The following is a 144,179-nucleotide window of genomic DNA, read 5'->3' on the forward strand; positions in this document are numbered from 1 at the left end:
AGTCCTACCCTAACTGTTAAGTTACAAAAGATTACAAATGCAAGATATTTATTTTAACCATAACCATACAAAACAATAATCTAATACACGGAATACAAAAACGACCACTATGCAAATCAATACACACACCACACGAACCAATATACCAATCCTAAGTAACCAACAGATTGGATAAATTATTCAACAAATAACTCCGACATAGCTTTTTTTTTTATGAAGTTGAAATTAATCCAATGTACACATCCAATTGATTCCAAAGTTCTTTTTTTTTTCTTTTTAGGTAAATGGAATTGTTGTCTTTGACAAAACTCAGACAGTATGAATATTTATTGTAATTTGTAATTTAACACTTATTAGTAACTAATAAATGTCAAATTACAATAAATATGTAAGAGTAATTATCTAAAAGCTGTTTGGAATTGAAGAAAAAACACAATTTCAATGTATTAAGAGTTACTGGTGATTGAAATGCTAAAGTCGGAGAAGGTAAGGATGGAAAGATTGTTGGACAATATGGACTAGGCCATCGTAATAAACGGGGTGATGGACTTGCTCAGTTCTGTAAGGAACATGATTTAGTGATAATCAACACCTTTTTACAAACAACATAAAAGAAGAACCTACACCTGGAAAAGCCCAGGAGATGTAAATAGAAATCAGATCGACTACATTTTAATAAAGAACAGGTTCAAGAATTGTATCAAGCAGGTAAAGACATGCCCGGGGCCTGACATATATTCTGATCACAACCCGTTGATTGCAGAAGTTGAAATAAAGCTAAAGAATACAGCCCCATAACAACAAAAAAACTGTCTTCCGGATGTCACAGCTCTAAATAAAACAGACATAGCAGAAAAATACCTGATTGGAGTTAGAAATAGGTATAATTGTCTAGTCACAGAAGAAATAGAACAAACAAATAATGAAGTAAATGACATTGAGAAATTAGAAGTGGAATGGAAATGCTTGAACAAAAAGCATTCAGTATGGAAATAAGACACTACCAACTAAAAAGAAACCAGCAAAACAACCATGGATGACAGAAAAGATTCTGAATTTGATGCAGGAGAGGCAAAAGCAAGTCAGAAACTCCAAATCATACAGAGACATCAATACAGAATTTGATTATGAATGTAAAAGAGCAAAAGAAGAATGACTAACTCAAAAATGTGTTAGAATTGAGCATTTCTCCAAGACAAATCAAACAAATGAAATGCACAGAGAAATCAAGCATTTTAAGAAGAAGAAAAACAAGGCAGCAAGCGAATGTATCAAGAACAAGGATGGAACATCTTCCCTCTTGGAAAAGGATGATATTAAACAAAGATGGGAAGAATATATCCAAGACGTATTTGGCGATGATAGAGGTCCAGAACTTCCAATCACTGACAACGATGGTCAAAGTATACTTGAATCAGAAGTTAAACAAGCTCTACATTCACTGGGAACTTCTAAATCTGAAGGCCCAGATGGGATAACACGGGAAGAACTTGTGGCCTTACAAGAATTCGGGATTGAACATTTGAACAAGATCTGAAAAAGTCGATATTTGTGCCAATTCCAAAGAAGCCTAAGGCTAGTGTATGTGAAGATTTTCGGACAATTAGCATTATGAGCCATGTAACCAAGTTGCTCTTAAAGATTATTCTCAACCGAATACAAATTCAAATTGACAATGAAGTAAGTAAGGAACAGTTTGGTTTTAGACCTCAAAGTGGTACAAGAGAAGCAATATTCTGTAAGAGAAAGAAGACAGAAAGGTATATTGCAGTAGATAAAGAAATATACGTGTGCTTTATTGACTACTCTAAAGCATTCGACAAAATTCACCACGACAAACTGATTGCAAGCTTACAAAAAAATAATTTAAAGGGTAAGAACGTACGTCTCATATCTAAACTTTACTGGGAGCAGATAGTTGCCATCAAAATTAACAATATACAGGTTACACAAGAATCAAAAGAGGAGTACGTCAGGGTTGCGTAATGTCCCCATCTCTATTCAACTTGTGCACAGAGTTGGTATTCATGGACATTTCAGATATGAAAGGTGTTAGTATTGGGGTGTAAATATTAATCATTTACGTTATGCTGATGACAATGTACTTTGCGCAGAGAATGGCGCAGATTAACAACCTGTATTGGATATTGTAAAAGTAAAACGTGACGAGTTTGGTCTAAGCATGAATGTCAAGAAAACTAAGTCAATGATTTTTAGTAGAACAGAGAATAAGCCTAGAATATGTTTAAAACTCGATGGATATATCATTGAGTAAGTCAGTTATTACATCTACTTAGGACCAAATATCACAGATGATGCCAGATGCGAAGCAGAAATAACAAGAAGAATACAAATTGCTCGGAATACATTTTTGGCAATGAAAGGATTATTCACAAATAGAAAGGTGATATTTGCGCTTAGGTTGTGACTAGTTAACTGTTATGTTTAGTCTGTCCTCTTGTATGGAGCAGAAACACGGACAATAAACAAGGCCATGGAAAATAGAATAACATTTTTTGAAATGTGGATCTACAGAAGAATGATGAAAACATCCTGGAAACGAATGAAAACCAACAAAGAGATATTGCACATGGCAGGGCGTAAACAAATTGCACTAGGAGGATTAGTTAAGGAGAGAAAAATCAAATACTTTGGTCATGATTAAAGGCACCAAAGCCTCTTAAAGGATGTATTGGAAGGAAGAGTGGAAGTAAGTGGACCTAGAGGGAGACTGAGAATCAACTGGGAAGTGAAAGTCAAGAACTGGAGTGGACTAAAACTGCAAGAGTGCACCAGAATGGCAGAATATAGAGTGAAATGGAGAGATGTTGCAATCAACCTCCGAACCGGGAAAAAATACATAGATAGATAGAAGAGTTACTAAGTCATATATTGTCAACGTATGCAGTGACTGTAATAGATGTGTACTTGATGAATACAAATTAGGTTGAGTTATATTTCTGAATGATTTAACTGAGGTGTAATATGTAATTGTTTAAGTAGAGATTAGTATTCAAATATACAATAACCCTCGAGGATCTAGCTACTATTCGCATCGAAGGAACATCAAATAGTGCAATAAAGGAGTGCATATAAAGGGGGTCATTGACCTTTCTATTGATTCCTTAGGTGAAATCATATGTATTTATATAGGGAGTTGTTCCTCATAAAATAAAGGTAACTAAGTGGTATCAGTGTATACCAAATGTGACCGTAAACAATTCACTAATTATAGGCCAATAGCGTTGTTACTAATCTTTTTACATATTATTCAGAATTTTTTTTTATAAACGCTTAAATGAGTTTCTATGTATATAGAATATCTTGATGCCTCAGCAAAAATGGGTGAGTTTAATTTATTAAGTAATATCATTAGAGATATTCAGTCAGTCCGCAGCGCCCGCGAATTCGCACGTATTTATACAAGTCGTATGCAAGCTATGTACGGTAAAAACGGACAATAAGCAGAAAACATTGGTACATGAAAATTATGATTGCATCAATGTTTCTCTATAGATTTTTTTCATTTATGTACCAATATAAAGAAGATAGACCAAATAATCCATCTTTACAAAACATCAAGATATTTTTTTAACGTTAACATGTTTTAAAAAGCGCATTTAAAACAGTCTAAAAAACACAGCAACTTAACGATATGCAGCATTGAAAAAATATATGAAAACGCTACTGTATCAAAAAGTAATTTGGTTCATTGTGATGATAAATATACACACTTTTGTTTTAGTTCTTTATATCGGTCAGGAACACGGTAAATACAACACCATGTTCATTCCAACATATTCAACAGCGGTGACACAGCCGATATGCGTGGGTCATCAGAGAACGACGTCACCTGCCGACCGGGGGATACTACGTTATATCTAGCTTTGCGTCGATTATCGATGTTCTGTGTCCGTGCGCTGTACATGAACACGCACGGAGGATAGACGGTGATCAGGGATATTCACGTATTACTCTCGGGTGCGTAACCCCCGGACGTAGAGGCTTCGTAAAAATACAGTGGGTTGCAGACATCATCTAATTTTTAGATGAAGTAGAGCCACATCAACGCTCTAGCCCGCCTGTGTACAGCTGCCCCAATAAACAAAATCACGTGAAAATCACGTCAATATCAAGGTATCGACTTGAGGAGAGTTACGTTCTACAAACACCGGACATTTACGTAAATGTGTTAATACGTTTATTGCACTAGGTAACTTGAAACACACGTACACTAAATCACGCAATTGTCACTGCAATATCACCATTATAATAACGTGATTATCCCTACCTTGGAGACCATGGTTTTTAAACCTAATACTCCCGTGTTTGTTTGGTTATGAAATTACATCTTCATAAACGAAATTATCGCGTCACAGAAACACGTGAAGCATTAGTGATAGTTTTAGTCAAAATATCTGCGTGAAATTCACGTGAATATTACGAGGCTGACTTGAGATGAATCATGTTCTTCATTCACGTGAAATTTACGTCGAAGAGGAAATATGTTACCGTAACCCGCGTTCAACCCAATAATAACGCAAATGTTACACAATAAATGAACCAAAATAATGACGTTCTCATCCCGTTTCTGAACATCGTGTATTGGATCTTCCATAATTACGTCCAGGCGCGCCGGAAGCAGTTTGGGATTAGAGGGGATGGGGGGGGGGGTGCAAACATGCCAGAAGAGAAAGCTAGTTGCAACTGGTCCAGTTGATGAACCAGTTAATGCCAACTGGTAACCCTGGAAATTGAAATGGGCTAAATGATCCAGTTGATCCAGGCCAGTTAGAATTCAACTGGTCTAGCTGAGCCATTAGAACCATTTGGTAAAACTTCCAACCAGTTTAACAGCAACAACACTTCAATACTGGTACGTCTGTATTTCCAATGTAAAGGCATTGGTAATAAGCAGACTTACATAATTTAATTAATCGAAATTTTTTCATATACTTGTATTTTATTGAAATTATTTAGTTCATAGTTAATGTTTCCCTTATTCATGTTTAACTAAATGTTATTCATACGAAGTAGCGAAATGTCCTAATAACTGGTAATTTATATATGTAGTATTTTCGAAATGAATTGCACATAACTAAATCATCAGTAATTAAGAAATATGCTGTTAATTCAGATAAATTGTTTAAAAAACATAGATCTGCACGCACCCCATATTCAATATGCAAATTAATTGGTGTCAGCTTGTTCAACGGGAAATATGCCAACAGTCAGTCATCAACTAGTGCAACTGGAAATATGCACACTCCAGTTATCAACTGGTGGAATTAAAAAATGCCAACAGTCATTTATCAGCTGGTGAACATAGAAATATGCCAACAGTCACGGGATTATCACCACGGAACTTAAATGGTAACTGTGAAACCATCAAGACACCCAATAATAACTCATTTTCACACCTGGAAAACACGTATGCCCAGCTTAGATTAGTAATCCGTTTGAGTCACGAGATCATCACCGCGGAATTGCTGGCAACTTTGACTACCATTTAAATAGGTGTTTTAAGACACCTAATAATTACTAATTTTTCACACCTAAATATCACGGATTCACAGCTTAGATTAGTAATCAGTTTTAACTACGTGATCATCACCAAGAAAGTTATGGTAACTTTGAAACCATTTAAAAAGGTGTTTTAAGACACCTAATAATTACTAATTTTTCACACCTAAAAGTCACGTATGCCCAGCTTAGATTAATAGTCCGTTTGAGTCACAAGATCATCACCGCAGAACTGCTGGCAACTTTGACTCCCATTTTAATAGGTGTTTTAAGACACCTAATAATTACTAATTTTCACACTTAAATATAACGGATTCACAGCTTAGATTAGTAATCAGTTTTAACTACGTGATCATCACCAAGAAAGTTATGGTAAATTTGAAACCATTTAAAAAGGTGTTTTCAGACACCTAATATTTACTAATCTTTCACACCTAAAAGTCACGTATGCCCAGCTTAGATTAATAATCCGTTTGAGTCACGAGATCATCACCGCGGAACTTATGGCAACTTTGACCTCCATTTAAAAAGGTGTTTTAAGACACCTAATAATTACCTATTTTCACACCTAAATATCACGTATTCACAGCTTAGATTAGTAATCAGCGTGAGCAACGTGATCATAACCAAGAAATGTATGGTAACTTTGAAACCATTAAAAGAGGTTTGTAAGACACCTCAGAATTACTAATTTAATATAACCACAGATTCACGGACAGAACAATAAGACGATTAGCCGGTGTAAGTAACGTGATTATTACCATCAACCTTGGATAACCTGTAAAACCAATCGATAAAGGTGCTTACAAGACCAAATAATTACTTATTTATCACCACCATCGGTTAACAGACAAAAAACTCGTTGCTTGGTCAAGTGGTTATTTGGTCATAAACACTTGATTTACGGAGGTAAGTGAAATCACGTTACTCCAGTCGCGTGATAAATTGGTGGTTTTTAGGTTAGATGAAAACGTGAACAGGAGTACCTTTTTTGTTTAAATGAAGGCACGTTTCGATAACGTTTAAATCTAGTTCAAAAGGCACCATACTTTAAAATCACTTAAAATACACTCCCAAAAGAGGTTACTTTTTAGTGTTTTGTTTATTGGGGCGCTGAGTGGTCAATTTGCATGTAGCTCCAAACTTTGGTATGGAAAGACTTGGCCGATGTTGACTCTTTGATGATGGTGGCTGGTAGTTGATTCCATTGCGTAATGGTACGAGGATTTAGAAGCTGTTCTTCTATGCTTCGGTCCTGGCAAATGACAAATGATAAGAAGGAATATAAAATGGCTTAGTTCAGGTATGGAGATTTAAAAGATCTGATCAAAGTAGCTAGCCATTTATGGTAGACAAAACCCGCTCGCATTCAAATTATTTTTTTGTAATGAAAACAAATTACAGGTATCAAAATTCATGAAGTTTTCCGTTCATTTTTCCACATGTGCACAAGTTAAAATGTAAGTGTTTAACTTTGGATTTTTGTTTTATTTCTGCTTTGTTCACATTACTCGCACAAGGGAAATGTTGCATATTTCTACGGCTGGTTGTAAAGTTTGAGTTGACCAGAACCAAAACAAAAGGCACAACCAAAGTTTGAGAATCCCTAAATTAATAATATAATTAATTTAGACCAATCTGAGTCTGACCAGACGCCAGAGTCACTGTTTAACTCTCACAGTTGACTGTTAAATTCGTGTCAAAATAAAATGGATTAAGCATAAATATTATCAAGAAATCTTGCTAATTTAATGGGATAGTACATGATGTAATTGTAATTCGAGGGCCCCAGATCAGATATGGCTTTGTTTTATGTCGGATCGGTACAGAAAAGGCTATGTATGGGACCGGTACGCGGTCACGGTGATGACTACGAAAGTGCGGCCATGTTGGCCAAACGTACACTTTTCGCGCCATATCGGCAAAAATGAGTGTTTTTAACGTAGCCGTCACACAACTTCCGGTTGAAAATCGAAAAATGTGTAACTTTCATGGCCATAAAATCTAATAAAATACATCGTGCATCAATCGAACTCTGCGCTTTTTCACTTGTGCCAACATTGTTTTTGTGAAAAATCGAAGAATTGGGGAAAAACATCTCTTATATCGGTCAGGAACACGCTAAATGCAAGATAATGTCAGAATACCTCCTACAAAAGAAGGAAAATATGGACACATTTCAATGAATATTTACAATCACTCAGATGCGGTAAAATTAGGAAAATTTCATATCAAAATACGTAGAAAAGTATGGAGAAACACTTACCCCTACATGCTACGCAGCACAGTGAAAGCCAAAGCAGCTGTGATAAAGTTTGTTGACCTGTGCAAAAGTCTCGCGAAATCTCGCAAATCGCGGGACACGAAATACGACGGTTTATCGCACTTCCGGGTGCTGTATAAATTTGGTCATTCTGCCTAATTATCGCGGGCGTTGAGGACTGACTGTATTGATGGAAACAAATAATTGTGTAGGATATTCTTAGATCTATCTAAGGCATTTGAAACCATTGACCATTACGTCCTCCTCAGGAAACATGACCTTTATGGAATACGTGGTGTAGAATTGTCTTGGTTCCATAGCTGCTTGAGATGACTTTGTTGTGGTGGATGTTTAAGTTTCCAACTCAGGGTTCTGTTCTTGTTCACCTGTTGTTTGCAATGACGAAATCGTCATTGCCTTGTTTTCGTTCACATTCTGCCCCATTAATATTCTTTTTTTTCTCATCGTCAGGAAAAATCGCAGTCGTGTTGCACATAGTGCTTGTTATTCCTAGTTAGGTGATTTCCTCATGTCCAATTCCTTTCAAATTTCATAGGCATAGTCTCTAACATCTCATCATGGTCACTACATTCTTCGATTTTCGAAATCATTCATGCATAACCATTCAGGCGCTATTTTGTCCGTTTCTGGTCCATTTTAAGGCCTTTCTTTCTTCCTTCCTATCTCCACTATTCTAGATCCTACACACTTCCAACAAATTCCTGTAGATAGTCTAAGGGATGTTCTTTCATTTGCGCCGTATAACCTGACCTTCGAAATGCCATGTTTGTACTCAAAATTCAAATCCGAAACCGACTCCGTCAAAAATCTCTCAAATTCTTGAAAAATTGACCCCTAAAAATCGAGAACTGCCATTTCTTTCTCATATAACTTTCGTTTTGTTTTTAAATCTCACAGTATCTTCATGTCATATTTGCACATAGCCATGCCGAATTTAACGCTCCAATGGCTATGCAAAACATAAATAGCGCCCTCTAATTTGTTGGTAATTGGCTTTTTTTCTGTGGCCGTTTCTTTATTGTGTCTTGGCAAACCCGTACCCTTTTTAGGATTTAGATACTTGAATATATGCCCTTTCCAGACAAAAGCAAAATTAAATACCCTAACACTGACCGACTTTGCGATACATGCCCTCCAAATATGCAGTTTTCAAGAAAGTTGCGAAATAACTTCAACTTGCTCTAAAATTACGATCCTTATGCCTACGTCTATTTTGTCAGCGCAAAGTTATCGCCCAAAATGATGAATTTACTATGCATTACGCGTAATAGCGCGTTTAAAGCGTGCATTACATTGCACGCACATGACAATGGTGTCCAACTGATTGCAATTAAGTGCCCTTTCGAATGATACGAAGTATGGTATATGTGCACACAATTTTTTGGGCACCTCGAAGCCGGATTTTAAAAATTGTTCAAGGGGGCCATTAAAGACGCAATTTTTGTCCTATAAATCTATTTTACATCACGTGTTTCGATAGGATTATCATAGGAAAAAGAGAGTGGTCTACAATAATAACCGTGAAATTATCTTTCTAATGGTACTAAATACGGCTCATAAAGAGACATAAAGAGAGAGAAAAAAAAACTTAACTCCGGTCATAATACAGATCCAGTACGTTTTCCGCCCATTGCGAGCCCTTTCTAGGTTCTTTCCTATCCCAATTTCTTTCAAGCTTCGTAGGCCTAGTCACTACCATCCCATCAAGGTCACTGTTGAGGCCTTTCTTTCGTCCTACCTATCTGAAATAAAACAGAAGCTACAGACTTCGTACAAATTGCTCTGGATAGTCCGAGAGAAGCTCTTTCGTTTGACACGTAGAAACATGACGTCATTGCACGCACATCGTTGTGACACGATTGCATTTCTAGTTTTTTTTTTTTATAAATGTTAAAATACACTCATTAACATTATTCCCAATACTCACTTTTTGCTGATTACCAGCATGCTGCTGGCCGATAAGAAGGCTGAAGATTTATTACTAATTGCAAATCAAGAGATTCAAAAACTTCGAGCATAGTTTTATTGTAATAGGTTATGGTTGAATGTTCAAAGACCAAATGGGTTATTTTTTGCTCAAATGGTGAAAAGCTTCTAGCTGGTATTACTTTCCTTAATGTGGGAGGCCAAGGTGTTGCACTTAGTGGAAATGTTCATTTTTTAGGGTTAATTATTGATGAGTATTTATCTTGGAAAAATAATTTAGATACCGTATGCGCAAAGTTGTCCCGTAGTGTTTTTGTCATTTTTAGATTAAATTATGTGTTATTTGAAAGTGAGCCGATATCATTATATAATATTATTATTTTTCCTTATTTGAAATATTGTAATTTCGCTTGAGGAAACACTTTTAATTCATATCTACATAAGTTTAGAGTATTGCAGAAGAAGCCAATAAGGGTTATTACTCAGGCGCGGATCCACGGGCCGATTCTACCGGCCCGCCCCCCCCCCCCCCCCCCCCAGCCCCCCAAAACGGTAAGAAATAGGATAATAACGTAAATTTTACCTATTTTTTAAACCAAAAAACAAATGCCCCCCCCCCCCGTCTATCAACCGGCTCAACGGCTGGACGATTCGCTGCTAAATATTTTGTCACGAAATTGTCCCCCCCCCCCCCGCTTATTCACCGTCCGGCTGAGTGGCCCAAAAATTGTCCTTAAATTTGGTTTTATTCTTACCCCCCCCCCCCCCCCTCTCGCTTATTCACCGGGCCGGCTGAGTCTGTGCAATTTTTTGTTCAAGATTTGGGCACCACCCCCCCCCCCCCTTCTTGCGCCGACTGGATCCGCCACTGTTATTACTAATTATAATTATAGACATCCAAGTTCTCTATTATTCCTTTGACTAAGAATGTTACCACTAAGTGGACTTGTGCCGTTCAATTGCATATTGTTTATGTTTAAACTTCAGTATATACCTGATGAAGGTACGTTTACAGATTTATTCCGCCAGAACTCGCAAATTCATAATTATACTACGCGTCAAAGGTGTCTTATTTATCAGCCTTTTGCAAGAACAAATGTCACTCTGACCTCTTTCCTTATCTCTTGCATTCAATAAAATAAATCAGTTTACCTAATAATATACACACAAAACATGGTACAACTCTTTGTAGGTTTAAAAGGTTATCTAAAACGTACCTACGTGAAGACTGACATCATTTTTTCTGTATCTTAGTACTAACTCATTCTAAAATTAGGGTAATCACACTGCCTGTGAACACAGTCTGCCCCGTGCGCGCACGCACGCACACACACACACACAACAGCAGTCAGTTGGTAGAAATAGCAATTTTCGTACATTTATTAAAAAAAATATATATATATATTTTAAATTTGTATTTCATACATCTTTTAAGCATACCTTCAACTATAATTCTGTGCAGTTTCAATGTTATAGGCATTTGGGAAATATGTTAAATTATCAATTAGAACATTGTCTTTTCAGCCATGTGTGACATGGCCCGCTGACCGCCCAATGACTGTTATTCTGCGTGGTGAAAATGCACCTTAATGTATAAAATTCCCCTACAAAAATGCATTATCCTCATACAGGGCTCAAATTAAAAAAGAGCCCCCGTGAGCCTTCTCACGGGGGCTCTTTTAGTGCTGACGTGGCTCTTATTTTAATACAAATTTCCATTGAATTGGTACATTGAACTCCGAAATTCCTTGGTATTTTATCAATATCATTTATTTAAGTTGGCATTTTCCCTCTTAGAAATTTACTTGTTACATAGCTGTTATTGACTTTTATCCCCGAGACGATATTCTCCCCATTTCTTACCGTTCTGTATATATAATTCCTCCTCATTATTCGGAGCATCCTTATTTACATTTTTAAAAAACTTTTAGTCTTTACGATATCCTTCCAAAACACATGGGCGGATCTAGTTTTTTGCTTAGGGTGGAGGGGCCCAGTTTTTTTTTTTTTTTTGGGGGGGGGGGGCCAAATACGATGTGAAGCATCGTCCACGAGCCGCGTAGCGGCGAGGCAAGGCGATTTTTTTTGTGCCATTTTGAACCCCCGTTAGTGATGTTTTCCTGGCATCTACTGACATCTACTAATACTGTGTAGGTCTGGACACATGATAGCATTTTTCTATGCACATCACATTTTCACTTGGCAACCCAAGGGGGAAGGGGGAATTAAACCCCCTAAACCGCATATATATGCCCCTGCAGCATCTTTGGTCTTCTTCTTCTTCTTCTTCTCAATATTGATTTACTGGTCGAGTTACATTTTTTGCTGGTCTTTTAGAATCACTAGATTTCAGAGGATTCACACTTTTCACAACGAAAGACTTTTCCCGTTTCAGTCCAGCTCCAGCAGATATTGGGCGTCAGCGGGCACACCGGTAATAGGGACTTTTAGATTTGCGTGAAGTGATACGTGTGACGTCCATCCAAGGCAGTGCGTTTAAAAGGACGTCGATCGTAGCAATCCACGTTGTTGTTCGGCAAATCTAAGAGTCCCTAATACCGGTGCAGTATAGCCGCTGACGACGGCCGCACTATAGCTGAACTGCGAGACTAATATATGGGAGAGAAAGCGCCATCTAAGTTCCATTTCATTGGTTTAAGGTTTGAAAATTGATACTCAATATTGTGTTAAAGTTATATCAGAAAACATAATTTTTATTTTATAATCCCACGGGGGCGATTATTAATTTTGCAATCGACCCCGTGAGCAACCTGACGGGGGCGATTATGGAGCTCACGAGGGCGAATCGCCCACCGCCCCCGTGTATTTTGAGCGCTGTCGTCATATGTTTCACTTATGAAATCAATTTGTTGTTTACACTCAATGTAGCCATAACTGTACTGGGGTCACCAAATTCTGTTTTTCTCTCAAATTCAGTCCCTGTGGAATGTTAAGCCTGTGGAATTGTTTCTCGGAAAGTCGTCATTAATCCTCAAATCTGACATTTTAAAAAAAGAAAAATATACTGTGATGTAGCTAAAATTCTTATCATTTGATCAGTTTTTCTGCATAATTTTTGAAACATTTAAGGAAATAGCTTTAACGGTGATCGAAGTAATTTCCATTGCCATATTTTATTGGCATTGCAAAAATATTTGGAATTAAATGTTTATATTTGGTGTAAATATGATCTATAATTATATGATTACAAAAATGCCAACAAAATGAACAGTTTGACTTTCCTATATATATATATAATTAGCTGAAATGACCTAATTTACATATTTAATGAATATTCATAATTTTTGTTTTCTTCCAAAAAAAAAAAAAATGTCCATACCTGTCTAATATACATAGGTGGCAAATGGCAACAATTACTTATTTTATTTGCTTCTGTTCAAAACGGTAATAGGATGTATTTTTACCACAAAGATGATATTTTAGTGTCTGATAATTTAATTTATTTTTTGTGTCCGAAAAAATTAAAGAATTAAGTTGTCAACTTTGTCGAATGTTGCCATTTTTGCCAATTTGACCATTCCTGGAAGGTTTTTGGGTAATTTTCCGATATCAAAAACATGGTATAAAATCACAACGCGTTGACCGATTTCAATTCTGTTTTTTGTTTTTTGAAGCTTTCATAAAACTTGATCATTTGCAATCATAAAGTAACATGTGTTTGTTGTACTTATTTTTGGTGTGCTATACCTACTAACATGCCTTTTAACCACTAAGGACATACTCATCAGTGTGTTTGCGTTTATGTGTACGCCGGTGCGCCTGTGTGTATGTGTCGGGGAACTCCTTAAACGCTACGTTTTATAGACGATTAATGTATGCAGGTATAAATGTATAATATGTCACAGAGAATGTATAATTTATGTTATATCCTGCATCAACAATTTGTTGGTTGAGAAATAATTCAACTATTTTAACGTTGCTCTAGAAGTACTGTTTAGGAGTAAAAGTACTATTTGAGAGTACTATTCGTTACTAAATTGTTATATTTAGAATTGTAATTTTCTAAAATGTCAAGAATTTTTCTCTTCAACAATTTGTTTTAAAAATATTTTTTTAAATGCAGGATATAAAACAAATATACGATGCCTTCTTTTCGAGGTACTGGTTAAAACCATGGGCCTCGGTGACTCCAATAGTACCATTTTCCTGGGACCTGTGCCCCTCAGCAAATAGTACTATTGGAGTCATTTATTCTGGATCGTTTTGACCAGAACCTCTCAAGAAAGTATTTATTTGTATACTACTACTACTATAACTACTACTACTAACATGTAAGATATATTTTTTCTTTACATTTATTCGTTTATTCATATTGTGTAACTTATACTGAAGTATGCTTGAATCCCCTTCATCTTCTTCTACTTCTTATTCTCTTTGTTTAGAGGTGTAGGGTAGGGGGGGGGGTTCACATGCAGGAAGTGATGGTGTGAAATTTCTGAACACCAACATCCTCTATCTTTATGTTTCATACAGCAAACGATGTCTTTCATCTATAACCGTGTCTTATTTAATGTATTGAATAGCCGATAACCGATAATCACACATCATATCCTACACACCATGCCCTTAACCATAATTTCATTTTACTTAAAGCCCATCTAAAGTGTTGGACCCGCATATTCACCAAAGATTTGAGGGCAAAATTTCACTTAAATTGTATCATAATAATAACAGGATGTCATTTAAGGCACACTTCTGCTAAAATTTCCCTTCCAAATTTGTGTTTCAAAACAAATATTAATCAAAGATACACAATTTGGGTTTTCTGTTGCACACAAAGCAAACCTAAGTTTTGTATCCTTCCATCAATATTCGACTTTAAACACATCTCGAAAGCGGACTAAGTTAAACCTGGCCTAACTTAGTCCGTGGATTAGTTAGGCCAGGCTTAACTTTATTCCATGGACTAAGTCAATTTCAATTCTCGAAAGGTGGACTAACTGATCCATGGATTAAACCCCTGGCTTAAGTTAGTACATGTACTAACTTTAGTCCATGGATAAGTTACCATGGTTGTAGTTTATGCACATGCTCAGTACCGAAGCTGCGACGTCAAAATGCAATAAGACAAAAGGGCTCTTCTTACACCTTAAAAGAGGCACTCACCAGGGACGAAAAAGGCACTCATGAGAATAGGAAATGGGCATTTGTTGACGAAAAGGGGGCACCCATCATATCTTAATAGGGGCATTTATAACAGGTGAAAATGGGATTGGTCCCTTATTAGAAAGGAAAAGGGGAACGTATCATCAGAGGTTAAAAGGGGCATTGACCACATATTAAAAGAGGCTATTATGAAAATGAAAGGGGCCCTTATAATAAAGGAAAATGTGCATTCGTTGAAATAAAAGGGGCATCGATCAAATTATAATAGGGACGTTTATCAGAGGAGAAAGTGGGATTTTAGTGCAGGGGAGGGGGGGTGGCTCTTATAAAATAAACAAGATCAACATGTTCAAATAAATGGGGTACTTATCAGAGATGAAAAGGGTAATTATGAGAAGGGGAAGGGGCACTTGTCAAATTAGAATGGCTCTTATAAAGTAAAAAAAAGATCAACATGTTCAAATAAATGGGGTACTTATCAGAGATGAAAAGGGCAAATATCGGAGGTGAAGAAGGCACTTATCTGAAGTGAAAATGGGCACTTACACTGTCTCTCATATAGTTGGAATATTTTTGTTTTACCCCAATTTATGGAATTATTTTAAAAAATAATTTAAAAATAATCGAGTTATATAATGGTATACATTCTCAGATTTTATTGAATAATAATTTGCCAATGTGTGTTTCGGGTGACTGCTAAAGCATGTGTATGCTACTATGCTTATCAATTAGGGGACCCACGCCCTTAAGTCATAAATGACAGTAATGAGGATTAATGTCCCACAAAAGGGCACTAATATAGCACGTCGATACGGTTTTGATCCTGGGGCCTCAAAGAGTCGAGGCCATTGATTTGCCACTGAACCATACCTGTACGCAGCGGGGGCTAGGTTAGGGGGCAATTTCCTTAAATTAAAAAAACCCAGAAAATGCAATATATTTTCAATAATTTATTGCATTTTACTCCGGTCCCCAACATAAAAAAATCCTCTGGACGGCCATGCATTATGGCTCAAGGCATGGGCCCACAGAGGATTTTGTTATGTTGGAAACCGAGGTAAAAAGCAATAAATTATTGAAAAAATATTGCATTTTTTTTTTTTTTTTTTTTGTATGTATGGAAACTGCCCCCTACCCTAGCCCCCGCTGCGTACAGTCATGGTTCAGTGACAAAGCAAGGGCCTCATAACTGTGAGGCCCCAGGATCAAAACCATGTCGATATGCTATATTAATTAGTGTCCTTTTGTAGGGCATTAATCCTCATTGCTGTCATTTATGACTTAATGGCGTAGGTCCCCTAGTCGATAAACATAGTAGCATGAACATGCTTTAGCAGTCACGCAAAGCACACATTTGGCAAATTATTATTCAATAAAATCTAAGAATGTATACTATTATCTAGATCTATTATTGTTACATCATTTTTTTAATAATTCCGTAAATTGGGATAAAAAAAAATATTCCACCGTTATGAGCAACAGTGTACTAGAAATTTAAAAGGGCATTTATGAAAGTGGAAAATTGACACTCATTTCAAAGGAAAATGGGAAATTGTCGAAGGAAAGTGGTGCGTGTCAAATTTAAAGGGGCAGTTATCAGAGGTGGAAATGGGAAGGGGAACTTTTCCTATGAAAAAGTAACCTTCTTACGAAGTTTAAGGGGCACTTTCCTATGTAAAAAGGGGCATGTTGGCAATATTTGAAAAAGTATTTATATTGGCATTTTCTCTCTCACATACATACTATCTCACATAATTGTATATTTCTCATTTCCATGCAATATCTCACTATTAAATAGTTCTTTCTTATTTCTTTCCCTTCTCTTTTACACACACACTCTCTCTCTCTCCCTCTCCCTCTGTTTTCTCACTGTTCTATTTCCAGACTTTTGTCATGTATGATTCAATAAATCTACTTGTACACACACTACAAATTAAAAGAAATGGAAGGAATAATGTACAGAAGATAACAACAATTATGTACAATTTATTGATTTTTTTTTAAACAGAAAAATTGTAAATTCACCATGAATACGTATTCTAATACTGAAAGTCAAATATTAAGCTCAAATAGCCTCATAATCTGCTACTTGATATTATAAGAATATTCATACGATAACATACTTTTGCTTACAATTTAGCAAATCGATGGAACAATAATAATACACACATTATTTGTTCAAATATAACTAAGCAAATTCGCAGAAAATTTTATATTTTGTACTTTCAAATGTTCCTTTAATATATTGTGTTAGTCATTACTCTCTTAAATAAATAAATCGAATTTAGATCTCTATTATCATACCCATTCTTATTACGAAAAATAATCATTTCATAAACAGACCAAAAAGCAATCGTCATTATTCACTCGATTTCGGTTTGCGAATTCATTTTGAGTAATAAAACAATATCTTTCTCTATGCTAAGATTCAAAGCACGTAAAACTAATTCCTTTACATATTCAAAGAAGATTTCATTTGCCTTACATGAAATGAAAGCATGAAGCACATCTGCAGTCGTTTTGCAATTTAAACAAAGGTCATCGTATGAGAGACCCCACTTGAACAATTTTTTAAGAACTGGTAGCATATTATATACAAGCTTGAAATTAATTTCACGTAGACGAAATTCTTCAATCCCAATTAAATTTACATTAAAAACAGAGGAAAATTTAACGTCCTTCTGCAAGACATCTTCCTAATACAAACAACATTTATTTATTTTAATTTGTTCAAAACTTATCATACTATACCAATGTTTACTACTCAGAAGACTAACAGGCTTAACTGATTTTCCAAATACAATGTGGGGCATAAAGAATTTATGGTCTTTGAAACCCAAAGGTACCCTATGCTTTTCATTTATCCAAATATTTGGAATTGATTTTTGTAGCTATGTATAGTCAACAATATAAAATTGTTAATTCTTCTAGTTGTAAGGCGGATAAATAATTCATTTATTAAAACAAAAGTACAATTTTTAAAGATATCATTTAAGTATATAATACCACTTTTATACCAGTCTTCATGAAATAACATTTTCTTTTCAAAAACAATATCTTGATTATACCATAAAATATTTTCGTCGACATGTTTCTGTGTCTGACATTTAGCTGATGTGTATTTTGTTATGAGATACCATGCATGTAATATTAATATGTAAAATTGTGGGACATTTCTAAGTTTTAAGAGATTGAAGTATAATCAGTATAATTGCAATTCAGCAGTAGATGAGCCCTCCTTAACAGTCAAACCAATGTGTACACATATCTTTCCAACTTCCTTTTGTATTATCTAAAAACATCCCAAGCCACTTCAGCTTAATACTAAACATTTGCCTTTTAACACCAATCATTCTTATTCCTCGTTCACAATAATCCTCAGTAACAATACATCGTTTTACATTTTTAATTTCAATTTTCCAAAGAAATTTAAATATCAGGATATTAAGTTTTATCAAACAAGTAGACGGTATTGTATCAACAATCATTAAATGTATAACTCAACTAATTGGAAGTGATTTAATAATAGTCAGTCTTACAAACAAAGTCAGGTTTTTTTTCTCCAGTTATCTAGCAGTTTTTGCATCGTTGCTAATTTATTTTGCCAATCTATCTTTAAAGCACACTGCAGATCAGGTGCGATATGATGTCCTAAGTATTTTACTGGTTAATCTGTCTAATGTAAGCCAAATCAAGATAACGACCATCGTTGACAGGCTGTTCCAATCCAAATCAAGACAGTTTTTTCTTTTTTTAACTTCGGTCCCGCAACATCGCCAAAAACCTCTAATTCGATCAAAATATTTTCAAAATAATTTATATCAGATACATAAAAATAAGGTGTCATCTGCATATGCAGCAATTTCAGATCAATACCTTTATCATCAATATCTAGACTTTTGATTCCTTATTTTCTCTCACTTTATTTGCCATTAGTTATGCGGCCATTACAAACAATGAGGCCGAGAGGTGACTCCCTTGGCGTATTTCTCTCAGAACACTAAAAGTTTTCGATAACTAACCATTTACAATTACAGAACTTGCAATATTTGTGAATAGAATAGTCACCCACTTCTGGAAAACAGGCCAAAAATTAAATTTACTCAGACATTTGTTGATAAAAGTTACATCAATTACATCAAAGGCTTTAGAAAAATTTACCATCAAAAGAGCATCGTTTTTACCATTCCTTGCCATGTATTCGATAATATCTTTAGTAAAGCTAGGTCGCCGCTGGAATTTAGGCATCGCCCAGCGATTTTTGGAGAAGTCGAGCAGGCTGTAGAGCCCCGACGATACCTGTGCGGTGCCGTGTCGATTTCCCATCGGTCGCCGGTCGATTTTAGGTCAAAACTGTGCCAAATCGCGGAGCTTATCCGCGCGGTGTCCCGGCAATGACCGACCGATGACCCACGAATTCCTGAGCAGTCTCCCACCGCCCGCCAGCTTATTATAAAGATATTGCACGGCGGCCGGCCAGTGATCGACGGGGCGCCAAGATACGTTCGATGCCCGGCCGTTCGCCGCCCGGGCACCGAACTAATCGAGCATTCGCCGCCGAGCGATTTAGGTCAAAAATCGAAGCCGCTAGGACAAAGGCTGCCTACCGATTTTGGACCTGCCGCTCAGTGACCGACTGATCTCCCGGCGGCGACCGAGCGGCGACCGGGCGGCGACTACCAAAAGCCTTTGACCTAGCGGCTTTGATTTTTGACCTAAATCGTTCGACGGTGAACGCTCGATTAGGTCGGCGCCCGGGCGGCGACTGCACGGTCACCGAGCGTAGTGTGAGCTTCGAGTAAAATTGAGCAGGCGCCGCCCGAATTTTAGCTCCGCGCTAAAACTTCAGCAGCGACCGAGCGATGCCTTAAAAACAAGCGCTGCCTGGGCGGCCGCCGCTCGGTGATCGAGCAAAATTGGCTAAAAACTCGCCAATCGGCCGCCAAGCAGGCTACTTTTGGGTAATGTGACCATAGCATTACATTGCAAGCCGCCAGACGTCCTATTATGTAACCCGGCTTGAAGTCATGAATAATTTAACCAATTACTTTTTGAAAACGTTTCGCAAGCACTGTTACAGTGATTTTATAATCACTATTCAGCAATGTGATCGGTCTCTAATTCTTCAGCTCTCGGTGATCCCCATTCTTGTTTATCAAAGTAAGTATTCCTTTTCTTTGAGTATCCCACATTTTTAAAGAAATAGCGTTGTGATCAGCTCTTATTGATGGTCTGATATCTGTGTTTACAACTCTCCCTAAAAAAAACTTTTATTGACCAGCCCATAATTTAATCTTGAAGCAAGTTTTAGATATTTATTTCTCAGATAAACTGAATAATATTAACATTCATTATCCTCCAGATATCACACAATTCGTATTTCTTTTACTAAAAGTTAGCGGATTCTTGTAATAGGAGCGGTTTGTTCCCTAAACATGTGTAGTGTCTTTTTTTTATTTAATTCAGTACACAATTCCAGTCTCCTGCCATTACTAATTTAGATTTTTCACAAGAATTTGATACGAAAGTATTCAGATTTCTAAAAAAAAAAAACGTTCTCTTTGCTTTTTCTTACACTGTTAAAAAAAGTATTACAAAACTGCGGGTTAAAAAATTGTTGATTAAAAAACGCTCAACCATGGTTAAAAATGTAGTGTTGATTAAAATTTACTTTTAGTCTTGCGTTGGTTAAAAACAGTGTTGATCAAAATTATTCCTTTTAACCTATGTTGGTTAAGTCTAAGTCGTTGGCAAAAATTGTAACCCAGCATGGATTAAAAACAAAATTCTGACAGTAATGATAGCCCCCTTCCGGTTAAAGTTTAATCAATGTTGATTTAAGTACTGGTCACGTGACCCAACGGAACGATATCGAAGCGCGTAGCTAGTGATCGCTCGACATACAAAGTACATGCAAAGTACATGCAGTTTACGCGTGCGACAAAATTAACAATGGAGGTTGTCGCGAGGACCTGAGAAATGGGGGTTTGGACGGTCTTATCTGTGTTTTCAGGTAAGAATTTTGTTTTAATATTATCATCATCAATTCTAAGATTGTAAGGAAGAAGTGAAATAAGGTTCTTGCTCAAATCAAAAACGATTTGTGTCCCGTAGGCTGTACGTAGCTCAACCAATAAGTAACATTTTACTTGCACCGTGCACCTGGCTCTCTCGTAAGCACACACACACACACACACACACTCATCAGTCTGCAAGAATCTTCAACCGTGAAGGAGGCAGACCCAATTACAGAAGGAGAAGTGTAGGCTTATTACGGATCACCTACCCAAATTGCATGCATGAATAATAATCTTATTTTTTTAAATCTAATTGTATCTAATTGTTTAAAACAATTAAATATAAAATAAGATGTCATCATAAAGTAAAACGTCTTTATGCATGCAATTTGGGTAGGTCATCCGTTACACTTACTGGCTGAGCTACAACCTACGGGCCGGGCCGGGACACAAAGCGTTTTTAATTTGAGCCCGGATTTGAGCAAGAACCTTATTTCACTTCTTCCTTACAATCTTAGCATTGATGATAATCATATTAAACAATTTATTACCTGCAAACACGAGGATAAGACCTCCAAACCCCCGTAAGTTTAACCAACGGTGGTTATAACTGTAACCAACAACCCACTAAAGTTTAACCAACGTCGTGTGAATCAAAAAAGAATTAACCTACAATGGTTACAATTTTAACCAACGACCCATGTAAGTTTAACCAACATCATGTGAATCAGCCCCAAACAAAGCATAAATAACCAACAAAAGATTAAATTTTTAATCAACAAATGGTTAAAGTTTAATCAACACCATTTTAACCAACATTGAGCAATTTTTTTAAACCAATAATTGATTAAAATCTTTAATCAACCACAGGTTAAATTTTAATCAACAGGCTGTTGGTTAAAGTTTAACCAACGATTGTGTGATTCACCTGGTAATCCGTGGTTGATTAAAATTTTAACCAACTTGATTAAAAATTGTAATACTTGTTCTAACAGTGTAGTTGGTGCATATACGTTTACCATTGTCAATAAAAAAGGTGCCCATTTTAACTTTTAGTAACAACTTTTGTCCATCATCACTTTGCTCTATACTAGTGACATATATGTCTAAGTGTTCATCAAATAGTATAGGAGAAAAAAGAGAAATCAGTGATATTTTTGGTACACGACAAACGGATGAGTTATCTGTGACTACTATTTGGGCTACATACAGTTATGCCCCAACATGGATGAAACATCTAGTAACTTAAAACAATGACATTCGTTTTCTGTTAGACTGCAGTAGTACACAAGGTTCAAGTTTAATTTAATATCGAAAAAGATAAATAGGATGAATATAATTCCTTGAATTGTTTTTTCAAATAGATAAATCATGTGAATGTATCATGTTGTACAATAATTTTTGTGTCCATTTCCAGACAAATTTTTTCCTCAAATCTTTGGCGGTGAGAAAAGACATGATCCCCGTCAATGAAGCACCTTTCAAGCAGCTGTAGTAGAGAGTATTGGTCTTTAGCACTAAGCTCGGGCCTTTCGTTGGTGATATTTGCTACGTCATATATTTCTCCTATACCCAGAGTATGAAGAACCAGTCTCACCTCTTCAGATGAACGTTCGTCACACCTAGTTACAACAGCGATTGGAAAGCGTCCTGTAAAATGAAAGCCATATTAATTAAAAAAATGTTATTGTTAAGTCACAACTAAATGGAATGATAATGCAATAATTATTCGGTGGGTAAGGACATACCACTGTCTGAGTGTTGGCTCAGTCCATAGAGCGTCCACCTCACAACCGGGAGGTCGTGGGTTCGAACCCCGGCCACGTCATACCAAAAGACGTTAAAAGAGTTGCTGCTACCTTGTTTGACGTTCAACAATAAGGGTTAGAGCAACGTCGATCTGGCGCTGTTCAGTGTTTGCCGGGCTCACGATCAATTGGGCGAACATAATTTCCGTTTCTGTTTAACTAAATAACATTTGGAGTGGACTTAAAAGATTATTATGATTTTTATTATTATTATTATTAGGTGAACAGGTGGTCTCTTGATGCAAAAAGACATACTAATGTTTTTTGTCCATCTAGCTGACTGATGAATGACTGGCATGATGATGTCACAAAAGTAATTTGCTTTTCGAGGCATTTTAGGGATGGAGCTTAGTAGGTAGAACAAAAATAATAGATACAGTAATGTAAAACACAAATGGAAATCAAACAGTCAAAAGATATGTGATGTTTTCATTATTCCACATCAACAAAAGTCGACATAAATTTGTATTTTAGTCACCCTTTAATTGAAAATACAAACTGTAAGTATAAAATTGTGACAGTGCGCATGAGGATGATGACGATGATGATGATGATTCGAATGAAAAAGAGATATAAACATAAATGTCAGAATATTAAAGGTAACATAAATGTTACCTTTAATATTCTGATAAAAAAACATCGTTTTAATTCTGGCTTTAAAGGGAGTCTAGCTTGGCAAATAATGTTTAACACCTATCTACGTTTTGTTTTAGACAACTGCATATAACATAATGGACTTGATTAACTATATTCAGCGACTTAATCTCTACATTATCAGCGTTAAGCAGGGCTCCCGCTTAGCCAAGTTGTATTAGCGAAAAACAAAAACAATTACATATGTAGTATTTAACTGATCCAAATTCATAATGCTCTTAAGTATTTATTATTATTCCATACTTCATTTTACTTCTACTTAATATGGAATACGCATTTGTCTTAATTTCATAATTATTACACATTCTACATTGGGTGTTTCCTTTTATGTATTGTTTTAAAGTTTGATTATTTAATATTAAACATAAATACATAATATGTTCTTGTTAAACTTCTTTATGTTTTTACTTTATATATATATATATATATATATATATATATATATATATATATTTGTGTGTATGCAAATCAGATTATGATAATCATAACTTATTTCAATCGTTTATCTGTTGGGCCTACCAATATAGTCTTAATTAAGTACAGTGTTTTTAGCTTATTACCTATATATTGTCGTGTTATGGTTGTGAATTTGTCAGTGTTATATTACTTTTGTTTATATGTCATGATTATGTTGTTGTTTTTTATCGACACGGCCCTGATTGAAACCAGTTTGCGAACTGTTTCGGGCTTTTACCGTGTATAAATAAAATAAACCCAAACTCAAACTCAACTCGCTTACACCCTTACTCGCATTACTCGTAACATGCTGGTACTGCACTCTTCAAAACTCGTATCAACTCGTCACCTTTAAGTATACGCAAGTGCTATTCGAGATTCCAAGAGTGGAATATCAGCACGACGATGGTGCTGCGAGTCATGCCGAGTCATGCCGAGTTGCCCACGAGATTTACATGAGTTTAGATCGAGTACGGGGACCTACGGCGAGTTTCGTATGAGCAAGATCAGAGTTTAGGGCGAACATGACTAGCATGACGAGCGTACCATGATACGTCAGCTGGTCTACAATTGTGCAGAAGATCAGTGCATGTTCTTCCTCTACCAGATGTAGTAAATATCCTTCTGGTATCCATCTTTTTTTGGAGATCGCAAAAATCATATGCGGCCCTGCCCGGGGAGCAGGGGTGGAGGGGGTGGGGGTAGTGCCCCTAATTTTCAAGTATCCGAAATGTGCCCCTTTTAACATAGGAAAATTACCCATTTAACTATGTAAAAAAGAGCCCATTTTAACATATAAAAAAATCCTCTTTACTTTGACGAGTGCCCTTTTTATTTTGACAAGTGCCCCTTTTCCTTTCTAATAAGTGTCCCTCGTCCTAATGATAAGTAATCTTATTAAATAAGAGTCCATTCTCCAGCTCAAAAAATGCCCCTTTTCATCTCTGGAAAAAAAATCTTTTTTAGGTAGGAGAAGTTACTCCTTTTCCAATCCGATAATTTGTGTTTGTTTTATTTCCGAAAAAACATCATAAAACGATAACACAATAAATAACAAAATCAAAGGCTTATATGACTATAATATAATGATCAAACGGTTTGATAGTCCATTAACCTGTTCCGTGGAGCACTGATAAGTTCCCCCTTCACTTCCGATAAATGCTCCTATTAAAATCTGGTCGGTATCCCTTTTTTCAACTAATGCACATTTTCTTTGATTGTAAGTGCCCCTTTTTCATACCCATAAGTGCCCCTTTTAAAATCTGGTCATTTTCTCTTTCGGGTGCGATACATGCCCCTTTTCACATCTGATAATTTCCTATTTAACAGCGATACGTGCCTCTTTTTCTTTCTAATAAGGGCCTTATCCCCTTTTTAAATGCCCCTTTTCACCTCTTATAAATTCCCCTTTCACAATCAGATCGGGGCCCCTTTTCCGTCGATATATGCTAATTTCCTATTTTCACAAGTGCCCATTTTCGTCTCTGGTGAGTGCCTCTTAGAAAAAGTGCCACATTATCACCTGTGATAGTTACTCTTTGTACTCTGACACCAGCTATTTTTTTCTTTTCTGATTAGTGTCCCCTTTTCCTTTCATCATTAAACGCGCCCCTAGTTTCAAGCGATTAACAGCACCCCCTACTATGTAAAGCTCGGCTGATACGCTCAGTCGCATTTATTGATGATTTACCTATGTTACTTATCAAAGGCCTTTTCAGTATTCCGTTATGATAATGTGCTTATAACTCCATCAGGATTGGGTTTTTTTATTTATTTTATTTATAGGATGTTATTTTTCGCACTGCAATTTCACAAATCCTAAATGATTTCCACGTTTGCAAATATATTTTCCATCACACCCAACTGCAAAGTATGATGCTTAGGGAATATCTTGTACTGTGTACAAAGTGAAACTAATATTGAAATAATCCCTGATAATGTAATCACAATATAGGGCTATATACCAATTTATAACAACAATTATATTTGATATTTTCCTTTGTAGGTGCCCTTTTTTTCTTCGAGAAAGTGCCCTTTTTGTTTCCCCCCCCCCCTCAAAAAAAAAAAAAAATGTGGAAGTGGCTCGGCCGCCCCTGGCCAAAATTACGCATTTCCCGCCCCTTGATCGCATATGCCTGGTAGAAAACTGTAATCACTCGTTAGGAGATCTTTATAACTCGTTGGTAACTCGAGTGACCCGTAATGGGCTCGGTTCACTAGTACATCCATCGTAGGAAAATCAGTGTTGCGTCGTAGATCACTCATGCAAATATCGTCAAAATTAGTGAACTTCAAGCGAGTTCAAGCTCGCGCTAGCTCGCCACAACTCGAGGCACTAACTCGGCTAAGTGACAAACAGACCAAAGTTCTCCTCACATATCGGTTTCGCGTTTTGTTGCACGCACATGGTTGCTGCGGTCACGTCGTCCGTAGTTCGATTGGCCCCGAGTCAGGCCACGGAAAAGACACGAAGTCTTGCCAGTGTACACTCCCTTTAAATGAGTGGAGGGAGCAACATGATGTAATCGATTTTCGGAGAGAGTTCCATATGTCTGGACAATAGTGGATTGTGGATCTATGGGCAATGAATAGATGAAAATTTGAGGAATTACGGGTAAGGTTAGCGTAGATGGCTTTATTCCTAGTGTAAACGTTTCGAAAGGAATAGGGAGCTTATTATATAAATACTTAAACATGAGCATTAAACCTTGTAACACATTTATTTCAAATACTATTAGGGTTTTAAATTTGTGTGAGATAATTAGGATAAACAGGTGCTTATACGAAGAGCTTTCTTTCGCAAATAGTAAATACAGTTGATTTTGGTTTTGGCGCTGGTGGCCCGTACTAAATTGCAATATATTACATGCGGTATTAAATATCAATGAATTATAAATCATAACAAGCATATTACATGGGACAGATGTATTCATTTTCAATATACAATGACTGCTATGGGTGGAGTATCGTTTTATATACTCTAGAGGACTTTGCATCGTGATATAAACCAGAGTCGTGCCCAGGGGTGATTGCAAGGTGCAACGTCCCCGAGAGCCCATAAAACAACTTTTCCTCGAATATTAACTCATAGCCTGCCATAAGGCTGTATGCACGCTATCGTTATGCTGATTTTGTCCATGCGAGAGAGCTACCGCTTGAGTGCCATGTGCGTACAATGCAGCATTCGTAATATCAGTTATTGTTCATGTCCATTGGACTGTGCTGTGTATTTTGCACTCGCTATTCATAGAACCTTCGCGTTAATCAGATGATCTCCAATACAACCTGGCACGGGGGATTTGGGGCTTGACACAATGGGGATTAGCTCTGTGGCATGTAATAAAAATATTCAACCTTTATGAACAACATTTTCTGACTAAATATGATGTATTTGTGCAAAGTTATGTTGCTTCAAAGAAGGGTTTTTGAAAGAAAAAAGGGATTTTCCATGCCCTAAATCTTTGCTGGATCCTGACCCATATTAAACAGGGATTAAACAAATGCTGTGTGCACTGGAAAGCCAATATTGTGGCGCCAAAATTTAACGTTGAAATTGAATTGTTTACAGGATTCGTATAATTAAAATTCTGAACTATTAAGTAACTCCATATATTTACTATGATAATGTAAAAAACAGAGCGCGAATATTGAAACTCTAAGAATCATCTTTACAGCTCCTCCCCCCCCCCCACCCACCTTTCTCTCTCTTTCGCCTCGCACGACTAAGACTGCACCATAGCGATTGAATTGCGAATGTTCAAAACATATATTACGGGGGGGGGGGAGGGTGCTAAAACAATGGTGATGGTGTTGAAGGTGATGATGATAATGATAATTGAAAATATGTTACTAATAAGTATACGAGAGTTTTAAAATATAGTGAATGATGTTTATAGAAATCTGTAAATAATATCAAATATTATGTCACCACTACGTATAGATAAAACAATACACTCTGACATAAATGCTTTCTTTGTATTACATTTAGATATTTTTAGGTTCTTACATGATTTCATTGAGTTAAGGTGTCCATTCCGTTAATTTTGACTATGATGTCATATTGATTTATGCAGGATCAATAATTCAAGATTTATCAAAAGAAATTAAATAAATTATGAGTAAGATACAAATTGATAGTGTTTTGTAATAATATTTGATTTAAACAAATCTTACATGAATCAGGAAGCAGGTTGTTCATGAATTTAAACATAAAAATCTAACTCTGTTGTGCGTTTGTATATAAAATTGTAAGTGTTTTAAATTGATTAAATAATGGCTATATATAGCGTAAATAATGAGAGCCAGCACATATGCGAAGCACTTTTTTGTAATAATAGGGGCAACACCCAGTTACGATATGAAATGTATGGCAAAATGAGCGAGTAATGCAGCATATTATTTTGTATTGTTTTCGTATCAAAATAAAATGTACCCCAACAAATGTTCATCCCCCCCCCGTCCTTTTCACTCCTCGCAAATTAGAAAAATCATGATGGTTCATAGCAACGAGATGACTGAATATACACTGTTGGTCAAAATGGTGGAATAATTATTTTTACCCAATTTATTGAATGATTTTGACAATGATTTATTCCTAATAGATCTAGATAATAGAATACATTCTCAAATATTATTGAATGACAATTCTTCTGTAGGGCCATGAATTATGGTTCAAAGCATGCCTACATAGAAGATTGTTTGATGTTGGGGGTCGGGGCAAAATGCAATGAATTATTAAAAATTTATTGCATTTTCTTTGTTTTTTGTTTTTTTTTGTGGGGGCGTCGACGTACCCTAGCGCCCGCTACGTACATTCATGATTCATTGGCTAAGCAATGGTCTCGTCATTGTGAGCCCCCAGGATTAAAAACGTGTCGATGTGTTATATTAGTGCCCTTTTATGAGGTATTTATCCCCATTCCTGTCAGTTATGACTTAATGATGTAGGTCCCCTAGTTGATTACCATAGTAGCACACACATGCTTTAGCAGTCACGCAAAACAAACACTCCCCAATTGTCATTCAATAAAATCTGAGAATGTTTACTATTATCTAGATCTATTGGGAATAAATCATTGTCAAAATCATTCAATACATTGGGGTATAAATAATTATTCTACCATTATGACCAACAGTGTATAAATCAATTTGTATCTATTTGATGGATAAATTGCATTTATTGCTCACTCAAAATATTTGACATCCAGAAGAAATGTATTTTCTAGCAAGAGACGCTCGTACGAAAATGTGCACGTAGTTTATGTACAATGCGTCTCAGAAAAAAAAGAAAATGAGAATTATCGATGTTTTATCATAACTTAAACCGAAATATGATTAATAAATGAGACATAATTGTAAAGCTTAGATCCTCTTCTTTCATTTGCTGCAACTCATATAGTGCATAATTCACGCATGAGTGATTAAAAACAATTTGAAGAGAAGGGACCACAAAGTCATTTGACGGGCGGTATTTGGATTTCAAAGGGAAAATCACATTTCCAGAAAGTTAATTTTCTGCCCTTTCATGTGGCGACTCAATCAGGAAACATGAAGCCAGGAATAACCCAAATCTGTTTGTTTTATTAGTTATGCTGCCATTTCCATAATTTGATTACACGATTTCGTTTTCACTGGCTGCTTGTAGTAGCAGAAGAACAGAGTTGACAAAATAGTTAACTCTGTTTCGTCTTCTTTGTGCATGGCTGATCATCAGCGAAACGGACTTAAGTCTTGTGTCAACTCTGTTTGTTGCTAAGGTAGTAATCCAGTGAACACGAACTCGTTTAATTCAATTATGGAAATGCAAGCAATAATTTTAACAAACAGAACCACCTTTGGGAATGGCATAGACATAATATCTTGGATTGTAGACATAATAGTGGCTCACATATTGTATACAGTTACCTTGCCAATTGCGCAGGCACTTGATGAAACCGTTATATTCTGCTACCTGACCGCTATGATCGGCTCTAAAAAGACGATAAAAAGCATAACTGTTTAAAGAGAAATGGTAAGAAACGTAAACTAATTAATTCAATTCAAATTAATTTTCTATTTTAAAATGATGTTAATTCATGTGAAAAATATCGACATAGCAAATGATTGGATGCCCTTCAGAACTAAGCTCCTGTGAATAGGTTCGTTGTTTTTACAAAGTGATGAACAACAATATTACATATAAACATAGTAATTTCAACAAAATTATAGTAGAGCAAACTAATACATAAGATTGAGAAATACAGAACATATATGCGCATCAATCACATTTACAACACAAGCATACTAGACACACGAACTCACGTAAAGCTACTGTGAAAATAATAAGAAAAAGATGATTAGGCAAGAAAGGAGTTTGGTAACGGAGTAAGGAAAAAGAGATAAAGAGGGGAAAGGGCGATACATGACAAAAGTAATACATCATAGTTTGAGAAAATAGGCACAAACTATTTCATTTACTTGATAAGAATAATAGTATTTAAATAGACAGAATACAAACTACATGCATTAGTTGATGCCAGGTTGGACACATAATATTGATTGCCCTACCTAGAAACACCTAATATATACAGTTTGCATTCTTACTATTGAAATGGCCTATTAGTCGAGGCGGGTCTGAAGAGAGAGAGAGAGAATGAAAAGAAGGGAAAGGTTAAGCGGAGAGTAAGGGAAAGGAAGAAGAGGAAGAAGAAAATAAAAGGGGGAAAATAAGGGGATTGGGGGCTAAAGGCCTTCGCCAACCCCCCCCCCCCCCCCCCCCCAGCAAAAAGAAAGAGAGAGAGAGAGAGAAAGAAGGAAAATAAGGGAAAGGGAAATAAGAGACAAAGGGATGGGAAGAAGAAAGAAAAAGGGAAAGAAGGAGATTGGGGGCCAACAGGGCCTTGCCTCCCAGGCTGTTGCCCCCCCCCCCCCCCAACAAAAAGAAAGAGAGAAGGAAGAGGAGGGAAAGAAAAAAATGGAAAAGAAGGGCGGATATCAGTTCTAATATTCCCTGGAAGGAACAAATGGCCCTTCCCTCTCCCCCCCCCCCCCCCACCTTCCTCAGCAAATTTAACAGAGAGGGAAGGAAGAAAAGGGAAAGGGAAATAAAAGAAAGGTACGGGAGATCAGATTTTTCCCACCAACGCGGTGTGGATCGGGGGCGAAAGGCCTTCGCCTTCCCACACGGTTCCATGACACATGCTCCGCCGACGCTTGCTCCGCCGAAATGTACTCCGCAAAACGCGACAATTGCTCCGCGACATTTGTTCCGCGACATTTGCTCCGACGTGAAAATGCTCCGCCGACACTTGCTCCGCCGACATTTGCTCCGCCGACATTTGCTCCGCCGACAACTGCTCCGCCGACAGATGCTCCGCCGACATCTTACTAGGTAAAACATCTGCAAGTAAAGCAATGTACTAGGTCGTCATGGAAATTCTAGAAAACAACAGGGAAGGGATCAAAATAAGCTTTGAAGGGCACTTACACTTAAAAAAGAGAACTCATTCAGACGGGAAAATTAGATAGCAGCCTCTCTGCTTATTCCAATTTATAAAAATCATTTTGTTGCAGTTTGATGTTAGTTCTTCATGATAAGCCAATTGCTCTTCTTCCGGTGGTTCCGTGAGTCCCTTAAAGTCATTGAAAACAAAGTACTCGAATGAGACGCGGTGTTTTACACACTAATATATATATATTTAGTAAAGCACTTAACTGAAAAAAGGGAAACTTTAGAAAACGGACTGAATGTTATTGAAAACATAATTCTAAACAAAAATGTACTTCATGTACTACATTACGTTACAATTTCACGAGAGAAATAGAACTCGAGAGGGGAGAAGAGAAGAAGCGATGAAAATAAAAGAAGGCTAATAGCATGAAAGGAAAGAAAAGAGCTAAGAAGACAAGAAAAGGGTGTGAAAAGGAAAAGGAGGAGTAAGAGAGAGAGAGAGAGAAAGATAGCCTTGAAGCTTTGGATCAGCTAATGAGTAATACATAAAACGGGAATGAAACAGATTTTGAGCGGATTATTTATCTTTCGCCGGAGAACTTGCTTACGGAGCTATAACTTGATTTTTTTTTTAAATTAAACATTATGGGGAAAAGCAAAAAACGGATGAGCATTTATTGCACTCATTGCCAGAGGAGCATTCATGCATGTCTTCAACGAGGCCGCACTTTTGGATTAGAGAGCAATTTTATTGTCGGCGGAGCATTGTCTTTTACGGGGTACTTTTGGGGAGGAGCAACAATTATTGTCGTAGTAGCCTTTGTATTTTACTGGGCAATTTTTGAGCGGAGCAAATGTCGGCGGAACAATTGTCGGCGGAGCAAATGTCGGCGGAGCAATTGTCGGCGGAGCATTTGTCGGTGGAGCAATTGTCGGCGGAGCAAATGTCACCGGAGCAAGTGTCGCTTCCGGCGGAGCAAAAGTCGGCGGAGCAACTGTCGTTCGAGGAGCATTTGTCACCGGAGCAATTGTCACGTTTTGCGGAGCAAATGTCGGCGGAGCAAATATCGCGGAGCAAATATTGTCACTTTTTGCGGAGTAAATGTCGGCGGAGCAATCGTCGGCGGAGCATGTGTCGGATTACCTCCCACACGCGGCCCCTCAGCAAACAAAAAGAGAGAGAGAAGGAAAGAAAGGGAAAGGGAAAAAAGAGGAACAGGAAAGGTAGGGGAGATCATTTTTTTTCTAGATTTGTACCCCCCCCCCCTTCAACAAAGAGAGGGAGAGAGAGAGAGAGAGAGAAGGAAGGGGAGTGAAAGGGGAAAGAAGGGAAGATCAGTTGCGATTTTCATCGGTTCTTCTATCATCATTGTACAACTATCATTGTACAAATGTATTTATATATTCATTTATTTATTCCTGTTTGATAACAAAAATATGAATATAAACTCATAACAGCGACAAAACTAAATGCAACAGGAAACTATTTTGCTGGCAGCAAGAAGCGCAAAAATGAGCATGCATTTGCATGTACATGTATATGTATCATTAATATTATTATTTTTGGTCATGATCCCTTCTGTTTTGATAATTTAGTGACTCATACATTCTCACTTACTGTCACTTTACATTCATGTTCACACTCCTCAGTGAAAATCCTTCACGCTACTTATTTATATTCATTATTCGGACCACGTGTGTATATTCCTTCAATCACGCACCGTGGTTCCGCGCGCCCGTTAACCCCGGTTTGAAGTCCCCCCCAAAAAATCGCAACGACTCAGCCAGCCGCTGAATAAGCGGGGGGAGGGGGGGGGGGGGGGGGGGGGGGGGGGGGGGGGAGGGGGTGGTAAAAGGACCCTTTTGTTTTTGTACTCGAAATTCGAAAATTTGGCATTTTTTTCCCGTTGGGGAGGGGGGGGGGTGAGGTCATCGAGCGACTCACTGCTCAGCACCATTCAAAGTAACTACGTGCAATATCTTCAATTCTCATTGATGCGATTCTGATTGAATCACTTATCTGCTTAATTGCATGACTACACTTTGCAATTGTTTTGTCTCCAACATCAGTACCCAATAAACATAACGAAAAGGGAGTACTTTTGATTATGTATTTTATTGTCAGTGCAGCCTTGTTTCCTCGTAGCTAAATAAAAAGAGAGTTATATTGGTGTGATCAGTGAACACGCTTTCCAATCTCCATTGACAATACCCCACAAACTCATAATTCTAAAATTTAATAGACAAGTTGGAGAGTCTTGTGAGAGGATATGTGAAGGCCCTCTGGTGATGTTTTGAAGCTAAGAAGTTGATTCAATTATATAGGGATGATGAGTTGTTGAACAGATAGGGCGGGAACCTCCAGTTAACCCAGGAGGAATTATGTATTATGACGTGTATCATGGGCGAGGGGAGGGTTGGGTTTTCAGTTCAGAGCCACGAGCTAGGTCGGAGGGTTTACTGCATGAAGAATTGTGTTAGATGAATGATATTGCATTAGTATGGGTGAGTGTGTTTGTATGCTGTCTGTGTTGTGGTATATGCGCTTGAGGGGGTGTCTGTTCCTGCATATAGCCCTATACTCACGAGTTACAACTTGGGGCGCGTGAATTGAAACTTTTTTTTTTTTTTTTTGAGGCTAATAGATGTTCATAATTTCATGGAAACTTTACAAACAAAGCGAAAAGGTCACATATTCTGCGGCGCACGGGAGCACCCGATTATTTTGTCCGTACCACGAACGCGACACATCGGTTAATTTTATTCCGCAGAGCGACTTGGTCAAAGACGACTCTCGAAATCGTACGAACTGTGGTCGCTCCCTTAATAACAGACGACGTTGCACATGTTTATTTTACATACACTTTGCAGGTTTGTTCACTTTGCTGTGGGCTACTCAGATGTCTGATTTTAGCCATATATAATAATTTAATCTCTTAGTGACACTAGTACAACATTGTAAATGAAAAACAAAAGCTTTGGTTTCCTTAACTTAAGACCTATTTGGTCTGCTTGACAAATAAGGTTCGTCTATTATAGGTAATTTGGACAAATAAAACGAAAGTACTAATTTCATCTCGTTATAAGCGGGACTTTTACATGAGCTTTCATCACATCATCAAGAATATGTATGCCTATGAATCAACAATTATGAGGGTTGAATTATGTTACTATTATTTCATATGGGCCCTTATGGAAATTGGTTCTCATAATAATTTCATTGCACCTTGTAAATACTTATGGGAATCACGATAATGTTTTCAAAATGATTTTATATTCTTTTTTGTGTATGATTTGTTCTTCTATATAATTATTTTGTATACACTTTGTTTTGCCGAATAAAATGATGATAATAATACTAGTTCTAGTCAAAGTTAAAATGTATAAGCACTGGCAGAGAAAGATTTTTTTTACGAGCAATATTTATTTGACAAGCCCTTTTTCCAAAACGGGAACTTTTATTGGGACGCCATGTATGTATCCAGTTAATTTTCTTAACGGCATTCTTTATTTTTGATACACGTACTCAACAAAATATTAAGTGAAACTCATTCAAGTTTCAATTTGGAAATGTGTTATTCAATTTATACGCAAATGCAATTAAATAATACCATTGAGACAGGATTTTTTTCTACAGTATACATATAAATCAAAATTTGTTGTTTATTCAATTATCGGTGTGTTATCTCTCTTTTGAAGATAAGACAGGTCAAACTTATGCAGGTTTTTATATATGTTACTTATTTATCTTTAAACAAAACATACCCTTTCGACTTGCTCTCATCAGTTTATTCTTTTAATTTGTTTTACATGTACTTGTACAGTGCGTCCCAGAAAAAAAAATCGAGAAGTGACAAAGTTTTGTTTGTTTAAAGTAGTGCTTGCATTTCCATAATTCTCGCTACCCTAAATAGGTACGAAAATCTCGAAATTCGCGAGACGAGGTAATTTTCACTCTCTCGGGTCGTCACTACAACTTCCGGTATAGAGTCCCATCCCGCTGGTGCTAGCGCCTTTGTTCGCTGTGCAGAGTTTTCACGCACGCTAAAATCGATGCCAATCAGTGTAATTTGTACAGATTATAATATGCAATGGAAAGCTTCGGGCAGAATTAGTGACTTTAGCACAAAAGGCCGTTAAACTCTACCGTGAAAGAGAGGGTTGTGATCACGAACGCCTGCACAGGAAGCTGTAATGTCGAAAAGCTATCCCATAATGCAATGCGCGTTTTCAGGATTTTCCCCGGATCTCGGCAGAATCGCTATTTGGGGTAGCGAGAATTGTATTAAACGAATTCAATTTCACTGGCTGCCTGCCGTATTAATAAACGAAACTAACAAAAGACTTAACTCCGTTTCGTTGACAATCAGCCGTAGACGAGAGTCTTCATGTATGGCTGATTGTCAGCGAAACGGAGTTAAGTCTTTTGTCAAATCTGCTCTTTGTTACGGCAGGCACCCAGTGAAAACGAATTCGTTTGTTAAAAAAATGAAAATGTAAGGGCTACTTTAAACAAACAGAACTTTGTTATTCCTGGCTCATTTGTCTTGATTGAGGTATCATATGAAAGAGCAGAAAATGAAATTTCTAGAAATATGAATTTTTCTTTGAAATTCAGATACCGCCCGCCAAATTACTTTTTGGTTTCTTTCCTTCAAATTGCTTTTAATCACTTATGCGTCATGAAATATGCATCACGTGAGTAGCATCAACTGAAAGAAGAGACTCTAAGCTTTCCAAATATGCATCATTCATTAATTATGTTTGTGATTAAGTTATAATAAAACATCAATACTTCTCGGTTTCGTTTTTTCTTGGACGCACTGTATACTAACCATCGTTTTATTTATTTATTTATTTTTGATTTTTAGCGTGGTATCACCTCTTGTTTTAGACACAGTGAGAGAAAAATAAAAGGTGGAAGTTTACGTCATAGAGCTGTATATAACAATTCTATGCTTTTCCTTCATCTAGATGCTGAACAGGCGTTGATGAGTATTACCATAGAAGCAGAAGTAGAAACTAAACTGATAATTAACGGTGGAGTGTATTAACTAAAGCTCTGGAACCCTTTTTACAGAAATTATCGACATTTTGAAGGTTTTTACATAACTACCCAGGTCGAAATTCCAGTTGATACCAGTTGAAACCAGTAAGGATTTCCAACTGGTATCTACTGGTTTGAACTGGTCTCAACTGGTCTCAACTGGTCTTAACTGGTACCAGTTGATACCAGTTGATACAATTTGGAAACCAGTAGAAATACCAGTTGACATCTGAGACCAGTTGATATTACCAGTTGATTTACCAGTTGAAACCAGTAGATGATTACCAGTTGATTTACCATTTGAAAACCAGTATGGTTACCAGTTGATTTACCAGTTGAAAACCAGTAGATGATCACCGGTTGATTTACTAGTTGAAAACCAGTAGATGATTACCAGTTGATTCCAGTTGAAAACCAGTAGATGATTACCAGTTGAAAACCAGTAGATGAGTACCAGTTGAAAACCAGTAGATGATTACCAGTTGATTTACCAGTTGAAAACCAGTAAGATTACCAGTTGATTTACCAGTTGAAAACCAGTAGATAATTACCAGTTGATTTACCAGTTGAAAACCAGTACGAATACCAGTTGACTTACCAGTTGAAAAACCAGTTCAATGTATCTTATGAATATTCATGATTTGCATGTTTTCACAGAAAATATAATTATCATGATCTTTCAAGCAAATGTGACAATGCACATACATTTTGTGATTTACATTTTCTTAGTTAATTATTGACAAATATATTACACATGTCTGATCATGTTTTTCATCTGATTTAAGACGTAAAATGAGATATATTGATATATATGTAATTACTAACCAGAAATAAAGTGTATAAATTTAGATATATATATATGCACGAACAATATACGTCAAATCACACAATACACATCTGTAATCTACTTCAAATGATCATTGTGATGGGGTAATTGCAAGAGTCAGTATACGTGGTCAAGTTGGTGGCCAGAGGCTATTAATGATTATTGATTATCAGTTGATTGATTACTGGATAATCATCTGAAAAATCAGCTGGTAATTCAACTGGAAATTCAACTGGTAAATCAACTGGTAAATCAACTGGTAATTGAACTGGTAAATCAACTGGTAATTCAACTGGAAATTCAACTGGTAAATCAACTGGTAAATCAACTGGTAATTGAACTGGTAAATCAACTGGTCTCAGTTAGCGTTGTTTCAATTTCCATATTAAAAACCAGTTGAATCTACTGGTTTCAACTGGTACCAGTTGACTTACTGGTTTTAACTGGTACCAGTTGCCTACTGGTTTCAACTGGAATTCCGACCTGGGTAAATGAGAAAAAGAAGTTTGTAAACATTATACAATATGATGACGACGGTGAGAGAAGAGGGTTGAAGAATAACATTGAAGCTAATCGGAATTGTGTGGATATTCTCCGTCTGTTGATGCTGTTCGAAAAATTATGATATATTGTCTAGGATTGTAAGCGAAGATTTTGGTTCGCACAAAAGAAAAGAGAACACCACTGTTAATGTATAATTGTTTCTCTTCATAGCACTTTAATGCATTGATTTACACTCAAAATGATGGGCAATAAATGGGGTAGGGATGACCCTGTTTGTGTTATACCACCTAGTGGTGATGACAGCAATAGAAGTGTTTGTGAGACTGATTGATAATTTGTTTCTTCTCTTTGCCTCTTAGAGGTGTATATTCAATATGCAAACAATAACATAATTTTGCTTACAATTTAGCAAATCAATGGAACATCAATAATACACAAACTATTTATTCAAATATAACTAAGCAAATTCGCAGGAAATTTCATATTTTGTACTTTCAAATGTTCGTTTATTTATATTTTGTTAGTCATTTCTCTCTTAAATTAATAAATCAAATTCAAATCTTTATTATCATACCCATACTTATTACAAAAAATAATCGTTTATAAATAGACAAAAAAAGCAATCGTCATTATCAAATCGATTTCGGTTTGCGAATTCATTTTAAATAATAAAACAATATATATCTCTATTTTAAGATTGAAAGCACGTAAAACTAAGTCCTTTTAATATTCAAAGAAGGTTTCATTTGTCTTACATGAAATGAAAGCATGAAGCACATCTTCAGTCCTTTTGCATTTTAAACAAAGGTCATCGTATGAGAGACCCCACTTGAACAGATTTTTACGAAGTGGTAGCATATTATAAACAAGCTTGAAATTAAATTCACGTAGACAAAATTCTTTAATCCCAATCAAATTCCTATTAAAAACAGAGGACCATTTAACGTCCTCATTAAAAGACATCTTCCCAATACAAACAACATTTATTTATTTTAATTTGTTCAAAACTTATCATATTATACCATTGTTTACTACTCAAAATACTAACAGGCTTAACTGATTTTCCAAATACAATAAGTGATTTCAAGTTTGGTGTTAGTGTTAGTGTTAGTGTTTAGAGCAGTCAATTCATCTATCAGTAAAATACCATTCAACCTAATAATAATTTTGTGGACGCTCATTTGCATAATCACCAATGGTAGATGAATGGTACTATTTACACCATTGAAATTTAAATATGAAAGATGCAAATTTTGTAACATTAATCTACCATTCACCATTGGCATGGTAGGCCAATGGTGGATGGTAGGCCAATGGTGGATGTTGAATGGTAGGCCAATGGTGGATGGTGAATGGTAGGCCAATGGTGGATGGTGAATGGTAGGCCAATGGTGAATGGTAGATTGGCCTACCATTTACCATCCACCATTGGCCTACCATTCAACATCCACCATTGGCCTACCATTTACCATTTACCATTGGCCTACCATTCAACATCCACCATTGACATACCATCCACCATTGGCCTACCATGCCAATGGTGAATGGTAGATTAATGTTACAAAATTTGCATCTTTCATATTCAAATTTCAATGGTGTAAATAGTACCATTCATACATTGGTGATTATTCAAATGAGCGTCCAAAAAAATATTATTAGGTTGAATGGTATTTCATTGATAGATGAATGGTGCCCATTCAAGCGTAGCGAGTGTAAGCTCAATGGTATCCGAATGGTATTTAAATGGTGTTTGTGAATGATATCTGTATGGTATTTTCAGTGGTACTTCCGAATGGTATACCATTGGTATACCATTGAACATTTTTTGTAATGGCTGCATTGGGAACGACGATGACCTTGACTCAGACATCTCGAGCATACAACTTTAGGTCTCGTAGTTGACGGGAGTTGGCCATAGTGGAAGATCTTGCCTTTAAAAAGGCCAAAGTTCATGATTCGGGGGAGGGCGATTGATGGTTGCTGTATATACACAACTCTGTCGCTTGTTAGGCAATTTGTCAAACGCCCATCCACACGGAGGCGTTGATAGCTAACAGTCCCCAAAACCTTGTACTTTAGTGTCTCGAGTTCATCGATGATCAGGGAGTCTTGGGCAGATAGTGGTATGTCCCTAATCAGAAGGCGAAGACTATTTTCTTTTTCATCTCTTAGAAGTGGGTTTTTGTCATACACGGTAATGTTTACATTCCGTACATTCAGTCCATACGAAATGATCTTGTGTCTCTTGTCCTGATTTTCTACATACAATCTCCACAGACCTCCGATTTTTTTAATTCCTTTGATATCACAGCTAGGCACACTTTTACAGAGACATTTGAAAATCTCTTCATTTGTAATCACTTTATCATCAATCGTCCTCGACTGATTGATAATAGTTGTGATGGTGGTGAACAACGACGGATGGTGATAATAATGTGAATATCATATTATAACAACAACAACAACAATAAAAAAAAAAAAATCGGTTTTAATAAGAACAACCAAAGTATTCATATATTACAGCTCATTTTGACTGAGCAGTCCAGTGCCAATATGTGGAATGGGAGTATGTCAGAGCTTTTTCCCCTCTATTCGAATAATTGACATCATTCGTGTTTTAAAATGCCTTTTTATATACTCATTTAAATCAATCAAAATAAACTTGATTAAGAGTTTTCTCCAGGGTACCTGCTTAAACAGAAGGTAATAAACATATGCATTTAATCTATCAAATGTCTATATGATATGATAGTATTCTTTACAAATTAATAAGATACAACTGTTCAATGTATCAGTGGCGAATCAAGGGGGGGAGGTGCATTTTAAGAACCCGGCTGCCCCTCCCCCATTTTTAGGATTTGCCGGCTATGCCCTCCTATTTTCGAATCTTGGATCCGTCTCTGATGTATAACAATATTTACAGCATAATTATAGCGCAACATATAATGCAGGTTAAACAAAATATACATTGAATTTATGGAAGGCCTCTCCTCTTCTATGATGTAATGATTGACTAATACACTATTCACTTCATATTTCTATTTTTCTAATTACATCTACTAGACTATTAACATCGTCAAGCAGATCAAATGGGCCTAAAGCAAATTTATAGGTTTTCATCTACAGTATTGTAATAGTGTCACTAAGAGCTTTAATTAAATGCATATATTACTAAAATCGGACCTCTGAGTATCCCGCAACAAACCCGCCGAGAGTCTGTACATTTGAAACGTCGTCTGCTACCAAAGAGGTGACCACGTTACACAGTCACATGACACCAACAACAATCACATATAACGCACGTACACATTAAACATTGCGCCCTTCAGCACACACACACATACAGAGTACAGTGAGGGGGACCATAAGACAGTTCGTACGCACGGTTTCGAGAGTGGTCTTTGACCCTCTGCGGAATAAAACTAGCCGATGTGACGCGTTAATGGTACGGACAAAAAAACAATCGCGCCCGGAAGGTGCCCGGTGAAAATTAGTTCAGTGAAAATTCAAGAATCTCGGCTGGTAACGGTAGCTTAAGGGCTCTGTCCAAAGAACAAGTGCATCCATGACTCTCGGGGTCCGGCCTGGGTCTTGAAGGCTCCTGGCTGGGTGCCGTTCTGTTTACTGAACTATGTGTCCTCTGACATCCGCACCTCCCGTATTCAAAACTGCGACATACATTGATAATTGACAGAACAAATCGTGAGGGTTAGCCCACGGCCACTGTCAGAGCCCGCAGGGAACCTGTACGGTGTCACACGGGCCCGTTACGGGCTTCCTACGGCCGAACGGTCAGATGAAAACGCCGGGAGTATTGGGAGCAGCCAACTCAGCACCACGGCGCCCGTACGGCCGAATATCCCCAACTTGTCTGTTTTTACTCGACGTACAGGCTCCGGAGTGTAAATGTGAAAGCCCCATAAGAGAAATGGTTCTTAAATAATTGATTTTGTTTGGTATAAGATGATTGCATACCTTGTTGCTAAGAAGGCATACTTAAGCATTTATGCTAAGCAGTATTGGGAGAGCAGCATCCTTTTCACAGCCGCTTTAAATGCAAACTTTGAATGAATGATCATTTGATCAAAAGGCAGGGAATTTCCTATGTCAGGCCGCTATGTGCAATCAATTCATATACCGTAGCGGTTTGAGCATTGGAAAGGTGAAATCGATTTGACTTCTTACGGGCACCTTACGAGTCCCTTGCGGGCTCCGGGCGGTGCCCGGACGGCCCCTCACGATTTTGTTTGGTAAATTATCATGAAAAATCTTTACCGTACGGCTCCTTTACGGGCCCCTAAAGAGCCCCGGGTGATATGCACAACAACAGGCGTCTGCCGTCCGGCGGCCATTTCAAATGAATATTGCCCGTGCGGGTCCTTCACGGCGGCATCTCAAAATGTACAACGCAGCTTTAAATACACTCTTACGGGCGCCTTGCCTTTCACTCGACCAACTTTCACCGAGTACCTTCCGGGTGCCGCAGAATATGTAAGCACAGATGCCGTAGAAATGCAAATCGGAAGGCTCCCGTACGGTCTCTTAATCCACGGCAAGCCACCGGGTAGGGATAATTGTACGGGGCCCGGTTTATGTGTGACCTGGGCATTAGCAACAACTAACGTTTGCATGCTGGATTCCAGGTACTGTATTTCATTCATTAATAGCAGGTAAAAAGAAAAAATCATCACTACAGTGTGAGTAAAAAAAAAGTTTATACCTAGACAATTGCTAATAATTTCAAAAATCATTTATAAACAGTAAATTATTATACATCTCATAAAGGAGTGTTTTATCCCGAATCAGTTAATACCATTTTGTGTGATATGTGTTCATGCGTAGATGTACAAGAGGCATCGTTTGCTAGAGTGCAACATGTGACTTGCGCCAAGGTGGCTTATGTGATGTTTGAATAAAACAATGGGGATCTGGGTATTAATTCGGTCTTTGCAGATCCAAAATAACATCCCTAACAACATTAATCATACCAGACATATAAAATATTGAAAATAAATATCAACTAAAATTTGTGAGCGCTAGTGTGTGTGTGTGTGTGTGACTTTGCTTCTGCAAAAAGCATATGCAATGCATTTCATTTGATACATTCAATTTATTCTCTCACTCCGCTAATCCCAACATAATGCATACTATAGGCGTCACTTTGGCGCAAGTCGATTGTTTGCACTCTCGCAAAGAATGCCTCCTGTTTCATCCAAGCTTGAGCACATGCCACACAAAAATGATACCAAATTATATGGGATACAGCACTCTTTGATAGTGGTAGAATGCTTTTATTAGAACAACTGCAAAATTGTAGCCCGGAAGCTAAATTACATTGGAAGTTTTAACAAGCTCAGTTTTCAAAAGCAATTTAACAAAACTTAGATATAGACAAGTACAACTAATACACAGTAAAATAGATCATAACTTATTACATACTCCATACTTGCAAACAAATTGACGGTACAAGTAGAATAGATTCGTCATTATTATTATTTTGTTAATTATTGTTAAGTGAAGAATATTCATATTTCAAATATAAATCATAATTTACTGTTCATAGATGATGTAAAAGATAATTAGCAATTTTCTAGGTGTAAACTTTTTTTTGACCCACACGGTAGATCCCCTGGAAAAAAAAAACATCCATGCATTCGAATATATAAATGAACCTAAAACGAGTCTATTGGCCACCACGGTTGTAAAGATGAAACATAAATAATGCAGTCTGTACAATTTGTATATCCCAAATTTGAGAGTATTCAAAAAGAAAAGGGGGCGCTGTCATCTCTGTCGCAAGCTGCAGTACAAATAAGTATCGCCTTTTTATGTCTTAGAATTGAATCGTTCAGATTTTTCAAACTCGCTTTGAAATACAGTATGTTATATTTAGTAGTGTAGTGTTATAAAGTAGGAATTAAACGATTCTGGGGAAGTAACAAAAAAGTTACAGCCTTAATGTTTAATCGATTCATTAAAATTGGTCTACAACTTGTTATAATACTTACGAAACAACCAAGACTGTGCAATAAGATTTCTGGCCATGAGCGATTCCTTGCGCTAGTCCTTGTGATGTCCATTTAACAGGCACACCCGTTCGGCAATTTCCCTCTGGAAACAAAAAAGGTATTTTTTTTTTGTCAATTATTAAACGAAAATAATTGGCTTTATTTTTATTTTTTAAATCTTGATAATTTTGATTGGTAAGAAAACACAATGATTAAACAAAATATCCGTAACATTTATTATCATTTGTTGTCGATGAAAAATCTTCTTCAATGAATTTATAAGACAAAATAAAATTATTACACTATTTCAAACTAAGCGTAATTTCTTGATATTTACAACGTACAATGAACTGTTTACCGAGTAAAGTAAGAACATTAAAAGCTTTAATTAGGTGGCTTAATGTTTTTGCCTGAAAGAAAATAAGCGGGAGTAAAGTCCGTTACTCTTCTGCGTAGCGCAATCCAAAAAGCTGCCATCTTAGGACATTAAACAGATAATTTGTCTCGGGTGTAAAAGATTTGACACTAGTTGCCTATTCATATTATACAGCTAAATAACACGAGTACATACTTAAGAGATTTCTGGGCTATTAAGTCTTAAAAAGTACGATAAACTTGCTTCGTCATTTTGTTATGGATTTGTATGAATTCGGAATCACAGAAAACAAAAGGACAATCTTTTAGTACTTTAATTTGTGAAACAAGATGTCTTGGCAGTGGAGAATTCAAAGTTGAAAAACATAAGATGATCTATTAAGGAGGGGTAAGACATGAAAGAGGTGTAGGGGTGCTTCTGGATCCATGCACGGCTAACTGTGTTCTTGGCTTTTGGGCAGTCAGTGGCAGAGTCTTGTTGATCAAAATACAAGGAAAACCTTTCAGGATAGCGAAAATAATGGTTAATGCACCCATAGCGGAAAGCACAGATATTGACATTTTGTATGAGCAATTAGAGGCAGCCAAATCACAATGCAAAGAATCAAATGAAATTGTAATTGCCATGGGTGCCATGAACGACAAGGTGGGAAGAGGTAGATATGGTGAAACAGTAGGGCCATATGGTATTGGAGACAAAAATGATAGAGGGGATATAGATGTTTAGAGAGGTGTGAGGCCAAATGAATGGTTATGGTTAATACATGGTCCATGGCACATCCAAGAAGGGTATATACTTTTAAAGCACTGGGGATCGTGTAAGAAATCAGACGGATTACATCACAATTATTGAACGGTTTAAAAGAGGTGTACAGGAAGCTAAAACATATTCGGGGCGGACTGTAGCAGTAATGACATTCCAGTTGTGGCAACTCTGCATTGTAAGCTAAAGATTACGATAAAACCCAAATCAATCCAAAAGGTAGATTTCGAACAGTTACTGAGTTGAGATGTTCGCCTCCGATATATGCAATAAAAGTACAAAACAGATTTGATAGTCTCACCGACCAAGGAGAAGAGGTCACTTGGGAATCAAATAGGAAAATACTTGTAGAAACAACTGGAGAGAATTTACCTTAAAAGGAAAAGAAAAGTAAACAGAGATGGATGACATAGGACATTCTATCAAAGATGAATACACGGCAGAAGATCAAATACAAAGATGGAATTGAATACACAGAGTTGGATAGAGAAATTCAAGAACACTGCACAAAATCTAAATATGAATGGCTAAACACACAGTGCGCCGAGATAGAGAGAAATGTCAATGCAAACGATCGTAGGGTATTTAAGAAGGTAAATTAACTTTCTGGAAAGAAATTTCGGAGCTCCAATTTGGGATGCATCAAGGCAAAGCGCGGATCAGTACTGGTTGAAAAGGAAGAGATACTGAACAGATGGACTGAGTATATTAGCTAGCTTTTTGACGATGTAAGAACCTCCGCATTATGTGGGATATATTGAAAGTCCTAGGATTCTGCTCTCACAAGTGAAGTCAGCGATCAGTATGATGAAGAGAAACAAAGCTGCAGGTCCTGGTGGTGTATTGATGGAGATGGTCGAATCATTTGAGAACTATGGTGTCATGAAACTTATTGAAGTCATTAATAAAAGATATGATAATGGAAAGTTTTCAGATGACCTGTGCAAATCAATATTTTTTACTCTTCCCAATAAACTTGGAGCAGTGGAATGCGGGCACATAGAATCATCAGCCTCATAAGCCATATCACAAAGATCATCTTGCGAGTTCTACTTCAAAAAGCAAGGAATCACCTAACTCCACAAATCAGTAATTTGTAGTTCGGTTTTGTCAATTCTAAAGTGAAAACATTGTAAATAATATGTTCTGTATGTTGTATAGTTCCCTCTCAAGACTGATTAGCTTTAAAACAATGTTTCTTGACTACAATCGACCGATTTGCTTTTCCGTTTGGAAATTATGTTCATGTCCGCAGCTACCATGGAATGGCTGTAGCCGCTATTTGAAATTTTCCCGGAGCACCGGTAAATTTTGATCAATACATTTCCCGAAAGCAGAATTGTTTTAGGGGCTAAATTCGTAGTGCTTTAAGTGAATCTACAGGGGCATCTAAATATATCAACATTCTAAAGAATGACTATTCATCCGATTTTCAAAATTTTCCAAGACTTTGCATCACCTTTATACAAATCCGCATAGTCAGATTTTCACTTTATTGTCCAGATTTTTACTTCTATTTTACAAATCATCCGTGTATCCTACAACTTCTTCCCTATGTTCCTATGAAATCCATTACAAAAAAAAAAATTAGCATACCATGTTCCAAACATTCTGCATGCCGAGCGGAAATCAATTTCATGAAACATATTCTTCTATCAATCTTCTGTTTGTTAGACGTCAGGCATGAAGATAATGCTTGTTTCTGTGAGTTATAACACGATTATGTCTGGGATGTCAGTGCAATATACATGTAGGGGCAGTTTGGTGCAGATTCTGTTTAAAGCACTAAATTTGCCCCAAATGTCGACCATATCATGCTATTCTGATTTGTGACGGGCGACGAGAAGGGTGCCCCCTGGGTCTGCCATTTGATGATAAGTAATCCTGGTATATATTGTTAATCTTTCTGAATATAACCTCTGGAAGTGGTAACCTAAGTTACTTGGTACCGTCCATTATCATTATAACCCGACATTTTAAAAGTATCTAATATTTAATATACAGTCGACTTAATGCATTCCTATTTCACTACAACCATTTAGATCCTTATCAAGATGGCTTTAGAAAAAACTAAATGATAAAACACATGTAAAATCGATTTAAAAAACAATATTTGTATTGATGTACTACTACTACCTCTATCCTGAGAATAACATTAAACATTTCTCGGTGTTACTATTGACGAAAACCTAACATCGGTAAAAACAACACATTAATACTACATATCACGAGTTGTCGACAATTTATTCAAAGTTAAGGATATTGTACAATGCATCAATCCCCCTCCCCTCACATATCCAATTAAAATTTCATAAGCTTTTAATGAGTACTATATAAATGTAGGCCTTAATTTAGCAGCTAATATTGATTCAGGTTACATGGAGCATAGGCGCCGGAAGTGGGGGAGGGGGGCAGGGGCGGGCAGGGGCGGGCAGTTGCCCCCAGTCAAAAAAGTGGGGGGCAAAACACATTTTTGCCCCCCCCCCCGAAAAAAAAAAAAAAAAAAGTAAAGGAGTAAAGATGGTTTGTATTTTTAACCCCAAAAAACATAAAAATAATAAAAACCTGAATTAAATGACGTATAAAATTCCATTCAAAGAAAAGGAACGTTAACAGGAATTGAATTTCCTAAACATTGCGCATGCTACCTATATTTATCAATGGATGTTTTTATAATAGTAATACGCGCATATCGTGGACATATTGTGGGAGAATGGGAAAGCGTGTCTGTTTTTTTGTTATAGGGGTGAGAAGCTCACGAGCCCCTGAACGCTGGCGTACTGATGGGGGGGGGGGGTATTAATTTGTATTCGATACCAATGATTTACAAATGTTGCTGAAATGACATGATTTTTCGGGTATTTTTTTCTCAATTTTGTTGTAAGTCATACCCGGATGAGTTTGTTGGAAAATTAAAAATTCCCTAACTTACAGTCGGGCGAAAATGTGCTTATTTAGAAGCCGTTATGTCAGGGTCTGTAGAACGGCCGGGCTCGGGGGCTTGAGCCCCTCTCACTTTTGAAAAAGTTTGTTACAGAGAAAAAGAAAGAAATAGAGAGAATTAAAAAAAATGACCTGCCAATGTCACAAATGAGGTATCAAAATATGCTCATCTGACCGTAATTAAATGCCTTAAACCCCAGAGCTTAAGGAGGCTCCGCCCCCGGACCCTACCAAAGGCCCTAAGGCGGTCCCCTGTATGCTAATCTGACCGTAATTTAATACCTATAACCCCCGAGTTTCCGGGGGCTCTGCCTCCTGGACCCGACCAACTTGGCCCTAAGGCAGTGCCCTGGATGCTCATCTGACCGTAATAAAATTAAATGCCTAAAACCCCAGAGCTTACGGGGGCTCTGCCCGCGGACCCCATCAAGGGTCCTAAGGCGGTCCCCTGTATGCTCATCTGAACGTTATTAAATACCTAAAACCCCTGATCTTCCGGGGGCTCTGCCCCCTAGACCCCACCAAGGGCCCTAAGCCGGGCCTCTGGATGCCCATCTGACCGTAATTAAATGCCTAAAACCCCAGCGCTTACGGGGGCTTCGCCCCGGACCCCACCAAGGGCTCTTAGGCGGTCCCCTGTATGCTCACCTGACCGTTTTAAAATACCTACAACCCCCGAGCTTCCGGGGGCTCTGCTCCCCGGACTCTCCGCCAATTAGTGGCCTGCCAGTATCACAAATAAGGTATCTAAATATGCCTAAAACCCATGGGCTTCAGGGGGTTTAGCCCCTGGACCCCCTGCCGGGCTCAGGCCCTGGACCCCACGCCAATTTACGCTCTACCTGATCGTTAATAATCCACTTTGAAAAACGTTCCGCGGGGCCTGCATGTAACGTGTAAGAGTGGTGGTGGTGCAGATTTTTCTTCTGCCCCCCCCCTTCCAAACGTTTTTGCTCGTTTCGTCACTGCCCCTGGAAGGTGAGCCCCCTGGAATGTTAGCCACCCAATCCCAAACTGCTTCCGGCGCGCCTGACATGGACTACAGTAAGTCCTTGAATTTCCCACGTGAAAATTCCTTATTTCTTACTCCAACCAATGTTCATGAAGTTTTTAATGTGGTTCAACACCTAAATTCTACACAATCTAGTGGCCATGATTGTACACTGTCGCTCATATAGGTGGAATATGGTTGTTTTACCCCAATTTATGGAATTAAAAAAATAATAATTTAAAAATAATAGATCTAGATAATAGTATACCTTCTCAGATTTTATTCAATAATAAATTGTCAATGTGTGTTTTGCGTGACTGCTAAAGCATGTGTATGCTACTATGCTTATCAACTAGGGGACCTACGCCCTTAAGTCATAAATAAATAAATGACAGTAATGAGGAGTAATGCCCCACAAAAGGGCACTAATATAGCACATCGACACGGTTTCGATCGTGGGGCCTCACAGTTGCAAGGCCATTGCTTTGTCAGTGAACCATGACTGTACGCAGCGGGGGCTAGGGTAGGGTGCAGTTTCCATAAATAAAAACAAATTTAAAAAATGCAATAAATTTCCAATAATTTATTGCATTTTTCCCGGTTCCCAACATAAAACAAATCCTCTGTGTGCCCATGCCTTGAGCCATACTGCATGGCCGTCCATGTTTTTTATTTTTTATTTATGGAAACTGCCCCCTACCCTAGCCCCCACTGAAATTGTATCATTTTTGCTGAGGAAACGAGTATTTCTTACTCCTATAAAAAAATTGATACGCTCATAATACGGTTAAATTGTGAATTAATACAAATTTCTAGGTGGTTTAAATTTAATAAGTTATCATTAAATTTTAGCAAAACAAATTTCATTTATTTTAAAAAGACTAATGTACATGATATAAGGAATTGTAAAACACGGGGCCTCCATTTAACGTCCTATTCGAGGACGGAGTGTTTTCCACTTAACATTGCATTCGTCTGTGGCACAAGGGGAGAGGTGCGTTAACACACAACGCATGATCCAGTCATCCGTCTGGGTTGGATTCGAACCCGAGATCTAAAGCTCAACAGATAGATGCTTTACCGACTGAGCCCACTCGACTCGCATCGACGAGTATTGTACGTATAGTTACTAAGCCTTAAAGCTTATGTTATGTGTCAATCTTTCTTCATGATTATAAGGTGGTCTGTCGTTCGACAGATCACCTATTGTTTTCGTCAGAATTTTCTTTATTAGGTGGTCTGTCAACGACAGATCACCTATTGTTTTCGTCAGAATTTTCTTTCTTCTTTATTTATTCTTTATTAGGTGGTCTGTCAACGACAGATCACCTATTGTTTTCGTCAGAATTTTCTTTCTTCTTTATTTATTTATTCTTTATTTTTATTTATTGTTCCCACTTTTTTGTTCCGACGATAACTCACGATCAGTTTAGTCAATTTCGTTCAATTTTGGCACAGTCATAGGTCATTGTCATAAGACGTGACAGGAACATTTTCAAGGTCATCAAGTCTTCATGACGTCATCCAGGCGCCATTTTGTGTTTTTTGGGGTACTTTTTACTCATGATCATATCTTCATAACGGAAAGGCATTTCTCATTTATATTTATCATGATTAGGGTCAATATCCGTCCGGTCAGTTTCAGGTCAATAAACGCGCGCGCATGCGTACGTCCGCGCGTTAGCGCGCGCGCAAAAAATAAAAATGCTTCAAATCGTCTCAAATTAATTTTGCATACGTTTTAGGCCATTTTAAGCATTTTGCAAAAAAACGCGCACACGCGCATGGGCGCGCGTTTTCGCGTGTCCTGGCATTTTGCAACATGAAATCGCCAATTTTTTTCCGTCATCATATCTGACACATTCTTTCAAGCATTTTGATACATTGTTATCCTTTTTCTGCCCTTTAATAACGGAATGAGCGTCCGTTTAAGATAATGTCCGTGCGTGCGAGCTCTTGTAATACATAGCATATATGGGCAAAAACATCCCATTTTAAAAATCGAAATAGCTCTTCAGATAGTCCGTCGACCCCCAAGTTTGATATCATGGTTGGAAAGAGCATGAGTTGGAGATATGATTTCATACCACCATGACTCGTACAAAGTGAAATAAAGTCATCATATTGGCATCTAAACTCAAACAAATGCATTTTGTTGATGACGTCATTTTTGTCTTTGTTTAATTGAGATTATCTCACTTATCGGTGATCGATCTTCTCCCAGATTTTGATATCTTGTAGCTGAGATAATTCTCTATCAGAAATATGTCATTTTTTTTCATTTGTATGACGTCATCATAGTAAAATATTCGATTAAAGGCGACAATGCATAATTTGTCATATTTGCGTGTTATGTCTATGGGAGGTCACTTTTTTCAAAACATGAATCTGCATGACAAGGTGTTTTGACCATTATCTCGGTTGTTATTCAACAGTTTTCTTCAAAATCTTAGTATGTTGTAGCTGAGACTATTTGCTATCTAAATATTTCCTCATTTTTTTAAATCAGTTGTCAAGATAATGCTAATGCTCATCATCATCATTAACATTATCGTTTTTATCGTCATATAACATATCATTATCATCATCATCATCACCTTTACTATCATGATCATCACCATGTTCATCATGATCATCATTGTTTACATGTCTATATAACTTGTCCCATTCTCAAATCTATCATAAGACTTAGACAGACCACCTTATTCGTCTTCGTGACGAATTAAATTCTAGTTAGGTGGTCTGTTATCAACAGACCACCTATTGATTTCGTCAGAATTTTCTTTATTATTATTATTATTATTATTCTTTATTTTTATTTCTTCCCGTTTTTTGTGCCCACGATAACTTCAAGTTTGGTTTAGTCAATTTGATTCAATTTTGGCACAGTCATAGGTCATTGTCATGACACGTGACTAGAACATTTTCAAGGTCATCAAGTTATCGTGACGTCATCCAGGCGCCATTTTGTGAAATCACATTATCCATCATATCTTCATGATGCATCAGCAAAGGTCATTCATATTCATATCATATATACTTTAGGTCAAGGGTCAACAGGTCATGTCATAAAAGGTCACATGAAGGTCATGATGCGCGCGTACGTGTGCGTCAAAATTTTAAAAAGCTCAAAATCACTTAACTAATAAAGGAGAGTACGAATCAGGTCATTTTAAGCATTTCAAAATTTTTCGTCCGTACATGTCCCCGCGCGCGTTGCGCGCGCTCATGACGCGCGGAAAAAGTCAAATTCAAAATATTTACATGACTTGGATTCCTCTTAACGTAATTGACAAATTACATTAATTTCAGTCACTCTTCATATTTCATAAGGCCGTGAGCGTGCGTCAAAGTTCAAAATCCGCGCGTGCTGCTATAGGCAATATAATGCAAATTTCATAAAAAACATGCCATTTTAAAAATCGAAATAGCTCTTCAGATAGTCCATCGACCCCCAATTTTTATATCATGGTTGGAAAAAGCATTAGTTGTAGATATGATTTCATACCACCCTGACTCGTACAAAGTGAAACAAAGTCATCATATTGGCATCTAAACTCAAACAAATGTTTTTTGTTAATGACGTCATTTTTGTCTTTGTTTAATTGAGATTATCTCACTTATCGGTGATCGATTTTCTCCCAGAATTTAATATGTTGTAGCTGAGATAATTTTCTATCAGAATATTGTCATATATTATCATTAGGATGACGTCATCATAGTAAAATATTCGATTAAAGGCGGCAATGCATAATTTGTCATATTTGCGTGTTATGTCAATGGGAGGTCACTTTTTTCAAAACATGAATCTGCATGACAATGTGTATTGACCAGTATCTCGGTTGTTATTCAACATTTTTCTCCCAAATTTTAGTATGTTGTCGCTGAGACTATATGTTATCTAAATCACTCCTCATTTTTCCGATAAGATGTCAGAATTACGCTCATGATCATAAACATGATCATTATCATAATGATGATAATCATCCTCATCAACATCATCATGATTATCATCATAATCACTACTATCAAGATCATCATCATCATAATCATCATTGTTTACATGTCTATATAACTTCTCCCTTTTTCAATATAGTAAATATTATAATCTATTATAAGACTTGAAGACAGACCACCTTATTCGTCTTCGTGACGAATTAAATTTCTAGTTAGGTGGTCTGTTATCAACAGACCACCTATTGATTTCGTCAGAATTTTCTTTCTTCTTTATTATTATTATTTCTTTATTAGGTGGTCTGTCAACGACAGATCACCTATTGTTTTCGTCAGAATTTTCTTTCTTTATTTATTTATTTATTTATTTATTTCTTCACTTTTTTGTGGACAAGATAACTCAAGATCAGTTTGATCAATTTCGTTCAATTTTGGCACAATCATAGGTCATTGTCATGAGACATGACGGAAACATTTTCAAGGTCATCAGGTCATCGTGACGTCATCCAGGCGCCATTTTGTGAAATCACGTTATCCATCATATTTTCATGACGCATAAGCAAAGGTCATTCATATTTATATCACACACACTTCAGGTCAAGAGTCAACAACGCATGTCATCAAAGGTCACATAAAGGTCATGACGCGCACGTACGCGCACGTCAAAATTTTAAAAAGCTCAAAATCACTTAACTATTGAACGAGAGTACGAATCAGGTCATTTTAAGCATTTCAAATTTTTCCGTCCGTACGTGATCCCCGCGCGCGTTGCGCGCGCGCACAGCGCGCAGAAAACGTCAAATTCAATTTGTTTACATGATTTAGATTCCTCTTACCGTAAATGACAATTTATATTAATTTCAGTCACTCTTGACCTTTTATAAGGCCGTGAGCGCGCGTCAAAGTTCAAAATCCGCGCGGGCTGCTATGGGCTATATAATGCAAATTTGATCAAAAACATCCCATTTTAAAAATCAAAATAGCTCTTCAGAGAGTCAATTGACCCCAACTTTTATATCATGGTTGGAAAAAGCATGAGTTAGAAATATGATTTCATGTCTCATTTGACCCTTAATTAACTCATGACGTCATCATAATGGCCTCCAAACTCAAAATTTCAATTTTCATATTATGACGTCAGCAGATTTTTAGAAAATTGATTGTATCTCTGTAAATGTTGATCAATTTTCTTTCAAATTTTGATATGTTCTACCTGAGAATATTTTCTACAAATGCAGTTACAACAATATTTCATTTTGACAATGGCATCATGGCGTATTTTTAAGATTAAAGGAGGCATGTCAATTTTTCACATTTTGCGTGTATTCTCTATAGGACATGACTTTTTCTCAAAACTGGATTCTACATCCTGTCTTTTGCGAGCAATATCTCCGTCGTTTTAGCTTTGTTTTCGCTGAGCTTCGAGTATGTTGTAGTTGAGACAATAAGCTATCACAAATGTGCCCTTTATTTTTCGATCAGATGCCGGGATCATGCTCATATCTCACTTGCAAAGTGGGATTTGATCATTCCATTTTCCGTTTACGTGTAATCTCTATGGGAAATGTTTTGGTGTATCGGTAACGCACTTGACTTCCGACCTCGAGGTCCCTGGTTCGAGTCCGGGGTCTCCAACAAATTTTTTTTCTTCACTTTTTTTCTTTTGACCTTTTACTGTACCATCTCCTTTAAATATTAAAACACGTACAATCGCAAATAATGTAATAGACAACCATATTTACTTTATTATTACCCTATTATCACTTTATCCATTACTTTTTGCATGTAATCCTTATTGGAGATGACTTTTTCTCAAATCTGGATTCTACATTCTTGTCTTTTGCGAGCAATATCGCCATTATTTCGGCTTGATTTTTGTTGATTTTTGAGTATGTTGTAGCTGAGACTATACGCTATCTCAACGTTCCCTCATTTTTTAATCAGATGTCATCATGGTCTGTTGATGATCATCAATATCACCATGATCATCATCATCGTCATCACCATTACTATCACGATCATCATCATGATCATCATTCTTTACATGTCTATATAACTTCTCCCTTTTTCAATATAGTAAATATTGAATTAAAGATGAGCATGAACATAGGAATTAAAGACAGACCACCTAATTCGTCCCCATGACGAATTAAATTTCTAGTTTTTATTTATTTCTTCACTTTTTTGTGTGTCGGATAACGTAAGATTGGTTATGTCAATTTGATTTAATTTTGGCACAGTCATAGGTCATTATCATGAGACGTGACAGAAACATTTTTAAGGTCATTAAATTATCGTGACGTCATCCAGGCGCCATTTTGTGAAATCACGTTATCCATCATATCTTCATGATGCATCTGCAAAGGTCATTCATATTCATATCACATATACTTTAGGTCAAGGGTCAACAGGTCATGTCATCAAAGGTCACATAAAGGTCATGACGCGCGCGTATGTGCGCGTCAAAATTTAAAATTGCTCAAAATCACTAAACTATTAAACGAGAGTACGAATCAGGTCATTTTAAGCATTTCAAAATTTTCCGTCCGTAAGTGTCCCCGCGCGCGGTGTGCGCGCTCACAGCGCGCGGAAAAGGTCAAATTCAAAATGTTTACATGATTTAGATTCCTCTTAACGTAATTGACAATTTACATTAATTTCAGTCACTCTTCATATTTAATAAGACCGTGAGCGTGCGTCAAAGTTCAAAATCCGCGCGTACTGCTATGGGCAATATAGTGCAAATTTGATCAAAAACATGCCATTTTAAAAATCGAAATAGCTCTTCAGATAGTCCATTGACCCCCAATTTTTATATCATGGTTGGAGAAAGCATGAGTTGGAGATATGATTTCATACCACCCTGACTCGTACAAAGTGTAATAAAGTCATCATATTGGCATCTAAACTCAAACAAATGTATTTTGTTGATGACGTCATTTTTGTCTTTGTTTATTTGAGATTATCTCACTCATCGGTGATCGATTTTCTCCCAGATTTTGATATGTTGTAGCTGAGATAATTCTATATCAGAAATATGTCATTTATTTTTCATTTATCTGACGTCATCATAGTAAAAAATTCGATTAAAGGCGACAATGCATAATTTGTCATATTTGCGTGTTATGTCTATGGGAGGTCACTTTTTTCAAAACATGCATCTGCATGACAATGTGTTTTGACCAGTATCTCGGTTATTATTCAACAGTTTTCTCCCAAATTTTAGTATGTTGTAGCTGAGACTATTTGCTATCTAAATATTTCCTCATTTTTTCAATCAGATGTCAGGATCATGCTCATACTCATCATCGTCATCATCATCATCATCAATATCATCATTATCATCATCATCATCAATGTCACCATCATCATCATCATCATGGTCTGAAGATGATGATCATCAACATCACCATGATCATGATCATTATCATCATCATCATCATCATGGTCTGAAGATGATGATCATCAACATCACCATGATCATGATCATTATCATCATCATCATTAACATCGTTTTTATCATCATATAACATTTTCATTATCATGATCATCATCACCTTTACTATCATGATCATCATGTTCATCATGATCATCATTGTTTACATGTCTATATAACTTCTCCCATTCTCAAATCTATCATAAGACTTAGACAGACCACCTTATTCGTCTTCGTGACGAATTAAATTTCTAGTTAGGTGGTCTGTTATCAACAGACCACCTATTGATTTCGTCAGAATTTTCTTTATTAGGTGGTCTGTTGAAAACAGATCACCTATTGTTTTCGTCAGAATTTTCTTTCTTTATTTATTTATTAGGTGGTCTGTTGAAAACAGATCACCTATTGTTTTCGTCAGAATTTTCTTTCTTTATTTATTTATTATTATTCTTTATTTTTATTTATTGTTCCCACTTTTTTGTTCACAGGATAACTCAAGATCAGTTTGATCAATTTCGTTCAATTTTGGCACAGTCATAGGTCATTGTCATGAGACGTGACAGTAACCTTTTCAATATCATCAAGTCTTCATGACGTCATCCAGGCGCCATTTTGTGTTTTTTTTTGTACTTTCAACTCATGATCATATCTTTATAACGGAAAGGCATTTCTCATTCATATTTATCATGATTAAGGTCAATATCCGTCCGGTCAATTTCAGGTCAAAAAACGCGCGCGCATGCGTACGTCCGCGCGTCAGCGCGCGCGCAAAAAATAAAAATGCTCCAAATCGTCTCAAATTAATTTTGCATTTGTTTCAGGCCATTTCAAGCATTTTGCAAAAAAACGCGCACACGCGGATGGGCGCGCGTTTTCGCGCGTACTGATATTTTGCAACATAGAATCGCTGAATTTCTTCTGTCATCATGTTTGACACATTTTTCCAAGCATTTTGATACCTTGTTCACCTTTTTCTGACCAGTAATAACGGAATGAGCGTCCGTTTAAGATAATGTCCGTGCGTGCGAGCTCTCGTAATACATAGCATACATGGGCAAAAACATGCCTATACAAAATCCATTGTAGCGCTTTAGGATGCAAGTTGAACCCAATTTTTTTTCCATATTTTGATAGAGTATGAATTGGAAATATGATTTCATGTCTCATTTGACCCTCAATTAACTCATGACGTCATCATAATGGCCTCCCAACTCAAAATTTCAATTTGCATATTATGACGTCAGCAGATTTCTGGAAAATAGACTGTATCTCTGTCAATATTGATCAATTTTCTTTCAAATTTTGATATGATCTAGCTGAGACAATTCTCTACAAATGTAGTCACCACGATATTTCATTTTGACAAAGGCATCATGGCGTATTTTTGCGATTAAAGGAGGCATGTCAATTTTTCACATTTTGCGTGTATTCTCTATGGGACATGACTTTTTCTCAAAACTGGATTCTACATCCTGTCTTTTGCGAGCAATATCTCCGTCGTTTTAGCTTTGTTTACGCTGAACTTTGAGTATGTTGTAGCTGAGACAATAAGCTATCACAAGTGTGCCCTTTATTTTTCGATCAGATGCCGGGATCATGCTCATATTTCAATTACAAAGTGGGATTTGTGCATTCCATTTTCCGTTTACGTGTAATCTCTATGGGAAATGTTTTGGTATATCGGTAACGCACTTGACTTCCGACCTCGACGTCCCTGGTTCGAGTCCGGGCGTCTCCAACAAATTTTTTTCCTTCACTTTTTTTTCTTTTTGACCATTCACTCTACCATCTCCTTTGAATATTAAAACACGTACAATCGCAAATAATGTAATAAACAACCATATTTACTTTATTATTACCCTATTATCACTAGATCCATTACTTTTTGCGTGTAATCCTTATGGGAGATGACTTTTTCTCAAATCTGGATTCTACATTCTTGTCTTTTGCGAGCAATATCGCCGTTATTTCGGCTTGATTTTTGTTGATTTTTGAGTATGGTGTAGCTGAGACTATATACTATCTAAATGTTCTCTCATTTTTTTCAGTCTGATGTCATCGTGGTCTGTTGATGATAATCATCAACATCATCATGATCATCATCATCATCATCGTCATCACCATTACTACCAAGATCATCATCATAATCATGATCATCATTGTTTACATGTCTATATAACTTCTCCCTTTCTCAATATAGTAACTATTATAATACATCATAAGACTTGAAGACAGACCACCTAATTCGTCCCCATGACGAATTAAAGTCTAGTTATTATTTATTTTTATTTCTCCCTGTTTTTTGTTCATCGGTTAACTCAAGATCGGTTGTGTTAATTTCTTTCAATTTTGACACAGTCATAGGTCATTGTCATGAGACGTGACAGTAACCTTTTCAAGGTCATCAGGTCATCGTGACGTCATCCAGGCGCCATTTTGTGAAATCACGTTATCCATCATATCTTCATGATGCATCAGCAAAGGTCATTCATATTCATATCACATATACTTCAGGTCAAGGGTCAACAAGTCATGTCATCAAAGGTCACATAAAGGTCATGACGCGCGCGTATGTGCGCGTCAAAATTTAAAATTGCTCAAAATCACTTAACTACTAAAGGAGAGTACGAATCAGGTCATTTGAAGCATTTCAAAATTTTCCGTCCGTACTTGTCCCCGCGCGCGGTGCGCGCGCTCACAACGCGCGGAAAAGGTCAAATTCAATATGTTTACATGATTTAGATTCCTCTCACCGTAAATGACAATTTACATTAATTTCAGTCACTCTTGACCTTTCATAAGGCCGTGAGCGCGCGTCAAAGTTCAAATTCCGCGCGTGCTACTATGGGCAATATAATGTAAATTTGATCAAAAACATGCTACTTTATAAATCGAAATAGCTCTTCAGATAGTCCGTCGACCCCCAATTTTTATATCATGGTTGGAAAGAGCATGAGTTGGAGATATGATTTCATACCACCCTGACTCGTACAAAGTGAAACAAAATTTTCATATTTGCATCTAAACTAAAGAAAATGTATTTTGTTGATGACTTCATTTTTGTCTTTGTTTAATTGAGATTATCTCGCTTATCAGTGATCGATTTTCTCCTAGATTTCGATATGTTGTAGCTGAGATAATTCTCTATCAGAAATATGTCATTTATTTTTCATTTAGATGACGTCATCATAGTTAAATATTCGATTAAAGGCGACAATACATAATTTGTCATATTTGCGTGTTATGTCTATGGAAGGTCACTTATTTCAAAACATGAATCTGCATGACAATGTGTTTTGACCAGTATCTCGGTTGTTATTTAACAGTTTTCTCCCAAATTTTAGTATGTTGTAGCTGGGACTATTTTCTATCTTAATACTTCCTTTTTTTCAATCAGATGTCAGGATCATGCTCATGCATGCTCATCATCATCATCATCATCAATATCATCATCATCATTATCATCATCATCATCATCATCAATGTCACCATCATCATCATCATGGTCTGAAGATGATGATCATCAACATCACCATGATCATGATCATTATCATCGTCATCAGTAACATTATCGTTTTTATCATCATATAACATTATCATTATCATGATCATCATCACCTTTACTATCATGACCATCATCATGTTCATCATGATCATCATTGTTTACATGTCTATATAACTTCTCCCATTCTCAAATCTATCATAAGACATAGACAGACCACCTTATTCGTCTTCGTGACGAATTAAATTTCTAGTTATTATTATTATTATTATTATTCTTTATTTTTATTTCTCCCCGTTTTTTGTGGCCCGGATAACTCAAGTTTGGTTTAGTTAATTTCATTAAATTTCGGCACAATTATAGGTCATTGTAATGAGACGTGACAGGAACATTTTCAAGGTCATTAGGTTATCGTGACGTCATCCAGGCGCCATTTTGTGAAATCACGTTATCCATCATATCTTCATGATGCATCAGCAAAGGTCATTCATATTCATATCACATATACTTTAGGTCCAGGGTCAACAGGTCATGTCATCAAAGGTCACATAAAGGTCATGACGCGCGCGTATGTGCGCGTCAAAATTTTAAATTGCTCAAAATCACTTAACTATTAAACGAGAGTACGAATCAGGTCATTTTAAGCATTTCAACATTTTCCGTCCGTTTGTGTCCCCGCGCGCGGTGTGCGCGCTCACAGCGCGCGAAAAAGGTCAAATTCAAAATGTTTACATGATTTGGATTCCTCTTAATGTAATTAACAATTTACATTAATTTCAGTCACTCTTCATATTTCATAAGGCCGTGAGCGTGCGTCAAAGTTCAAAATCCGCGCGTGCTGCTATGGGCAATATAATGCAAATTTCATCAAAAACATGCCATTTTAAAAATCGATATAGCTTTTCAGATAGTCCATTGACCCCCATTTTTTATATCATGGTTGGAAAAAGCATGAGTTGGAGATATGATTTCATACCACCCTGACTCGTACAAAGTGAAATAAAGTCATCATATTGGCATCTAAACTCAAACAAATGTATTTTGTTGATGACGTAATTTTTGTCTTTGTTTAATTGAAATTATCTCACTTATCTGTGATTAATTTTCTCTCAGATTTTAATATGTTGTAGCTGAGATAATTCTCTATCAGAAATATGTCATTTATTCTTCATTTCGATGACGTCATCATAGTGAAATATTCGATTAAAGGCGACAATGCATAATTTGTAATATTTGCGGGTTATGTCTATGGGAGGTCACTTTTTTCAAAACATGAATCTGCATGACAAGGTGTTTTTACCAGTATCTCGGTTGTTATTCAACAGTTTTCTCCCAAATTTTAGTATGTTGTAGCTGAGACTATTTGCTATCTAACTATTTCCTCATTTTTTCAATCAGATGTCAGGATCATGCTTATGCTCATCATCATCATTAACATTATCGTTTTTATCATCATATAACATTATCATTATCATCATCATCACCTTTACTATCATGATTATCATCATGTTCATCATGATCATCATTGTTTACATGTCTATATAACTTCTCCCATTCTCAAATCTGTCATAAGACATAGACAGACCACCTTATTCGTCTTCGTGACGAATTAAATTCTAGTATTTTAATTGAATTTGTACAAAAACACAATTCAGTTAAAATAAATTTGTGACCACTTTTTTGTGGGCACGATTACTCAAAATTGAACCGTCCAATTTCTTTCAAATTTGACACAGTCAGAGGTCATCTTTATAAGACGTGACAGAAACATTTTCAAGTTCATCAAAATATCGTGACGTCATCCAGGCGCCATTTTGTGAAGTACTCTGAAAATCAACTCATGATCATATCTTCATAACCGTAAATAATTTCTCATTCATATTTATAACGATTAAGGTCAATATCCGTCCGGTCAACTTAAGGTAAAAAAAACGCGCGCGTACGCGTCCGTCCGCGCGTCGGTGCGCGCAAAAATAAAAAATGCTCATAATCATTTTTTGATCAAATTAGAGTACATTTTAGGCCATTTCAAGCATTTCGAAAATTTCGAAAATTTTCGCAGCATAAATTTGCGCGCACGTTTGTGTTCGTAATGGTCATACGCAACCGAGAATCGCCTTTTTTTTGTCTATCATAGTATTGCCCAATTTATTCCGAACAATTTGATACCATGTTTATCTCTTTATGACCATTAATAACGAAATGAGCGTCCGTTCAAGGTAAAGTCCGTTCGAACCCTCAATTAACTCATGACGTCATCATGATTGCCTCCGTTCAAGGTAAATGTCCATGCGTGCGAGCTCTTGTAATACATAGCATATATGGGCAAAAACATGCCTATACAAAATCCATTGTAGCTCTTCAGAATGGATAGATACTCCCAATTTTTTTTCATATTTGGATAGATTATGAGTCGGAGATTTGATTTCATGTCTCATTTGACACTCAATTAACTCATGACGTCATCATAATGGCCTCCGAACTCAAAATTTCAATTTGCATATTATGTCGTCAGCATATTTTTGGAAAATTGATTGTATCTCTGTAAATATTGATCAATTTTCATCCAAATTTTGATATGTTCTAGCTGAGACTAATCTCCACAAATAAAGTAACGACGTATTTTTCATTTTGACAATGGCATCATGGCGTATTTTTGCGATTAAAGGAGGCATGTCAATTTTCACATTTTGCGTGTATTCTCTACGGGACATGACTTTTTATCAAAACTGGATTCTATATTCTTGTCTTTCGCGAGTAATATCTCCATCATTTTATCTTCGTTTACGCTGAGCTTTGAGTATGTTGTAGCTGAGACAATGAGCTATAATAAATTGCCCTTTATTTTTCGATCATAAGCCGGTATCATGCTCATATTTCACTTACAAAGTGGGATTTGACAATTGTATTTTCCGTTTCCGTGTAATCTCTATGGGAAATATTTTGGTACATCGGTAACGCACTTGACTTCCGACCTCGCGGTCCCTGGATCGAGTCCTGGCGTCTCCAACAATTTGTTTTCATCATTTTTTTTACTTGTTGACGTGTCAATGATCATGAAAATTGAAGACAGACCACCTAATTCGTCCCCATGACGAATTAAATTTCTAGTTTTTATTTATTGTTCCCATTTTTTTGTTCCGACGATAACTCAAGATCAGTTTAGTCAATTTCGTTCAATTTTGGCACAGTCATAGGTCATTGTCATAAGACGTGACAGGAACATTTTCAAGGTCATCAAGTCTTCATGACGTCATCCAGGCGCCATTTTGTGTTTTTGGGGGTACTTTTTACTCATGATCATATCTTCATAACGGAAAGGCATTTCTCATTTATATTTATCATGATTAGGGTCAATATCCGTCCGGTCAGTTTCAGGTCAAATAATAATGCTTCAAATCGTCTCAAATTAATTTTGCATACGTTTCAGGCAATTTTAAGCATTTTGCAAAAAACGCGCACACGCGCATGGGCGCGCGTTTTCGCGTGTCCTGGCATTTGGTAACATGAAATAACCAATTTTTTCCGTCATCATATCTGACACATTCTTTCAAGCATTTTGATACATTGTTCACCTTTTTCTGCCCATTAATAACGGAATGAGCGTCCGTTTAAGATAATGTCCGTGCGTGCGAGCTCTTGTAAAACATAGCATATATGGGCAAAAACATCCCATTTTAAAAATCGAAATAGCTCTTCAGATAGTCCATTGACCCCCAATTTTTATATCATGGTTGGAGAAAGCATGAGTTGGAGATATGATTTCATACCACCCTGACTCGTACAAAGTGAAACAAAGTCATCATATTGGCATCTAAACTCAAACAAATGTATTTTGTTGATTACGTCATTTTTGTCTTTGTTTAATTGAGATTATCTCACTTATCGGTGATCGATTTTCTCCCAAATTTTAATATGTTGTAGCTGAGATAATTCTCTATCAGAAAAATGCCATATATTTTTCATTTGGATGACGTCATTATATTTAAATATTCGATTAAAGGCAACAATGCATAATTTGTCATATTTGCGTGTTATGTCTATGGGAGGTCACTTTTTTTCAAAACAAGAATCTGCATGACAATGTGTTTCGACCAGTATCTCGGTTGTTATTCAACAGTTTTCTCCCAAATTTTAGTATGTTGTAGCTGAGACTATTTGCTATTTAAATATTTCCTCATTTTTTTTAATCAGATGTCAGGATCATGCTCATGGTCATCATCATCATTAACATTATCGTTTTTATCATCATATAACATTATCATTATCATCATTATCACCTTTACTATCATGATCATCATCATGTTCATCATGATCATCATTGTTTACATGTCTATATAACTTCTCCCATCCTCAAATCTATCATAAGACTTAGACAGACCACCTTATTCGTCCTCGTGACGAATTAAATTCTAGTTTAATGATAGTATCATGTATGTTACGATGATGATGTATTATTTGTTCAATATTCGACTACCATGGCTATGCTGCAAGTAGTTTGTAATTTTGGAAATAGACCATGAAAAAAGATAAATTAAATTAAATGGATCACATAATCTGAAAGAATAACAAACTCAATAGTTCCAGTTGCATAATCAACGCTTTGGCTTCCTTGTGTTGTAGTAAGTCGTACATTCTGAATAATTTTATTCATTTTTGCATTGATAAACATTGACAAAAGAGTTTGAAGACCTCACGATCACCGTGTTACATAACATAAGGGGCTTGCCTCATGGGGTAGGAATCACCGCTTACAGGCCCCTCCTTTACATCACACGCTTTTCCCCCTCTCATTAGTACAAATTGGTTTTGGTAATTCTTCAATAATACATATTGGATGTTCCATGCAATTGTTATGGCCTCTTAGGGTTACCCAATAACAAACGGGTACATTGATTAATGTAATTTTATCACCATGCCTAAGGATGATTCCTGTCAAGTTAGGTAAAATTTATAATGAATTTAACACACATTGGAAATTCTGTATTGTACCTTGCAAGGTCCTTTATATTTGTTTGATGTATAAGAAACCCCATTAACTGATGTTTCGAATGCCCATTTTTGTTTCTTTTTTCCAGTGTACTAGATGCAGACTTCTTACAAATTGCGATAGACATAATAGCATGAATATCGTTTAAACATGCACCCGCGAAGCAAGGATTTTTGTTAAGGAGGGGGGGGGGGGCGGCAGTGAGTACGCCAAGCGTGCGAAACATTTACAAATCGTGCGAAGCGCGCTCCCTAGGGGTGGATGCAAAGATGAGGGAGTTTCCCCTCCCTCGCGAAGCGCGGAATCTTTGACGTTTCATTAACATTATTATAGAAAAAACACGAATCGTTGTACCGTTCTCGACTCTTAATCCTTGCCTAATTGTCTAAAACGTTCTTTGTCTACTCCCTTTTCTTCCTATTCCATTTTTTTGGGGGGCCAATGTTTTGTTTTGGGGAGAGAGGGGACCGCCTCCACCGCCCCAACCACCCCAACCCCCCCCCCCCCTGGCTACGCGGCTTCTAATACAATTGCAGTTGTATTTGCATTGATGCATTTTTTTAAATGCCTCGTTCTTGTTCACCATATTGCTACGGTTGTCTCATTTTCGCCAGTGTCAACAGTCATTTGAACCTTAATTTTCCCAGCAAGTTCAGCCTTACATCTAATTAGCTTTGACGGATGTGTGTTAACGTATACATGTAATACTTGTGGCAAGTGAAGTTCATCCATGGCATGAATGGAGAACCAGGCGATGACAGAAAACATGAGTGTTGTTGATACTCGTGCCCCCTTTTCATGTCTTTTTTTTTAAGGATGTAGAATATTTTGGAACCAAACCACATATTTAATGTCAGATCTTTTTGTTGTTACATATGAAATTCAATTTGTTTTTACTTACCAATGTACTTGATGACTTCCATTTGAACATTTTGTTTCGTCGAATTTTCAGTGTTGATACCACGAGTATCAACAACACTCAGGTGTTCTGTCAATGGAACGGTCAAATATTCCAACGTGTGGGCTCCTTGATAATGCTCAGGCGCTGTCTGTAATTGCCTTGCTTTAGACAATTCTCCTTTAACAGCACAGATTAGGGAATTTATCAAGGATGTTTTACCAGTACCAGTTTCACCAAAGAGACTTATAAACAAATGGTCGGGGAAATGCAACTTCTCGCCTTCACATCCTGATTGACCTGGTCTAATGTTTAAGATTTTGGTACGATATTGAATAATGTTCTCATATAAGACCATTTCTTTCGGGAAAAGCTTGCCGTAGCGTTGCCCGATCTCGTCATGGATTTTCTGCTGCTTCTGTTCACTCACTACTTTCTGGTATTTTTGCTCGAGATTTGTCATCTCTTGCTCGTATCCCAGCTTGAGATTTGCCCTCTTCTCACGCTCGTCCTGAAGTTCCTGCTTGGCATCGTCTCGTTGCTTCTGCTCACGTTGGTACTGAAGTTCCTGCTTGGCATCGTCCCGTTGCTTCTGCTCACGTTGGTACTGAAGTTCCTGCTTGGCATCGTCTAGTTGCTTCTTCTCATGCTTGGAGCAAAAAGATCCCATAGCGATATACTTTATTTAAGATTACACAAACAGAGTCGGTGGTTCTTTCCCGGGTAGCCTATTTTGATTATGTTAATGTTTGAGAAGATTACGTACAAAGCTGAACAGCGGAATGATGCAACACCCACCTGACACGGTGCTCAAACGTCATTGGTCAGAACCGTAAACGTATGAATTTGCTATAGCTAAAGTGTGCTTCATATGACGTTCATTGGGCGGAGAACAAGACCAGCAAATGGCTAAACGCATTACCTTACGACTGTATAAACATGTTTATTCATATATTCATATATATCAGTATGTGTGTGTTAATATCATTCGCAAGGGTGTGTGTGTAAGTTTATGCATATTCGGGGCTGAATTATCATTACATTCTCGTACACAAAGACATGGCCTGATAACAGAGAACCCAGAGGAAGGTTTGACAGAGGATTAGCGCAATGTCTGGAGATAGTTCGAGAGTCAATGTAGGAATCATTACCCTAAATCTAGATGAAAATATTGATCGGTTTATTGTAACACTCGAAAAGGGTCGGAATTTGAATTTCTGTGCATCTAAATTGCATTTCAACGATCTCGTGAACTACAAACCACCTGAACTCTGGAAAGCAGTTATGTTGATACATTCTGTAAAACTGGGCAGGCTTTCCCTTACAGATGTTACTGATTCGAGGTATGATCAATTGTTAAAGACCCTTTCCGAAAAATATGGTAAGATTCTCTTATATTCGACTTCAATCATATTTAACCCACATATAAATATGTTACTTAAAGTGAATATAGACTTCCGCAATAAAGGGCAGTCGTCTGTTCAATTCGTTTATTGATTCGAAGCAGAAACCCAGACGAAAGTTTAAAATAAATCAGACCAAGAATGAGCTTGTTCTGACTGTTTCAAATACTCTATTATTATCTATGCGAATATAAACTTGACAATTTGGTCAGTGGATTGTGACGTAGTTATTGACAACTCCCTTGTTTGTCCAGTACAACAATATCAATAACGTATAGTGTTATTATTAAGTGCCTTCTCCCTTCTCAAAGTATAGTTTGTAGGAACAATCAATGATCCTACTGAGCTATTTATGTTGGATATTGATACCTTACTTATTTCGTGAGTTGAAACAACGCTACCTTACAGATTCAGCCAATTTGAAGTGCCAAGAAGATAAGAATCGCATCATGCAATATTCAATTACTTTCCAATTTTTTTGACCAGATTCCACTTTACCAGTCTGCTTCTCTGAATTTCCTTCTTTCTATCAGAGCGTTTGTTTATTAAGATTGGATTACTATACAGGAACAAATGAACGTTTATAAGTGGGAGGGAGAGCCAGCCCCGTCCCCAAACAAACACATTTTTTTTTGTGAAATACCAACAAAATCAGCAGAAGAAATGGCTTCCCTAATACGAATAATAAGAAATAAGTTAAGAGACTTTTACTACGTTCAGACAATTATTATATGCTTGCGAGAAAACACTCAAAGATGAAATAGATATTATGACAAAAACTATGCATGACCAAGTAATTAGTAACACAATTATTAGATTTAAGTCATTGATCTTGGATTTTATATTTGAGTTTGAGGAAACATTTCCATTTTTAATATTATTTTGATACAAATCTAAACAAATATTCTCCAGAAAAGTGTGCCTCGAGACCAATGACCACGATTTGTATTTTCTGTCTTGAAATAGAAATTTCTCACAATGACACAGTTTTAACTATCATTAAGTATTTTTCTCGCACACAATTCACAAATTATTTTGGAGAATATTTTTACAGATTTGTATTAGATTAATATCAGAATATATTAGCTTATCCTCAAACTTGCTGAAAAGTAAGTGTACGATTTTCTTATATTACCGTATGCTCCGGGGAAAAGGATGACGTCCTATTCACGATGCAAATCAGTTTTCTGTAAAATTACATTGCAATCCCCCAAGTAATTGTCTTATTTTCAGACCCTTTTTACGGTATGGTGGTACGTATTGTGCTGCACAAAAATTAAATCAATTTACGTTTGGCCATTACAACTAGTTGGTTGTTGCTGTAGAATGTTTGTGTACCAATTACAGCTCATTGTATGTATGTTATAACCAAAGTAAAAATGATGTCAGTCAGTCACTCAATAGTGAAGTCTACAAGGTAAACGGTTTTCCCTGGATAATTTGAATACTAGGACACTGCCAATGTTTAAATCTCTCAGATATGGCATACATATCATACATGTCCTATTCATTAGATGTTGGCTGCAAAAGGGATATAGTCTCTTTAAGCCACGGAAAAAAGAGTTACCAAATTATGTTATATTTCAATGAGAACACAGAGGCTACCAGGAAATCTGAAATATGACGTAATATTGTCAAGTGTGATGTCATATCACCTTTGCCAGCCATACACTCAAAAGTATTTGAGTTATTTGAGTAAAGATAATGCAATCAAAAATATATTCAGTACCAAACAAATAAAGCAAAGTGCACGTTTATATTGCATTGTTATGCGTGTTAGTTTTGGATCCACATTATTAGGTGAAAGGTCAGCAATATTGTACTTATTATGACGGTTTTGAGAATACAGTAGATGTCCGCAGACATTATTGTCACCCACGATTGTCGATAGTTGATTATAACAAAGTACTCTATTCACTGTGGAGACAAAGACCAAATTAATGAAAATGAAAATTATGAGGAACTGAGGGAAAGAAGTCTTACCATAAATTAATACTAAAACTGACTGGTTGCTGCTGTAATAACAACTATTATCCGTTGACTGACTCAATGCGTGACAATTTACACCAAGCATGACAAATCAAACACTCACTCATGTCACTGTTTATACTTTTTGCAACTGCAGCCCTACGAGGCTATGTCGTTACTACCTCAATGTATTATAAATCTACCGGATCTAGCTCCTGAATGCTGCTTTAAAGTTTATTATGCACATGTCACATTTATTCATGTACCTTATTTTCCAGAACCTCTGACAAGGTCGTGTTGTAACAAACAACAGGTTCAGTTTGATCCTCCGGAGTATCGGTGCGTAGTCGTGATGAACGTAGAGCATTTTTAAATACATCCATGTCTATGGAATTTATCTTTTGATATTTAATCTCCTTCACGTGCACAATGAGGTTCTCTACATTCACATTGATGGAATTCGTACCAAGGATTTTAGTAAACCATGGACCCTAGTACAGATGGACTAATAATGAGAGTCTTTCTTTGATCACATCATTACCACAACCACCTGATAATGTGTATGTTCATAAGGACATTTATTTGACGCGACAATGTTTATTATGTAATCACGCATCATCACAGACAAAATAACTTTTACATTTCTTCAGATTCTTTTCGTTAGGCCAGGGCCCAAATGTAGCTTCAGGATAAGTATCGTGATTTAAGACCAGTAAGGGGAGCAATAAACCCCAAATTATGACAATTTGTGTGATATTGGATTGATTAATAAAGAAGTGGACACTGCATGGTTGACACAGGAAGCTGTAATGAATGGAGATCCCGTCCAAGAGGCCCCTTTGAAGCCATCCGTGGCACCGCGTGTCTTTTGTTTCCCCTACCGTAATCCCCTTAATCCCTCTCCGAGACCATACAGCTCTAAGTCCTCCCGTACCACCCACAGCCCAGGCCAGCGAGTCCGGCGGCTTATGCGTTGCCGGCCCTCACTTGGGTGAAAAGTGGTGATGAATTAACAACTTCTAACCCTCGTCCAACAAATGCGCAAATATATAACACAATTTTATTTAGTTCTTTATGCTATGGGCACATTACGCAAAAGTAGCCTACTCGGCGGCCGAGCGGCGAACTTTTAACCAATTCTGCCCGGCGGCTGCCCGGCCACCGAGCGGCGGCCGCCCAGGCACCGATCGTTTTTAGGGCATCGCTCGGTCGCCGCTGGAGTTTTAGCGCGGAGTTAAAATTTGGGCGGCGCCTGCTCACTTTTCACTCGCCGCCCAAAATACGCTCTGTGCCTTGGCGGTCGCCGCCGCCCAGGCACCGACCTAATCGCTGGGGGATGCCTAAATTCCAGCAGCAGAGGGTTACATTTCTTTTTGTTAAGCCAAGTTAATCTTGAATATCTTTTTTCTCGGGAAATTCTTTCGAGACGGTATCTCCATTTATTACAGCTTCCTGGTTGGCATACATCTGGACTTGCAAAATTTTGAAAAATACATATTATGTCCTATTACCTGCTATTCCTTGGAAATGGATAGGATAAGTTTTAAAATGAAGTTTAAAATCATCGTGTTACAGCCAAAAAAAATTCTTGTAAACTACTTCTAAGTTTGTATTGAAGACTTCATATACGTCAATATTCATGTGTACGTCACAACTGCACATGCATTTCAGTGATTTTAAGCGATTCAGCTTCTTTTACACAGTCATTTTTTTAGAGTTCCAGGCATAGTTCTGTTTTTTGATGGCTGACTGGCGGCGGTCGTGATGAGATCAAAGCTTGGGAGCATGTTTGGAATGTCATTATCATACTTTTGACAGAGTCAGATGCATGCATATGTTATCGTACTGATCAGATTCCATTTGTAGTAGGTCCATGATTAAACGAATTCGCTTTCACTGGCTGCCTGCCGTAGCAACAAACAAAATTGACAAGACAAAATAATTAACTTCGTTTCGTTGAAGATCAGCCATAGAAAAAAAGACCTCATGGATGGCTCATTGTCAACGAAACGGTGTTAAGTTTTAAACAAATCCTCTACGTGGGCATGCCTTGACCGATAATGCATTGCCCTACAGAGGATTTCTTTAATGTTGGGGACCGGGGGAAAGTGCAATAAATTATTGATAATTTATTGCATTTTCTTAGTTTATTTGTATATGTGGGGGCGGCGACGTACACTAGCCCCGCTGCGTACAGTCATGATTCAGTGGCTAAGCAATGGCCTCGTAACTGTGAGGCCCCATAATAAAAACCATGTCAATCAGTTATATTAGTGCCCTCTTGTGCGGTATTAATCCTCATCACTGTCAGTTATGACATAAGGACGTAGGTCCCCTAGTTGATTAGCATAGTAGCACACACATGCTTTAGCAGTCACGAAAAACAAAATATCGCATATTATTATTCAATACAATCTAAAAATGTATAATATTAACTAGATCTATTAGGAATAAATCATTGTCAAAATCATCCAATGAATTTGGGTTTAAAAAACCATTCCACCATTATGACCAACAGTGTATATTCAAGATATATCACAGCTTGCAAGTTCGTATACATCTTCAAGTATGTATTACCATGTCTATACAAGCAATTGTGAGAGTAGGTCCACATCACAAGTATAGAACATTTTAATTAATGAACAATACACACATACTACTGTGTATTGTGGAATAGGATTTCAATATTTTCGACTTTTTCATTATTGTCAGTTTCATTACATTTTAACCAGTTTATTTATTCAATAATTCATCTTTTCCTCAGAGCATGTGCTGTGAATTTAGACTATTTTTTAACGTTTTTGTAATACTATGTATATGAGATTATACATGTAGATCTTTTTGCCATTTCTTTACCAACAAATTTACAATATTGTTTAGAAATATAGTTAAAAGCATGAATTATTCATACTCCGTGTAAGATGAATTTTGGTTTTGTTTGTATGTGTGTGTATGCGTGTGTATGTGTGTGTGTGTGTTCGTGTTTGTTACTTGAAAATGAAAGGTAAACCTGTACCGGCCGCACAGAAACGCAGTTAGTAGCAGGTTTGTTAGCGCTAACAAGTCACTAACAAATCAGCCACTAACAACACGGGTAAAATGACCGTACAGGAAGCACTGTTAAAGCGCTGTTACACACTCACGCTGTCACTGCGCTGTTAGTGAATTTGAGCTATAGAGTTAGGTAAAATATATGATTTGTGCGTAGATGTGACGTCATTCCGGCGACTTGCGCATGCGTCGGGTTGTCTGGCGTCGTCAGGCCGAATTTGCAAACTCGTTCCTCGATGATTTGGGGTTCGTCAGAAAACTAGTGACCCGTCGTTATAATGACGTCATCTTGCTACATCGCAGCGTAAATCAGAAAGTAAAAACAGAAGGAGAAACTGATAAAATGATTTTAAAAAAAAGAATAACATGAGAGAAGATGATGGAAGGAAGAAGCAAAGGATAACAAAAGGAAAGACAGAAAGAGAAAGTGATAGAATGATAAAAAAAGCATAACATAAGATAAGATGATGGAAGGAAGAAACAAAGGAAAAATAAGGAAAGACAAAAAAAGAAAGTGATAAAATGATTAAAAAAGATATATATATAACATAACAGAAGGTGAAAGAAGGAAAAAGCAAAGAATAACTTTTAAAAAGACATCATTTTTGCATGGGCGCTAATTTACTTAATTTATGCGTAAACCACTGACCTCAAGAAGTCAATGATTTGTTTACTGGTAAATTAAAATGGCGCCCATAACCGTAAACTGATGCATTTAGTCCCTTTAGTGCGCACACATAGATATAGTAAGCGCATTTACCTATTTACCCATTTACGCATAGTGCTGCGCAAGAATAGGCCCATGCACACGCAATATTAAGCGCTGTAACCTCTACACGCACTACTGCGCAATGAAAAAGCGTGCAATAGGACTGGAAAATATTGCACGCTTTTTCATGATTACACAATGCAGCTCGGTTGCGAATAATGGGAGGGACGTTTAGACGATGGGCCAAGCCTCAACTTTTTTTTAGTTCCGTGGTCTCCCCCTGGGAAGTACTTTATTTTTTCCTAAAGGATCAATAGACATATATCTAAGAACAATGGCCAAATGTTCCCATCTCCACATTTGTACATTTATTCACAATTTTAGTATACAGTTGCAAGATGTAGCAGACAGCCATTCTACAATGATGTCATAGCTGTTCCTTAATTGTCCAATCACAGCTGGGGTCTTAAGGCCCATATACCAATCACAATCCCTCTACGCTTGAGTCTTTGTATGCATGCAGTGTCTGCTGCCATGGAGTGAGTGCAGTGCTTGCTACTGCAGCTGTATAATCGCGCATATTTACATGTAACTCACCGAAAAAAACTAATATTGAGAGGGCCAGGAAGAAGCAAGAAAGATCAGGACATGAAAGTAATTAATTGATGTCATGTCAAAAGCATTTTGATGATTAAACAGTAAAGTTTTCATCAGGTGTTAGTCACAAGATTGTTGGCCCAGTTTGTTTACAATACAGTCCCATGTGTTGGTATTTGTGTTACTGTTAATGTCTCGGTTCTTCTGAGAGGCCTAATCTTTAAAAAAAAATATCTTGATATTACCCACAAAGTAATTATTACCTTCATAAGATATACAGGTACTATACATGTAGGTAGGCTATCCTCATGACAATCATAAGAATATAAAAATAACTTTGTACGGTCTATATTTTGAAATATTAAGCAGACACTTTCACACGCATGCAATAAAGCAAAGTTAGGTCACATATAGCTGTATTACTATCATGGCTTTGTATTAAAAGCTGTGCTATTGATTCTCAATATTTCAAACCCCACTGTACCAAACTCAACTGATTTCACTCAAAATCACTACTTTAGTGACAATTAATGACACCTAAAGAGCAGTAAAATACAATGTATTTAATTTACTGATGCTAGAAAGAAAATAGTAAGTCTGCTGTCAAACTTGCCGATCAACCACATCGACATGATTTTGTGCATTTTGGTATTGAAAGTGTTTTGACTATTCATGTGTGCTAATGCTGCCTATTAACACGTAGTGCAGTGCTAAAAGTCAAGACGTATTATCGTTGACTCTCTATGCTTTGCTGGAGTGAGTTAGGCTTGCTGTCGGACCTTTGGGGGTCTTGCAAATAATTCTTAAAGAGAAGGTTGAGTTCTGGGAAGAGGTGAAAATAATTTGTGAGCATTACTCATTCTTATTATGCAAGTGTGGAAGAAAATCAGTTAAGACATGTTCCTTGAAAAGCATGGCTCTTTAAACGCCTTCATATTCTAAATATGCATGTAACATCGTAAAAATCGGGGGCCGGCTTTTTACGCCACGTGTTCGCGTAGTCCCATATACATCTTTCTGTGCAAGTGTTTGTAACTTTACCAAGAATTGGCCACATTTCTTATCATTTTGATGATTCCAGAACCTTGCAGTACACACAAATTCTAATATGCTAGATGATCAACCTTTTCTGGTCGGTTCCACACCCTTTCTTTCACAATGCAATCGCATGACCGGAACTTAACTTCATCTTTAATACTAGAAGTGGAAACATGAGCACCCATAATAGTTTAACATCATTGTAAAATACTTGAATTCAATCAAAGGTTCCACTTTAGTTACAATTGGTGACATCTGAATGGCAGTAAAATACAACGTATCGTATAGTAAATTTTACTCACGGCCTTGTTGGAAAAAACAACAACTAAATATTAAATTTTGACTGCTGTCTCTCCTGGCAACTGTCTCAGTTTTATTTATTGTATGCACTTCTGTCTTACTGCGGATGCTGAATCTCCGTGCTCATACATGTAATATAAGGTGATAAACTGTTTACGGTCGATCTCGTATAGTACATGAGTAATTAAATGTCTATTGACACATTAAAGTTCAAACAAACATTATTGGGTGGAAATTATAAATAATAACACCTTGATTCAGCTAATAGTAATGCCACTCAAAAATAGCTTGGGTAGTCATTGACCATGTTAGCAAGTCAGCAAATGTTACGAAACAGGTCAACCAGGCCAACTTCCAGGTCAGCCCTCTGACGCGATGCGGGATCCCGCTTTGCCGGAGTAAAAATCTAGAACCAGAACCAGAACAGTTATTCAGATTTCAATCTGTTTAACTATTTTAAACGATTACCATCGTCATCATCGCCCCCTTCTGTTTCTCTTTCACCACCTCTCTCTCTCTCTCTCTCTCTCTCGATCGATCGATCCCTTCCCATCTTTATGTCTACGTCTGTCCCTCTGTCTGCCTGTGTGTGTGTGTCTTTCTCTCTCTCTCTCTCTCTCCCTCCCTACCCATCTATATATCTCTCTCTTTCTTTGTTCCTTCTCTTAAATAGCTAACACCCCAATCCAGGCAACTCGCTGTCTGACAATATGTACTACATGGGTTACATATACATATTCTATCTCACTCTCTCTCTTTCGCTGTCTCTCTTGATATATCTCTCTCTCGGTCTCTCTCTCTCTCTCTCTCTCTCTCTCTCTCTTCCGAGGCGGTAGTCATCTTGAAGATTCTTGAATTTTAGGCACGTATTAACGCTAAGTTGATCGGTATTGATGACCAATTTATAATAACAGTACGTAGTCGTCCAAGGAAATTAGGAGTAACTCGTGGATATGTAACTTAAATGAACTAACTGACCAGCTCCTTTTCTTCTGTCTTTCCTTCCATTTTGTTCATTCTTCTTTTTCGTCTCACTCTTCTTCATCTTTTTCTTCTTCTTCTTTTTTCTTTTTCTTCTTCTTCTTCTTCTTCTTCTTCTTCTTCTTCTTCTTCTTCTTCTTCCTCTTCTTCCTTAAGTTAAGACAAACAAATGCACCCTTGCTTTTATGATGATTTTCTAATCAGAGTTTGATATGGCGCATTGCTACCGATGTTGCTATATTCATAATTTTTCTTTACGCTTCGTAATGAAACAGGTCGAATAACGCTTCCCATCTTCTGCTTACAGTCATATTTATTTGACTTGCTTAAAAATTACAATAATAATAGACATTTGAGGATCAACATGGCGGCGCGATCGTAACCGCGCAATATAAAGACAGCGGGGCTTATGCGGAAGCGTCGCGTCGCGTTGACATTAGAATCAGATAATGTTAACTGTGTTGTCGAATTTGACCACCCTCAAAAGTGCGTTGACCTTTCAAAGTTTGTTACCATAGCGCCCTCATTTAAGGTCGACATTTGTTGAAACCTTATGACTAGACGATTAATTTGATATGCATATCGAAACGATTGGAGTATATTTGAATCTTGACCCCTGTTTGATCTTTGTCGACCCCGCCCGGAAATGCCCAGCATTTTCAAGGGGGCAGCCCAAGTAAAACATGTTTGGTATTCATCAGGGAACACAAATACAATTTCAAACCTTTGTTCCAAGAGTTTGGTCACGGTACCTACAGAATGATCAACTACTACATAAGATACTTTCAGATAATCGTCCAAGAAGGAAAACAGAAGAGCTCAGAATATTGGGACCTCCACCATGTCGTATTTGGGGATCGGTTTTGATTGAGGAGTCTATAAATGAAGAGACTGGAATGTTAACCATCAACCGGCAAACACATACTTCTTGCAATCTCGATTCTATACAATGTAACCGATTGGGAGTTGCTAAATTCTGCCAATTAAATACATCTATATTGGACTGGAAATAGAACTTGTATTAATTCTCTTCATTTATATACTCCTCATCCAAACCGATCCCCAACCACGGGAGAAGGTCCATGGCTGAATCATCTTTCCAATCGTATACTGTGGGAGCAGCCTTATGTATACGAAAAATATAATTGCCAGACTACTAGGTTTTACCTAGGATTATCTTGCAACTAATGACCAAAAACCAAACTTGACAAGGTAAATCCAGGGGAAAATGAAGGCAAACTTGTAGGATGATTCAAGGATCGGCTGAATAACATTTACATTGTTACATCAATCAATTAGATCGTTTCACATGCATAAGTGATTACACAAAATTTGGAAACAAATATATTCCTTGATAAAAGGTAATCCCCTAAGGTTTTTGCTTCATTACTTCAATCATCTCAAAATTTCTTTACATCGTAAACAACTGGTTTGATGGGTAAGGTATGTTATGATTCGTTATTTTGAAGTTACACCCTTTGACATGAAAAGAAAACCCTGGAAAACATAAAATCTATGGTGACACACTAAAACTTAAACTTAGGACCCTCTGTGCATCAAACAAATGTTATGATAAATTACAACTATCTTGAGTCGTGTTCTTATTAGATTATCAAAGGATTTCTGAATCAAAGGTATCAAATGATCGTCTATGTGTAGTACTAAATTATTTGAATGAATATTCCAGAAAATATATTAGATGTAAACTGTAACGATGAAATAGATGGAAACAACTAATCCTTTGTATATATATATATATATATATATGAAGAGCTTGATTCCAAAAGGAGCTAAATCCATATTTTATCAAAAACTGAGTTTTTTGTCTTAAAATAATGGTTTCCTACATGGGAACAAAATGCACTATATCGCATTCTAAAATTTCACCAGGAAGTATGAATTTTTTTTAGTTACAATATCATGTTTCATTCCAAAAGGAGCTAAATCCAAATTGGTTTCATTCCAAAAGGAGCTAAATCCACTTTGGGTTAATCAACTTTTTTGTTTCTCCTCTTTCCCTTCAGCCATGTACCTTTATGTTGTTATTTATGTTAAAGGTGTCGCCCTGGACCAATAATATATGATAAGAAAAAAATCTACCATTTATTTCTGATTTTGTTACTAAATTATTAAAATTTATGGATTTAGCTCCTTTTGGAATGAAACATGGATTTAGCTCCTTTTGGAATGAAACGGATTTAGCTCCTTTTGGAATGAAACTGTGATATATTGTTTACTTTCTTTGCAAAAAGGTAATTTTACATGTGATGTCACTGTTATTATTTAAAAGGAAAGGTTTGCAACTAAATTTAAATAAATTTCAGTGACTTTATTGAGAACATATTCTAAAATTTCACAAATTTTAGGTACAATATCATGTTTCATTCCAAAAGGAGCTAAATCCACGAAAAAAAAAATCTAAAAATTAATAAAAAATCAGAAACAACTTCTAGATTTTTTTTAAATCATATATTATTGGTCAAGGTTGACACCTTTAACATATATAACAGCATGAAGGTACATGGCTGAAGGGAAAGGGGAGAAATAAAAAAAAGGAGATTTACTCAGAATTACCTAAAGTGGATTTAGCTCCTTTTGAAATGAAACTCTTCATATATATATATATATATTATGTGTATAATTTTACTTTCTAGGGTCAAGGATGATCTGTGTTATCGCGCATGACGTACGTAATTTCACCCATAGCTTCCGTAATGTACAATTGTCTACACTCAAAACGACCCAGCCGCTCGTCTTTCAACATACTTCAGGAAATGTTATCATTTGTGGCACACTTGATAAATTACACCCGGAAGACGTTAATAAACTAAACAATTTTATGGACAACGTGAATCCTGCTCAGAGAAATCAGTTTCAAAACAAGGAAGTCTCGGCCCATACGGTAAGTATTAGGTAAATGTTCACCTCTCCTTAATCCCGTTAAACAAATATAAGAATACTCGCTAGCGTGAAGAATGAGACGCAAGAGTTCATGGGCGTGTTCGATCCTCGACTCATATCCATGTACTTGTTCAGTTACATGGCTATGCCGTGGGGTCAACGTCGAGTTGGTTCAGGAAGCAGAAGAAGGGAGTGCGTAATTTAGGTCGATCACCAGCCGATTACGAGCCCAGCTTGTCCCTAATAACAATTTTAATTATAAACACAATGGCAAACCATCTCGGAGATAATAAATACAAGCAAACTAATATACTAATAACATGCAAAACATATGCAACACTTTGTACTTATTTTGATATCTTTGATTTAATACATTTGGTAATTAGAATAGGCACCATCAACACATTGTACAACATTATTTCGCTCTAATTGGACCCAGAATACCGAGCTTTGTAAAACATTTCTATACTTCAACTATCACATTTCAAATTTATGAAAGTGTATATTTTGTTCGTTAAAAATAAACATTAGTTTTATGAAATATGAAATTCCCAATTTAAAGAATAACAGGCTAGCAGTATAAACACTGTGGAAAAATACAATTGTACCCCTCCCGACTAATCTTTTATATTTTAAGAAGTCACTGAGAAGTTACCATTTGTAACATCATTAAGCAACAGTTGCTTTTACGTTATATATATTTTTTTGTTTTGTTGTAAATGGTTACCTCAAGGTAGTAAGTGAAACAAATATTTAACAAAATCTTAAATTCTTCTTGATATTCTTGTATTAAACCCCAATGCAGATAAGATTTCGAGGAAGAGAAGAATCTGCAAATGGAAGCAACGGTATTGAGCAAGATGTTCAGACCAACCCTAACATCTTAGGTATAAGCAATTTGCGCAGACAATGATATACGTGACGCACACAAAAACACCAACACACACACATGCAAGCCCGCACGTTTCCACGCAAAAACAACACAAACACATGCAAGCACGCAAGTTTCCACGCAAAGAGAAATGCATGTGGTGAAGTGATAACAATATTAGCATTTTGATTATAATACACGGGACGTACATGGGCCTTGGCTTCGAAGGGAAGGGGGTATTTAAATTAACTCCAACCATTACACTAGACAATTGACCCATAACATCAAAGGTTGGTGATTTTTGTCCCGTTATCTAGGACCAAACGCTATCAGAACCTGCCTGTTCGCCATAACGTCGGCGGTGGATTTGGTTTTCACGCTAACGTATCAACATCGTTGTAAAATGTCATATTATACAAATATTGACTGCTCATGAGGATGCTGGTGGGAATTATCACTCCCAAGGTGGTGTTCTTACCGGCCCTTCTATCACCCCGAGGCGGAGCCGAGGGGGTGATAGAATGTCAGTATGAACACCGCCGAGGAAGTGATAATTTCCTCTACCATCCAATTACAAAGCAGTCCATATTTGTTTTAAATACCTCATCCGTTTCAAGATAGACGTAGTCATCAACAACCTTTACAATATCATCATCACATTTAAATAGGTCTATATGAATTTTTTGAACTTTACCACGAGAAAATACAACAACTTTAGTTTTAGCTGCGTTAACATGAATAAACCATTTTGAGCTAGAGCGCCGTGACAACACGTGTTGCGCGCTGGGGGAATCTTGAACGCTGTGTGTGTGTGTGTGTGTGTGTGTGTGCACAAGTCATGCAGGGGTTAGGAGTTCTATCACAGGATTTTGGAGTACTATCACAGGGTTTGATAGAACGACGCAATGATAGATCGAAATGCTCCTTGTCATGTGATATAGTCTAGACCAATCAGTGAATGACAATCTATGTATGAGGTATATACTATACAATATCATTTCTGATTCTAAAACACTGAAACCAATTAAACCCTTCGAAATGTATGTAAATTGAGCTTCCCATTTTATCATCTGATACACCTAAGAATTACGTAACTTCTTTTTCAATTATAGGCAAATCATCTATAAAACAATTACAATAAAGTACATGTTGAGAGTTTATGTTTTTGAAATAAATACGATTATAATTATTAGTATTAAGATATACGTTACTGCATTTAGATTAAGATGATGATTTATTTAATTATAAATTGAGGGTTGTTATATACGAATGCCAACGTCTTTATGTAAATAGAATTATGTAAGGAGTGGTGATGCATTAACAATATCATTCATATACACTAAGAATAGTAAGAAACCTAATAAAGAGCTTTGCAGGTACTCTGCACTAAACGGCGAAAATATGAAAACTTTTAGATTACAAAATTGTAAATTAATGTTTATATACCTCATGCAAAGATTCTTATTCACTGATTGGTCAAAACTGTATCGCATGACAAGGAGCACTCGATCTATCATTGCTTCAAAACGCCAAAACCCTGTGATAGTACGCCTAACCCCTCCGCGACTTTTTCACACACAAAGAGCGTTCGGGAACTCAAATGCCCTCTAGCGGCCAACTCTTTGTGTGACACAGCGCTCAAGCCATGCAATTTACGCAGAGCCGCAATGTACACAGTACAAGTGCTGCTTTTAAGTGGATCCCGCCATTTCCTCAGAAATTAAGAATTTCTTGAAATAATTTGATGATGTGTAAAGTGTATTTGTATAAGTTAACATGAACAAATTAATACGTACATACATTTTTGTTATACCTTCTGTAATAATATCTGTTATACCTTTCTTTATATTTCTATTGGAAATGGGCCATCCACCCAATGAGAGGAAATAAATAAATAAAAATAGATAAATAAATGAGCGGTCAATATTCGTATACGTTTACGCTAATAGTCTTCAAAACAAGACAGTAGAGTCCCTTTAATTCCATATGCTTTCAAGTTGCAAATTAATGTACGGTGATCCATGGTATCGAATGCCTTCGATAATTTTATAATAACACCTACAGTGTGTTTTTTGTTGCTGAGGGATTCAGTTATTTGGTCAAATAATAGTTTGAACAAAAACACCTTGTACCTTGTGCCCACACACTGCTTAGTCTGCTGTCAAAGACCCTATTATATATTTGGTGTATATTTAAAGGTAAAGACCAGTTATGGTCATGTGATTGCATTGTAAAATAAACGTTGTGGAATTGATCAGAAAAGGTTGATCATCTAGCATCTAGCATCTGCAAGGTTCTGGAATCATCAAAATTATCAGAAATTTGGCCCATTCTTCGTAAAGTTACAAGCACTATACACAGAAAGATGTGTATAGGACTAACCTATATCTCTCACAGACCATGAGAGAAACAAATTTACCAAATATATGAATTAGCAGGCGGTTTCCCGGCAAATTTTTTATCATCATGTATTAGTAAAAACATATCCTTTTACATGATTGGTAAGTAATGAGAGCTTCCATTTCATTTTTTGAACTTGGGGCGTTTCCAATACTGGTCTTTACCTTTAATAAATAATTTTGTTTGCACGAAACTTTTGCATGTTAGTAGTAAGCATTAAATACGTCGATTTCCAGTTTGCGGATGGATTCAAGAACCTCACATACATATAACACCTTTTTCGGCAATAAAAAAACAAAATATTCCGCAAGTATTTACAGTGTTACCGGGATACCACTTCTTGTTTTGTTAAACAAAAACATTGTTCATAACGTTTGGTAAATTCTGATAGATTAAATTGTCTGTATTTTTGTCATTTCTAGGACAAGTATAATTTTCTTTGACGGCACAAGCTCTAGTTCCCGCCCCCCCCCCCCACTCAGTGTTATTTAGGGTACGCATATGCGTGTTCCAAGCGACCCCTCTTTTTCAGCAAAAGTCCGGTGTGTAAAGTCAATACGGGTCGACCTTTTTCTTTTGTTACAAAAGGACACTTTGGAAACACGCATGGGGTTCGTCCGTTCTCGGAGTGGTGGGGGGGGGGCTCTAGTTACGACTAAAGTGATAACAAATTCGTATACATTGGCATAATAAACAACGAAGATGTGTCTATCTAATGAGTTCTAATGAATTGAATTCGCATACTCTTCTTGTTTTTTTTAAGGAAAACTTCCTCCAGCCAAGCCATCGAACAGAAACCCTCATAGGTATGTAAACATGAATCGTATATATATTTAGAGGTTATGGTCATGATAACAAGGTAAATGGGGAATTTGATATTGATTGATCAGGAGTGATAGATACTGGAAATGTTGTCATGAATTCTTTAGACAGTAATCGTTCTTGTAATGCTTTTAGAATGCGTTGTTTTTATTGCATTGTTAATTTTTCATGAATGATATGAACGAGATCTATAACGTTTCAGTTTATAACAGTTTATATCAGATATTGGAATGACAAAACTGGAAGGATTGACAAATTATGAATAAATTCATGATTATAATAAATACTGAGAACATGGAAATCAATAACTATAACTATGCCTTTGTTAAAATAAAAACAATGCTACTATAATACCAAAGAGCATGACTATTCTATTATACAATCGAAATGTTTTTTTTTATTACAAAAACAGAATGAGTTACTAAATTAAACTAATTTTATTGAAATCTAGATTTAACATTGATAATTGAATTGCAAAAACGTGAGTCATATGATACAGTTAAACATGCACATATAGAGTGTTTATCAAGAAAAAAAAAGGAATTAACTTTTAGTAAATGTCCATTGTTTATACTTTGACTTTACACTTTATTTTTTGTTAAAAAGTAACTAATATTTTGTCTAATGATATACTATTTATAATTCTGCATAACCATGTGTGTTTTGAACATGATATTCTTACTGCAGACTCATGCAGGGGTTCCTACAAACAAAGGAATTGTCGTTACCCCCTTTTACATTCAATTAGGTCTAATACCAATGTTATGCCGCACTCTTTGAAAACCATTGTCGCCCACAGGATTAAATAGATATATGTGATTTCTCGTCGATTTGATACCTTTGGCAATTAATGTAACATGCAATATTTTGGCAAACCTTTTTATCAGACAGTCATTTTACCTTATACCCTTACGATGTCATTTTCTTTTAATATTGCATTTATTTTTTAAAGATCAAACATCGAACGAGCCGAACCTGTCGGCTACCAAGCAGGTCATTCTCATAAGAGAGAGTTACGCGATGGAGACAAGAACACCCAGTCATTGCACCACAGTCCTTCTCAACCACAAGAAAGCACCCGGGCACAGCTCAATATCAATAGAACCGACGTAGAGATAAAGAAATTCGAACCAGAGAAAGAGAAATTAGAGATAGAGAAAGAAAAAGAGAATTTAAAACTAGAGAAAGAGAGATTTGAACTATTGAAAGAGAAAGAGAAACAAGAGAAAGAGAACGAGAAAGAGAAATTTAAACTAGAGAAAGATAGATTTGAACTAGTGAAGGAGAAAGACAAATTTAAACTAGTGAAAGAGAGCTTTGATCTAGAGAAAGGGAAATGTAAATTAAACAAAGATAAAGATATATTTGAACTACACAAAGAGAGATTTGATGTAGAGAAAGAGAAAGACAAACTTGAAAAGAAGAAAGAGACATTTGAACTAGAAAAAATGAAATTCGATCCAGAAAACGAGAAAGAGAAACTTAAGCAAGACAAAGAGATATTTGACCTAGAAAAAAAGAGACTTGAACTTGAAAAAGAGATATTCAAACTAAAGACAGAAAAATATAAACTGGAGAAAGAGAAAACAAACACGGTGTGTAAAATTGATTTAATCGCGGCTAGTGACGTTTGAACAATATAAAAACAATTGATCAGAGAATTAATATTCATTCGATAGTCTGAATTCTACTTAAACAATACAACGAGATACAATACGAGTTCAGAAGTGTAGAACGTTGACAAATAGATAACTAGACTTGAAATCGTCACTTAGATGAATTAGGTGATACGTATTCTAATTGACATAATGAAGAACGCATGTTCACGATTTCATCTAATGAAATGAAATGCTCCTCCCATCATGGTCTATCCATATGTCAAGTTTTAACTGTGTAGAATATTAATCATTATGGATCTATGGAAGTTATACTGAGACAATATGACCATTTACCATGTGCAATAACATGTTACACCTTTGACCCTAATTGACATAATGGAGAATGCATTTGTTTGCATTGACGAATATCGTCATTGCCTTGTTTATTTTTAGTTCAGATTCTGCCCCACTAATATTTTTCGTCAGGAAATCGCATACGTTTGTTATCATTTTTAATGCCCTTTCCTCACGTTCATTTTCTTTCATATTTCATAGGCATAGTCTCTAGCATTTCATAACGGTCATTTCATTCTTCGATTTTCGAAATCACCCATGCATACCATACAGGTGCCATTTTTCCCGTTTTTGGTACGTTTTAAGGCCTTTTTTCTTCCTTCATATCTCCACTATCCTAGATCCTACAGAGTTCCAATAATTTTCCCTAAATAGTGCAAGATATGTTTTTTCATCTGCAACACATAACCTGACCTTCAAAATGCCATCTTCGTACAGGAAATTCAAATCCGAATCTCTAACATTTTGGGAAAATGGACCCGTAACAATCTAAAAATGCCATAACTTTCTCATACCATGTCAGTTTCGTCTGAATTTCTTGCAGTATCTTTATCCCATTATTGCACAAAGCGATGCTGAATTCAACGCTCCAATAAATATGCAACAAAATCAATACCGCCCTCTAAGTTTTGGGAATTGGATTTCTTTCTATGGCCGTACGTATATGTACTAATTCTTCCCATTGCGACCACACCAATCCCTTGTTTTTCAAAACTAAAAACTCTAAAAGCTGATAATATAAATATACTACAAAACAATAGAACGAAAGGGGTGTTTTTAGGGGGGTGGGGGTGTGCCCCCTCAGAAGTTAAAGATTTGTGTTAAAATTGATGGATAGATGGCTTGATTTGGGGCATACTTTTTGCCAAATTAAAAAAAAAAAAAACAGTAGAATGCAGACGGTGTCTGAGGGGGTTTGTGTGTGCCCTCCTCAGAAGTTGAAGATTTTTGTTCAAATTGATGGATAGATGGCTTGATTTGGGCCATACTTTTTGCCAAATTTAAAAAGAAAACAGTCTTAAGTTCAACTAACAAGGAACAAGAACGCAGGGAGTGTCTGAGGGGGGAAGTGCCCCCTCAGAAGTTCAAGATTTTTGTTTAAATTGATGGATAGATGGCTTGATTTTGGGCTTATTTTTTGCCAAATTAAAAATAAAACAATCTTAAGTTCAACTAACAGGAACAAGAACGCAACGGGGGGGGGGGGGGGTTAGATAGATGAATTTGTCGTTTCCATTATCAGCCATAAAGTTTGGAAGATACAAGGGATTAATTTGATTTTTTTCAGTTGGTGAAAGGATTTTCATCGTAAACCACTGTTTGAATTTCCGGTAATGTGAATGTAATATTAATGACGCTTCTAGTTATATTAATAAAATCTGATCGCCTGATTTGGCTTGATTTTTCTCAAAACAGAGAGAAAGAGAGGAAGAAAGACAAAAAAAAAGAAGATTTTAACCCCGAATCATTGGGGGGGGGGGATATTTCGCCACCTGAAAATTCGTGAGGGGGGGACGTGTCCCCCCGTCCCCCCCCCCCCAGGATTGACGCCCATGTTATTGATCCTGTCGTGTGTAATTATACTGTATTCATGTTCGCGTGTACAGTGACTGTACATTCAACCATGATGTGTAATCGTCCATGACCTAGCATTGTTTATACATCCATGAATGAACCTGCATTCATTAAGCAGATTTATTAGATTGAATGTATTATTACCAACGCTCCTTCTCTCCCCTTTCATTTTCTTCTCTGCAAATCCCTTTTTTAATTTGTGTAATTGTTGTTTTTGTAAGTTGAGGGTTGCGGGCACGCCAAGCTACTTTGCTTAGATGTAGCCCTCCTGCTTTTAATGTATATTGATTATGCATTCAATATATTAGTTTAATTTCGTTTATTATCTGTAAGAAATGATTTACTCTTAAAATAATGTATCAAACCATAATATGTTTATGAAAATATATGATGGAGAAAAAAATGCAGAAACCAATAAATCAAATCAAATTAAATCGTCTTACGCAGTGGCCATTTTCGCGAATTCCAATGTTCGGAGTGCGTTGACTTCTTCACGAGCAGTCAGTTGGTATACTGGCAGTGTTGATTTAAATCGACGCTCTTAGTGAACTACATTCTGTTTCACTAGGTGAGACGTATATTCGTATCAACCCTTGATTCTGTGAAGATTTGTTTTTATTATTTGTTATTTATTTATTCTTCCTCAAATTTGTTCGCACGATAGATCAAGACTTGTTAAAGCCATTGGCCAGAATTCACAAAGGAGGTTTAAATTCAACCCACGGTTTTTATAATCCATGGGTTATTTAGCCCGGGCCGAATCTAACCCGCGGTTTGAACCTTGCTGGGTATTCAGAAAGCGAGGTTTAAATAACACATGGTCTAAATCTAACCCATGGTTTTAACGCGTGTTAAACCGTGGGTTAGATTTAGACCATGGTCTAAAAGAACAACAAAATGAACTTTTCATGCTCAGGATTTAAGCATTGAACTGGGCAAATATTTGACGCTGCTTAAATTGTTGAATATTGAAAGGAAAATATCAACATGGGTCCACATACATCAAATAGTACGCCCCCCTTTTAAAATTGTAGACAGTATATTATATGTTATTACAGATTTTATCTCACTTGTTATGGCATCGCGTGATCCTTTTCGTTAAGTGTATGTTTGCTTTGAAAATATGACACTCTACAAACATATGGAGCAAGCAGTGGATATTAATTGTTATGGCATCGCATGATGGGGTGTATTAAGTTTATAAATGATGTTTGCTAAGGAAACATTATTTAGTTTTTGTATGCATTTTAACAAAATTGCCTAGCTGACATTTTCTATGCTGAATCCATTGTCATAAAATGATATTAACAAATACACAAAATATATATACCGGTACAAAGGCTGTGATTTTACATTACTATACCTACTTTAGAATTGGGAAGGCTTCCCTTATCACATTGATCGGACGAATTATGTTTTCATATTTTTATTCAAAGGTATCAAATATTTGGCGCTGATTATTTTGTTGCATATTTGAAGGAAAATATTAAAATGGGTCCATATTGAAGGGATAGTTGAGATCTGTTGCAGAGGACGCTACACACAACAAGTTTGTGTGAGATAAGGCCAAACAAAACAATTTTTTGGTTGTCCCCGACCGCCCTCTCGTCATTTTCGGGCCGCTCGTATTTTTTTCTTCTATTTTTTGTTGTTGTTGTTGGGGGGGGGGGAGCAATCTTAAGTGCCAAACATACCATCTTATGCATTTTCAGGTACTAAAAGAGCACTAGAAATTATTTTTTCCCCGAAAATTTGAAAATAGACCTATCGAATTTTTGTTCCTTTGGGGGGGGGGGGGATAAGGTCACTTTTTGTGGTCACCCATTAGCACAATTTATTTGTTTGTATTATTATTATCTAAAATAAAAATAAAAATGAGGGGTGGTGGTTCTTACATAACACACAAACAAAATTTGAGGGGGGGGTCGACCTCCGAACCCTCCCACCCCCCCCCCCCCCGCACCTGCTTACGCGCCTGGTGGAGTCTTATATGTAATCTTGTATACGCCATCATATTTCCTGCTAATGAATTACGCGAAACTATGTTTTTTTGTGCAATGACCTTACAAAGTTTACTAGTAGTACTGACAAGTGCAGGTGTTCGGTATTAACATTTAATGAGAAAATCTCCTCATATAAAAGAATTAGTAAATATTGTAATCCATGAAAAATGTATAAGAATTCAAAGATAATAATATGTCGTCGTTACTAACATTCAATACAATAAAAACATGTATATTAATGTTGGTAATAGTGATAATGATAATGATAATGATCAAAGTCATGATGAACATTCTAAATTTCAAACAAACTTATATGAAAGGTTGGAGAAGAGAAATAAAAAATGGATTGAATTGGAGGGATGAGAGACAAAAGAAAGAACACAAAAATGTATGTCAACTCAATGTTTTTATTTTGCTAATGCCATTTAACATGCATATGTGTCTGTAGTATGAAACCTGTTTAAATTAATCAAAAAGGATTGACGTATACTAAATGTGACCAATGGCTTCCCATCATGTGTGCTGGTATTCCCTCCCAAATGTAGGATGATCCGTAAAAAGATTTCTTTGGCTGCCAATGCAACATTTTTTTCTTCTTAAAGAGTTACCTTTCTATAATGAACTGGAATTTTCCATTAATCCATAGTCAAACAATGTCTATTGTAAAGCAAACACCACAATATTGGATACCTCTTGTGATCTATTCTACCATTGTAATGTTATGGTCTTAATATTACTCAATTATTATGACGTCGTATTATATTGCACAATACAGCTTGGAAACTGGGCGTTCTTTAAAAGCGTTCTGAGTCCACATTTTTAAAGCTAGATTCTATAAATATTGATGATTTCTAAACAAATATTCGTCATATTATGAATCTCCGTCAAATTTTGTTCTACATGTCTCTTTTTTCTTCTTCAATTTTAAGCCCGGTTTGGTTAGAGGAGACCTTTAACAAAACAAAAAAAATGACTGATATAGATTATGCAGGTAACGGCACCCTACTACAGAGCTTAAACATTAAGGCATTGGCACCAGGGCAATTTCAAGCGTTAAAGAATGAAATTCAAAAATACTTGTTCCAATTTGAATTATTTTTTTTACGAACACGACAATAAATACCGACAAATTAATAGTCCTATCAACCATTCACCAATTTTATAAAATGTAAAATTGTATGTACCTGTACCTATCCATCTATGAATTTATGAGTTTTAACAGGTCTACACGGTGGTACAAAGGAGTAATTTGAATTGTTTTTTATTAATACATGTATCGCCGAAGCAGACACATTATTATGATAATAATATTGATCATAATTACGCAAAGTAAGTGTGTAAGTGTAAGGGAATTATAACTAATACGGAGTCAATGGTTTACGCAATAATACAATCACGACTCAACGGCGGAGTAGCAACACTAGCTACGCTCCCGAATAACCACTAAATTCTACGTTAATACGCATCAAGTATAAAATGGACTCCAACAAGAACAAGCGGAAGGAAACTCCAGGATATAATCTGCGAAATGCTAATGTCAATAAGTCTAACAATGGAGGTAAAAACCGAGAAGATACCACCTCAAATTCATCAGAAAATGGCGCCGTATCGCCTCGCAGCGGTATGGACAACAGTGGTGTTAATCGCGCCGGGCGACCGGCAGGGCTAGATTCAAGCCCGTCGCTCGATTCTTCGGACATAATCGACACAAGCTCTAACCTGAATGGGATCAGCGAACACAGTCAATGTGCACAATCGCCGGTACATCTTCCATCCACTCAACTGCCCAGCGAACTGTATACATTCATGACAGAAATGAAACGAATGTTCGGTGAACTGGCATCACAAGTACAATAAACTCGATCGTGTTGTTAATGATATTTCAGCGGTAAAACATGATCTTGAGGTGACAAAAAGAACTGTATCAGATATGGAAGCGAGCCTCACTACAACATCCGATCGACTAATTTCAATCAAAAAGGAAGATTTGCCTCGATTGCGAGCCCAACTGGAGAAAAAACTCGACGAACTCGAGGTCCAAGTCACACTTGCGGAGATGCATAATCGGAAACAGAACTTGCTCGTATACGGTGTGCCTGTTCCAGCCAATCCAAACGAAAACGTGATCGAAACGATTCAGCGAGTCTTCTCCATGCAGCTGAACATATCCAGAGAGGAAGCTTCAAGCATTCCCGTGGTCAACGCGCACCGTCTTCCTCAGCCCCGGTGTGAACATGGTGAAGGTTCTCAGTTCCAGCCCCAGCGATCTCAACCACCTGCCATCATCATCAGATTCGCCCGCATGATGGACCGAGATCGGCTACTTCATTCCTACGAGCATCGACCTCGCCGACAACCAGGACCCCCAGGCAGTGATGCAAACGACCCTTCTTCGCAGTTTAGCTACATCAGCATCCGTACCGATCTTCCTCCCAAGATGAAGCGAGAGAGGGGGGGATAGGCATCAGTGGCATACGACCTGAGAAAAACAAAAACCTATCAACGAGGATCAAAGTTGTCGGAACTAAAGTTCTGTTACAAACCAGGAAGGCAGTCAGAAATGGAGGTGCACAGAACCAATGGATCTTCTGGTCAGGTCAGTGATTACAACGGGTTAACCTCATAGAATAACTCTTGATAAAGAAGACAATTTCAAACAATTCAATTCATGATTATGGCCGTAACATTTTCTTTTGTCGAGGCTGATTTTACCTGAAATTTATAAGTTCATAATTTCAAGAAACAGAACTAGTCTATATAATTATATAGGCAATTATGCATACATGACCACCTAGTCAAAATTGCTGAAGTCTAAAGTTTGTAATTGGACACGAATATTAACACCATGAACATTAATATTAAATCTACTTGTTTTCTAGTATCATCACTCGTGAGATACTACATGTACACTATCCCTACCGGTCTATAGGATGAAGAGTATCGTTTTGAATTGGTGTTATTCTTTGCTTATGTCTACTTGTTTTCTAGTATCATCACTCGTGAGATACTACACGGACACTATCCCTACCGGTCTGTAGGATGAAGAGTATCGTTTTGAATTGGTGTTATTCATTGTTTTTGTCTGCTTCATTATATTTTATATTGATTTCATATAAATCAAAAATAAGAAATTAAAAAATGCAAAATAAGTACATGGTTGGCTTTCTGTACTTATGTCATGATTTTGTTGAAACATCTTTATTATAATCACTGTTATTCCATATTTTAATGTTATAGCGAGGGCATAATTAAAAAAATAATTATTCTGTTTGAAAGAATCCCTTCTGATATACTCTGTTATGACTATAATCCCTTTAAGGATCCAGGGATAATGGTTATTGGTTCAAATAAGCATGACAAGAATACATGCACAGTGTTATTTGCAGTTTTCACTTATTTTTTAGTCATCAAATATATTATGACGTTTCTGTACAAATGCATAACAGTGATAATACCAAGACACTAATTTGATTTGATTGTTAAATTTATCTTGTACCTTTATGCAAATGTATTTTGATAACAATTGTGTTTATTGTGGCCTTTTTCTGATTCCGGTACCTGTACGATGTCCAGTTCGTACTTTCAATGTTATTGTATGAATGAACACATACAAGACTAGTGACCCCCTATTCAATTTTGTATTTGAAATCCCCTGCGACCCACATCCAGGTTGTATAGTAGCTGTGTAACCATTCTTTCTTGGGCAAGCCTTTCCTGTATGCTAATACGCAGATAATGTGAAAGTGGGACTTTACGTTGAACCCTTCTTTATTTGTTTGTGTTCATAAAATAATGCTCTTTTATTCGATTTTGAGTTTAGGGTTGTAAGTTCGGGGCAGCGCGGCGTTTGGAGGGCATGATGCTTTGGGGTGACGAGCATTGTTCACAAACAATGTTCGTCAGCCCAATGCGATGTGTTTTTTCCGAACGTGGCGCTTCCAGTGTTATTGTATGAATGAGCACACGCAAGTAACCCCTCATTTTATTTGTTTTGACCCACATTTAGGTTGTATAGCTGTGTATTATACACATCTTTCTTGGGCACGCCTTTCTTTTTTCTTTCTGTCCGTTGCTTGTTAAATTGAGTATAAATGTGTACCATTTAAACGTGTAGATCTTATTAAAAAAAAAAAAAAAAAAAAAAAAAAAACACGCACAGGATGAATAATGACTGCTTATTTTATGTTCTCTTGAATATGTAATAACACTTTGAAATCGCTTCATTCATATAAGTATTATTTGTATCTTTTGTAAGACGTAATCAGGTTATTTTCAAACATGATTTTGTTCATTGAAGGTTTATGTCCAATCTTGTCATTTTTGTATTTGCACTGATGTGTGTTTAGATTTACTTATAATAGTTATAATTAATCGGGAGTCTTGCTTGAGGACACCGCGGTCATGATACTTGTTGATAATTTTCTCAATATTGTAATTATGTATTTTTTATTTTTGGATATAGAATTATGTTTTTTGATATTCTCACTTTTTTGTCACTGCACGCTCACCCTTCACTCCTTCACTCTTGCGCGCTCCATGTTAATATGTCACTCAAATTAACTGAATCCTGATGTTTTAATAGATGACCAAAATTTAATTGAACACCATAGTGAATATTATACGATAAATGAATTTAATAAGAAGATTGATTTCGATTTTAATAACATTCATGATCAATCTACCTTAAGACCAACTAATAACATTAGTAATCAATTTAGTCTATTTCATATGAATGCTCGAAGTTTGAATAAAAATTTTCTTCCTTTTGAAATATTAATGGACTCTATTAATAATTTTCCCTTTTCGGCCATTGGCATCATAGAAACGTGGTTACATGAAAATTCACCCGAAATGTTTAATCTTTATAATTATGAAATGATACGTAAAGACCGTAAGAATGGTAGAGGAGGAGGTGTTGCCATATACATAAATAATACATTTATTTTCAAAATTCGAACTGATATAGAAATTGAAGGTTCCGAAAGTTTATTTATAGAAGTTAGTATGAGTAAAAATAAAAATATGATAATAGGAACTATTTATAGACCACCAACTAGTGATGGACATACTTTCATAAATCAAATAGATTCCGTTTTGAATAAGATATCGCAGGAAAATAAACATATATATTTAATGGGTGATTATAATTTAGACTTAGTTAATAAAACAAACAATAATATATTGCAATTTTGTAATACTATGTTATTATATTCTTGTTATCCCCATATTTCTAAACCTACTAGAATTGATAATGTAACAATAAGTGAAACATTAATTGATAATATATTCTCAAATGTCATACATGCAGAACATTTAAATGGTATTCTGTACTCAGATATATCAGATCATCTACCTATTTTTGTTATATGCTATAATGTCATTAGTGAGAAAACTAGGAAAAATATTTTCGTTAAAAAGAGGAAAGAAACAGAACAAACTATTGATTCTTTAATTTCTGATTTGTCCAAAGAACAATGGCGCGAGATATTCTCGGTTGAAGATGCTAATTTATCATATCAAAACTTTTTGCATAAACTCTCTTTTTATATAGATAAGAATATGCCATTTATTAAAAAAAAAGATAATATAAGTATAAAACAGCCATGGATTACTCGGGGGTTAATGAAATCAATTTTAACTCGCAATCGTTTGTATAAAATATCATTGCGTAAACCAACTGCTCAGAATAAAGATAGATATAAACATTATAGAAATAGATTAACAACTTTAATTCGTGTATCACGTAAACGGTATTATTCAAATAAAATAGAATCTAATCAAGGGAATGTAAAGGTATTATGGCAAACAATTAATGATCTCTTAAAAACTAAAAAGAAAGTATGCTCTGATATGATAGTTGAAAGTGGTAATGAAATCACGGACCCTCATTCAATTGCTACTGCTTTCAATAACTATTTTGTTAGTATAGGTCCACGTTTAGCCTCGACAATACACTCAAATGAAAACTTTAAGGATTATTTATTTGATGCTAATGAAAATTCATTATTTTTTATTCCAGTGAATGAAAATGAAATATTAGAGATAGTTTGATCGTTTAAGATGAGTAGATCATGCGGTTATGATGGAATAAGTGTGCATTTATTAAAGAAAATTATTTATTATTTGGCCTCTCCCCTAGTTCATATTTGTAATTTATCACTATCGACAGGCATTTTCCCGGACTCCTTAAAGATAGCCAAAGTGATTCCTATTCATAAAAAAAGATGATTTAACTCAAATAAAAAATTATCGCCCTATCTCGCTATTGCCGGTCATTTCCAAGATTTAAAAAAAAAAATGTTTATAAACGCCTTTATTCTTTTTTACAAGAAAATAATCCTCTTATTTGCAATCAGTTTGGATTCCGAAAAAGTTTTTCTACTGATTATGCTTTGATACAATCTTGTGATAAAATAACTCAAACACTTAATAATAAGGAACATATAATTGGGGTTTTATGGACCTGTCAAAAGCTTTTGACACCATGAATCATAACATTTTGTTGCAAAAACTTACTCATTATGGTATACTAGGCACAGCCTTAAACTTGTTTAAGAATTATTTAGTTAATCGAAAGCAATTTGTTTCATTTCAGTCAGTTAATTCCCCTAACTTAAATGTGTTATGTGGTGTTCCACAAGGATCAATTTTAGGCCCCCTTCTTTTTCTTATTTATATTAATGACATAGTAAAGTCATCACCACTTCTTACTTACGTGCTTTTCGCAGATGACACCAACATATTTTATTCTCATAAATGCTTGAATACTCTAATTTATACTCTCAATAATGAATTAGTTATAATCTCAACATGGTTTAAATGCAATAAATTTTCACTTAATTTAGATAAAAACATGTTTTATAAATTTTTGTGCTTCCCAAACACACTTTGATCAGGTTATAAACATTGTTATTGATGATATTTCTATAGTTGAAAGGAAATCGACAAAATTTTTAGGTATAACTTTGGATTCAAAGCTTACTTGGAATAATCATGTAAATAATATTACATCATCAATTTCAAGGGCAGTTGGGGTAATTGGTAAAATGAGGGATCTTGTACCCGAGAAAATACTTTATACATTATATAATGCATTAGTGTTACCTTTTTTTACATACTGGGGGAACTGTAGTATAACTAAGACTAATATAATTTTTCTCTTGCAAAAAAGAGCACTTAGGATTTGTACTCGTTCTAATTACTTAGCTCATACAAATCCGTTATTTTATAGATTAAACATTTTAAAAGTGAGTGATTTGCACTTATATCAAACAGCAATCTGTATGTTTAAATACACACAAAATTCACTTCCTCTTTTTCATGACGTATTTATTCCTAATTCCCATGTTCACTCATATCCAATGCGTAATTGTACTGATTTTCATTTACACAATCCTAAAACTTTGTTAGCGCTTAAGTCCATAAGATATCACGGTCCAGACATTTGGAATGCACTCCCTAGACATATTAAACAGTGTACATCTCTCTATTCATTTAAAGCTACACTAAAAAAAACACTATTTCACAATATAATGTATAAAGGTTTAATAAATTAAAAATAAAAAAAAATAAAAAATAAAATAAAAAAAGCGTTTTTTCTAAAAACTTTAGAAACTACATTAAATTTTGGTCTGACGTTACATAGTAATACTGATGATTCAACATTTTGGCACTTGAGGACACTTGCACACACACGCACCACTTGCACCCTTTTTTTTGTTTAGTTTCTCTCTTATCTCTGTCATTAACGTATAATTAGTAGCCATATAAATATGAGATTCATATGCTAATTCTATAATTATTTACATTGAATACTACTGTCTATATTCACATTTAATTGTAATATATATCATTTGAGTATCATGGCCCCCTCTTCTTGTTAATTTGCCAATATTTCACATCTCATTTTTATTTTAGCTCGGTTGACCGTCTACTCAAGCTTTTGCTTATAACGGCGACCTTCTGCTTTCTTTTTTTATACACGCAATGGCCCAACGTATAAGTTTACTCTTACTCATGTATTATACATTTGTTTCTATATTTTGTATATTGTTTGCATATCTTATGTTTTATATAATTATCCATATTTGTTGTATAACTGATTTGTTTGATTGCAGAAAATAAAGTCTTTGAAATGAAATGAAATGAAATCAACTTGGAACAGTATAAACGAGTATAAACTGCCATTATTATGTCTGATGAAAAAGTGTATGCTGATATGTGAGCGTGTGCGCGCGTACGAGCTCGCGTTTGTGTGTGTTTATGTGTATATCAGTAAACATAACTGTTTAATATCTTGAGAAAGGAAGAGTCATCAACATTTTACGAAAAATAGGGTAGGAAAATGTGAATCATCAATAATAAAATTAAAACTGTAGGAATGTTATTATTCATCGCATAATCTGTTTTCGTTAGGTTTTTGCTTGTTTTGAAAATATGACGTTATTTCAAAACATGAATCAAGCAGTTCATATGATAGATATCATTTTAGTTTTCATGGCATCGAATGATGGAATTTATTGTGTGTATAAAAGATGTCTGCTAACATTTGTATAACACTATTATGTTATCTATATATATGGATATCAATAAAAAAAAATTACCTAATAAGTTTGTTTTGTGTCGTTAAGTCCATCGAGGCTATAGGAAAGAAAATATTGTTTGAATGAGATACATAAATCATTGTAAAATCACGAATATCTGATTAAAGAATTATTTATTACATGATTGTTTTAAAGTATCAAATTTTAAATCAAAGACATCAAATATTTGACGCTGACTTTTATTGCTGCGTAATAAAAGGAAAATATACAAATTAGGCAAACAGTACGCCCCCTTTTCCTAAAAATACTAAAGTGCGATCATTGTAAAGTGGTCATAATACTACGGACAAGATAAGGAACAAAATGATGTTGATTCTTTTGTCACGACAATTATTTCAAAAAATCCGACCCTAAGGCTGTGACTAGTAAAAATACAAATGAAAATTATTTACATTTTGGAAGGTTGCACTGCATACGATTTATTTAAATTATTGTATAGGAGACTATGCAAATAATGCCATCGTCTTAAAGCTAACTGTCAACATGTTCGTGCCTCAAATTTCAAATGATGATCCAACAGTTTTTTAGAAGAAGTTTAATCCAGATTACATTCATTCTGCAATTAAATATTGCTTCGCCACTTCTCATCTTTATTTGTGTGTTTTTTTTTTATTAATTTATTGTATTTATAATTAATATTTTAATTTTATTTTATTAGTTATGTGTTAAGGGGCAAAAGGCGGAAGCCCAGGTTACCTTCCATACGGAAAACGTAAGGTTTTCAACCTTCGTATGCAATTGTAACTATTAATGAATCACTGTAATGCAATACAATATATGCACTCAACATGCAGCTCAAGGGCTGACATTATTGAGTTTACATAACAAAAAATACACAACAAATATATCAAACATAACTAGCCAACTTAGTACCAAAAGTATCATTAGTATTAATCACTTTTTTTTTATTTAGATACTGCCACCCATCTTTATTTGAAGACCTCGGTTCAATAAGTCTTACATCCAAGTTCTAAGAAAAAAACATTTTTTCACTTTCATAGTAAGCAATATCAGTTTGGAATGATACTCTTGCTGATTAAAATGATTGTATGATACAAGCCCGCTCAAATTGTTTTCATGAATTTATGTTTCGTTAATTTTTGTGGATGTATTACCTTTTGAAACCAAAATTGGATATAGGACTTTTTGGAACCAGAATCTTGTATACTGTATGCAAGTTACGATGCACGAACTGAATTGATTTATTACATTTCGGAACCGAACTGATCTTTAAATGCCAATTGGTTTACTTTTTGGGGAAATTAAGCTTTTTCGAAGTGTCAGTGTATGTGGCTACTGGAAATTAGATGTTGGCATTAATAAAGAAAAACACACACACAAAACACACAAAATGTTGATAATAAATTGATGGGACCGAGCTCTTCAATAACGAAGAAATTGCAAGTATATGTTTTAATGGAGTATTACTCCATAATTGGGAGCGCCAGGAGTGTCACGTATGACGACATGAGCGCTATACAAGAACCCACTGTTATTGTTATTATTATTTAAAATAGAATACCCCTCCCACTCAACCTGTACATATAAGCTTGCAAAATCGACACCCCTCCCCCTGCTGATCACATAAGGTACATTATATTTGTATTTCTGTCCATTAATTTGTAGAGAAAGAGTATTCTTCTTTTCATAACAAATTATATGTTTCATCATGATAATTTGATATTAGTACAATAAAGTATTATCATTATATATCCTTTTTACATTGCCTTAGGCCATATACATTCATGTAGAAACGTCTAATTTAGAATGAAAATGAAATACCTGTCTCATAATTTACATTCCTTATTACGTAATACGTGTGAAAAACTATTATTGAAATGATAACTTTTAAATTTGACAACGTCAATTACCCTAGTGGTTCATATAAATATATAAATATATTTTTGGGGTGGGGAGAGTCATTGCTTATGTCAAGAGGGAAGCAATTTATGAGTACGATGACAAAAACAAATCTCCAAAATTCTCAGCACCATTACAATTGTCTATAATAATGCTATTTTTTAAACTCCATAATTATGATTATGCAGGTTCTTAAATTGATGAAAAATGCATAGTAATATATTACTTGATTATAACCGTTAAAGTCTTTACAATTTGGTTTGCTTTTATAATTTCCCTTAAAATGTTTCCATACTTCATTACGTTTCATGTTCATGATTGTTTGGCACCATGCCAATAACACATTTGTATTGTGTACTACCAGGTGTTATGAACATGGGTTTTAAATGCTCACTTCTTATTGTTCAAGTCTTGTTTGGCCATTAATCTTTAATACAAAATTACACATATTCGATTCATCTTTATTCAACGATATAAAAGAAAATAGTGCAATGCAATAAAACATATTGACATAATCATACACATGTATAAAATTAACATATCGTTAGGGGCAACCAAACAAGATCAAGATCTTGTGGACTGGTGCTTCTATGACAAAATTAACAAATTATATAAAGTAAAATATTAATTATAATCACAAGCGGAAACATCCAACACACACACACACTCACCTAAGAGAAGAGAAGGAGAAAGAGAGATTACATGTACAGTATACATATATGAGGTTAACTTATGAAAAAGATATATGGAAATCAAGAAGTATATTTATGAATAAAGTGAATTTTAAGTAAGACTTTGAAGGAGGAGGCTGTCGAACATGGACGAATAATTGTTATTAAAATGTTGTGGTCCTACATGTTTAAAATAATTATACATTTGCTTATTAGAAGTTAATTGAAGGTGAAATTGGGAAGCTGAACGTGTGTAATACTGATGAAAATCATTATTAAAGTTAAACAAATTAATTATATTGGCTGGGGCCATTTTATGTTCAACATAATACATCAGTACTGCGACTTGAAATTCATATATATGATAAATATTAAGTGTTTTTAATTTAAAAAAGAGGGGGCGAGATGGCGCTAAATAAGGTGACTTTTAACAAATGCGTAAGGATTTTTCGTAAGTTCGTGAAATGGTTCTAATTTGCTTTTCCCAACGTTGGCCCAGGTAATGTTACAATAATGGATACAAGGGAGTATAAGTGAATTATATAGCTTGAATAAATGTTTTTGGGGTAGAAAAAAGCGCAATTTACAGATAATTCCGATTTTTTTTAGAAATCTGTTTTAGTATTTACATACGATGGTTTTGAAAAGTAAGTTGATTGTCAAATAAAACTCCAAGATATTTCACGGAGTCAGAAAAATTCAAGTATACATCATTAATTTTCACTTTGATTGTATGGGGAAGAAACTTAATATTAGGTTTAGAGAAATACAAAATACATGTTTTGTCATGATTAATTACTAACTTATTGTAATCAAACCAGTCAACTATTTTGCCTAACTTTTCATTGGTCTTATGTAGGAGCGTATTAAAGTCTTTATGTGAGGAAAATATATTGGTATCATCAGCAAATTAAAACAAATGAGAAAATGAAGTAACATTACACAAATCATTAATATACAGCAAAAATAGAAAGGGACCGAGTATGGATTCCTGCGGAATTCCGCATTCAACCTTGGAAAGAGATGGATAAAAATTATTATACCTTGCATATAGGGACCTATTCTGTAAATAACTATTAAACCAGTCTAAGGCTACACCACGAATTCCAAAATACGGTAATTTATACAAAATAATATTATGGTCAATCAGATCGAATGCCTTTGATAGATCGAGGAAAATACCAAGTGTATGAAAATTATTATGAATATTATTTAATAGTACATCATGTACTTCAATCAGTGCAAGCTCACAAGAATGATTTGATCTGAAGCCAAATCAGGCATTAGTTAATAATTCTTATTTATATGATTAGCTATATGGTTATACATGATTTTCTCTAAGATCTTTGAGAAGCAGTGTAATAAGGTAATGGGTCTATAGTTAGAAAATAAATGTCTATCCCCTTTTTTATACACTGGAACTATTCTACCAATTTTCATTTTATTTGGGACAGAGCCAGTGCACATATATAAATTAACAATATGAACCAAGGGAACAACAATTGAATGAATGACTTTCTTAATAAGATACATGTTAATGTCATCAAACCCTGTACTCTTAGAATGTTTCATTTTTTTAACAACATTAATTATTTCTATTTCACATGTTCGGTACAAATAAATCGATTTATTGCAAGAATGGCTAAGATAAGAACTAAAGTGAGTTTTCGGTGATTGATTTAACTTAGATTGAGCAAGGGAAGCAATGTTTGAAAAATAATTATTGAATTTTTCAGCAATATCATCATTTTCTATTTTAACATTATTTTTCATAAAACAAGTAGGGAGTCTATCTTGCTTACTTTTCCCAATTAGCTCATTAATAATTTGCCAAACTTTTGAAAGATTATTTTTATTAACTTGTAGGAAGTCACAATAGTATTTTTCACGAGCAGTTTTCAACTCACGATTCAATATATTTCGATACCTTTTAAATTTATTATGAGATGTATCATTGCGTGTTTTACAATATTCTTTATAAAGCCTGTTTTTTGTATTGATACATCTTAATAAAGAAAAAGTAATCCATGATTTTCTTGGTAGAGAATTCTTTTTATGATTACCTTTCAAGCATTTATTACTAACAACATCATTAAACTTATTCAAAAAACGATCATATGCGAGTTTAACATTATCAAACTGAACAATATCAGACCAATCAATATTAACTAATTCTTTTCTTATGGAATCAATAGTTGTAGAGTTAAGACATCTTCTGGATTTGTTAGCATTAGTATTTTTATTTTCTTTGAGATTAATTTGAGTAATAGAAAAAATTGGCAAGTGGTCTGTTATATCGTTATAAAATATACCAGAACTAATATCTTTACTGCAGACATTCGTAAATATATTATCTATAAGTGTTGTCGATGATTTACAAGTACGTGTAGGCTTATCAATCAATGGACGATATGATTTATTATACAAAATATTTACAAAGTCATTAACATGATTTACAGTAGAACAATCCAGCAAGTTAATATTAAAATCACCCATAATGTAGACATCTTTATTTTATTTTCTTTTTCTAGTTTCTGTAAACAAGCATCAATTTCACAATTAAATGCTTCAACATTTGTATGGGGATCTCTATATACAACAGCAATGATAATATATATTTTTTTTTTTGCACATAAATTTCAAGAAAGAGTGATTCACAAATTGCATCTAACAAACATAAATCCTGTCTTACAAACACGTTCAGAGAATTTTGCCTAAGCATTGCAACACCACCGCCTCGACATTTCCCCCTATCATTATGAAAAAAGTATACCCACTGAGATTGAATGATGAAACTGGAGTATTGCTGTGGATCCACGTTTCACTAAATCCATATACAGAGAATGATATGCTTTGGGTTTTACAAGTATACTTATCGCGTTAGGGAGACTGACATCGGCGCGGGCGTCAGCCCGAGCGCCTATCATCACTAGTTCATGCGAAAAGTTTTATTTTCTTTCATGTCCATTGTTTCGTTCGTAGAAAATCTACGAACCCCCTGTAAAGCTCTTTCATGAAAATTTATGTAGCACGGACCAAAATAGGCCAATGACCGATGAGGAAACTGGAGGTAATATTTGATTGGTTGAATCAAAGTGATCAAACACCAAATAAGGATAGTCTTATGAATCATGCATGAGAATACGCTTGTCACAAATACGATACACATAATATGAATAATGATGAGTTCACCAGTGATGATAGGCGCTCGGGCTGACGCCCGCGCCGATGTTAGTCTCCATAACGCGATCAGCATATTTGCCATAAAGCCAGACGCATATCGGATAGGCTATATAATTACCTGAAATGACCTAATTTGCATATTTGATGAATATTCATGATTTTTTTTATTTGAAATAAAATATATTTCCATACCTGTCTGATATATATAAGTTTCACTGATGTATCATGTTCGGTTTTGATTTGATTACACATGCGCATATTAATTAGGCGGACTTAGTTATTTTCACAACTTTTTCATACCTGCAGATTCGCAAAAATGGCAAAAATTACTTATTTTGTTGGCTTCTGTTTTCAAAACGGTAATAGATGTATGAATTTATTTTTTTGTATTCGTTACCACAAAGATGATATTTTAGTGTCTGAAAATTTAATTTATCATTTTTCTCCAAGAAAGTGATGAATTAAGTTGTCAACTTTGTCGAATTTTGCCATTTTTGCCAATTTGACCATTTCTGGCAGGTTTTTCGGTAATTTTGCGATTTCAAAAAATGGTATAAAATCACAACGCATTGACCGATTTCTATTCTGTTTTTTGTTTTTTGAAGCTTTCATAAATCCTGATCATTTGCAATCATCAAATAACATTTGTTTGTTGTACTTATTTTTGGTGTGCTATACCTGACAATAACAACAATATAATCCCATGAATTTCTTGAAATATTTTTGACTGCCTCGTTCTTACCTTTGATATCGAAACCCACCCGTATGGCAAATCACTCCGCCACCCTTAACTCTTATCCTGCCACAGGGCTAATCCCCCCAGTGCCAGATTTATAACGAGATAATCGAATTAATTGTCTGTCTCTGCCTCTCTCTTTTCTCTCCCTCTGTCTATCTCTATCTCACACTTTTCCTGGGTCTCCTGTGCTGTCTGCACTTTTATCCCCCTACCTCTCTTCTATATTTCCCTCCAGCCCTATGGTGATTGTGGAATATAATTAAGCAACACTTAGCTGTTAAGCGAATTTTATGAATTTTATTAAATTATATATTTATGTGTACACTGATTTATTTAGAAAATTCATTCACTGCGTGATATGTCTTAAAGGTACTATGTCCCTTTTGCAGCCAACCTCAAATTTTGTAGAACTTTGCAGGAATTATGAATATGTCATGTATGTCCTATCTGTGAAATTTAAACGTTAGCAGTGTCCTCATACTCAAATTATGCAAGGAAACCCGTTTACTTGCTAGACTTCACTGTCAGACACTATTGAGTGACTGACTGGCTTTTTTCTTCTTTGGTAATAACATACATGAAAAGAGTTGTAAAGGGTACATGAGCATTTGTCTACATCAATAACCCACTTCTTGTGATGGCCAAGATTAAACTGATTGAATCTTTGCGCAGCATAAAACGTATGACCATTCAGTACAATTGTCTGAAAATCAAGACTATTACTTTTGGGCTCTATAGCCCTAAAGTCGATTTGACAACTAATAGTCATTATTTTCCCACTTGAAGACATTTTCCAGCCCCACCTTTTTTAGGGAAGTTCTAAATAAGTATTATCTTTCAAATGCAGTTGGAATTTAACTTTTTCATTTTGTTGGCCTGCAAATGGGACATAGTACCTTTAATGATAATGTGTTTTTTTGCAATACTCTTCCTACCCCAGACTCTTCTGTAATTCTATCTGATATAACGGATCATTTTCCTATTATGTCACATTTTACCCTTAAACACTCATTATTAAAACCTCACAGACCATTAAGACGTAGACCTAACCATGAAAACATTGCCATTATTGGCGCATTGCCATTCTTGGCGCATCTTTAGACTCTGCTGACTGGTCTTACGATGATAATGACGTAAATTTATCTTTTAATAATTCCTTAACATATTTCATAATCAATTAGATATTCACATTCCTAAAGTTAAAGACAAAGGGACTACCTACAAAAAATCACCGAGACTTCCATGGATTTCTAAGTCACTTTTACGTTGAATTAACAGAAAAAATAACTTATACTTTCAATCAGGTGATAAGTTGAATGTCAGTAATTATCGACCAAACTCTTAATTATCCTACTTGTCGAAATTCTAGAAAAAGGTGTTTATCGTAGAATTTTTTTTTTTTAAAGTATTTTTTCCAACTTTCAGTTTGGATTTAGAGAAAAACATAATACAGAACATGCCTTATTGAATGTTATTGACAAGGGTAGCGCATGCTTTAGACAAAAGCTCTCACCTGGTTGGTATCTTCCTGTACTTCTCTAAGGCCTTCGACACCATCAATCGTGACATCTTATTATTCAAACTTTCTCATTATGGGGTGCATCGGAAGGCCTTGGATTGATTTAGGAGCTACTTACCCAATACGTATTTTTGAATGATCATACTTCCAATACGCAAAACGTAAATTTAGGAGTACCGCAGGCAAGTTTGTTGAGCCCTTTATTGTTTATTATTTATATAAATGACTTTTGTAAATCATCCGATGTCCTCTCATTTATACTTTTTGCAGGCGATTCTTATCTATTTTACTCCCCTAGAAATCCCAATTATCTAGTCAATGTTGTAAATTATGAACTTGAAAAAGTAACCCAATGTATAAAAGCAAACAAACTATCCCTTAACCTCCCCAAAACCAAATATATTTTATTAAGTAATCATATTGACACACTGCTCAAGAATATCATTTTTGACGATACCCCCTTAGAAGTTGTTTCATTCATTAGTTTTTTTTTAGACATAACTGTTGATAAAAAAAAACTTTTGTTGAAATAACTTATAGATAATACATGTAAGATCAGTTCACGGAATATTAGCATAATAAATAAACTTAAATTTCATTTTCCGACATCATCCCTACTCATGCTTTAGTCATCTTTAATTTTACCATATCTGAATTATGGGATACTTGCTTGGGGCAACACGCAGCAAACTCTACTAAATAGACTGTTATTATTACAAAAGTCTCTCCGTATTATCTACCATTCTGCTCCACTCTCACACACACACACACACACACACCAGTTATTTGTTAATGGCAGACTATTACAAACAAATGACCTGTATCTATTTAACTTTGGACAATCTATGTATAAGTATTTAAGAAAGACCCTTCCACATATATTTGATGCCATGTTCCCTCTAAATCGGTTATTTCATGATTACCCGACTAGACTGTCAAACGAGTTTCACCTACTACTCTTTAGAGCTTTTTTAGCGAAGAAGTCTTTTTATGTATGATGGTCCTAGATTTTGGAATTCTCTCAGTGAAGGTATTAAAAATAGTCCATCCCTAAATTCTTTCAAGAAACAATTTAAAAATATTTGTTTTCAAATCTTATGGTAATATACAAGAATAATCTGATAACAGTTGGTAATCATCTTAATTTTGTCATTTAGGTCTTCATCATCTGCTCGATTAATTACATTTTGTTTGGTCTTATGATCTTACCTTCCCAAAATTAACATTATAACTACCTTTTTTTTCGGTCATGATTTTTCCTGCTTTTTCCTTCTTCCTTCTTCCTACTTTTCCCTTTTCCTTCTTATCTGTTTTACTTCTCCTTAATGTTCGTTTCGTGGTTGTTTGTTGTTTTGTAATATTGTCTTGTGTTTTCGTCTTCGTAGGCAAAATTTGAAACTTTTTTTTATTATGGGGGATCCATAAACTACAAGCACTGCTTTTTAGTGGACCCCCCCCCCCCCATTTCCTCAGAAATCAAGAATTTCTTGTAATAATTGTATTATGTGCAAAGTGTATTTGTATAGTTTCCAGAAAAATGAATTATGCATGACAAAAAACAAATATATCTTTGTTTACCTTTTTGTTGGGAATGAAATAAATATGAATATGAAGAAAATGAATATGCAACCGGGGTTTCTATTAAAATACTACTGAATATGGTGATGGTGAATCGGAGGAAAGAAAAAAAAAACTCGAAGGAAAAACCGCAAGTAATCAATAAATCAATGTCCAATGGGGAAACAGAGAGCCAATGGTTTTTGTCATGGGGCATTGCCCTTTATATAAGACAAAGTGAGAACAAATATCAATCGGATTAAGTGGAAATTCGAACAAAATGGTTAAAGACTTAAATCCATTAGCCCCATTAGTTATCAGTCCAAATTATGACTGCACGAAATGTTGATTCGACCACCTGTCTAGCGGATAAACGGGGTATAGACTTAATGAATGTGGACGATCTGTATATTGGATCAATTGATCTTTGACCAGATTGGGATAAACCATTAGAAGTGCAATTGGCTTGAATTTGCGAAACTACTTCGATGTGTTAGGCCAAATGGATGGTACGCAAAATGAACTGTAGCAAGTTTCGTTATTATGCACAATGGTATTAGACGAAATGGTAAGTATACAGAATAATAATTGGATCGAAGGATGATTAGACTATACTCCCGAACCTAAAAATTGTTGTCATGTATAATTCACCAGATGCTGGATACGCCATTTTCTTCAATTATCAATGTGAAAATATATTCGACACAAATTACACTGTATGTTTTTCGCATGCTTAAAACGGCAACGCATCATGACAATTATGTGGGGAAAATGTGACAAACAGGGGCACCAAATTTGTTTAAATGTTAGATTTTCGAATAAAAATTGAATTTGTTACAGATATTGTATTTACTGCAGTAAATTGTATTACAAACGTTCAACACAACAATGGAAATTCAGTGCGGAAAAGACGATGTCGTGTAGTTTGTGTGTTTGTGCACAATTTTCAATTATTGACAGGTAACAAGGCAGTTTAATGAGAATGTGTGCTATACAGTTTGCGCCAATTCAAGGCTGACACGTTCAATTGTGATTTAGTCGCCGGCAAACATGCTGAATTTACCATTTTGTGGCATTCTTTTAAACAATGTGTACTTTTAAAAATGCACTGGAATTATACTGGAATATAATCCACGAAGTTAGCTATTAAACGAGTATCCCCGAAACTAGGATATATCAAATAATTTGAAGTCAGTAAAAATTGGTGAAGGGAAAATTCTGCAATTAATGCCAATCACCACATAATTTGGTGACAGCAAAAATAGTTTGGAAAATGCACCATTTTATTATATACGAAAGCCTATCATAGGGTAAACACTTTGCCAATTTGAAAGAAATAAAACAATGGACAGCAACTAGTGAACCTCTCCTGTATTGCTTAAAAATTAGTCATTATAGCTCTCCTTCTATATTGTTTCGATAACAAAAAAACTACTAGGTACACCGTATTCCGGAATTAAAACTAAACCAATTAAACTAAACAAAACTGCTGTTGGTGCTGTATTTCTAATTGTTCAGTACTGGCAAACGTGGAACAATTGCGCTTCGTACGTGAACTAACGAACTAAAGAGACATATTCCTATAAATAAAATGGTTAAATTTCCTTCGCCATAAACTGTTATAATTAGATAGTTTACATGTAAATTGATTATGTTTGTTCTTGTTTTGTTCTGCAGACCTACGATGAAAAGGGAGGAATTGCAGTGCAGGAAAGTACAGGTAATAGCTAAATTCGTCATAAAGAAGTGAGAGAGGAATTGATAATTCTTAATTCTTTCTTAATTCTTAAACTCTTATGGTTTTTGTTTCATCCACAGAAAAAAAAAAGATGTTCAAGATGTACATTAGGTGTGTAATTACTATCTTAAACATCCACCTTATACATAAAGCACTATAAGTTTTTCGTAAAGTATAACAAGTTAAGAAAATTGTCTTCTCTTTTTTTTCTTCTTTTTTTCGAACGACTATTCGTTTTAGACAAAATGGATCGTTTTGACATTTAAATTCATATACACTTTTGCTCATAAAGTTGGAATATTTGTTTGTTTACCCCATTTTATGGAATTACTTTGACAAAGATTTATTCCTCATAGATCTAGAATAGATAATAGTATACATTTTCAGATTGTATTGAATAATAATTTGCCAGTGTTTGTTTTGCGTGACTGCTAACGCATGTGTATGCTAATATGCTTATCAACTAGGGGACCTACGCCCTTAAGTCATAAATGACAGTAATGAGGATTAATGCCCCACAAAAGGATAATAATCTAGCATATCGACACGGTTTTGATCCAGGGGCATCACAGTTACGAGGCCATTGCTTTGCCGCTGAACCTTGACTGTACGCAGCGGGGGCTAGGGTAGGGAGCAGTTCCCACAAATAAAACAAAAGAAAAGAAAATGCAATAAATTATCAATAATTCATTGCATTTTACCCCGGTCCCCAACATAAACAAATTCTCTGTACGGCCAAGCATAATAGCTCATGGCATAGGCACACATAAGTTTTTTTTTGTATGTTGGGGACGGGGGGGGGGGGGCAATTTAATGAATTATTGATAATTTATTGCATTATTTGTTTTGATTAGTTGTTGGAACTTTCCCCTACCCTAGCCCCCGCTGCGTACAGTCATGATTCAGTTGCAAAGCAATGGCCTCGTAACTGTGAGGTCCTAGGAGAAAAAAAGCTACACTAGTGCCTTTTGGTGGCCTCATTACTGTAATGTATGACTTAAGGGTGTAGATCCCCTAGTTGATAAGCATAGCAGCATGCACATGCTTTGGCAGTCACGCAGAAAAAACACTAGCAAATTAGTATTCAATAAAATGTGAGAGTGTACATCATTTCTTGTATCGGCCCTCGGGACAGGTCAGGGTAAATCCGTACATAGGCTGCTTCAGAGGTTGAATGGAAATCGTACAATTTTAGTGCAGTTGCCGTGCAGTCTCCGTAGCCTACACACGAAAACCGTACGGAGCCCGTGCAGATTCCGTGCAGAGGTTGAGCGGAAAAGGCGCGGTGACCAAGCAGCCGCCATGCCGTATTTTGGCCTCCATATTCAACACATTTGGCCTGAGATTAGTTTACCGAGCCCGCATCTGCCCGCATCTCATTTTCCGTGCAGCCTCTCTGCGGAGACAGGAGGTGGCTGTGAGATTTTCGTACGGATACACGGGCTCCACGCCCATTACGATTTTGTTTCACGGGAAGTTATACAAATTTGAAAACAAATAGTAAGCCCGTAAACCTGTAAACATGTCGTAGGTGGCACTGCACAGTCTCCGCACGGGCATCGTGCGGAGACCTCGCGTTGGTCGTGCAGCAAACGCATGAGTTTTCGGTGAACATGGAGGCAGTCAAACGCTAAAAAACAGCACGGTCACCGCGCCTCCTCTTCGCAACCTCTGCACTGAAGCTGTACGGGTTCCGTATGATATCGTGCGGAGGCTGCGGAGACTGCATGGCTACTGCACTGAAATTGCACGATTTCCGTAAATCTCCGAGCAGCCTCTGTACGAATTTGCCCAGGCCTATCCTCTAGGGCCAATACAAGAAATGGAACGACGCGCGTAGAAAATGTAAACACAAACATCGTAGCCCGTAGCCTCCTACGATTCCCCCAAAATCGCACGAAAAATCGTAGACCAATTTATCATACGGCGACCGAGTAAATGTAATCCAGACATAATCTAGGCATCATATCAGTACTGGAATGGGGGTTTAACTAGGTGGTAGATTACTGTTATCATTGGCGGATCCAGGATTTTTTTTTGTAGGGGTGCGCACTCATTTATTTATTTATTTTTTGTTGGGGGGAGGGGGGGGGGGGGTTACGTACCTGTTTGTTAGTACATTTTTGGGCGAATAAGGGACTGGTTTCGTTTTGGGGGGGCCAGGGGGGGGGGGGGGCACGTGCGCCCTGTGCCCCCCCCCCCCCCCCCGCCCCTGGATCCGCCACTTTTGATCGTTTTCGTATAGAATAGTATAGACAAAATTAAAAGGGATATTTTCCTTTTAGATTATGATTCAAAGAAGGGGGGGGGGGGGGAAGTTATGTATTTTCGCTTATTTGTTAAAGTACAGAGAATTATTTGGTTATGGTTACTCATTATCGGAGACCCTAATAAGAAATGGAAGCTGTATTTTTTTAATTTTGACGAGAGAGGGTGATGGAATGATAATATTTTATTGTGATATCACACCTTTTTTTTTTTAGTTAGGAGGGCGCTATTTATGTCGTGCAAAACCGTTGTAGCTTGAAATTGTGAATGTCTTGCTGCCAATAGCCCTCTCATAAGCACATTCATACAATTGATCCTATTATTACATTGCTCCTTGAACAATTAACTGAAAAGCTCGTAGAAGCCATCATGGGATGGTGATTTGATGTGGGTCAGAGTGAGCTGCCAGCGTAGACGTAAAAAATGCATTTTCATTTGTAAAAGTTCGACATGCGACTAAGACATGCATGTGTGTGTATGTGTGCGTGCGTGTGTTTGTGTATGTATGTGTGTGTGCGTGTGTGTGGACATGAAACTATTTTATAAACATTTATATTCTCTAAGGACTGATACAAGTGAAAACGATCCTTTCTTTTTTGATGATATTTCAAAGTTAAATGAACACAATAGGGAAATACGTGAGGGTAAATTAACTAAAATTGAAGATGAATGTTTGAAAGTCTTAAATGAAATGAAATTGAATAAAACCCTGGGAAATGTTTACAGTTGAGTTTTATTCCAATTTTTGGCCAGCTTTGGGTGATTTGTTAGTAGAAGTATTGAATGAAACATTTGAAAGGGGTGAATTAACAGCATCTGAAAAACAAGGAGTTATTACCTTAATTGAGAAAGAAGCAAAATATACTCTCCATATCAAAAATTATCGACCCATCACGCTTTTGAATGTAGATTATAACATTTTATCTAAAGTTCTAGCAAAGAGGATGAAAGAGGTTATAAATGAAATAATTTATCATGATCAAGTTGGATGTAAAACATATTAAGGAAGCTGTACGATTGATAGATGATATATTATTTATTCTACGCATTACGGGGAACCAGGGAAAGGGTTTTATGTGCAGTTGATTTTGAGAAAGCTTCATAGATATTTCTTTCAAATATTGAAATTGTTCGGTTTTGGGGGATTCATTTTGCTCTTGGGTAAACCTACTGTATAAGGGGATAAGGAGTTGTGTTATGAACGGTGGTCGCTCCACGGGGTGAAATTAGCCAAGTGTTATATGCAGATGATATGACAACATTTTTGAAGGATATTGATTCGGTTAGAAGGTTGCAATATATGTTTGAATCATTTGAAAAAATTGTGGTTTTAAAGTAAATAAAACAATGATACATTTTATGTGGATAAGTGAGGATGGGAACAAACCTGACGGGCCTTTATTTGGATATTTGGTTAAGGAAATACACATTTTAGGGCTTAACTATATATAAGATCGAAGATTAAAAGATGATCGGAATTATAAAGAAATTCTAAGTGAAATAAAAAAAATCCTCGTTTTTGTCCCTCATTGGGTATACAAAGAAGTTGCACAGATTTCATTTGAATTTATATGGAGGGGAAAGATCGAATTAAACGGGCAATAATGTATCAAGATTATGACTTTGGAGGATTAAGAACGATTAGTTTTGAAATGTCAGTTAAAATACAGCGCATAATGTGGATTAAACGTCGTTTATATGGAGAGAAAAAAAATTTGGATGGAAATTGTTATTTGATCATTGATTACAGTTTGTGGGTGGTTAGGGGCATACGGAATGAATAGGAAATTTAAATCCTGTTAATTTTCGTTTTCTTTGAATGGAATATAATTTGTATGTGATTCTATTCAGGTTATATTATTTGTATCTTATTTTTGTTTAGATAATACAAACCATCTTTACCCCTCTACTGTTTTTGGTTGTCATACTGAAGTTACCCCGGCTCAACCAACAAGGAGAATAACTTGATATATAGTAATTATAGCTTACAGATGAGTGCTTCTTAAAGGTGAATTCTAACACCTCTCTGTAAAATTCCGACCAATAAAACTATAATTTGAGTAATGATGACATTAAAGAAAACTGGAACGAGCAACTGCGGGCGGTCAAGAAATTGTAATCATAATGTTTGTATTCTTGAGCTAAATTTGTTATTTGTACCTTGTTATAGCATTATTGTGCGCTTCCTCCCGAGTTGTAATTGTGGCGTTGAAAACTACTTACCTTTATAGTTTTGCATCAGAACATTCTTCATTATAGGCCTACGCATGATATGGTTATGCGATAAACAATTTTTTTGTTCTCGTTGAGAAGAATGATTTTGGAGAATCTTATTGCTCCTTTTTGTTCCACAGGCAATTCCTTACTTCTAAAGCACGATTTTTGGTTTGCTTTGCTCTAGGGCCCTTACATCTATGACATATATACATGAAAGCTGCTTTGTCATAACATGTATTCATTCCTCTAGCCAAATAAGAAAATATGTGATGTATCTTTGTATTCTAAAGGTGGACGCACTCCATCGGTGGACAATTCGAAGAAGGTAAAGATAACTGAGGAGGATCCGGAAGCTATAAAGAAAGGAATGGACGGTACTATAAAGGGTCAGGAAGATATGATAAAGAAACAGGAACATCAGATACACGCAAATGTATACACGATGAAGGGACATGTATTGACGATAAACGAACATGAACGTATTATGAGGGCACGGGAAGATACGCTACGGGCACGGGAAACTACGATAAAGGGACTGGAAAATACGATAAAGACCCATGAAGCTACGATAAAGGGACATGAAAAAACAATAACGGAACATAACGACATGATAAAGACACATGGAGCTACGATAAAGGGACAGGAAAATACGATAAAGACACATGGAGCTACGATAAAGGGACATGAAAAAACAACTAGATTTGTAATACTTGTTTGGTACAAGTATAGGTGGGCGGGTCCAGCTAAAATTTTAGACAAAATGAAGGGCACATTTGAGATAGCTAATTGTCTCAGCTACATCATACTTAAAGTTCAGCGTAAACGAAGCTAAAACGACGGAGATATTGCTCGCGAAAGACGGGAATGTAGAATCCAGTTTTGAGAAAAAGTCATGTCCCATAGAGAATACACGCAAAATGTGAAAAATTGACATGCCTCCTTTAATCGCAAAAAATACGCCATGATGCCTATGCCAAAATGAAGGATCGTAGTCACTTTATTTGTAGAGAATTGTCTCAGCTAAAACATATACAAATTTTAAAGAAAATCGATCAATATCTACAGAGAAACAATCAATTTTCCGTAAATATGCTGACGTCATAATATGCAAATTGGAATGTTGAGTTCGGAGGCCATTATGATGACGTCATGAGTTAATTGAGGGTCAAATGAGACATGAAAAAATATCTCCGAATCATACTCTATCAAAAGATGAAAAAAAATTGGGGTCACCTTGCATCCTAAAGAGCTACAATGGATTTTGTATGGGCATGTTTTTGCCCATATATGCTATGTATTACAAGAGCTCGCGCGCACGGAAATTTATGTTAAACGGTCGATCATTCCGTTATTAATAGCCATAAAGAGACAAACATGGTATCAATTTGTTCTTAAAAATATGTGGAATATTATGAAAGAAAAAAAAGGAGATTCTATGTTGTGTAATAGTTTTACGCGCGAAAACGCGCGCGCATGTGCGTGTGCGCGATTTTTTATCAAATGCTTAGAATGGCCTAAAACGTATGCAAAATGATTTTGAGACGATTTTGAGCATTTAAAAATTTTGCGCGCGCATTGACGCGCGGACGTACGCGCACGCGCGCGTTATTTGACCTGAAATTGACCGGACGGATATTGACCTTGATTATGGTAAATATGAATGAGAAATAGCTTTCGGTTATGAAGATATGATCATGAGTTGATTTTCGTAAAATTTTACAAAATGGCGCCTAGATGACGTCATCAGTGAAGGTCAATGTTGAAAACGTTATTGTGCTTCGTACATATGCCTATACATATGTGTGCCAAATTTCAAGGCATTTGATTGAGCCATTTTCGTGTTATTTTGTTCACAAAAAAGTGGTTAGAAATAAGAAAAATATTTAATAATAATAATAAACTAGATTTGTAATACTTGTTTGGAACAAGTATAGGTGGGCTGATCCAACAAAAAATTGAGACAAAATAAAGGGTACATTTGAGATAGCTTTTTGTCTCATCTACAACATACTCGAAGTTCAGCGTAAACGAAGCTAAAACGACGTAGATATTGCTCGCGAAAGACGGGAATGTAGAATAGAGTTTTGAGAAAAAGTCATATCCCATAGAGAATACACGCAAAATGTAAAAAATTTACATGCCTCCTTTAATCGCAAAAATACGCCATGCCTTTGTCAAAATGAAAAATAATAGCAATTGCCTTTGTAGAGAATTGTCTCAGCTAGAACATATCAAAATTTGGAAGAAAATCAATCAATATTTACAGAGATACAATCAATTTTCCATAAATATGCTGACGTCATAATATGCAAATTGGAATTTTGAGTTCGGAGGCCATTGTGATGACGTCATGAGTTAATTGAGGGTCGAATGAGACATGAAACAATATCTCCGAATCATACTCTATTAAAATATGAAAACAAATTGGGGTCACCTTGCATCCTAAAGAGCTACAATGGATTTTGTATAGGCATGTTTTTGCCCATATTTGCTATGTATTACAAGAGCTCGCGCGCACGGAAATTTTTGTTAAACGGTCGATCAATCCGTTATTAATAGTCATAAAGAGACAAACGTGGTATCAATTTGTTTGTAAATATATGTGGTATATTATGAAAGAAAAAAAAAAGCAATTCAATGTTGTGCAAAAGTTTTACGCGCGAAAACGCGCGCGCATGCTCGTACGCGCGATTTTTTATAAAATGCTTAGAATGGCCTAAAACGTATGCAAAATGATTTTCAGACGATTTTGAGCATTTCAAAATTTTGCGCGCGCATTGACGCGCGGACGTACGCGCAGGCGCGCGTTATTTGACCTTTTATTGACCGGACGGATATTGACCTTGATCATGATAAATATGAACGAGAAATACCTTTTGGTTATGAAGATATGATCATGAGTTGATTTTCGTAAAATTTTACAAAATGGCGCCTAGATGACGTCATCAGTGAAGGTCAATGTTGAAAACGTTATTGTGCTTTGTACATATGTCTATACATATGTGTGCCAAATTTCTAGGCATTTGATTGAGCCATTTCCAAGTTATCTTGTTCACAAAAAAGTGGTTAGAAATAAGAAAAATATATAATAAAGGCAATTCTAACGAAATTATAAGGTGGTCTGTACGTTATACAGCCCACCGGTGGTCTGTACGTTATACAGCCCACCTGATAAAGGCAATTCTAACGAAATTATAAGGTGGTCTGTACTATATACAGCCCACCTGATAACGGAACATAACGACATGATAAAGACACATGGAGCTACGATAAAGGGACAGGGCAATACGATAAAGACACATGGAGCTACGATAAAGGGACAGGAAAATACGATAAAGACCCATGAAGCTACGATAAAGGGACATGAAAAAACAATAACGGAACATAACGACATGATAAAGACACATGGAGCTACGATAACGGGACAGGAAAATACGATAAAGACACATGAAGTTACGATAAAGGGACAGGAAAATTCGATAAAGACAAATAAAGCTACGATAAAGGAACAGGAAAAAAAAAATAACGGAACATAACGATACACTTGAGAGAAATGAAGTTACGATAAAGGGACAGGAAAATACGATAAAGACCCATGAAGCTACGATAAAGGGACAGGACAATACGATAAAGACACATGGAGCTACGATAAAGGGACAGGAAAATACGAAAAAGACCCATGAAGCTACGATAAAGGGACATGAAAAAACAATAACGGAACATAACGACATGATAAAGACACATGGAGCTACGATAAAGGGACAGGAAAATACGATAAAGACACATGGAGCTACGATAAAGGGACATGAAAAAACAATAACGGAACATAACGACATGATAAAGACACATGGAGCTACGATAAAGGGACAGGGCAATACGATAAAGACACATGGAGCTACGATAAAGGGACAGGAAAATACGATAAAGACCCATGAAGCTACGATAAAGGGACATGAAAAAACAATAACGGAACATAACGACATGATAAAGACACATGGAGCTACGATAACGGGACAGGAAAATACGATAAAGACACATGAAGTTACGATAAAGGGACAGGAAAATTCGATAAAGACAAATAAAGCTACGATAAAGGAACAGGAGAAAAAAAAATAACGGAACATAACGATACACTTGAGAGAAATGAAGTTACGATAAAGGGACAGGAAAATACGATAAAGACCCATGAAGCTACGATAAAGGGACAGGACAATACGATAAAGACACATGGAGCTACGATAAAGGGACAGGGCAATACGATAAAGACACATGGAGCTACGATAAAGGGACAGGAAAATACGATAAAGACCCATGAAGCTACGATAAAGGGACATGAAAAAACAATAACGGAACATAACGACATGATAAAGACACATGGAGCTACGATAACGGGACAGGAAAATACGATAAAGACACATGAAGTAACGATAAAGGGACAGGAAAATTCGATAAAGACAAATAAAGCTACGATAAAGGAACAGGAAAAAAAAATAACGGAACATAACGATACACTTGAGAGAAATGAAGGTACGATGTAGGGACAGAATGATACGTTAACAAAGCCACGGAAAGGTATGACACCGGCACGGAAAGATACGATAATGCAACGGAAACGTATGATACAGGCACGGGAATATACGATAAAGGGGAAGAAAAATATTCAAATGAAATAGAAGAAAAATGGAAAGTGGGTTTGAAGAAATTAAAGGAAGCTATTTAGATGGGTTAGGACATTATGGATAATGATGCAAAAAACAGCCATATCTCGGAACTTAACTGGACCAGATAGAAAACGTCAGCCTCCTTTCATGGCAAGGTAGTAAGAGAGGTAGTAAGAGACACTCATCAAACATATAAAACAGAATTGCACCAAAAATGTTTTTACCTTGCAGTCTGATGATTATATCATATAACATAGTTATTATGTAGCGAAGACATTATAAATATGTTTTTCTAACTGCTTTTTATGCCATGTAAGTAATACATATACATTATATAGGTAATATTTAAGTCAATGTGCTCCCGTCTTATACTGCCCTGTGTATCCAGGCTGTAGTCTAGGCGTGAATCCTTCTTTTTACATGTTTTAAGTTGTTCCGTTATAAACTAGTAGGTACGTAACACATATCTTATATATAATTATGAGAGAGTTTCAGCTGTACTAAGAGAAAGGAAAGGCGATTGAAGAAAATCAAATACAAATGAAGTGGAAAGAGGTTCCAAATTGTTTTTAACGCCTTAACAACAAAACAATTATCGTCTCTTATCAACAACTTTTAATATACTTTATATAAATTTCAAAGGTTTCTTTTTTTCTCGGAAATATCTAGCTTCCTACTGTTGTTTTGTAATAACAGTTTTATTTCAATAATAGCTTATATATTTTAACTGAAACTAGACTGTTTTCAAACAGTGAGTGGAATTAGCAAAATAATTATAAATGTATAACAAGTGACAAGAAATCAAACTTTATTCATGTCATAGGATGGTTCTCGTGTTATATTAGTCAATTTATTTTCAATTATTTTAAAAACCTAAAGTGGAAATTCAAAGAAAATCACAAATGTGTCAACTAATGTATTACTAGATACTGGTAAGCTAACAGATGGCCATCGTACAAGTTTAAGGTCAACTACATATCGGTTGATTTATAAAATAATACAAATACAACCACCTCCATAGCATCTGGGATATACGAGAGATTCGCCAGAAAAATAACGATGTTTTAATGACGTCACATAATGGACCAATACTGCCCAAGCAGACGACATCCCATAAAGAATGAACACAATTGCAAAGCTATCATTTCTCAAATTATAATGAGTTGAGTGTATATAAATGTAATGGTAATTTAAACCATTCAAAAGGGGATATGAAACCGATTCTGATAACTAAAATATTTTGTTTGTAACTAAACAGGATAGGGGTTTAATTGACAATCAAAGAAACCAGATTTTCAAATTGAAAAACCCCGTAATGATATTAAGGACGGCATTTGTTCCCTCTTGAAACGCCGAACATACCGCGGTGTTAGCAGCTGACTATACAATGGTGTCTTATTTTGTTTACAAGCGAATGATTCCTTTATTTTTGTATCGCTGCATTTGTCATCAAAATAAAACCATTCGCGGGGTTTAGAGTGAGGCAATAGATTATACATTTAGCCTGACGGTAGTGAAGTAAGAGAAAGAACTCAAGAGAAGATGAAAAAAAAACAGACTCTGAAAATATGTAAGATGTCATGGGACATCGTTTGCTTGTGCCAATCATGTCCATCCTGTGATCTCACATATCTCAGCAGCGTTCGGAGAGCTCTGCAGGTGCTATGCCGTGGCTGTATTTAAGCGTTTTGTAATTTATAATAATCATTACTTCGAATGTTTCCAAGCATTGAATTTGTATAACCTTGTCGAATCAAAGTTTCAACCTCGCAATAATGAAAATAAAGTTAGTTTTTAAAATCAATAAATATCTACTTTAAATACATGATATTCTAAGAAATGTTACATTGTGTATTTGATTTAAGATCTAGGAGAGAGTTGTATGAAATAATTCTTAGCAATGGTCATAAGATAATATTTTATTGTAAAGCTGGTACATATTATCGATTTACAGAGATTACTTACATAGTCCTATAATATAAAAAATACATTATATTAACCATACATAAATAATTTTCTAATATAGGTGGAAGATGGGCAGGGTAATGAACTTTTGTTTCACTTTTCCATCCTCTTACAAAACCAATGATCTTTAAAACTTTTTTAATGCGGTATTGCCTGTCTATTTTTGTTTGTACCAGGCATTTCAAAAGCTATAAAAAATACCATATTAGGATATGTACAATACTTTATGAAAAGAGAACAGATTTGAATTGTTAAAAGAAAGAAAATGTTGTTGTAGTCTTCCTTTTTTTTTGTCTCCTTGACGTTTTGATCCAATGATTATTTTGTGATTGATTTTTTGTTTTAATGACCAAAAAAGATATACTCCAAAGTTTACGATGTAATTGACATGGATTACAAACATTGTGATCCCAATTCTATACTTTTATGTGAAATGCACGTTAGTTTAAAAAAAAAATCTTTGTTCATATTATTGCTATAACTTTCCATTTAGGTCTCCAATGTTTTCGAGGTCTGTGAACAATTAGGTGGCACATTTTGCTTCATCAAAATGATATCAAAGTTCATACTGGAATCAAAGTTTGCAATCTAAAATCTCAGTTGAATCAAATAAGGTGATGAAATTGATGGTGACTTTGTCACTGAAGGTGATCAATCAATTTTAAGGTTGGTCCTAACAGTCATTTATGTAACATATGCATATAATTGTGTACTTCCGGGTATCAAAATAGAAACTTATATTTTGAATATACATTTTCAACTAAGATGGCGAAATATTTGCGATGTTAAAATTAGGCAACATGTTTGCCGACCTAGAACACTTGAGTTTTTGTAGGTGGGGACTTAAAAGCAAATTAAGATTAAATTATGAAATTTGATATTGTTTATTGTGGAAGCTTATTTGCCTATATGTAAAATTCACTGTTTACAGTCATCTCCAAATGTTTTCATCGCGTTAAGTTTTATGCAGAGCAAAGAGTATTGAAAATAAAATTCGCATGTATACATGTATTAAAAACTTGTTGGTTTACAAGCGTAGAAATGAAATATACGATCAAAAATGCAATCAATTTAATAAATGAACAATTGCGTTGCCTGTTCTGTATCTTCTCTGATCGCACAATACTCCGAAACTTTGGCATTAAATACTTAAATACTTAAAAAAACACGTGCATCGGTGGCCTCAAACAGATAAAATAATACTCGCAGGGGGTGAAGAATGATATGCAAGAGTTCATGGGCGTGTTTATTTCCTTTTAATTATATCTTCTTAAAGATACCATGTCCCATTTGCAGCCAACATCAAATTATGCGGAACTTTGCAGGAATTATGAATATGCCACGTATGTCCTATCTTTGCAGTTTAAACGTGAGCATTTGTCTACATCAATAACCCACTTCTTGTGCTGGCCAAAATTAAACTGATTGAATCTTTGTGAAGCACAAACGGTACAGGGGTCTGAAAATCAGATTTTTTTCTAAAGGGATTGTAATCCTAAAGTCGATTCGACAACTAACGGTCGTTATTTTTTTCCACATAAAGACATTTTCAAGCCATTTTGCTTTGAGGGAAATTCTAAATTAGTATTATCTTTCAAATGCCGGTAAAATTTAACCTTTTCATTTTTTTCTGCCTGCAAATGGGACATGGTACCTTTAAGCCAAAGAAGATCTCATGCATGATGGCCGAACATACTGTCAGATGCTGAGCTAGAAAATTTGTCACTATCTAAAGCTTTACATCAGCCTCTAGCATTTGTAAGTTTTGTTTCAAATACCATGAGAGATACAGTAAAACAAAAGAAACAATATTTGTTTAAAAAAAAAAAAATCATTAATTCAAAAAACAATTTACTGGTGCCAGTAACTTTCTTTTTCAATTGCTTCCATTATTTTTGCCATTAATTATCAGTATAATTATTATTATAATTTTTGTCTCACTATCGTCGATAGTGTTATGTTTGTTGATTAACACTAATTTGATTTGAATTGTATATTGTACAGTATTAAATTGACAAATTCAAACTGATTGTACACACATGAGAATAAATTGTCATTGTCACTGTTATTGTGATATTGTCATTGTCATTGCCCTACTTTTGACCACGCGCTGGTTAAGGAAATATAAGCGGAAAGTTCTAGTAGTAGTAACAGAAAAAGTACTAAATGTCAATATTTGCATCATGTTTCCCGAATACGGCCCGTTGCCTCTTGGGAGAGCCAGTCGGTTCCTGACACAAACAAAACTTCCAACTACTATTAAATTCAGTACGTAGATTAAGTCAGTGTTTTTTCTCGCCTTGTAATATGTATTGAAACGTATTCAGATTCCCTCTTCAGGAGCTTCTAACTTCAGTAAGCCGACTCTTAAGTAAAATACCAGCTGATGATAATTGTGACGTCATATTAATCCAAAATAACGTGCAACTAACGCGTCGTTAATTGCGTAGTCAAATCCTCCAAATAATCTGCCTAAGCCTGTTCGGCAGCTGTATTAAATGTTAGGACAAAATGCTTAGCCAAAATATCGGACTAAATACCAACATTAGCCAAGTATGTTATCTGAGCCCACAACTAAGTAAAATACGCATATTACTGACATATTATAATTCAATACCGGTCCGCGCTCAGCACACTTTTCCACATACCAGACACACAGACTCTTTCTGTCCCTCCCGTTTCGAATGGAGATAACGCCTCATTATTCATTTTGTTATTCATGCAAGTCTTTCATTCTACGCATTATAGAGTTTGATTAAAAAAAAGAGAGGGGTACAGGGAGAAACAGAGGGAGATAAATAGAGGGAGATTAACATAGAGATTGCAGAACGTTAAAGAGTAAGATAATATGTGATAGAGAAAGAGGTGGTGCAAAAGAAGGAGAGAGAGACAGAGACAGACAGAGAGGGAGAGGGGGAGAACGAGAAATAGAGTAAGAGAGCAAGAAATTGGAACATGCGACTTCATTCGACACAGTAGATCTAAAATAAGCAAACCAGTCGGAGAGACATCAACCATTCGTCAAACACACTGGAAACTTTTATTGCAGTGTAAAAATACATTGTCCAATATTAGAAACCATAATGGTACTGGGCAAAACAGAATATATCAACAACATTTTCCGGCTAAATAACCGACGAAAGAGTAGGCGAAAAGAAAGATTCATGAAATAGATAGTTCTCAACCAACTAAAGAACAAAAAGAGAAAAATATTAAACGGTTTAAAACAATTCTGATTCCAAATTTACAATAAACTGTAATAGCTATGATTAATATGCAAATGCAAATCATCGTCATGGTAACAACCAATCATTTCATCCAAAACCGACCAGGAGGATAACAAAAACATTTGGTTTCTACAACAAGCCTTACATTATATATATATATATATATATATATATATATATATATATATATATATATCTCATGGCGTTTTTACAAATCTATGCGATAATACTTTGTATGCAATGACAGAGTTTTGTTGCAAGAAATTGGCAGCAAATCTTGTCTCAGCCTCCCATCAAGAGGTTCCGGTTCATGCCCCTGTGAAAGAAAAATCAACAATGTCACCGCACGCGGTTTCTACAGCGGAACAGAATTGTGCGATATTAAAAAAATGGACGCAACCGTGAATCTTATTGAACGGCTTAACTAGTATAGGCAAATTAGATACACCTTGTACTCTCATCCTTGCCTGTGCATGTCATGTGCTATCACACATGCCAGATGGTTTTACTATTAAGTGGTTATGGATCAAAATTGGTGGCATCTATTAAAGAAAGCAAATAGAGACAGTTTTATAATTCCACATGTTTTCTATAGGGACAATTATAGAATTAATATTATTTTCATAATTTCATGTATAATTCTTTGGCATTCTAATAGTTCTACTATATTGCGCGAGAAGCAGTACACACCAATTAATCTCAGGAATGCTTCATTGGAAAACACTTTAAGCAGGTTTGAGCAGGTTTCTATACATTCAATTCAATATACGCTGCACACGTTTCCAGTGCATTTTTCATTAAGTTCAATTTGGTTTTCATCATTTAATATGAGAAACCATGAGAGACACTTGCATATATTAGATTGGCAACATAAATTGGATATGATAAAAACACTTTATTTCAAACTACTTTTTTTTTAAAGTCGGTAACTTATCACATTTGATATATGATAGCAAATCGGTTATCTTTATACACTATATATATTTAAGGTAAAAACTCTATGAACAATCGATATAGACAACAACGTTAAAGAGAGAGAAGATCAAGAGGGGTTACAAAGCGAGAAAGAAAGAAATTCAAGAAAGAAAATATAATGAGTTTGATACTAGATTCACTGAACACACAGATAAGGAGGTAAGGACACCCTGTTTTTAACATCTTTGCTGATAAAATCTACAGCTTTTATCCAAGAAATATTTGCCCAACTTTGACAAAAGGAAGCAAACAGAAAAAAACAGACAATTAGCTTGCATAATATCCTCTGTTGAAACAGAGGAATCTTTCCAACAATAGTGCTTTTCTTCCAATATAAAACATGAAAGAATGCTCAATACACTCTGATTGTCCACAATTCCAAAGTTTAAAAGCATCTTCCCATTATCTTTTGACAAATGTACATGTGTAAGCTGATTGCATCCTTTTCTCAACGTAGGGCAGAGATTAGGTAATTGTTATTAATATCAATAGTACACTGCTACTACAAGAAAGAGACATAGTGCCATGATTATATATAAGGAGTATATTAAAACACACACTGCCAAAAGCATAACGATCCATATACAATGCCATCTCTAAGATCCAAATTTATGTCAAATTATATCACAAAAAAATCATACAAATGTGTTATGATCCTATAGTTTGTGAAATGTTACATTCAGGTTTCATGCGAGCAGAAATTTTTTTTTTATTTCAGTTAGCTATTGTATTTAAACCTTGTTTATATTTATTATCAACATGTTGATAACCCAAAATGTTGTCATTTACTTAGTGCAAGATCTCTAACTTTCTGAGTTTGTATTGTCTCTCTCTCTCTCTCTTCATCTCTCTTTCCCCATCTTTATCACGGACAATCACAAATATCTCTCTCCTCCCCCTCTCACCCTTTCTTACACACAAACTACACACACAGACAGATCCCCTCTCTCTCAGTTTCAAAGAGAGAGAGAGAGAGAGAGAGAAAAGAATAACAAAGTAGGAGAGCAAGAGAAACTAGTAAAGGGAACATGTTGATACATGTACATACATTGGAGACAATACATATGTAATAAAGATACGAGTCGGAGAGACATCAAACATTCGTAAAACACACTGGAAACTTTTATTGCAGTGTGAAAATACATTGTCCAATATTAGAAACCATAACGGTACTGGGCAAAACAGAATATATCAACAGCATTTTCCGGCTAAATAACCGACGAAAGAATAGGCGAAAAGAAAGATTAATGCAATATATAGTTATCAACCAACTATAGAACAAAAAGAGAATTATATTAAACGGTTTAAAAAAATTCTGATCCAAGATTTACGATAAACTGTAAAAGCTATGATGAATATGCAAATCATCTTTATAATAACAATACTAATAATCAATCATTTCATTCAAAACCGACCAGGAGGATAACAAAATACATTTGGTTTCTAAAATATGCATGCTATTGTATTGTATATATATAGCACGGCCATTTTACAAATCTATGCGATAATACTTTGTACGCTACGACAGAGTTTTGTTGCAAGGAATTGGCAGCAAATCTTTTCTCATCCTTTCAAGAGGCTCCGGTTCAAACAAGGTTTTCTACAGCGGAACAGAATTGTGTAATATTTAAGTAAATGGACGCAACAGTGAATCTTGATGAAAGGCTGAAGTAGTATAGGAAATTTAAATAGTACACAATATACTCTTTAGTCAAGCCTGAGGCCCTATGTATGTCCATTTAAATATTAGATACTACACATGCCACAGGATTTTACTCTTAAATTAAGAGGTTTTAGATAAATATCGGTGGCACCACGAGACAGTTTGATAACTACACAGGTTTTCTATAGGGACATTTCTATGGATGTAAGTGTGGCATTGGCATTCTAATAGTTCTACTATATAGCCTGAGAAGCAGTATACCAGGGGTGATAGTGAGCACTAAAAAAAAATAGGATTTTAGTTTCCCCCTCAACCACGCCCCCCTTGAGTAAAAAAAGAAAGAAAAGAAAGACGATTCGCGGGGAAAAAATGGCATCTAACAACACCCCCCCCCCCCCCCCCCTTTCGAGTAAGAAAATTGAGACAAAATTGGGAAAATTGGGGAAAAAATAGGGAAGAATAGAGATAATAAGAGGGAAATCGGGAAAATCAGGATAAAATAGGGAAGGAAGAAAAAAATTAATAAAAAAAAAAAAAAAAAATCGGGGAAAAAAAATAAATAATCGGGAAACCGATTTAAATCGGGTTTTTTATCAGGCCTGGTATACGCAAATTAATCTAGTGACTTCAAAGTGCTTCAATGTAATCCGTTTAAGCAGGTTTGAGCAGGTTTCTATAAATTCAATTCAGTATACACTGCACACGTTTCCAGTGCATTTTTCATTAAGTTCAATTGGATTATCATTTAATATGAGAAACCATGAGAGACACTTGCATATACTAGATTGGCAACATAAATTGGATATGATAAAAACACTTTATTTCAAACTACTTGTTTTTTTAAGTCGGTAACTTATCACATTTGATATATGATAGCAAATTGGTCTTCTTTATACACTATATAATATATACAAGGTAAAAACTCTATGAACAATCGATATAGACAACAGCGTTAAAGAGAGGGAAGATAAAGAGGGGTTACAAAGCGAGAAAGAAATTAATCCAAGAAAGAAAATATAATGGGTTTGATACTAGATACACTGAACATACATATAGGAGGTAAGGACACCCTGTTTTAACATCTTTGCTGATAAAATCTACAACTTGTATCCAAGACAAATCTGCCCAACTTTGACAAAAGGAAGCAAACGGGGAAAAAAAAACATTTAGCTTTCATATTTCCCCCATCAAAACATAGGAGTCTTTCCAACACTAGGGCTTTCTTCCGTTAAAAACATGAATACATGCTAAATACACTCTGATTGTCCACAATTTCAAAGTTTTAGAGCATCTTCCCATTATCTTTTGACAAAAGTACATGTGTAAGATGATTGCATCCTTTTCTCAACATAGGGCAGATATTATGTAATGTTAATAATATCAACAGTACACTGCTACTACAAGAAAGAGACACAGTGCCATGATTGTATATAAGGAGTATATGAAAACACACACTTTTAAAAGCATAAGCGATCCATATACAATGCCATCCTGTCAAATTTCTGTCAAATTATATCACAAAAGAATCATGAAAATGTGTTATGATCCTACAGCTCCTGTAATGTTACATTCATTCAAATTGTACTTCAAATAAATCAAGCTCCATTCCATGAATACATCTGTATATGCCTGTTAACATCTATTGAATGATATTTTTAAAACGGTTGTACTCTTTAGCAAATTAAATGTTAAGCATTGTTGTTTGCATGTACAATTGCATTATAATGAATTTTGTTACAGCTTCAAACAGTTCCTATAAAAAAGACAAATATCTACAGTGATAACTATCAGTGTCCTACTTCGGGGGTAGGCAAGAAAATCTACATCTATGATATGCTCTGGGTAAAATATCTGACAGGAGAGGAGAAATAAACTCTCTATATACATCCAAAATAGCAATACTGGATCCATAATTATGCAGAAGAAAATATAACAAAGAATTCAAATTTGAACATACAGAAAGAAAACATACTCTTATTGCTCGTATTAACATTTGAATAGAGAAAACAAGACTTTCACAAGTAGCAATTTCGGTTTTGAAATATAGATTAAGGAAGATATAAGTATAGACATTTGCAGGCAGAAAGAATAAATTGATTTCAAAACAAAATACTTGAGGGGCATCTTTATAATGCTCCCTCCGTGCACTTAAAGTCTTCTTTTAAACGATTAGATCACTTAGACTATTTTACAAAATGTACCTTTACTCTTTTCTCCTAATACATGTATATAATATTACTCTGTTATCTCTATTTCTAAAAGACTAATTACTTCAGAATTTCTTCTGAACGTTTACTTTGAAAATTATCCAATGGAAAACAGATTTTAACAACAACGTGAGCCGGGGTATCTCATAAACTCACAAACTAATGAGACATGAGGAACATTGGGTCAACTCTTTGTGTGTAGCCGTTATTATCTGCACTGTTTTTTATGTTTGCTGTGACATTCATTTGAAATTATTCATTTGAATAAGGCTATCTATTGGCACATTGGGATGACGCACCATGTCAATGTGCAAAAGTCGCAGACTGTTTATTGGACAAAAAGAATATCTTATACATGGTGCAGCAAAACACATTTCTAATATCACATTCCTTCATAGCATAGCAGAACTTTACATGAAGATGACTGCAAAGAATTTGATCCATAGAGACTCTAATAATTACATGTATGAGGTTCATTTAGGAAGAAATTAAACACGAAGAGCAATGGATGGAAATGTAGAGTAAAATATACTTTGTTGCATTGTGGGTTCCTCAGATATTTGGGTATTATCATATGCAGTTTCTATCGACCCTCCTCCAATCTCCCTCCTCCCATCTTCGACTCGGTTTTAAAAGAGATCTGAAGTAAATAGAATATAACGCTGGTATTAAGGATGTCCAGGAACAACATATCAAACATGTACAATTTTAACATGAAAGGAGTATGAACATAGGAGTGCAGTTTTGTGATTTAGTATGTCACACACAATCAGTCATTCAATGGCACTGCACGTTTGAATGGAAGAGCACCCTCTTTCGTTGAAAACGTTAAGAAGAGTTGGATTCATCCCCTGCGAAATTTTCGAATTGGCCTATCTAGGTCAAACAAATTAAAATGATGTATTGCAGGTTATTGCATCCTGTGTGGTATTGAGCGTATAAAACAAGAATGGTTATTTTGGAGGTGAATAAAATAAAAATCGCCCTTGGAATTACCAACAAAATACTGACTTTGTAACCTCCACACCTGTACACACCCAAACCCATTTTCACAAATTCTCATCCATTCCCGACATATAGACACATACCCACACAAAACACACACCATGTCCCTACCCACCAACACAAACGCTCTCATCATGCATATCTAAATAAAAATTGTATTATGAAATGACAATTCCTAATCGATATGACCAGTATGCTAGAGTAATGGAATATATTTATGAGTTATCATAATTACTGAATGTGCAGTGCAACGATTTGAATCTATGAAGAAGGCACTGTTTTGGAAATGTGTTTGGCGCCATCTATTTTGATGAAATGATAACGTATTTAAACACTATGGCCTACGTGTATGACCAGCATTTTTCGCACCGACTTATGATAACGAATGTTTGTTCAATCGGTATGTTTAGGGTAATATCCGCTATAATGTCGTAAAGTAGAAATCTTATGATTGATTACCCGTGCGATATGTTTTTGATAACGAATACACCTGCGGAGTCTGTTATGTAATTACACCTTCTATACGCCATCATATTTTATGCTCATAAATTATGCAAAATTGTGTTACCTGAGAATAGCCTTACAAAGTCTATTTGGAGAACTGGAAGGGGCAGGTGTCCAGTAGTAAAAGATAAAGAAAAATATCCATACATAAATGAATTAGTAATGATTGTAATAGAATATAACGTCGCTAATAACAGTGGTTAAAATAATAGTGTTAGATTATAATGATAACAATATTAATAATAATCAGTATGACAATTTAAAACTTCAAAGAAAGTTTAGAAAAGAAAAAATATTAATGTCTTCCTTATGGCTTTTTTTAAATCTCATTTTTGTTAAACATTAATGCATCTCATTCTGTTTCTCTACCTATTTTGCCTTTATAACAGACAACTGACTAGCAAGGTGGACATTCCCTTTGAAGGCGTATAACTTGATTTTCAGACATAATAATAACTAATTGTTTTTGTTGCAAGTATGTACTCTAAAATCTAAACACATCATTAAAATCGTTCCTTCAAAATCATGAAGAGAGTGCAAATAAAGAAAATTGGATCGATACAATGATGTTTATATGCAGGTAAGGCGAGTTGGCTAAGTCTGTAACGCGTAAATTTGCCTATCGAAACAAAGATCGTAGGTTCAAATCCAACAAAGGTTGCTGTTTGCGCTGGGGGTTAGCATGTCCCTTCTACGTTTCATAGTCGCATAATACGTTACATTGGAAAACACTCCGTCCATCGAATAGGAGGTAAACGGTAGCGCCCTTTATATGAGAGTGACCACTTATGCACTTAAACAAAAATACACTATATACACCCACACCTATCGACACATACCCTAAAGGAACCCCACACCCATGCCCATACCCACCAACACAAACTCAATCATTATGAAAATCTAAATAGAAATTGTAAATGAAATAAAAAAAATCTTAAACAATATGACCAGTATGCTACAGTAATGGGATATGATCAGGAATTAACATAAATATGCATTTACAGTGCACAAACATGATTATGTGTCTGTGCCAAAAGCAATATATAAAGATGGTACTGTTTGTACAATGTGTTTCACGCCATTTATCATATTAAAATGATAACATCAATAATCACGATAGCCTGCGTGTAAGACCTGTAGTTTGCTGAAAGGCTTTTGAAAAGTAATCTTCGTTTAATCAGTCTGTATAAAGTAATGTAAACCATACCGTCGTTAAATCGTCGTTATATAACAATATATAGTTTCCGTTTTCATTAACGTATTTGGAATATATAAATATATAAATACGTACTTTTTGTGAATATAGTAAATATATCAATACATAATTTGTCAACTTACAGTTTGTATAAGTACACACTGTTTCTTTTCTGTCCAAGTAATATATTGTTCATTAAAATCAGCATTTGCATACAAAAGAATCACATGTCATTCAACAATAAAAAGGCAAAACAACTATAGAGACAAGACACTAACGAAACAAACTAGCCTGTAAAACGAAGTTAAGCACCATTACAAACCACAACTTGGATACTTATTACGAAAACAAGACACTTGAACTCATTAATTAAGAAATATAAACTGTTTGAAAAGACTTTCGAATACCCCCTAAAGTTGATATGATATGCAGAGCCCACAGAGAGAGAGAGAAAGTAAAAGATAGAAAGAAAGAGAGAGAGAGAGAGAGAGAGAGAGAAATACAGCCGAAGAAAAACCGTCTGATTTTTATCACAAAACAAATACAGAAAATGTTTTAATAATAAGGAAAGAAGAACAACATCCCCGTACACCATAGGAAATTCGTTTAATTCAATTCAATTTTAATATCATTGTTATTGTCTAATAGAAAGTTTTTAAACACTGGTAGGTAATATAAAGGTAAATGCGCCATCTAGTTTGAAATATTTTTAATGACGACATGTTGTTCAATGTTTAGGGCAATACGTGCAGATTTCTAATTTGTCTTTAATATTAGTATATATTTCAGTTGGAATTGACATTAAAGTCATATCAAAATGATGCAAGATACAGATTATTTGCCTTCGAAGCTGTTTTGATTTTCATTACCAATCTGTATCATAAAAACAAAACAATTGAATCAGTTTCAAAGTATATTAGTCTTTTTCTAAAAGTTTAGGAATTGCCACGTCAATTTCATTAAGATATTTCCTTAAATATACTGAGGTTTAAAGGAAAAGGAGAGGATATTGTCCTCATACCCCCCAAAAAGATCTCTCTGATATTGTATGGACAGATTATTTAATTCCATGTTACTTAAAAAGTGAATTTCATGATTATTATGGAGAATTGTACAGCCGGAATCATGATTTGTGATATACTGCGAAAAAAATAATACCATACTTTGGTAATGAGGAATTGAAAAAAAATCAAAAGGGGTAAATGTTACGATATAATCAACAATTATATGGAAGTTTCAACGAATTCCTATGTACATTAAATCCTTTGACGCCATCTATTTTGAAGTATTTTTAATGACGACATGTTCTTCAATAGTGCGTGCATTACGTGCTGTATTTGCATTGCCTTGATAATAAAAATATATTTTGTTGAATTGACATGAATATAATATCTGCTAGATACAAAAGGTCGGCCTATGACACCGTTTTAACCTTAATCACCAATCTCTATTATGAAAAAAGCCCACTTGAATCAGATTTGAATTATATTTATCTAAATCGTGAAATGATTAAGAAATACCATCTCACTCTCATTATGATATTCAATGAATTATGCAGATATATATATATATATATATATGACGGAGATAGTGTGGGGTAAGGGAGAAAGAGGGGGCATCGGTATTAAGATAAGAAGAAAACATGCGATATCCAGCACAACTGACGTCTGGAAATTCTAAGCAAAACGAGAACAGAACAGTACATACATTCTCACGTAAAATAGAAAGTGTTGAAATTGTTTGCGCGTACAATTGATCTTATCAGTGGAGGCAATGAGAAATATATTGTTTCGGGGATATGACGAGTATAACCAAAAACATTGTCATACCACGTTTGTTAATCATATTTCTTTTAACATTATTATGAATGACATTTGGTAATATAAATGCAGTAAACTTTGGGTTAGAAAAGTCCGCCCATTTGTTTACCCTTCACATTTTTCAACACTGCCTTTCGTTAAAGTGGTAGAAATAAGAACCTTTTATAACACAAAGCTGTATTTTTAGAAAGGTGAAGGGGCAATTATTACGAGGGGAAATAACACTTACTACAAATGAAAAAAAAGGACACTTGTCAAAGTAAAAGGGGCATCTATCAGATTTAGATAGAGACACTTATCAGATTTGGATAGGGACACTTATCATAGGTGAAAAGAGACACTTATGACAAAGGGGAAGGGGCACTTTTTAGGAAGTAATTTGAACCTGTTTCCTTCGTAAAATGTGCACTTTTGGGGTACTTGAAAAAAGCTAAGCTCTATTTGTATTTTTCTCTTTCTTTAGTATTTACTTACATTTTCTCTCTTTCTCTTTTAATTCAAATTCTTTCCTAATTTCTTCTCTTTCTTACTTCATGTAACTGACTCTATTTTTTTAAAATTTTTGTTGAGAAGGGGGGGGGGCATTTCGAATTAATTAAAACGCCCAATAAAATCATTTGTGGGATAGAGAGATTCAACTTATTTTGCACCCAGACTTTCCGGTGAACTATCGTATTGTTTATTTTTGATTCCAAAAAGAAGAATCGTATAGCTTTAAATACAAATTAAACACAGCATTGGCACAGAACAGGTTTTGACCTCCTAGGTCATAACATAAGAAGAACACATGCGATATTCTGGTTTCGCAAACCTACTGATGATTTTCTTTTAAAGCAACATGGAATCACTAAAACGAATGGTTACAGGGAACAAGAACGTACATTCTCACGTGAAATCGAAAGGGTTTAAATTGTTCATATTCCTTAGTGAATATCATCTTACTAGCGACACAAGGAGGAGAAGGGCAGGGCCCTGTGTGAATGATTTGTTTGCTCGTGCATTAGGGGAGTTGAGTGTATGAGCTAATGACCTGAGGAGCAAAACGGACGTCCAAAAATTCCAGATCAAGCGAAAACCGAACAAACCAACAACAACAGTTAACCAAACAAAAAGTGAAGACTAAAACAGAAAACAAACCAACAAACATTAACATATTGCACATCGATCTTGGAGGGGGGGGGGGGCTGTGTAACACCTTGGAAAAAGCATTCACCTCCGGTTCGCGCAGGCCCACATGAAAAGGATTATGCCGAATACGAGATTGGTGTTATTTCCTGTTATGTTGATGAGCTCTCAAGATCTTTTTTTTCCCACCCTGAATCAGAGTCTACCTCAGATTATTAAAAAAAACGAGATAATTTACTGTTAGAAGAGGTTGACCATTGACGGCTTCCAAAAAAAAACACATACAAATCTTTGTGGTTTGATAATTTTTTTCAGGATTGTTTGCATGTTAGACTTAGAGGGTTAGTACATAAGAAAGAATATAATAAGTAACATTTCATTAAAAAAATGCATAGTTTTTTCATCGACCTACAACAATGCTACAGGTTTACTTTAATTCCACGCTGCCTTCTGAATATTGCTTAATTTCTTTCAAATTAGATGCCCATATAATTGTTCCCCTTTAGTCTTAATGCTTCCAAGAGTTTGCTCAACTGACTCGACGTTTCAAAAATGCTAATGCATCAAGACTCCGTCAGCGTGTTTTGCAATCTTTAAGTAAGCTTAGGATTGGGGATCTTTGTCTCAGATTCTAAACAAAATCCTGGATTAAGCTCATGCTGCAATGATAATTATAAACCTTTAGGTCAGTCATGAATCCCATGACGTTTACAAACTGATCGCCCATCTGATTATCAAGATATTTATGATAGGAACTCGAAATGTGAAAAACCGTTTTCCTAAAGGTTTTTATAACACTACAGTGTATTGGGGAAAAGAAATATGGTGAAACCGGTCACCCAAAGTTTTTACTTTTTGGAGGCACTTCATGATCATTTTGAAACACATGTTTGTTAGGGCTTCAATACTACACCATATCACAACCATGCCATGATGGCCATGCATCTCAGATTTAGCATTGTTAAACAATGCCTTTAAAGGGATCCGGTAACTTCTTTCAGGTTCTGAAACCAAATCATGGATTAAGCTCATGCTGCAATGATAATTATAACATTTAGGTTAGTCAGGAGCCCCATGACTTTTACAAGCCGATCGCCTGTCTGATTATCAAGATAGTTCTGATTTGAAATCGAAATCAAATGTTTGCGTTTTCCTAACGGTTTTCATAACACTACTGTCTATTGGGAAAAACGAGTATGGTAAAACCGGTCACTCTAAGATTTTTTTTTTCTTTTTTGAGGCACTTCTTGATCATTTTGAAGCGCGATTTTTTTTAGGGCTTCAGTACTATCCATATCACAGACGCTGATGACACGTGCATCTCAGAGTTAACATTTTTAAACGAAAACGGGAATCACCAATTATAGGCTTAACATTGTAGACAGTATGAACATACATTAAAGCTTTTATTTCATTTGTTACAAGGAAGTAGGAAGTCAAAGCTCGTCCATTGTTATGGCTACGCAGAATCTGTTTCGTTACGTGTGTGCTTGCGGAGCAAGCAGTTTATATATGTGTTTGTCCTAATGGCATCACATGATGGGATTTATTATGTTTATAGATGATTTTTGCTCAAGATAACATTCTGATTTCTATATGGATTTCAAGAAGAAATCTGGATTAATTATCATATCGTGTTTTGTTAAGGCCATTAAGGCCATACGAACGAATATATTGTTTGAAGGATACAGTAAACCCTTCCACAATCAACTCAATCGTTTATTAAATAGTTGTTTTCTCGCGTCAAACTTTAAATCAAAGACATCGAATATTTGATGCTGATTATAATTGTTGCATATTTTAATGAAAATATTAAAATGTGTCTACATGAAGCATATAGTACTTCCAATTTCTGTTAACAAGATGACGTGCAATCATCGTAAAATGGTCATACTAGATGTTATTGTCCTACATGGCCTTTTACACGTTGATTTTGTTATCATAGATATGCTGTTCACAATAATAATTTATAACAAATAATGTAAGAAGGTTGTGAACAAATATCATCAAACATACTCTAGGTTCGGGAAAGTTCCACTACATCCCATTGAGTGAAAGATTTTCATTTTCATAATTTCATTCAAATTCATGGACTGATCATTGATGAACCATTACGAATACAATAGATTTATCTTAAGCCTATTGTTATCATTTCCATGCTCATACTTGTTGAATGATATTTAACAAAAATGAAGACGAGTTTTATGTCAGAGTGAAACCACATGTTTACCATCATGTGTAATAAATTACAAGAATATTCAAATACGGGGGAAATGAAAAGACCACATGCTTATCAGTTCCAAACTCCGTTATTTGAAAAACAAACAAAGAACAACTAAACAAAAACACTAAAACAAAAAAGCAATGACAATATTATCTAAACGGAAGATTAAATATGTATCGAATGGAATTCATTTTCGTAAGTGGCATCATAAATCAGTTGAAATTAGGAATTAATAAGAACAATTTTATATTTTCTTGTAAGATAGTACAAATAATTAACGATTATTCCGTTTAAGAACTCTCAAAACTTGTATGCAATTTAGGTGTAATCTTATATGAAAAGAAAATTAGAGAAAATGGTAAAGAAGATAACATGACTGGGAGGAGAAGAAAAAGGAATGAGAAAAAAAGGAAACAACGGATAATATATCGAGAATAGAAGAGAGATAATTAAACAAGGGATTGATGGAGAGAGGGGGAGTGAGAGGGAAGAAAGATAAAAAGATAGAAAGAGACAAAAAAAAGGTAATAGAAGAAGAAAGAAAGTGAGTGGGTTGGGGGCATCATAAAGAAAGACAGGGAGAGAGGAAGGGGTGAAAGTGCTAGAATAGAAATGGATAAATGAATTCATGTATATTTCCAGGCGAGGCGAGTTTGCTCAGTCTGTAAAGCGTTGAACTGCCTGCCGAACCAAAGATCGTAGGGTTTGGAACCAACTAAGGGTATGTTTATGTTAAACTTTTTCTGGCCAGAATCAGACATCTGTTACGCGTTTAGTTTAAAACACGGTTGCGTCCTTTCTCACTTTTGTCGAATCACCGAAAAACGGCGATCACGATCGCCGATCGTAAACTCACAAAAAGGTGCGTTTACAATTTGTAAACGCGTTTAAATGGGGTCAACGCACTGACCTCTAGTGGGTCTACGTAGCATGCACAGTGCAGGTTTGCGAATCCAGCTGCAAGGCAATTAAGGCCACCCAGCGAGAATTGCCTGGAGGAGCCATAGAAGTGAGGATAAACAGTACACCGTGGAACTGCGATTACGATGATTTTTTTTTACGATGTGCGTTTCAAATCGCTCATTCCGCCTTCAAAATTGAGCTTAAACGCACCCTAAGGCGGGTGACTAAAGACTGCATTGTGTGTTAACATGCCACTCCCCTGTTTTAAAGACGTTGGCTATATTACAGTGAAAAACATTCGATTCATCGGAAAGAACGTACATACAGGTACTGTAGAGGCAAAAAGCCACATTTGCACATTAAGAAGAATAAGAGTAGGGGAAAAGCTAACTGTACATCTAAATCATTTTTCTTTCGAATGAGATGATAAGAGGTTAACACTGATTCAAAATGCTTTTCCCTCCAAGGCATTGCTTTGATCTTGATACAAAAAAATAATATTAAATAAAAGAAAATTGATTAATAATGTTGAGATACGGATAATCATTAGTCCTGGACGAATAGACGAAAATTAGTATTAATAATACTGACAATATGATAAGTATAATTATTTTGAAAATAACAATTAAATATTAAACAAAAAATATATAATTATATATACACTGTCGTTCATAAAGTTGGAATATTTTTGTTTTACCCCAATTCATGGAATTATTTAAAAAATAATTTAAAAATAATAGATCTAGATAATAATATACATTCTCAGATTTTATTGAATAGTAATTTGCCAATGTGTGTTTTGCGTGACTGCTAAAGCATGTGTATTCTACTATGCTTATCAACTAGGGGCCCTACGCCCTTAAGGCATAAATGACAGTAATGAGGATTAATGCCCCATAAAAGGGTACTAATACAGCACATCGACACGGTTTTGATCCTGGGGCCACACAGTTAGGAGGCCATTGTTCTGTCACTGAACAATGACTGTACGCAGCGGGGGCTCGGGTAGGGGGCAGTTTCCATAAATTAAAAACAAAGGAAAATACAATAAATTTGCAATAATTTATTGCATTTTACCCCGGTTCCAAACATTAAACAAATCCTCTGTGTGCCCATGCCTTAAGGCCGTCCATAAATAAATAAAATAAAGATAAAAAGAGCAAGAAAGAGGTAACATAAAGAAAAAGAAACTGAGTGAAAGGGAGGGGTGCAACATAAATAAAGACAGGGAGAGAGCTAGGAGTGAAAGTGTTAGAATATAAATGGTTAAGTGAAATCATGTTTATAAGCAGGCGAGGCGAGTTTGCTAAGTCTGTAAGGCCAAAATCTGCCCTTAATTGATTTATTGGTCGTGACATAGCATTTTTAAAAATATATAGTTTCCGTTTTCATTAACGTATTTGAAATATATAAATATATAAATATGTACTTTTTGTGAATAAAGTAAATATATCAATACATAATTTGTCAACTTACAGTTTTTATAAGTACATACACTGTTTCTCTTCTGTCAAAGTAATATATTTTTCATTAAAATCAGCATTTGCATACAAAAGAATCACATGTCATTCAACAATAAAAAGGCAAAACAACTATAGAGACAAGACACTAACAAAACAAACTAGCCTATAAAACGAAGTTAAGCTCCATTACAAACCACAACTTGGATACTTATTACGAGAACTAGACACTTGAACTCATTAATTAAGAAATATAAACTGTTTGAAAAGACTTTCGAATACCACCTAAAGTTGATATGATATGCAGAGACCACAGAGAGAGAGAGAGAGAGAGAGAGAAAGTAAAAGATAGAAAGAAAGAGAGAGGGAGAGAGAAATAAAATACAGCCGAAGAAAAACCGTCTGATTTTTATCACAAAACAAATACAGAAAATGTTTTAATTGTAAGGAAAAAAGAGCAACATCCCCGTACACCATAGGGAATCCGTTTAATTCAATTCAATTGTAATATCATTGTTATTGTCTAATAGAAAGTTTTAAAACACTGGTAGGTACTATAAAGGTAAATGCGCCATCTAGTTTGATATATTTTTTTTTTTTGTGTGTGTTAGTTTGAAATATTTTTAATGACGACATGTTGTTCAATATTTAGGGCAATACGTGCAGTTTTCTAATTTGTTTTTAATATTAGTATATATTTCAGTTGAAATTGACATTAAAGTCATATCAAAATTATGCAAGATACAGATTATTTGCCTTCGAAGCTGTTTTGATTTTTCATTACCATTTTGTATCATAAAAACAAAACAATTGAATCAGTTTCAAAGTATATTAGTCTATTTCTAAAAGTTTAGGAATTGTCACGTCAATTTCATTAAGATATTTCCTTAAATATACTAAGGTTTAAAGGAGAAAGAGAGAATATTGTCCTAATACCCCCCAAAAGAGACCTCTCTGATATTGTATGGACAGATTATTTAATTCCATGTTACTTAAAAAGTGAATTTCATGATTATTATGGAGAATTGTACAGCCGGAATCATGATTTGTGATATACTGCGAAAAAATAATACCATACTTTGGTAATGAGGAATTAAAAAAAATGAAAAGAGGTAAATGTTACGATATATGACACTATAGGTAATTTATTGAAGTTTCAACGAATTCCAATGTACATTAAATCCTTTGACGCCATCTATTTTGAAGTATTTTTAATGACGACATGTTCTTCAACAGTGCGTGCATTACGTGCTGTATTTTCATTGCCTTGAAAATTAAAATATATTTTGTTGAATTGACATGAATATAATATCTGCAAGATACGAAAGGTCGGCCTATGAAACCGTTTTAACCTTAATCACCAATCTCTTTTATGAAAAAGCCCACTTGAATCAGGTTTGAATTATATTAATCTAAATCGTGAAATGATTAAGAAATACCATCTCACTCTCATTATGATATTCAATGAATTATGCAGAGAGAGAGAGAGATATATATATATATATATATGACGGAGATAGGGTGGGGTAAGGGAGAAAGAGGGGGCATCGGTATTAAGATAAGAAGAAAACATGCGATATCCAGCACAACTGACGTCTGGAAATTCCAAGCAAAACGAGAACAGAACAGTACATACATTCTCACGTGAAATAGAAAGTGTTGAAATTGTTGCCGCCTAGAATTGATCTTATCAGTGGAGGCAATGAGAAATATATTGTTTCGGGGATATGACGAGTATAACCAAAAACATTGTCATACCACGTTTGTTAATCATATTTCTTTTAACATTATTATGAATGACATTTGGTAATATAAATGCAGTAAACTTTGGGTTAGAAAAGTCCGCCCATTTGTTTACCCTTCACATTTTTCAACACTGCCTTTCGTTAAAGTGGTAGAAATAAGAACCTTTTATAACACAAAGCTGTATTTTTAGAAAGGTGAAGGGGCAATTATTACGAGGGGAAATAACACTTACTACAAATGAAAAAAAAGGACACTTGTCAAAGTAAAAAGGGCATCTATCAGATTTAGATAGAGACACTTATCATATTTGGATAGGGACACATATCATAGGTGAAAAGAGACACTTATGACAAAGGGGAAGGGGCACTTTTTAGGAAGTAATTTGAACCTGTTTCCTTCGTAAAATATGCACTTTTGGGGTACTTGAAAAAAGCTAAGCTCTATTTGTATTTTTCTCTTTCTTTAGTATTTACTTACATTTTCTCTCTTTCTCTTTTAATTCAAATTCTTTCCTAATTTCTTTTCTTTCTTACTTTCATGTAACTGACCCTATTTTTTTTTAATTTTTGTTGAGAGGGGGGGGGGGGGCATTTCGAATTAATTAAAACGCCCAATAAAATCATTTGTGGGATAGAGAGATTCAACTTATTTTGCACCCAGTCTTTCCGGTGAACTATCGTATTGTTTATTTTTGATTTCAAAAAGAAGAATCGTAAAGCTTTAAATACAAAATAAACACACCATTGGCAAAGAACAGGTTATGACCTCCTAGGTCATGGCATAAGAAGAACACATGCGATATTCTGGTTCCGCAAACCTACTGATGATTTTCTTTTATGGAATCACTAAAACGAATGGTTACAGGGAACAAGAACGTACTTTCTCTCGTGAAAGCGAAAGGGTTTAAAATGTTCATATTCCTTAGTGAATATTATCTTACTAGCGACACGAGGAGGAGAAATAAGTTTCGATCATCGAAACAATAACTGTTTCTGTTATTAAGAATCAATCTATTTCATTCTTGCTCCACTTGTACATATTTTTAACCTTTTGCTCTCCACTGGTAAATTCCCTCACGGTATGAAGCTAGCGAGGGTGAATCGATCTATAAGAAAGGCTCTCTCGATCAGTTGGGTAACATATTGCACATCGATCTTGGAGGGGAGGGGAGGGGAGGGGGGGGGGCTGTGTAACACCTTGGAAAAAGCATTTACCTCCGGTTCGCGCAGGCCCACATGAAAAAGGATTATGCCGAATACGAGATTGGTGTTATTTCCTGTTATGTTGATGAACTCTCATGATCTTTCTTTCCCCACCCGGAATCAGAGTCTACCTCAGATTAATAAAAAAAACGAGAGAATTTACTGTTAGAGGAGGTTGACCATTGACGGCTTCCAAAAAAAAAACATAAACATCTTTATGGTTTAATAATTTTTTTTCAGGATTGTTTGCATGTTAGACTTAGAGGGTTAGTACATAAGAACGAATATAATAAGTAACATTTCATACAAAAATGCGCAGTTTTTTATCGACCTTCAACAATGCTACCGATTTACTTTAATTCCACGCTGCCTTCTGAATATTGCTTAATTTCTTTCAAATTAGATGCCCATATAATTGTTCCCCTTTAGTCTTAATGCTTCCAAGAGTTTGCTCAACTGACTCGACGTTTCAAAAATGCTAATGCATCAAGACTCCGTCAGCGTGTTTTGCAATCTTTAAGTACGCTTAGGATTGGGGATCTTTGTCTCAGATTCTAAACAAAATCCTGGATTAAGCTCATAATGTAATGATAATTATAAACCTTTAGGTCAGTCATGCATCCCATGACGTTTACAAACTGATCGCCCATCTGATTATCAAGATATTTATGATAGGAACTCGAAATGTGAAAAACCGTTTTCCTAAAGGTTTTTATAACACTACAGTCTATTGGGGAAAAGAAATATGGTGAAACCGGTCACCCAAAGTTTTTACTTTTTGGAGGCACTTCATGATCATTTTGAAACACATGTTTGTTAGGGCTTCAATACTACACCATATCACAACCATGCCATGATGGCCATGCATATCAGATTTAGCATTGTTAAACAATGCCTTTAAAGGGATCCGGTAACTTTTTTCAGATTCTGAAACCAAATCATGGATTTAGCTCATGCTGCAATGATAATTATAACATTAAGGTTAGTCAGGAGCCCCATGACTTTTACAAGCCGATCGCCTGTCTGATTATCAAGATAGTTATGATTTGAAATCGAAATCAAATGTTTGAGTTTTCCTAACGGTTTTCATAACACTACTGTCTATTGGGAAAAACGAGTATGGTAAAACAGGTCACTCTAAGATTTTTTTACTTTTTTGAGGCACTTCCTGAACATTTTGAAGCGCGACTTTTTTTTTTTAGGGCTTCAGTACTATCCATATCACAGACGCTGATGACACGTGCATCTCAGAGTTAACATTGTTAAACGAAAACGGGAATCACCAATTGTAGGCTTAACATTGTAGACAGTATGAACATACATTAAAGCTTTTATTTCATTTGTTACAAGGAAGTAGGAAGTCAAAGCTCCATTGTTATGGCTACGCAGAATCTGTTTCGTTACGTGTGTGTTTGCGGAGCAAGCAGTTTATATATGTGTTTGTCCTAATGGCATCACATGATGGGATTTATTATGTTTGTAGATGATTTTTGCTCAAGATAACATTCTGATTTCTATATGAAATTCAAGAAGAAATCTGGATTAATTATCATATCGTGTTTTGTTAAGGCCATTAAGGCCATACGAACGAATATATTGTTTGAAGGATACAGTGAACCCTTCCACAATCAACTCAATCGTTTATTAAATAGTTGTTTTCTCGTGTCAAACTTTAAATCAATGACATCGAATATTTGATGCTGATTATAATTGTTGCACATTTTAATGAAAATATTAAAATGTGTCTACATGAAGCATATAGTACTCACATTTTTGTTAACAAGACGTGCAATCACCGTAAAATGGTCATACTAGATGTTATTGTCCTACATGGCCTTTTACGTGTTGATTTTTTATCATAGATATGCTGTTCACAATAATAATGTATAACAAATAATGTAAGAAGGTTGTGAACAAATATCATCAAACATACTCTAGGTTCGGGAAAGTTCCACTACATCCCATTGAGTGAAAGTTTTTCATTTTCATAATTTCATTCAAATTCATGGACTGATCATTGATGAACCATTACGAATACAATGGATTTATTGGCCTATTGTTATCATTTCCATGCTCATACTTGTTGAATGATATTTAACAAAAATGAAGACGAGTTTTATGTCAGAGTGAAACCACATGTTTACCATCATGTGTAATAAAATACAAGAATATTCAAATACGGGGGATATGAAAAGACCACATGCTTATCAGTTCCAAACTTCGTTATTTGAAAAACAAACAAAGAACAACTAAACAAAAGCAATAACACAAAAAAGCAATGATAATATTATCTAAACGGAAGAATAAATAGTTATCGAATGGAATTCAATTCCGTAAGTGGCATCATAACTCAGTTGAAATTAGGAATTAATAAGAAAATGTTTATATTTTCTTGTAAGATAGTAAAAATAATTAACGATTATTCCGTTTAAGAACTCTCAAAACTTGTATGCAATTTAGGTGTAATCTTATATGAAAAGAAAATTAGAGAAAAAGGTAAAGAAGATAACATGACTGGGAGGAGAAGAAAAAGGAATGAGAAAAAAAGGAAATAACGGATAATATATCTAGAATAGAAGAGAGATAATGAAACAAGATATTGATGGAGAGAGGGGGAGTGAGGGGGAAGAAAGATAAAAAGATAGAAAGAGACCAAAAAAAAAAAGGTAATAGAAGAAGAAAGAAAGTGAGTGGGTTGGGGGCATTATAAAGAAAGACAGGGAGAGAGGAAGGGGTGAAAGTGCTAGAATAGAAATGGATAAGTGAAATCATGTATATTTCCAGGCGAGGCGAGTTTGCTCAGTCTGTAAAGCGTTGAACTGCCTGCCGAATCAAAGATCGTAGGGTTTGGATCCAACTAAGGGTATGTTTATGTTAAACTCTTTCTGGCCAGAATCAGGCATCTGTTACGCGTTTAGTTCAAAACACGCTTGCGTCCTTTCTCACTTTTGTAGAATCACCGAAAAACGGCGATCACGATCGCCGATCGTAAACTCACAAAAAGGTGCGTTTACAATTTGTAAACGCGTTTAAATGGGGTCAACGCACTGACCTCTAGTGGGTCTACGTAGCATGCACAGTGCAGGTTTGCGAATCCAGCTGCAAGGCAATTAAGGCAACCCAGCGAGAATTGCCTGGAGGAGCCATATAAGTGAGGATAAACAGTATACCGTGGAACTGCGATTACGACGATTTTTTTTACGATGTGCGTTTCAAATCGCTCATTCCGCCTTCAAAATTGAGCTTAAACGCACCCTAAGGCGGGTGACTAAAGACTGCATTGTGTGTTAACATGCCACTCCCCTGTTTTAAAGACGTTGGCTATATTACAGTGAAAAACATTCGATTCATCGGAAAGAACGTACATACAGGTACTGTGTAGAGGCAAAAGGCCACATTTGCACATTAAGAAGAATAAGAGTTGGGGAAAAGCTAACTGTACATCTAAATCATTTTTCTTTCGAATGAGATGATAAGAGGTTAACACTGATTCAAAATGCTTTTCCCTCCAAGGGATTGCTGGGATCTTGATACAACAAAATAATATTAAATAAAAGAAATTGATTAATAATGTTATCTTGAGAAACGGATAATCATTAGTCCTTGACGAATAGACGAAAATTAATATTAATAATACTGACAATATAATAAGTATAATTATTTTGAAAATAATAATTAAATATTAAAAAAGAAATATATAATTATATATACACTGTCGCTCATAAAGTTGGAATATTTTTGTTTTACCCCAATTCATGGAATTATTTTAAAAATAATTTAAAAATAATAGATCTAGATAATAATATACATTCTCAGATTTTATTGAATAGTAATTTGCCAATGTGTGTTTTGCGTGACTGCTAAAGCATGTGTATTCTACTATGCTTATCAACTAGGGGCCCTACGCCCT

The sequence above is a fragment of the Strongylocentrotus purpuratus genome, unplaced genomic scaffold, assembly GCF_000002235.5.
Source record: "Strongylocentrotus purpuratus isolate Spur 01 unplaced genomic scaffold, Spur_5.0 spur5_scaffold_20, whole genome shotgun sequence".
NCBI classification, from domain to species: domain Eukaryota; kingdom Metazoa; phylum Echinodermata; class Echinoidea; order Camarodonta; family Strongylocentrotidae; genus Strongylocentrotus; species Strongylocentrotus purpuratus.